General features: G+C 34.6%; 1 protein-coding gene across 2 annotated transcripts; it reads right to left on the reverse strand.

Moving 5' to 3' along the window:
* Positions 1-17,704: 17,704 nt before the first annotated feature.
* Positions 17,705-101,750, reverse strand: Gycalpha99B (Guanylyl cyclase alpha-subunit at 99B). 2 transcript variants are annotated; one of them, XM_053760103.1, is made up of 15 exons: positions 101,574-101,750; positions 83,601-83,846; positions 68,131-68,204; positions 67,194-67,276; positions 57,829-57,989; positions 56,957-57,168; positions 54,655-54,833; positions 51,695-51,873; positions 45,196-45,375; positions 43,570-43,708; positions 38,617-38,783; positions 24,813-24,956; positions 24,244-24,398; positions 22,615-22,756; positions 17,705-22,405 (listed from the first exon to the last, which is right to left on the reverse strand). In XM_053760103.1, the coding sequence occupies exons 2-15, from the start codon at positions 83,793-83,795 to the stop codon at positions 22,334-22,336; spliced, it is 2,082 nt and encodes a 693-aa protein (XP_053616078.1). In that variant the 5' UTR covers positions 83,796-83,846; positions 101,574-101,750; the 3' UTR covers positions 17,705-22,333. The 2 variants fall into 2 exon arrangements, with proteins under 2 accessions (XP_053616078.1, XP_053616079.1); XM_053760104.1 differs by lacking the exon at positions 101,574-101,750 and adding an exon at positions 84,318-84,496.
* Between the last annotated feature and the right edge of the window lie 42,429 nt (positions 101,751-144,179).

The raw sequence follows: 144,179 nt of genomic DNA on the forward strand, positions 1-144,179 counted from the left end.
TTTGTTTCTCTTTAGTGACAAAATCGGAAATAATACTTTTTGTTTGCGAAATATATTTAACAATTTTATAACCTTTTTAATATAATATTTTTAATAATGTAAGTGTTTGTTTGTGGGATTGATCAAAGGAGTTAGCTTTGATGTTTTTGGTTGTCATAATTTTTAGAAATTTTGATGAATGATTTGTAATTTTGAAAAATATAAACATCAATTAGACGAATTTATTATGGAGCGCATGCGCAGCTTAACTAAATTGGAGCTAAGACATGTTTTTCTAATTGACAAATAATATTCACAAATCATATTATCAACTCCGATATTACTAAAAACAATGTAGACAACTATTATAACGGTGCTAAAAAATGGATTAAGTTATCCTTGGTAACAAAAAATGTCATGCCTAAGTTACATACAAAGTTTGTCCATAGACCGTAAAATTTAATCCTGGAATCGAACTTAATACTTTATTATCATCATTCTCATTAATCACTTTTTCAATTACACATCTAATCCGCTCAGTATTTCCCCAGAGAAGTCTCCTAGCTAATTGCCACGTAAATAATTGAATATGTACGCGAGGTTGAAATGAAAATTTAAATACGTATGTAGCGGCTTTATGTGGTTAAAACAGGGCTTTGCACTGACCTAATAAGATAATGGTTATATGGACAGATTAGGGATACAAATTTTTGTTAAACCGACTAAAATGGGATGGCCTCAGCTGCTTAATATACACATTATGGCTATTACCACACACATCACACACAGCAGAAAGGAATTTCATTTGAAATAAGCAGCAGCGTTGTTTTTATTTTCCTATTTCTGTCTGTCTTGTACTTGTATCTTGTTGTTGTATGTATGTATAAGAAAATAGCTGTTGTCGATGTTGGACACATAATTATGTCCAACATCGACAGCCATTTTCTCGGGCCATGACTGAAATTATGCGGGCCCATTACATATTAGCGGGTTTTAACGACTGCAAATACAAAAAGAACTAACGGTTTATCGTGCCTTCCGAAGCACGGATGAGCTCAAGATAATAAATTTTTGGTCACCCATCCGATCACCAACTATTGAGAGAGTGACTTAACCGCCATTTTCGCATAGCGCGCTAACCACAATCTGTTCAATACTACTATTATTATAAATGTACTACGAAAGTTTGTGAGGATTTATGTGTGTATGTTTATCACTTTTACATGAAAAATCTATTTGTTATGAAATTTGGTGAGTGGTATTTATATACCACCCTACATTTATATACATTTCTACCCCAGGTTATGCTGGGGTAGAAATGTATACCTACATTTTATCCCGAATTTTCCGGAAGTGAAGCCCCGGGGTGCAGCTACTAATAAAATAAATGTAAGTAAATAGGTTGAATATAAATAAAATATTTGTCTTTGCCGTTAAAATATGTTATATTAATAAAAAATTGGTTACACTCCGGGAAAAGTGAAAACTTGAATATTAACGTTGTGCATTTTTCACGTCTTACGAATTTTCGATCAAACCACGTGTCCTGGTACGAGTATAACATTTTTTACCCATCACAAAAAGTGCACTTCAAAAAAAAGTTTTCACTTCAAAAACAATTAAGTGTGACAGAGGTGCACCTCTGCATCCGCTTTATTCATTTCGAAAGTCGAGTATACCACTAGTTTATTATAAACTAGTGCGGAAGGAAATATCGCACAGACACGCAGAAAGTTGGAATATGATCCAGTGAACTCCGCACAGTGGTGAGCATCAAAACGACTGGACTATGCGAGGCGATATGTGAGGTTTTAAAATTATTAAATTTAAAAAATATCTAAAGTACCAGTCGGTTCACTTTTCAAAATATTTCATTCGCTATTTAAATATACAGTAGCGATGTTGGTCCAATGGTTACAATACCTGTATATGAACCGGTCCCAGGTTCGATTTTTATTCGTGCCGTGGGATTTTGTATCTGACTCATCTATACTATTATTATAAAGAGGTAAGCGTTTGTGAGTTTGTATGTTTGAGGCGGGTAATCTCCAAAACTACCAAACCGATTTCAAAAATTCTTTCACCATTAGACATTATTCAAGATTGCTATAGGTTTTATATCAAAATATTATATTTTATATCAAAATTCCCACGGGAGCGAAGCCCCGGGCAACATTTAGTGTACTTATATAGTGGTTTTCAACGAACACTACTTCCTCCCGATGTTTTCCTTCACAAAAAGCATGCTTTTTGTGAAGCTTCGTAGTTTATGGAGTTTTAATCTAATGAGTGAAAAGGAAAGGAATTTGAAAATCACTTCATTAATATTACCAACAAAGTCATTGTATATTCCACGTAATACTTATAAGACTCACAAATATAAAGAGTAAATACCATGTATTCAATCAAGACAGCATCAAAAAAGTTAAGTGGCCAGTAATTTTTTGAAATCATATTTTATTTCGTAAACTTAATACGGTAGGTATGTATTTTTTCATTTGAAAAGGTTTAACAGGTTACGTGCAGAACTGGTTTAACTCGAAGACATTCAATTAAATATTTAATATTTTACCCTTTATACATTCGTGCTTTATAAGTTTATAATAATTGTATGTGGCGCAGCTGTTCTGACGGTCATGCACGGTGGGTCGTATCAGCTTTATATTTCTGCTGCATTTGTATGCAATTTAATTGCAATGTAGTGTTCACATGCTTCACTAGTTTTAGAATGGGATACAATGTAGGGTTTATTGTTGTTAATGTTTCAATAAAGCTTTGTTATTATTGTAATTATCCATCGAAGCGGTGGTGGTGTAGTGGCAAAATCGAAATGACCAAAATTCATATCCTAATTGTGACAAATTAGTTTTTATTCAAATCTGATACAAATATTGAGCTACGCAAAATTAAATCAAAGTGAAATCCCTAATTTCTACAAACTCTTATCGTAAGCTCAGCAAAATATTAGAAGATAACATCGAACACCATACAGTTTATTGAATTAATTTCAGCAAGTCAACGCCCAAACACATTTACAAAGACTCGTGTTACGAGAGTAGCTGTCCGAGAGTCCAAGTAACTTTAATTTTACGATCACAATATTCTTTCTATAACATCTTTATATAACATTTGGTTATATAGAAATATGGCATCCAAAATTTTAAAGTTCCATAGAAATACATTATAGATGTACATTCTATTCCATAGATATACAATTATAAGTTTACTATAATTTTTACACGAGGGTTAATAACATTTCAAAAATGTTTTATTCAAATTTAAATGTAAACAATAATTGAACTAAGCAACAGTCAAAATGAGAGACTTGGTTTAAACTTTGTCAGCAAAGTCAACTAAAGTGGAGGAAAAAATATATTGTATATTCCACGTAATACCTATAAGACTTACAAATATAATATATTGTACGTATATATATTGTACGTATAAGAAAACGATCTCTGAAATATAAGGCTTTATGGCTGAGAAATAAATCGGAACATCGCTCATTCGTCGTTATGCATAGTTGTTTAAACATAGTTGTTTGACGCTAAAATTAAAATTAATTAATTAAAACCACTACATTTAACTAAATAGTTAAAACCACTTTGATAGAACTTGGTTTCTGAGTGAATATTACAAAATCAGTTAATACTAGCTTGGGCTCTCTATATCATTCTCTGTGATCATGTGTTACAGTAATGAACGTTGCGTGTCGGGGTATCATTAGGGAAATTATATTTGATTGTCTCCGCTATATGTCAATCGTAATGTAGATAAATGATGTGGCATCGCTTAAATAATGATATTATTTGCGAAATTTTCGTATTTTGCCTCATTAGAAAGAAAGAAAGAAATCATTTATTCGACAAACACATAAAATCCAAACATTAACATTTAAAAGAGTAACGAATATAGATCGAATACAATATGAAAGCCGAAATGGCGACCAGCTCAGCATGGTGCCGTGGTATCGAGCCAAGGCGCTGATTTTCAGCTGGAACCAAGTACAAAAGTAGGTGAGGTGGCAAAATAAACAAGTTAATATGTACGGAAACAGAAACAAACAACAGCAAACATTAGGACTAGATAGGAGACTAATGCACAAGTGTAGTGAAATAATGTTAATATGATGGGAGGTACATAAATAGGATAATATTTGAGGAATTAAACATATACTGACTTAGGAAAAATGTAAAAAAAGGAATGAAGATAAATTACATGGAAGCTATGGAATATATATGTATATAAAGTATAAATATTAAACTAGAAATAATTCAATGTATTGCCCTCAATTTGCAGCAATAAAGTAAACTCTTTGATGCGTTTACGGAATATTGTAACAGATGATTAGACCTTCAGACAGTAAAATTAGTCTGTCACATTAGCCATTTTAATGTCCCCAATGCTGGGGCCACTAGTCATTCTTGTTGATGGGTATGGACATGATAGATAGATAGAATTCGGATGGAAAGAGACACAAGTAAACTAAGAGAGTGCAGTAAACGTAATAGTATTAAATAAATTAAATAGACAAAAAATATAATAATAAAATAGAAAGATATAAGGGAAATACATAAATCAGATATGAGTAAAAATCGTTAGTACCTAAGTGTCGACAAGAGTATGTTTCGTAGAACAATAAATAAATATAATAGATGAAAGAAAACTATACTTAAACTAAGTAATATTACTGGAAGTATTATATAATCTGTGGACAAGTGTAAGACACACAACGCGTGCCAAAATTTTTAATCGCAAATCTCGGGTACATTTTGCCTCACCAATCTTCTTCATAGTCGTTATTCCTCATGGCTGAGGGTCGTGGTTATTACGTGGAATGAAACACACACAACAACATTCTTGGTATTATTATTGGAGTGGTTTGCCATTTCACACACAAGTTAATAAGAATCAACCAGGGTACAGGTTTCCTCACGATATTTTCCTTCACCGCCTCACCAATACACACACAAATTAAAAAAATGGTTTTAAAATTTACATTATTTTTAATTACACTGTAAGGTAAGAAAATGTGGCAAATGCATGGTCTAATGTTTGTTGCCCATTGTTTCAGAAGGCTTTGTGTATATCTGGCTCCTTTGGCGAACTAAGGATAGGCGCCACCCGTTTCATTGTTATGAATATGCTGCTTTTTTTTAGCTCTGACTTGTAAAAGACGAGAAATGAAAGTACTTAATGGCGCTGTTTAGTTATGAAACGTTATAACTAGCTTTATTTGGTTGAAAAATGTGTTTATCACAGGTATTTATATTATAATCATTTAGAATTTTACAAAAGTTATTAAAAAATTTACACTTTTGGAGTTTAGTGGCCATTTTCTTTTGAAACGACGTACAGAATGTCAAGCATAGTCTCACTCATGATAATCCTTATTCCACAAAAAAAAAAAACGGTTTCTGTTCTGAATTTATGACCGGTCGCTCGACATCAACCTCCTTTGGGGTTAGTATGTTATTTGTTGCCTATCAGGTGTCAAGATCCAGTTTTCTCGTACGCATATATGCTTCATCCTCAGACAATGGAATATAGGTGGTCCAATGCACACATGACACAGAGACATGGTTCGCAGTGCGTTTTTACCGCTGCGGCCGCGCTGTCATTATGAACTGTCAATTTTCTTGAATCATTTCCAAAATTAACGATTAATAAAATTGACATTACCACAATACTTATTAATTATTTTATAGTCAGATAGTAAAACAAATTTTTGTCTGTGTTAAAATTTGATAAATTGCAATGACAGCGCGACAGCAGCGCAGCGGTCGAAACGCTCTGAGAACGACACAAATATGTTTTTTTTTTTTTGTTTCGTGACTACGTCGTAATTATTTAGCCATGATGGCAGACTGATTTAGTCATTTCCTTTCACTGCTGTGCTTGGCTCCTTGCCAGCTGTTCGTTGCATTAGCAGGGAAATTTCCATAATTTCAACTAACTACTTACTCTTATCTTCAATTATTCGAGTTATATTATACTTAGTGTCATGCCTGTGTATAAAATAAAATTTATAAATGCATTCACATAATGAAACACGATAATGAAATGACTGAACAATTTTATTTATAGTAACATTTGCTGAAATTTATCCCTTTTTTGACGTAAAAAGAGGGGTGTTACAAGTTTAACGTGTCTGTCTGTGTATATGTGTGTTGGCATCGAGTGTTCTTAGCCATGTTTCATGAAAATCGGTTCAGCCGTTCAAAAGTTTTAGCGAAATGAATATTGAAAGTCGAAAATTTAATTACTCAAACTCCTGACGACCTCTGTGGCGCAGTGGTAAAGTGCTTACCTCTGAACCGAAAGGTCCCGGGTTCGATCCCCGGTCGGGTCATGATGGAAAATGATATTTTTCTGATTGGCCTGGTTCTTGGATGTTTATCTATATATGTATTTGTTATAAAATATAGTATTGTTGAGTTAGTATCCCATAACACAATTCTCAAACTTACTTTGGGGCTAGCCCAATCTGTGTGATTTGTCCTAATATATTTATTTATTTATAAATAAAACTGTTGTACTTTTTTGGTGAATAAAGTTATTATTATAAAAAACTTGTGTTTGTTAATGAGTAAAAAAATACTTATATTGATAAATATTTAAATTAACTAAATCAGACGATTGATCAAATTTAATTTCAATTCAATATAAGTATTCAATGAAGACGTGAAATAAATCAATTCTCCATTAATTCTGGTTGGTCGATCCTTTTGATCCAATCCGAGGAAAGTTAATTTTCTTTTGCCTTTGCTTTTTTAAAGTGAATAAAATGCAGTAGATTGGCTGTTCACAGTTTGAACATGTAACGTTTGGTTTTTAAGACAATGTGACGGCCGAAAACAGCCAGTCATAAATATTTATGACATATTTAAGATACATACTGAAAAAAGACATGAATATGATCATGACAGGAATATAATAACTCGGTGGCGCAGTGGTAAAGTGCTTGCCTCTGAACCGAGAGGTCCCGGGTTCGATCCCCGGTCGGGTCATGAAGGAAAACGGTCTTTTTCTGAATGGCCCGGCTCTTGGATGTTTATCTATATATGTATTTGTTATAAAATATAGTATCGTTGAGTTAGTATCCTATAACACAAGGCGAGAACTTACTTTGGGGCTAGCTCAATCTGTGTGATTATATTTATTTAGTCTTTTTTTGTTCAATAAACTTTTAGCCATGTTCGCCTAAGTATTATTATTATAGTATTATAAGTAATTGGAATTGCAGATTCCTGGCTACATATCTATAGTAATCTTTATTATAACATGCTTTATAAACAAAAAAATATAAAACTTTCCATTTGGGTATTGGGCGCACAGACAAACTTGGCATTTTGAAGTAATACAGGTAACTTCGCCTGTTGTAATATGTTATTGCTAACACTGATATTAGTTTTTCAAGTCGCCTAAAGCCGTCTGGTAATAAAATAGGTAAAGTCAATAGCACTTAAGCCTACCCGAATTCATTGTAAATTCGCCTTTATTGCCGCGACATTAAGATCCATGTAGAGTAACTTGAAATGCAACCGAATGTACTAATATAATTTATTTAATTGAGTAACATTTGTATAATATAAGAAACACTTATAAACATACAGTTACATACTTACCCATTAAATATATCTTTACGACCGAAAATCGCCTCACGTGTTTTTTCCTAAAAGTCCCTTTTCGCGTCCCTTTGCCATTGAAAAGAGGCAATTGATAGAAACCGTAAAGAGAGTGGTACACAAAAGCGGGTGATCGTGTGTGAAATAGGCTTAGAACGCAGGTGAGAAGGATTTTTCTGATATTTTTAGGGTTCCTCAGCGAGATACAATAAATATTTTAAGTATATATTTAATAGCACAGAAAGATAGATATAATTTTGCAATTGTTTTATAGGAAACTAGCATTTGCCCGTGGCTTCGCCCGCGTGATTTCCATGGGAGCAGTTATTTTTCCGGGATAAATGTACCCTATGTCATTCTCCGTATTTCAAACTATGTATGCAAAATTTCAAGAAGATTGTTTGAGTACATAGAGCGTGAAAAGGTAACAAACAAACAAAACATACTTTCGCGTTTATAATATTAGTCCGTTTTTCAATCTTTGTATGTATCACGTATGTATGAATGTCCTATGATTGTTCCGATGGAATTTTGTAACTCAATTTTGTTCCAAAGTCACACACTTAGGAATAAGGTATCTTTGACGATAATAAAATCTTGTGACAAAAATGATATTGTAAAAAAATATTACGTATTAAGTGGATGAAACGATTCTCTTGGCAATATTAATGGAGTGGTTTGCCATTGGTGATAAGTTATCAATTAGGGTGCAGTTTTCCTCACGATATTTTCCTTCACCGGAAGCAAGTGGTGGTCTATGAATAGTAGTAATCATGAGTCATATTGGTATACAAACTCATGCGGCTCGAGTAGGATAAGAACCTGGCACCTTTCGATCACAGGCGGACAGGACGGTCTAATCACTGGACCACAACCGCAACGTCAGCTCTATAGTATTATATCAAAGATCACAACTTTATTAATTCCATCACTTAAGATAGCGACAAAATTACCCAATGGGACGTAACCGTCAACATTTTGCCTGTGCATACCAACCACGCACTACAACTGGGATTTCGTTTTGGCGACGAAACTGGTTTAATCTGGTTTTAACTGGGGCAAACTAGTGAGATCTAATTTGTAAGTGCTGTTTCCAGTTTTGTTTCTGTTGTGTGTATTTCATGGCTGAATTTAATAATTATTTTACTACAGTAAACGTCTAAGTAATTAGTTTTTAGACGGAGTTTGTTTTACAGAAACGTGTATTTACATTGGTTTTCACATTAATTTCTATTACCAACCAGTAATTTCATTTGCTTTAAAATAATATTAATTCAATTCTATTTAATTTCTATTCACCCGCGGCTTCGTCAGCATAGAATAAACAAGTAATTACTTCTGACAGCATAATTATATTTAATGATTAATGTAATCCATGCCAGATAACTAATTTCTCTGACAAATATTTTTGTGTGATAGCCAATTAAGTCTGTCTTTGATCGCCGTTTTAACATTATTTTGTTACAAACTTTCCCCAAATTAATATGGTCTTGTGGGGGTGGGTGATTTTTGAAAAACAAGTACCTAGCCTATGTTTGAAAAGATGTCGTACAAGGCCACTAAGAGACACAGCCTAGACTGCAAAATAACAGTAGCATTCCCAAGGGTTGTAAAAATTTTAAGGTAATTTTTAACGCTAACCCCGGTCTTCGTTGCGTCACAACCCAGATCGCAGACTTTTTTTACTCTAAAATTCTGTGGATGATATACCTCGGATATTTCCCGTAATTCCCGTGGAACCACTGAAGCGAAATCACGGGACACAATCTGGAACTTGGCAACGCAACACATTCCATTAGTTAGGAGTACAAATCTCAATTTCGCCTACAAATATTGGTTAAGCCGACTCACAGACAATTAACTGTATTTACTATGCAAATGCGTTTAGTTAATACGTTTGAACATGTTGCCGCGCTTACAGACATGTGGAACATTTGAGATGATTAATTACACTATTCTCAAAACTGAAACGAAGGTATCTGATAATAACATTAATTAAATCGATCTAACCATTGTCGGATAAATCGAAAATCATACGTAAATTAAAAATGGCGATGAATTGATAAATTCATCGTCTTTTTATGTTGGTTAAAAATTATGTGTGTGCGGCATGGCAGAGCAAAAACATAGCGCGATTTAAAAATACATTATTTTTCTAAACACTTATTTGTACACCAGACAATACTATGGGTGGGATGCACCGTCAACTTTGACGTGAACTTTAACGTGCGAGAAACAGATACGGAAAAAACAGAAAAAAGCAAAGTACGCCATTTTGTATAAACGTCAGCGGTGCGCCGGTCAAAGTCAATGTCAAATTTACGGTGCAACTCACCCTATAACAAGTTTTTCACAAAAATATCACAACGTTTAATAATCTTCAGAGAAATCTTATTGCATTCAACAGGTGCAGTTGAGGAGTTCTGGTTGATTCATCTATTTATATATATGATATCAAGGCATTGTCGTCCAAACTGAACGTGTATACAAAATTTTTGCACAATCTGTTTGAAGCAGTTATCTTCAAACTGCTTCAAAATTAGATTGCAAGATTCCACTCGAACATACATACATATATATTGCGACTTAGATTGAAGCTTGTAAAATAACATACACGTACAAAATCAAATAGCAGGAATATTGTGTGCGACCATCAGGCACTCAATCCAAAACGCCCTCGGCTAGTAGTTCTCTGTTTAAACCAGCTCCATCGTGTTCAACAAATTTGAGAATGGGTTGCACTAGTCAACTTTGATGTTAACTTTAACCTCCAGTAAAACGCGAAGTACGTCATTGTGTCTAAATTTCAGCGGCGTGCAGGTAAATGTCGTCGTCAAAGTGTCAAGGTGCAACTCACCCCAACGGTTTCTCCGTTTTAAATCGCTCGAGAACTTGAAACTCGTCAATTTTTCATCGCCTAGCATCGAGCTGAAATCGATACAAATATATTTCGGGACGTACCGTCTGTCTGCTCTATTTGAATCCCGTTTAAAAGGTTGTCCCCATATTTCAAGATACATTTGAAAGAGTTCGTATACGAGTTGGAGAAAATGGTACGATTTCCGACGCTGTTGGTTAGATTAAAACCAGACCAGAATACCAAATATTGGAAATATTATGTTTTTTCTAAAAATAATCTTGTAATCGAAAAGATAGTATATTTAAATATGAATTATAAGGATCTAACTTAATCTTATTTATTCATAAAATAACTTTTTTTTTGCAATCTGTAGGTGAAGTGAGAACCTTATTTCCCACTTATTGCGGTCCATAGCAAAATCTGGCCAATCTTTAATAAATAAATAAATATATTAGGACAAATCACACATGAGATTGAGCTAGCCCCAAAGTAATCTTTCGAAAATTTGTTTAAATCGTCCCGACATCTACTCCTTGGACTGTGGTCCTAAGGTACTCAGAAAGGGACAAATTTTTCAGATCGTTATGGCCGCATGTCACACAAGTGATTTACATATAGTTAACATTTGTTTTTATTAAAATATCCATAGCTGATTGAAATAAAACATTCAAAACAAATTTGGTTTTAAACTTTTACGAATAAGAAGTTTGGTGCACTAATATTAATTACATAAATAATTGCTAACGGAATACGAATAAATAAAATAAAAAAACTAAAGAATCTGGCGTAAACAATACCCCGCTTAGTAAAAACCAATTAAAATCGCTAGATCGCAGGTGATTCGATTAAGTGCATTCGGTGAATCGAGTTAACAGACGCCAGTTGGAATTCTGATACCATCGATTTATTTGCTGCTGTGACTGAATTTTTAACGATTAACATTTCACAATTTTTTGATTAACAGTATCGCATACATTTCTTTTCTCAATAAATCTATAACACTACTTACCTCTCCCTCTCTGATTCAAGCTTTTTCCTGGTAATATTCTCTGGCAGCACAATCGAATAATATGACAAAGCCTCTAATTAGTGAATTAGTTTGTCATATTATACGAATAATATGACAAACTAATTCACTAATTAGAGGCTTTGTCATATTATACTCACTAAATTCTTTATCTTCTTCGTGTAAAGGTGAATGTGCAACGGTCATGTCTAGATCATTTTGTGCCAGAATTTTGACACTACTATAGCGCGTGGTGTTGCCTTCATGACGTCGTTAGGGGAGCATGTATGGAATATCGTAGGGTGTGATTTAGTTTTATTATTTTTATAGGTAAAATGAAAATTCAAATAAATTTGTAAGTACAAAAATTTAAATCATGACAAATATTCATTCAATTTTAACAATAAAAATGCATAAATATTTCTTAACACACATGAAAAATAAATATTTTAATTCAACTAAAATAAATGTACCTACCTAAATAATGTCCAATTTAATTCAAACTCGCTGGATTTGAAAAAAATTTTTAATTTTTTTTAATTTTTTTCAAATTAGAGTAAAACCTAAGAACAACTTTTTTATTATAAATTTTGGATTCAGATTTTAACTGAATATTTAAATTTCAGTTGTGGGCACAAAACAAGTGCTTCTATGAATTGTACATGCACTTCTTTCATCTGATAAATTGTCCCACTTATTTCAGCAGCCAGCTGAAGCTTCGGGGCCAGGATCCTCTTTCCTCTAAGAAAGTGAAAATGATAATACATTTTTGGTCACCCATCTTAGAACCGACCATTGAAAAAGTTGCTTAACTGACTGACTAAACCGGCTGCTACAGAATTCCTCTAATTCACAATATTTTTGCTTAAAAACTTACACCTCAGAGACGCGAAGTACAACAAAACAACCCTTAATTCTGTGTTAATTATGACAGTATTTGAGAGTGGTCGTGTCGGCCCGGGGGTAGTATTAGCATGTGGGGAATTAATTAGAGTTATATACGGGTTAATCTTGTTCACTTTTGAGTTCTTTATTATAAACGATTTATTAGAGAAATAGAATTTAATACCTGTTTCGTCACACCAATGAAAAGTTTTTAAAAGTTTGATACCTTATACATTTGTTTACAGAACTTAATTCCTTCGAAAAAAAGAACATTTTGGCACTATCCAAATAAATAACAGTGCCATTGGTTAGTTTTAACTTACTATGTTGACGACCTCAGTGGCGCAGTGGTAAAGTTCTTGCCACTGAACCGAGAGGTCCCAGGTTCGATCCCGCAAATGAAACCTAGAACACTCGATATGATTGATATGAGAGAGATAATACATTTTACAAGTTACACATGAAATAAACAAGTTTATTTGTTAGACAAATTAAAAAACTAATTGATCAAACATATCTAAGAAGCACTGCATAAAAATTAGCTATCAAATAAAAAAAAACCGCATCGAGATCGGTTCACCCGTTGATGAGCTACGGTGAAACGTACACAGACAGACACACTTAGCGGTCAAACTTATAACACCCCTCTTTTTGCATCGGGGGTTAAAAATACAAAATGGTATAAATGGCTAGATGGGGATAGTAATAACTAAGACAATCCAATTATACCATCAAAATTGATGGATCTCAAAACAACAATTAAATATTATTTGAACCGTTCCATTAAACCGTGGCTAACCGTTTAAATACGATGTAGTTTACACAGATTCCCAAAGGGTTGCTTTTAGTGGTTACCAAGTTTTGTACAACTACACAACTTACTGATAGTTTCAGGTTATATAAATAGACATCTCAGGGTGGGTTGCACCAATCAACTGACAGAAAATCGCAATGTACACCATTCGCAATGTACATTTAAACGACCGCGGCGAGCTGGTTAAAGTTTATTTTGACATTCATTTTCACTGGCACAGCGGTAAACAAATATTATTATTATGTTTCTCCTTTTAAAAATTCACGGCGCTAAGTCCGGTCCTTTGAGAGGCTTGTGTGGGGATATTAATTATTATTCTTATTGGTGGAATTGAAATTCAATAGTATTAGGTTGCCAGCCTACTGCCTATAAGAAGACACTCTTGTTAATACTTATAATATAATTTATAATTGACTTTTACAATCTGCGCGGGAGAAGCACCTATCCCATTCTATATTTTTGTTGTTCCCTGAACATCAAGGAAGACATAAATCATGATATTACCTACAGTGTTGATATCAAAGACATCAAATCGATATCTCTTTGTCAATAACAAAATCAGTATTCAGTACACACGCACACTTTACTGTGAATACATTTCAAATGTTTTTCTTTCCAGTTCAATATCGGATTTTTCCAATGAAAATGTAAAATCTGTGTAGGTTTTTAACTCCATTAGTCGAACGCGTACACAGTTTTTCCGATACGTGTTTTTAACATCGAGAAAATAAAAAAGTTGAATTTCCGGTGCAAATATAAAGCTATCCGATGATTTCGTTTGAGCGCTTTTTCAATAATATTGATATGGCTACAGGTTGTTTTAGCAAAAAAATAATACTTATAATTTTATATTGGATTTTAACGTTTGATTTTGTCATTAGTTAATCACACTTAACATCATTTAAATGTTGGACATGTGTTTGATAGATAGATAGATAGATGTTTCATTTCACTGATGCAAAATATATGGATTACGAAAAAATTTGGTATACGGCTAGAATGTAACCTGAAATTGCATTTAGGGTACGTTTTATCCCAAAATTACGAAGAATTGTCGGGTGTAACTATTATATTATAAATGCGATAGAAAATTTGTTTGTTCATTTGTTAACTTTTCAGGCTTTATCTACCCAATCAATCTTCTTGAAATTAGCGCACCTGATAGATTGAAATACTTACCTACGGAGAAGGACATGCTATCTTTTGAACTTGTGCCGTGGGAAATTTACGCGGGTGGAGCTGCGGGTAAAAGCTAGTATTCTATAATATTGCTCATGCATCATATATCTATAAGTACAACAAGAAAAACAAATAGGTAAAACAAAATGAATATTTTTATTTTATTATCATGTAACAATAGCAGAAACTGAGGCACTATTAACTCGAGTAACTTAATACAGGATAAACTGCACAATTGAATTTTATATATATATATATATATATTTCTAATATTGTTTCTCCTATTGGGAAATAAATATAGGATATTGCATATTTGCACCTACTGTATATGCCATAAATTATTTGTATTGTATTATAACCAATCATAATATAGTTATTAGTTTTATTTTGCGGAACTCACCAGCCACAGGTTTTTGTAAACATCAATGGTGAGACCTTGCGTGTACCGAATTGTTTAAAAGGAATAAATGAATTTTGAATAACATATTCCGTTCGGATGAACTAGCGGGCAATAGCTAGTGTAATAATAATGCAAACAACAATTGCACAATGTCAATAACACTGGCCACCTAATTTTGTAACCAGAACAGTATTTTAATATTACTTCATAAACAAATGGTGAAATATTTACAATGGAACGTGATGAGAACCAATGTTTATGATAGTTGATTTATGTTCCAAATAAATCATAGTACCTATTCTGTTTCAAGTTTATACGCGATGAACAACGAAACATATAACAATTACGGAACACACATGGGTACATTGAACACCGAGAAAATAAAATAACTGTTGCAATGAGGGTGTATGCTAAGGCCTGAGACGAAGTCGAGGGTTTTAAACACGCGAGTTGAGCTGAAATTCGCCAACGTTGAATTGTAACGCGACGTAAAAATTACACCTGTCCGATATATAGCTAAGAATCAGTGTGTGTTCGACCGCTAAGAATAAGGCAAATCCTTATTAATATTCTTAACAATTGGAAAGTTTGTCTGTCACATTTTCACAGTTAAATTGCTGAACCGATTTTAATTAAATTTAGTATGCATTTAATTATGTAACCGAGTTTAGGTTCATAGTTTTTTCAAATTTTTATCCCCATAATCCATATATGGAGGGTAAAAGGGAATGTTAAACGCACCATATAGTTTTCGCCGCGGGCGCAGCTGCGGATAACAGCTAGTCAATGTATAAAAATAGTAAATGTACAGAAGATCTGACGCTGAAGAAGAGAGAGGTATTAAGATACCAATACAGTATATTCCTGTCTCTAGAGGACATTTTTATTCCTCTTTTCTATTAGGATTTCTCGTGACGTTTTAATGGAAAATGCTAATATTATGCGAGTATAGTTTCCTTGGGCGATTTATGATACTACTGCGCTAGAGATATTTTTCTATTATACAGATTACGTTCTAAGCGTCACAGACGCCATGACATGCCGGAGCGTTTAGTTTGAATCAAATGCTTTAAAACGAAAATGATCTAATGACTGATTTCTTCTGAAATATTAAAATTGGGTTGCTCCAGTCAACATTAGCTTTAAATACAAAATAGAGCGATTCCTTTGTTTTACGCAGATTAAAGTTAACGTCAAAATTTACTGGTGCAACCAACTTAAAACTTAAGTTTAGCACGGGGTAAAATAATGTAAAGGCTAGCTATTGCCCGCGGCTTCGCCCGCGTGAATTTCATAGTAAAATTTAGGATATTCTTTTATCGCGTATTCTAAGACTGGTAAACATTCTCATCTATAGTTCAATTAATAATATAATGGATTTGAAGAATTGACAACTAGCATAATATTAGTTGAATATATTTGCATTCACATGGCCATATATGCGGAAATGGGGGTAAGTGAGGTAACGCTCGATGGTTTTATAGTCCATAAATGAAGTCGATAGCTTGGATCCAGTGTTTTATTTTACGAGGTGTTGTGGAGAAGTGATTGAAATTTCCAGAAGTAGTGACTTGATGGTTATTTTTGACGACTTTCCTTGACTTGTTATCTATTAATTAACTTTAAAATACCCATTTCTTCTAATCTACGTGGGGAAATAAAATTAGTTTTGCACGAAAATTCCAAATCGCGCACAACTTTACAATCACAACATTATGTGATTTCTAACACGGTGTCCCAGACGAGCGACAAACGTGGTCAGGATGCACCGCAGCTCGATGTGTATATACAAAATGGCCTGTGATATCGTTACATAAAGAATTATATTTTTATGCATCACAAATACTGTCCAGGATTTATGTTTTACTGGCCACCGACAAAAAAGAAATACATTGTTTCATTCTTGATTTAAATATTTTTTCACACTATGACACATACAAAAATATTACCGCCGATTGCTTCTATGTGATTTTTGATAAATTCATTGTTAATTTGGAAAAGTCAATATAATTTCATTTAATTACTACATAGTTTTATCTATTGCTGACGAAAAATTTTTGGTCAAATACCTATCAAATTTTTTATTATTTTTTTTTATTAAATAATCCATTTTTTTATTTCTATGTTTTATATTCAAGAAACATAAATACACCTATATAAAGTATATAAATACCTCTCTTTTGAATTTTCCCAAATACTTCCTCAGCCGTTGAGCGTCGGAGCCCAGGGTCTACTGTCCGCATAAACATACACTTCATTCACACATTAATCCAGAATTAGGTAATAAGTAACTTTTCTATATTCGAATTAATTTATTATTGAACATACGGACAATTTCAATTCAACCCGCATTTCCCTGTAACGTGAGGGATAAATCGCTCCAATGTGTGATCACTTCCTATCCTGATCTAGTATTCAGCCAATGTAACTGTACTTTGAATACATTTGGCGATTTTGGCGACTTCACCAAGAAGTATGTTTTTAGGTATGTATTCTTATTAGGATATATTATGAGATTTACTCAATTTGCTTTGTTGGAATATATATTGAACAATAGATTTTCTCTAATACAAAAAAGATGGAATTTTTATTTAATTTAGAAATGTTAACTTTTAGGGTGAGTTGCACTGTCAAATTTGACGCTGACTTCAACCGAGGCGCTCACAGCTGACGTTTATATAAAACTGCGTACTTGGCGTTTTTAATACCGTCAAAGTCGACGGTGCAACGACTTTCAAATATTTTACAAACGTAGATTTTGCAGTTTCCTCACTTATTTATAAAAAAGTTAAGTTACTTTATGCTACATTATGTTTTGTCTCTGTCTGTCAAACTCAAGTACTTTAAAGCGCGAAAGCAAATTTTAATTAAAAGTATGCTTTGACGTTTTTGTGAACAAGAGGGTTGAAAGCTAGTCAGTTATATGTGATCAGTGGAATGAAACAGCGACATATAAAAGAAACATTTTTATTCCAGAGTATTCACTAACAGTGCTTTCACAGTGATTTTCTTAAAGAAATGCTATTAATTTAAAAAAAGGTTTAAAATAGCGTGATCCGCAAACAGCTTACATATTATATTTCTATTAGACTTAAGAGATCTGTCTTTATATGTTAAGAAGAAGGCCGTATACTTACGCGATTATATTTTAATCAAATGTAAATATTTACATATGTAGAGGAACCTACAAATTAAATTTTGTTCTCGAACAAATTAATTAAAAAAAAATATTTTAATGTTATTGTAAAATGGATATTTCAAGTTGTGCTACAAACATTATCGTATCACTTTACATATTTGCCTATTTTTTTAAATATCATTGTTATACATACATATAATGTAATTAGATTGTGAAAACATCGATAATTTAATGCGTGATAATATGTATGTACGTGTATGTATAACTAAGATTAAATTTCTGATCTTGAAATAAATTTGCATAGACCTTAACAAAAAAAAATTTATTAGTTTACTATGAATAATACATGAACATATTACATACATGAGTCTACATTTAAACAACGATTTTCCTATATTAATTAACGGATACACGCCTATATCTAACGAAGGACCTAAATTGTTGCAGATTATGTTTCAAAAGCCGTCGAAGCCTTGCGAGGTACGTGCGCCTATGGCTGGACTCGACTAGTGCTTTACTATGCTGTGCTAACTGATATTAAGTTTTGAATGATTAACTCCAGTTAGCACAGTATAGCAGAGCACTAGTCGAGTTCCAGCATATCGTTGCCTCGGACGAGGCGCGTGTTATCATAATACCTCGCTGCCTCGCGAGGCAACTAAAAGACGCATTGTAAAAGTACATGCCTCACAAGGCCGCTCAGTCAGTCCCAACCTATATCCTACTATAGAAGTACATAAAGTAGTCACAAAAGTTTAACAAAATATTTGTATGGGTATTTATGGTCAAGTGTAGGTATACAAATTTTCAATTTGTCAAAACTTTTGTATTATTTTTTAGTATTCTTCATAGTCGTATTCCTCATGGCTGAGGGTCGTGGTCATTACGTGGAATGAAACACACACAACAACTTTCTTGGCATTATTAATGGAGTGGTTTGCCCTTGCCTTCTCTATTTCACACACAAGTTAATAATAATCAACCAGTGTGCAGGTTTCCACACGATGTTTTCCTTCACCGGAAGTAAGTGGTGATCGATGAAAACTACTATACATGAGTGAGATTGGTATACAAACTCATGTGGCACGAATAGGATTCGAACCTTGGACCTTTCGATCTACAGGCGGGCGTCTTAACCATTACACCACCACCGCTTTTTAGTATACTACAATAAAAATTATTCTATTGTTGAGTATTAAAACAAAGTGAGTATCATATGATTGTAAAGGTACTATAGAAATTACCTTAAAAAATATATGTTAAATCTCTTATGGCAAAATGACTAGAAAATATTTTCCTAATATTAAAATGACTAGATGAAACCGCATTATACCTAAGCGATATGTGCTGTAACCGCTCGAAGCATAGCATTATGAACCTTATTAAATTACAATATAGCTTATATTACAATAATTGCTATTACTAGATCACAACACTGCAAAATTTTAATGGAATGTATTGATACTATACCAAAAGTCTCTATCCATTAGACTGGATCATGTCTGTGTCATGGTACTCACGGTAATCTGTAGTATTAGCCGATTTTAGGATATATAACACACTAGCTCGCTGTCAGTTTTCGTCTTGTCAATGTAAAATATGTCTACAGACGTCGGTTTAAAGCTCAATTTCATTCAACATCATCTTGCCAGGTTAAATTGGTACCGCATGTCACGACACGACCCGGCAATTGAAATATGAACTTTAATGTGTCCTTCGTAGACACAGTTTACATTGACAGCAAATTTGTGAATGGCTAGCCGGCAGCTTGGACAAGAAGATATAATAGCTATGACAACCAAAGCTCGTTGTCCGTTTAAAAAATAACCTTAAATTTTTTAAGCTCGGCCGCCTACCTGCCCTCAATCAACCCTCTTTTAGAACATTATTGTTACCCATCGGCTGTTAAGGCTTTATATCCTTTAGTTGCCATGAACAATATCCACAGGCTATAGAGTAATCAAATTCTAGGGCGCAAACCACACACCTCAAACCTCATTTCCTGCCACGGTAATAGTATGACACAATCTATTAGAAAGAGATCGTTTGATCACTAATATGGATGGATTTATTTAAAAAAGCAATGAAAAATAAATTGATAGAATGATAATTTATCGCGAATGAAAGAGTGGTACATTTAGGTAATTATTTTGTTAATGTATCACAGGTAAATTAAATAATTATGTAATTAATGGGTAGAGTACACATTTTTTCCTGATTCAAATTCTAAATCTTAATTTAATTAAAATTAAAAAAATAAGCGGATTACTACATCAAGTTACATCTATTATGTAAATGGAATTTAACAGAATCGACAAAAAAAAATTGTATTGCTCACAATAGTAAATACATGACGTATTGTGTAATAGCAGTTATAGATTACACGCAAAGAGATTTGTTTTTAAATATTTCATAAAATTGTATTCTTCTATCAGAGCCCCATTAAATTTCCCAATTAACACTAAGTACTCAAATTAAAAGTTTTACTAAGTAAAAGATGAACAAAATAAAGAATGTTATGTATTTTTAATGACCGGTGTTTGAAAACGAATACTTTCCTAGAGTGAGATGCTCGGGAATGGGGTTCTCAGGGAATAACCCGAATAAATAAAATCTAGCGTTCGTAGTTTGAAAATGGAACTTTTTATATAGAACACAATTTAGGTGTATTTTTTCTATACCGGTAACTTTGACGAAATACTAACTTCTAAATGATTATTCCTAAAATGTTTATGAATAAAAGCTTTCCTATCGGCAGCTGAAGATAGTAAGCACACTAACTACTTTAGAAATTACGCTTTTTTTGAAATCTTATCTTATTTACAAAGATGTCTTAAATTAACCTAATTTTATCATAACTAAAAAAACGCATTTTTACATTAATTATCGTATTTTCTAATATTTCACTGAATTCTTTTATTTTTACTCTATATTATAGGCAATTTAATGCAACAATGTCAACGAACTTTGTCTTTGTTTGTCATAAGCTATACACTAGATAGATTAAAGCATTAGAAGAATTCATAGGAATAATATTTAAGAAAATACTTTTAGAAAGATTCCGTAACGAAGTTATTAAAGTTTTAATAACTAATAGAATTATCTCCATAATATCATGGGTTTTATATTTTTTTATAATAAATTCGAAACGCGTATTTGCTTTCTAAAACTAATTTTCTTAACATCACTTCATTACAATTATCTACTGCGATTTTTAAATCTATGTAAGTCGTAATTATCCCAGGTTTCAACTTTATATACATCTTACAAAGACAGTAAAGCTTTACATAGATCACTATATTCTAGTTAAACTATGACTTGGTACATAGGACTGTAGGCTTGGCCATAGGTGACATCATCCAGATATCAGTATAGATACCTATAGTACATTTCTAAGCCTGACGGAATATCGGATTCTCGTTTGAATGTGAAGTCGATACTTGTGGAACAAAAGTTGTTTATGGTGTTGGCTGTCTAGACTAGCGAATTTAGTGGTGTTTTATTATGGAATCTTTTATAATTTGTCTCTCTCGAGCACTAGGTAGAAAACATTAATGGACAGCACTCAGTGGTCCACACTAAGCACTAAGCTTGTATCTCGGGTACGATCGTCAAGACGAGGTGATTACCGCCTAATACTAATATTATTTATTCTAGTGGAATAAAGAATTATTTCACATAATACTTACCTATTGTATTTTTTCATGATATGCCGTAGAATTTATACAGTTTCCACTATGATCAAGCCCGCAATGCCATAAAAATGTATTTATAAAGAACGCTCAGAAAGAAACACTAAAAGCAGAACTAAGATTTTTACAGTTTTAAATCTCCTTTCTCAATAAAATAGAGGAGTCTATGGCTCTTGTTTTTGTCTATAGTGCTGTATATGAATAAAGACAAATAACACTTTTACTCACTTTTAAAGCAATACATTTATAATTGTTACATTTACTAATATTTTTGAAGTGCGCCTCTAATAAAGTTCGTTTATGACATATGATAGGCGGAAAATGTACGATGACTTAATATAGGTATCTCTGTCGTTTATAAGCAAATAGATTACCATCCTGCTCGTACAAATCATGTAGGTATTATTTTATCGCAAAATTTAAATACGGAACATTTGTCGGACGCTATTTCGAACCACCGTTATTCCATATAATCCGTTTGTCTTAAAAACATACTTCAATAGATTTAACAATTGAAAGGGCCAAGAGCTCTTTGTGTTTTAATAATGTACAAAAGATTGAAAGTCCTATAAGAGGATTATAACTTTGGAAAACATTTTTACATCAAACATTTTGATGAACAAAGTTTTTAAATCAACTGTTTACAAAGCAATTAAGACAAGTATTTACAATGTTACATTTTCCCCTAAATTACGATCCGCAGCTGATTGTGACGAAAACGCTTCTACACTCTTTTTTCGTTAATAAGATTTTAACTATCTACTTCCCCCGGTTTTGCTTGCTCGATTCCGTAAAACTTCAGCGCGTCTTGTATGTGTTGGACCTGTTAAATATAAAATATCTTTAGGATCTATCTCTTATTCCGTAACCAAACATTTAGTTTTCCCATATTTATGTTTTTATTTGCAATGTCTGTGTTGTGTGCATATATTATGAATAAAACAAATCATGGTTTATCATATTGATAACAAGTACTATAACCTACAAAAAAAGATAATCCTTGTTTTCCAAATATTATAACGTTGCGCTCACCTGTGATGCCTGCGGGTCGGTGCCTGGGTGCATGTACTTGTGTAGAAAATAACATGTTCCCGGGACATCCTTGGGGAATGAGTTTGGGAGGCACGACCGATCCCTCGGCTCCATTTCAAATCCCGGGAATTTTAGTAGCCACCTGCGGGGAAAAGTTTTGTTATATCTGGGTGAAGTGATGCTCGCTTGTTCAGTTTTTGTGTTCATTGAATTTTAATGGATTTGTTTATGAATAATGATAACAGTTTATTTTAAATAGTCAGCTGAACCACTATAATAAGCTTTAGTGTTTTTTAAACTTTCGAGCTTTTAATAGTTAATACTTGTGATGTTTATTGATTATATTTCATAAACAGTTACCTTGACTAAGAAAAAGGTTGCTGATATTTTACAATAAGCGGCCCATTGCTACGTCGTGCCCCGTAGCTTTGACGTTCATCGATGGGTCAACGCACAACAACGCGGTAATTGTATGGAATTTCAAAGCAGTCGACGCAAGTCAATATCAAGACATATGTAAAATCATAGAGCACAATAGAACTGCACCGTATGGAAATAGCAAAGAGTAAACTGTAGTAATAATTTCCTGTGTTTGCATGTACACATTCATAAAGTTAATATTAACTCCAACATTCGTTATGTGTCATAGTATAACACAAATCTACGAGTGACTTGACGTAGAATGGCAGAGATATAACGGTCCCTCAATTTACGAACCATACTGTCACACTTGAGTTGATATCAATAAAAATAGATTGGTATTGGATAGAATAACATGTAACATAGGGACGCGACTATAGACAATATGAATTTCCAAGATGAAACTTCTTAGATATAAATATATATAAAGCAATCCATTAGGTAAGTCGGAGTAAAGGAGAAGGGATAATATTTTATTGGACATGATTGGCATTATAACGTGGGTCGACATTGCGATTAAAAGGTACATTTGTACGTACCAAAATACGATGAATATAAAAATATGACAGATTAATAGTCGTTAGGTATATGTATATCTAACCCTATTTCAAGTGAGGATACTTTAAAATTACCTTTACGCTCGGTTGCGTCTATTTTTCAAATTTATATTAGCTTGCTATAGTCAATTTGCCATTATTTAGTCACAAAAATATGATTCATCATTTCAAACACAACGTTAAAGTTGTTTGTGAATAAATATATAAATCACAAAAAATACGAAGGTATGTACACTCATAACGAATTTGCAGCTGTTTGCGAACTGTTAATGTACGAAACTTGTAAAAGTACGCATATAAAAGCATGAAAATCGACTGTAAAAGTGACATATACACATAGTTTTGACAATAATGGCAAATCCATTTTATTTCAATGTTTTAATCGGGAATGTATCTAACAGATACGCAATTCACCAACAAAAACCTAGATCTTCTTCTCAGAGCACTATTAAGTTCCCTTTTTGTCTATGAACTATGTTTATTTGTTTTATTATCGTTGATATAATGAACTATTGTTGGCCAACCGTAATACAATAACAATGTCGTTATTATCATGACGAACCTCATAATAGAACTTTGTGACACATTTTGATTCCTTTATTAAATTACTTAAAACAATAATAAGATGGTTATATGAATTAAGTGGACTTACTCATAAGTAGTGGGACTGACGTTGATCTTCAAGGGTTCCGAGCCGGACTCGAACTTGTTGGCGAGCGTCACGTTGTGCCCGAACAAACAATACTTCAGCATCGTTTTCCCAACTACCCCGGCTAGCACTGTCCCAGTGTGAAGGCCTATGCGCATCTGTGTTAAAAATGTACATATTTTTAATTACATTGAAATTTCTGATGTATCTCCATTACCGATGTCGTAACAACAGGACTCCACAGAAACTGTGCTATGCTGTGGTATGCTGTGTTCGAACTTAGCTTCATTTAGCAGAGCACAGCTTCTATCCTAAGTAGGGCATCAGGCCAAATCAACAAAGTAACAACAATTTACAACCTTATTATTGTTTTTAGTGTCTGTGGCAACACAAATAAATTCTATGTCTTGTCTATACTAACTTTGCGTAGTCTTATAATTAAATGGTTTATTACACCAAAGTAATATGAATAATTAAATTATTCATATTTCTTTGGTGAATTTGTGCGATAATATTTTTATACATATAATGACATAAACTTACACTTATCTATGTAAAAAAAAATATAATACCTTAATAGGATCACCCTCGTGCGTGCGATGCTGCGCACACGTCTCGACCATGCGCAAACCCATCCAAGCGATTTGAGGCGCGTGAGTGTCTATCTTCTTATGGAGGCCACTGGCCACGCAGTACGCGTCACCTATTGTTTCCACCTATGACAAAATATTCATTTCAAAGATATAATTAAGAGAATATTATCATTATCCTAACCTTTCAGTTTGGTTCACTCTAGCGTAGGGTCGGGAAGGACTTAATGTAGGTACAGTGTTGCAACCCTAGACGTGATGTGTTAGAGGAAAAAATAATCTATGTCAGCCCTATTTTCATGTAACGTTGTGTCAGCACATCACGTCCGAGAGACACGTGTAACTATAGGGTCGATGCCGTAATTAGTTAGAGTTAAGTAAAATAAACATGTCAGAGAGTCTCGACCGAGTAGCCGTCGCGAAAGGACGTCCCTTTAGCTCCGAACGCAGACAATAGACCGCGCAACCAGATGTTGAAAGTGTTTGCAGATGTTGAAAGTGTTTGTGACCGTACCTATACTCACTTCCAATTTAACCAAATATTTAACAAATCTATTATTAGTCCAAGCGCGTTCGGGTTCACTTAAATTAATAAATATTTAACAAAAAAGTGCATTTGGCGATTTTAGAGCGTAGTGAATTAGTTTGAGATTTTAGTGTTACCTAAACATATCATTTATAAGTATCTAAACAAAACAGCTCCAATGCTGTAGACTTCGTAAGTGAACCTGCAGCCTGCCAACACTACACAAGCTGAAAAACACGGGTGAGAGCGTTCCATGTTATAAAATATCCCCCTTCATAAATATATCTTTACCTAGAGCTATATACTTAACCCATAACGTAAACAAACCCTTAGCGTAACAAGTTCTCCAAGTAGCCAACAAAAAAGCAACTATACTTCAAAGAAATAATCTTGTCCCACCACTTGAATCCTGCAAGGTCAGTGCCAAAATCAAATCCAAAATACACATTCGTCTTTACTTATGTATAGATGTACTGCTTTATTTGTTTGCCAGATTAAGTAAAATAAAACATGAACCTGTTCTAGTGTTGTAATTTAATAGTTCAAATATTATATAAAAGAAATAAATAGACAACGCGCGTTCGGGTTCATTTAAATACATAAATATTGAATACAAAAAAGTGCTATTGGCGTATTTAGAGCGTGGTGAATTTGTCTGAGTTTTAGAGTTACATGTAATACCAACAAGCCAACAAAAAGCAACTATATTTCAAAGAAATAATCTTGTCCCACTGCTTGAATACTACAAGGCAGTGCCAAAATCAAATCAAAAATACACATTAGTCTTTATTTATGTATATATATATATATATTATGTATTGTACTGTTTTACATGTTTCCTAGACTAAGTAAAATAAAATATAACCTGTTTTTTCAAAGAAAACCTCAAAGCTATAAGATAAACAAAATGAAAGAATTCCGGTAGCAAATAAAGGCATCCCAGATAAAATTTAAGACAATTAAAAATATTTAAATCACAACACATAATATACTTCGATAACGAATATAAAACGAAGATAAAAGAGTCTCGTCACGCTTATAACTCATATGGCACCTCAGATATTCCGCCAACATTTGTCTTAAATAACCTAATATTACATACTTATTCTATAACCCAACATAGAACATACCGATAATTCCAAACAACATTCCTAGGCGCAACTCGCCCTTGCAACAATAAAAAAAAAAGGCCCAATATAAAAATAAAAGATAAGAAATTAGAAAGACGCCATTGAAACCAGGAAACACAACAAACACAATAGCTAACACGTAGAACAAAAACAAATCCACAGCTGCAAGCCATAAATGAATAACATCGTCTGACTTGACGCAAACCATAAATTAAAACAAAGCAATTGATCCCTACAACAAAAAAAGGCATGAAGGTTACAATTTATTACAAAATAGAAAGCTAGCAAAAAATATACCCTATTACGCAAACGACTCTATAGACAAAGGAACCCCGAGCATTATAAACCTTTATTACCTACCTAACAAACTCACCAAGTTGGCACAACCCAGAGATTTACATTCGACGTTATAATTTAATATTGGCATTAGGTACCACAAACCAAACTTCATAACATATTCAACTAAAACTAATACATTTTTCTCCACAGCTGTTTTAGAAATTAAGCTCTTTTTACAGCATAGAAATATGGAGATATACGCAGACACCATAACAAAAATCCCAGGTGATGGTAACTGTCTATATAGAGCAATCGCATACCAAATCAACGATCTGTTTGGTATTACATTCGACCATCTAGCAATCCGACGCGACTTAGCTAAGTACGTTGAGGATAATCAACACAACGATAACATACACCAAGCTATTAGGAGTAACCTAAATGACACACTAACAGATCTACAGACTCAAATCAACAAATACCTACAAGCTCAATATAAAGAAGGTACCTGGGGTGGGACTGATATATTGATAGCAGCAGCTGAATACTACAGCATCAACGTCAAAATCTTCCAAGGCTATCCGCTAAAAGAAACAATACAATTCAGCCCGAAAAATAATGACGCAGCAGGTTGCATAGGCCTGATATTTAATGGAAATCATTACGACTGCTTCAAGAATCATTTGGGCGCTTCTTCACTAAACCCCACACAAAAGACAGAAAGCTCAGACGAATGCACCCCGGAAGAAATAACTGACGAAACCGGCTACAGACTAATAAGACCGAAGCCTCATTACACAACTATAAAACAAATAGACAACATCAATATCGCTACATGGAACGTAAGAGGCGCAGCGACCTTAAACAAAAAAGCAGACATTGACTCGATACTAGAAGATAAATTGATTCACATTGCATGCCTACAGGAAACCCACTTAAAAACAGGTTCTTACAAATCTAAACACTACCTCTGGTCTCTATGTGAAAACCGAAAAAGGGGATTAGCCATCCTAATCAGAAAAAATTGCGGTCTCACAATAAAATGGACAAAATCAAACACAAACAACATGGCAGCGCTAATCTACCTAGATAACCAAACTACACTATTTATAGTTAATATACGTGTCTCAAACTCAACGTCAGCGGCAACAAATGATTTAGCTAAATTCATACATTATAATACTGGGCGACTTCAATGCACACGTCGGCTACCAAAACCCAAAGACACGGCATAATCCAAAACAAATAGGTAAAAACCTGCATCACAAAACTACAAACAACAACGGTGAAATCATGACAGATCTATTAAGAATGGGAAACCTCCGACTGGACACATCTTTCGGCCGCAATAGTTGTAAAACGACATACAGATCCGGCCGCAATATTTCACAAATCGACCACATTATGACCCAAGCTAAAACTCCACCATCATTTAACTATATAAAAGGCGAATACTTACTACGAATATTAATACGCCACTTTCGGACCTTAAAATCATCTGGGGCAATCTAAGACCTTTAAATAGAAATACCAACAAGACCCACCAATTTAATACTCAAACAACAACACCCAAAAACAAGGAGCTAAACACATTTAAATATAAATCGCTAGATTATGAACTACTTCAAAGTAAAGGCACAAAAGAAAGATACCAAACGGAAGTAATTGAACTTTTAAATAAAAGACAGCAGAACAAAATCAAAGCCAATCTTTCCTGGGAAGAAATAACAGGAACTATGAAAACAGCAGCCACGAACATCCTGAAATTTTATCGGAAATATTCCAGAGATATACAGGTTAGCTCTAACAAAACTACAAAAAGCAAAATGCTTGAAAAACTAGCGGCCCTCTGACCCAATCCACCAAAAAATCCTGAAAAAGTGCAGATATCACCTACAAGCAATAGAGGTCGCCGAGGAACAAGAAAAATATCGTGCATTCTTCAGTGACCTATTAACTAGACACCCCTCAGTAAGAATGAAATTCACATGCGAATTCTATAGAAATCATAAGCAAACAGAAAGACGCCGACTAAAGCAGACTTTTATTCCTATGTCTAAATGGGAACAAGTACTGGCAAAAACAGAAGGACAAATCATAGAAGAATTGACAGGCGAAAACGCAAAAAAAAGAACTAGGCGCGGAACCTACACTATAAGAAATCGAAGGAATAATAAAAAAAAATGCGCAATAAAACAGCCCCGGGAATAGACCAAGTCGTAACAGAATGATACAAAGCCAACCCAGAAGAGCTAAATTTAGAAATTCTAAACCACATTCGAACTGCATGAAAAAAAAATCATACTGCCATCCTCATGGACTCAGTCGATTCAAGTGCCACTCCCTAAAAAAACTAACCCGAAACAGGTAAATGACTACAGACGTATATCAATATGTAGTAAGGGATACAGAATTTATGCAAACCTTTTACTAAAACGACTGGACGAAACAATTGAAACAATAGACAACTACCAAGCCGCCTTTCTAAGTAATCGCTCCACGGATGACCACATGTTCACCTTACGTCGAATATTGGATGAAGAATGGAAAGCGGGTGAAAAAACTTTTGTTCTTTTGATCGACATAGAAGCAGCATTTGACACCGTGGATCACTCAGCTTCAGAGATATAATCGCGTCTAGAACAAATAAATCCATGACAAATCGAATCATAAAAGCCACTTTGAATGAATCTACATGCATTAAATGGTTCGGACAACAAACCAAATGGATAAAAAAAGGTAAGGGTGTCAAACAAGGCTGTCCCATATCACCAAGACTCTGAACAATAGTTATGGACGACGTCTTCAAAACACTAGCGGAAGAACTACCTTATATAAAAATTAATCAAGATGACAAAATTCAACTACCAATTATTCTAGCCTTCGCGGACGACGTAATCATAATATCAAATGATATTCAATAATTAAACGAAATTTTTGTAAAGGCCACAAGTCTATTAAAGTCAGTAGGTCTTACAGTAAACGATACAAAAACGAAATTACTAGTTCGCGACCCACTAAACATAAATAACAGGAACTTTTTTGTACTGGGAGAAACTACTTTATCTCCCGTTAAAGAAATTAGGTATCTAGGGACCTACATCTCACCTGTACTGAACAGGAATGGTACAGTAAATGCCCGCTGCAAACAAGCGATCAAAAATTCGAAGACTCTACAAAAATTTATTTAAGAGTTCCCGCATGCAAGGGAAAACAATAAAACTTCTTTACAAAATGGTGATAGAACCAACTATGACCTACGGCCTCAAATGCGCAGCACTAACAAAAGCGAATCGCTCAAAACTTAGAAGATACGAAAGAATGATTTTACGCGACATGCTAGACAATGCAGGCCCCGCACATATGTACAGCAAGATACACGACATTCTGGATGGAAAAACTATTACAAAAAGAATCAAATGCCTTCGAATGTGTTACTATGGACACATACTACGACGCAGAGACCCACATCTACTACACGCTGCATACAAACATGAAGCAAAAAATCGTAAAATAGGTCGACCTATTTATACCTGGAAAAATTCCCTACAACAGGACATGGAATACTATAAGAAAAGCCCTTCAGAGTGGATAGAGCTCGCAACAGACAAGAAAGAACTCATTTCAGCGGCTAGAGAAATATACAAAATGGACGAAACGGACAGCGAAATAGAAAACGACGAAACCGTCACCAACACACACAACGAAGTCAGCGAGGAAAACGAAACACACCAACGCTCTCCTCCATCGAATAACCCGTCCTCCTAAATTCCAATATTGGCTACAGGCTGCATAGTCGGTTGATTGTGGTCGACCGGTTGCGGCTAGTCGACCGTCCTCTCCCATCCCAGAGCGTGTCACTCCTTATAAAACCGTGCCCCCTGGTGTGGGGTCGTGGGTCTGGGCTTGTGCGACGCCACCGCTTCCACCCAGCAAGGTAGCGGTCGCTGGGAACGTCCTCTGATACCTCGTATTGACAGCAAAAGTAAGCGAGCTCGACGCTGTTTTGTTGGCAAGGTGAAGCATGTAGACGAAGGACGTATATTCCAGCAAACGTGACTTTGATGGATGGAAGCAGCGTCGCATAGGTACGGCCAACGGCCTGTATTCGGTTCGTCCGTTTCAGCTTCGAGCTGGCTGGGTGTGGTGCATATGTTCATGTTCATGTTCATGTTAAGTAAAATAAACATGTCAATATATTCACTGGTCTCACTGGTATCATTTACCAAGAACAACGGAGATTGTTGGCCCAACATACAGCATGTAAGTCTCCTCCACTTCTCCCTGTCTGATGTTAACCTATCTGTTAAATTCCTCTTAGCTATATTCTGCCGAACGCCCTCCATCCATCTCATCTACAGTTTCTTCTTTTCCAGTCAATGTATTATCCACGAAGGCGTAATAAGTCAACAGAACTAATAACTCTACTAGCCGTAGAAAATTATAATTTGGTAGGGGCCAGCAAGACAAGGTATACATTTAAATAATGCTACGAAAAAAGTGTGTGACATGCAATACCATAGCATAACAAAAATAACTGGGGATTTCCCAAAATTCGTTTCTCAAATGTCGTACATATTAAAGATAAAAGGTTAGATTTTTATTATTAGGTATAATTTCTTATAAGTAAAAAAATAAATGTATGATAAAATAGTATCAAATTTAGCGGCTTTCAAAAAGTATGATGCCATTTAAAACAACTTTGCCCAAAACCTCTTTTTCTTTGTGATTAAAATTATAATGTAAACTGGCAATAAAAACTCCGTTACTTTGTTTACCTGCTAATGTCTCCGTTATACTTCTTATCAACAACTCAATATTTATACCGGCTCTTATCAGGGTTTATGAGCCATTTCTTCGCATGAAACCCCTTTTTAACTCCTTGCTCTATTGTACGTAAAAGTTACGAGGTGGGAAAATGCATATTTCTGGCACAAAATTGTAGAAAGAGCCTACTTATTTGAGGCCAAAGTAACTTTGTTGTATTTTCATCTTTACCGTGCATTACTTCCAACATAGACGTAATGTAAAACATACTTTTGAAAAGTTAATTGTAATACATTTCACTTATTAAATTTGTTATTGCTTACATTAGTGGACGACCTCGTTGGCACAGTGGTAAAGTGCCTGCCTCTGAACCGAGAGGTCCCGGGTTCGATCCCCGGTTGGGTCATGATGGAAAATGATATTTTTCTGATTGGCCTGAGTCTTGGATGTTTATGTATATATGTATTTGTTATAAAATATAGTATCGTTGAGCTAGTACCCATAACACAAGTCTCGGACATACTTTGGGGCTAGCTCAATCTGTGTGATTTGTCCTAATATATTTTTATATATATTTATATAGATTTATATAGATTTTATTCAAGTTGCCGAACTTGAGAAAAAAAAAAACATAAACTGTCAATTACGATATGGTAAAAAAACGAATTAATGAGTTGTGTTACGGGCATAGGTTACGGGTATAATTTATTCGATTTACCTACCTACGTTGTCAAAATCGAATATACGTATTAGAAATTCTGGTATATTACATACGACGCAAAAAATCCTCGAGCCCCGCACAACTCACTCTGAACTATCCAACGAAAAATATTTTTGAAAAAAATATTCACGTCTCGACCAAAGCACGTTATTTCCCGATACAAACGCGTAAAAATCTAAAATAAATATACACAATAGGTAGTCGATTTAGCGGGGTTTGACATGACGGCGTCGTGTCGGCTCTCGTCAGGTTCCGTGAAACCGGAGAAAACCCATATTCTGCGGTTGAATCGCCAAAAAATAAATAATAAAGTTTTTGATGGTACGTCAGTTTGTTACAGCGCAGTCTGAAAATTCGACGAAACGTTTTACGAAGTTTAGACAGAAAAGATAGATAGACGTGGTCACGTGTGTATGAAATGTTTTTAAGTAAATTTCTTTCTGTATAGGTCGATGGCATTGACTATTATTGAGCTAAAAAACGAATACTAACAGGTGCCTGGTGTGCTTTAGTGAAGTTGATGTTTAAAAACATATTATTACAAAGTAAATCAGCCTTTTGTCATTGTCTACACATGGACTGGAACACACGAATAATCTTGGTACAAACGTCAGCTATATAATTATATCTCACTCTAATCAATATCAGCCATCAAAGTTACATGCATTGACGTGCATATTTTGAAAGGAGAGAGGCTATCTGTAATTACAGGGTACTATAGCATAGGCCTAGGCAACAAAGTCGACAACGCCCGTGGCGTTGCAGTCTTCTTTTTAGCTTGTCGACTTTATTACAACTTGGTGCTAACATCATCTACGTATATCTAAATCGTAAATCTAAATCGTCTATTTAAGCCGCCAAACACTAGTGCCTAGCTATGGCAACATAAGTGGACAACAACTTCAGGTGGATCGAATGCTTATTTTCCTGCTGTTTTTTTTTATATATCCTGAGGTGTCCCACTGCTGGGCAAAGGCCTCCCCTCTACTTCGCTATCCATGTCTGTCCATTGCGTAACTAGTTTATATCCGTCACATATATCCGTCCCTTCGCCCGTGAACTTGATTCTGAGCAGACGTGTCGCCACATTTTACTAAAAAAAAATTAAAACAGTGCAAGCTAATCACCCATTACATAGTGTTCTCTTAAGTGTGATAATCCCCTGCATTAACTTCAAGCGAAAATAAAATATTTTTGCAAACGCGATCCCCCACCCGGCGGCGACCAGTTGTAGCGAGTGCGGGGACAGACTTCACCTCCGCCACGATAAGAGACGGCTGCTATTTTTGTCTCTCTCTACGACGCGCCAAGAAACGACGACTCCTCGCTACGGGCCCGAGCGGTCAGTGCTACGAGCTGCTGCGATCGTGTGACGCAGGAGCTACGAAACTCCTACGAACGGACTTTTCGTAGCAGACTGTTGCTGACGGGATCTTGTGTTATCGATAACTGGCTTTTGCGGTAAATATTTTATAACCAATCTTTGTTTCCAAGACGAATTTGTGAACTTTGAAAACTTTGAAACTTTGTGTATTCGAGGATATATTTAACAGTAGTTCTAGTCAGCTCACGCTAAATAATTATGTCATTGCATCGCTCACCGCCTAGCACGGCGCCTAGTCCCAACATTAATAAACTGCCGGAATGCTACGGATCGGACTCCGCGCTTAATATCTCATACCTAGACAATGAGACTAATGAGACTTCTACAAACGTAACAAAGCGTTTTAAGCGTAAAATTGGTGAACTAGGTCACAAATCTGATAGCTCAATGACTGAAATCAAGGAGATGTTTATGACAATCCAGCAACAAAATCAAGTTCTCATATTAAAAAATGATGAGCTCCAAAGATCTGTTAATACTTTATCGGACAGACACGATGCAATAATAACCAAGGTCGAGGCCCTTGAAAAAAATAATACGATTCAAGCTAAACGTATTGAACTTTTAGAAAATAAAATTGAGGCTTTGGAAAAGAAGTCTATTTCAACTACAATTGAACTTCGAAATATTCCGAAACAAAACAAGGAGTGTGAAAATAGACAGGCTTATATTCAATATGTTTCTGAAGTGGCCAAAGCCGTTGGAGTAGATACGAGATTAGATAATGCTCAAATCAGAGATGCTTACCGGGCCAGATCGGATGCTATAATAGTGGACTTCGTTACCACCACGACCAAAGACTTACTCATATCGGGGGTCAAGAAATTCCACAAACTTAACAGCCAAAATAAAAAGCCACATCTAAATACTCTGCATGTTGGCCTTCCAGGGCCGGCGCGCCCGATTTAAGTTGCTGAAATGCTCTCTAATAAAAACAAAAAGCTGGCTTTCATTGCCCGATGTCTAGTCAAAGAGCATAAAATTCACTCTACTTGGTCGTCGTATGGCAGAATTTTTGTCAGGAGACATGAAGGTCAAGATCCAATCAAAATCACAGATGAAGAGGACTTCAAACAATTTGGACCATGACTAGTCATGCCATTATCACGTAATTATTTAGTAATTCTGCTTGTCTATCTCTTGTTTCATTATTACTATATTTTCTTTATTAGCGTATTATCTAGTTGTAAAACCGTAGAAACATTCACCCACACTTATTCACACACAAACAAATCAAATCAACATAAAGCACATAAAGTTTCGTCTGTCGCTTGTTTTCTATCAAAATTCATACATATTCCAGTTACTTTTTACTCCAAAATCACTTCACTGTTTCCCAAATATTCCATACATTGCTATAAAATCAAGATAACCACTGAGAATATACTGACGATGTACTTGTTTGTCACAGTCTATCTACAGAAAACATGGACTGGAACTTGAGTTCCAGTCTCGACTCTCTGTCTGTGGCAGAGAGTTTCACATGTGATATAGATAATTTAAATTCTAAATTAAATATAAACAAGTACAATCTCAAAGTTATATCTCAGAATATTAGAAGCATCTCGTTCAACTGGAGTAGTTTTATAACCCTTTTGACTCGTTCTCAAATAGACTGGGACCTAATTGTCCTAACTGAGTGCTTTTTACCGTCGACAAACATTATTCCTACCTTAGAAAACTACAATTTTATCACGTCTGATCCATTATCTCATCTAACCAAAAATGAAGGTGTAGTTATTTATTACAAAAAATCGCTCAAAATACAAACTGAACAAATAATGATCTTAGAAGCTAATAGTACATTAATACGAATAAATGAAGATACATGTCTAATTGGTATTTACCGTCCTCCCCATCACCTTAATGCTACTAAATTTATCAATTCCCTCGAACTCCAACTTAAAAAACTCTCACGTTACAAAAACATTATTATAATTGGCGACATTAATCTAAGTATTTGTCCGTCTAAATTCGATACCAGAGCAAATGACTACCTAAACATGCTAGCATCTAATTCTATCCTGCCAGGACATTCCCTACCCACGCGAAACAATAAAACTTGCTTAGATCATATAATGATTAAAACAAAATGTCTTCCCCAATGCTGTGTTATCGATTCATCAATTACTGACCATGATTCCATAGTCCTTAATATTAATCTTAAGACAGAAATCCCCCGTGCACCTGTCAGAACCTTTAAGTTTTGTGACTATGAAGGTTTGGACAGAACCATCAGTGATTTTGATTTTTCCCCTATTTATCAGATGACAGATGCAAATGATGCTGCTGATTTTCTCATTAAATCCCTTCAAACAGCTATTAACTCTAATGAAATGATTAAAAAAATACCGGTTAGGAAACGAATCTCCAAACCGTGGATCACCAAAGGATTACTCAAATGTATGAGAAACAGGGACAATTTACATAAAAAGCATAAGAGGGATCCCGAAAATGTAATATTAGAGTGTACCTATAAAAGATACAGAAACTTTTGCAATATAATCTTAAAGAAGGCCAAGAGAGCGTATGATAATAGTCTTATAACGGAAGCAGGCAAATCACATAAAAAATTATGGAATGTAATAACACAGCTAACTCAATCTAAAAACAAAACTGACCATTCACCCAATCTACTAAGCTACCATGCACCCAAAGATAGTATCAATCACATCAACTCTTATTTTGCCAGTGTGGGAAGTGACCTCGCTCGTAAGATTATACCCATAACAACACGTAATACTAAATTTAAGCACAGAGACCCCCCACCTAACTCATTTGTTATACTACCAACTAACGTAGAAGAGATTATATCAGCAATAATGGCTTTAAAAACCGATGCAGCTCCCGGTGTAGATAACATTCCTAGCCTTTTGCTGAAGAGATATGTGAACATTCTCACAACTCCGATCACATTCCTATGCAATCTAATTTTCCAGACGGGTGTCTTTCCCCGTGCTCTAAAGATTGCTCTAGTTAAACCGATTTATAAATGTGGTGACAAGAACAGTGTTGACAACTTCAGACCTATATCTTTATTACCGTCACTATCCAAAATTGTAGAACGTCTCATTAATAATCGCTTAGTTAATTTTCTTGAAAACAGCAAAATCCTCGCTCCATCCCAGTTTGGTTTTCGAAGAGGTAAATCAACAGAAGATGCTGTCTATAGCTTGACTGACACTATTGTACGCAATCTTGACTTAGGTATTAAAAATATCGGCATATTTTTAGATTTTAAAAAAGCTTTCGACTCAGTTTCGGTCCCCCTTCTCATTCAAAAATTACAAGCGGTAGGAGTAAGAGGATTGCCGCTGTCACTTCTGACTGACTATCTTCAGGATAGACTCCAACAAGTTAAAATTGGAAACCTGATTAGCGACCAACTTCCCGTAACACATGGTGTGCCACAGGGTAGCATATTGGGTCCCACGCTATTCCTTGTCTATATTAACGACCTCTGCCAGCTACAAGTTCCAAACTGTACAATCTTTGCTTTTGCCGATGACACCGCACTTGTCGTTAATGGTAAAACGTGGGACGAAGCGTACTGCAATGCCCAAACTGCCTTCAATATGGTCACTGGCTGGGTAAGCACAAACATGCTAACATTGAATTTGAGTAAAACGAAACATATGTTCTTCGCTTTAAATAAAACTCAATGGCCTAAAACCGGTTTTATTACTGCCCATACGTGCAATAATATTTCGCCTCAATGCTCATGCCTGAAGTTAGATCATGTTGATACTATTAAATACTTAGGTGTAGAAATTGACACTGCCCTAACCTTCAAAACTCATATACAATCATTAACGACAAGACTACGCAAGCTCATCTATATTTTCAGATACTTAAGAACTTTAGCTGATCGTAAAATTCTTAAAATGGTTTATCAGGCACTGTGTCAATCTCTAATCGGATATTGCATTACTTCATGGGGCGGGGCTGCAAAAACGCATCTCATTGAGGTGGAACGGGCTCAACGTGCGATACTTAAAGTAGGAGCTTCCCTTCCTTTTCGTCATCCAACATTCGAACTCTATCAACAGTGGGAAGTCCTTACGGTGAGACAGATCTTTGTCTTTTCGACTATTCGTAAAATGCACACTCAGTGTAGATATAATCCGAGTCTTTTTGCTAACAAACGAAGAAAGACTACCGTCTGTAACCTTGAACACTTCAATACTAGATTTGCGCTTAAGTTCTTTTGCTTCCTTGGCGCCTTCCTCTACAATAAAGCCAACAATATTCTTATTATATACCCAATGTCTAGATATCTTTGCAAGAAGGCTCTTTTTAAGTGGTTACTATCTCTTGACTACGATTCTACTGAACGTCTCATACAAATTACTTCATAACCTCCTACCTCATCATTACACACTACAGAACAACATCTTACACAAACAAGAACACTTACATATCACATACAATCACCCACTACGGTTTTACTCATAAGCTTAGATAAGTATTTTTATGTTTTGTCATTATGTATAAAGTTTTTCTCTTTTTCTTTAATTTTTCTACTATCGGCGTCAAATTGATGTACAAGATCATTTAAATCATAGGGAGGAGTGAGCCTGGTGACCTGTAATACAGGAGGTCTTACCTACCTATCTCAGGCACCAGTTCTCTCCACACTTATTGATATTACTACTCGCATTACTTGTACCCCATCGATTAAGTATGAAATGAAACTCTGTAAATTAGTATTAAGTGGAGAGAATAATAAACGATTTATTTATTTATTTATTTATTACCTTTTGTATGTATATATATTTGTAATATTAAGCAATAAAGTTTTTTTTTTTTTTTTTAAACATAAATCATCCGACCATCTTGTCCTGGGACGGCCTCTTTTTCGCCGTCAACCAGCACGGTTTCTGTGGCTATTTTAGCTCACCTTTCTTCCTGCATCCTGCAAATGTGGCCAGCCCAGTCCCACATAAGTTTTCCCTGCTGTATAAAAAATACATAAGTACCTTATAAACATCCAGCTGCTCGCAGAAGATATCGAACATGGAGTACAGGTTCTCCAACATGTCGATAACCATCATGGGCGTGGCGGTCGCACAGATCGAAGTGAAGCCGACTATGTCGCTGAACAGCATAGTGACGTCATCGTGGCTTTTGGCTTCAATCTTCTCGCCTGATAGAAAACTTCAAATTTAATTACAAGCATCACTTAGGGTGGGTTGCACCAGTCAACTTTGACGTCAACTTTAACTTGCTCAGAAAAACGCAAAGTACGTCATTTTATCTAGACGACAAAGTTGAAGACACAGTTGAAGGGTGTAAACCACTATTCAGAGCGTACAGTCAAAATGAAATGAAAATTGTATATCCTAAGCAAAGACGCTAAAGCTAGTTAATAATAAAATTTATAAACTCTCGACAATTATGCCTCGATGCCAGAGTTCACGTAAAATAGAAACCTTACTAATTTATACATTGGCTTGCTTTTACGAACTCAACATCAAGATAATTCATTATATTGTCAAAGTTTTCATAACTTAACATACTTGAGAACTCGATGTTGTATAATTGAAGATGTTTTGCCTTTAATAAGGTTATGTACCATACACCAAAGTAATAATTTACCGCGGAGGAACTTCGCGGAATTAGGAAACTTTACAAACCTGTTCGTTCCAAAGTTTGTGCCATAGTTGTTACACACTACGGTTTTGATACGGTATTAAGTTTTATTTTTGAGGTAATAATGACAATGTTTTGAAAGAATACAAGTTTTTATAAAGAATATTGAATCCGTTGTCATCCAAACTGTGTATACAGCATTTTAGCTCAATCAATTGGAAATATCTGGTTCAAAATATAGTTGCAAGATTCCTCCCGATCAAACACAGTAGGTTCACACGTAGGTATGTAGGTATGTATAAATGCTTGTAAAATATTCGGCGTATCCTAATCCTAACTAATATTATAAATTCGAAAGTAAGTTTATTTGAGTTTTTCATGCAGTTTGCAGTATAGAGAAGGACAGGGTTAGACAAAATAACTGTTCCCGTTGGAAAATTACGGAACAGCAAAGATTTGCTAATACTTTTTTTGTAGTAAAAACTAAACTAATAAAACTAACAGGCAATTTTGGTTTACCATTACTCTACTCGATTACTGTGTACTGGGTACTCGATTGGCCACGTATCTTCAAGTTCCATAAACTGAAAGTATTGTGTATATAAACATTGTTTTAATTTGTCATGCCATAAAACATATCCGTCGATTGATGATTTTATTTGGCGTTTAGACATGACGTTCTGACGTTTAAACAAAATGGCGATCTTTGCGTTTTTGTTCGCACGTTAAAGCTAACGTCAATGTTGACCGTGCAACCCATCGTAACTCTAACTTTTGTTTCCTGCTTTGTTTCGCTGTGCCCTCACAGAGTTCATGTCTGAGTTAATGTACCTTTGAAATCATAATATGTACAACCTAAACACATGATGCAATCAATGGTTGTTGGAAAAAATGAAGTTTGAATTTGTACATGCAAATTGTGTTTACTTCCAAATACTTAATTGAAAACAGTTTTGAAAATAATGTGAATGTGTTCTGTGTAAAATTGTGGTGTTGTTAATTAACTGTGAACCTGCAGACAGAAATAGTTCGGTCGGGATCAAGTGCTGTTTAACTTGTAACGGGGCTTAGCGGCTTTGCAAAGAGGAATAGTTCAAACGTGTCCAATTTAACCTACCGTAAGTATGTATAAATTGGATGGAAATGCAGCATAGTACCTATAGTTTTATCAGTTTTATTATTTCTTCTAGGATTAATATTTTTGATCCAATCCATTAAGTCGTCTTTGCAACATGATTTTTTACAAAATTTCAACCACATTAAAGTGCTTTTGGGGGTTGATTTTAGAAAACAACAGTATATATTTAAACGAGGGTATACCAAATTTCATAAAAATTGGTCCAATCTGCACGCGGGGTCAATTAAAACAACTAGTTCTCTGTATCGTTACGCTTTGCTCTAATAAATTTGACTCCTTACCAAAAATTGTTCGGCCACGCGTATGAGAGTCGCGGACATCAGCCAGTTACTTAATTACTCACAAAAGTTATGATATGCGGTGTCATCACAATCTAATTGCATATCAAAGCACGCCACAGTTGCTGTGTGCACTGAGCAATAACTCCGGATGCCAGCTGTTAACTGATGCTGCAGTGGAATTGATTAGCATCGCAACGGTTCACACTGCTAAGTAAACTTCGTATATTCTCAGATTATCTACAGCGTTGATGTCACATGGCATCTCAACACATTTATAGTAGGTACAAGATACGATTGGGTTTACATTCGAAAAAAAAAACTTGTGTCACGTGAATTTGTGTTCCATTCGTTTTATTCCACTTTGATCACCCAGGTGATATGACCTAGGTTACCAATTTCCACATTTTTATGTCCTGAAATCACCCGCTGGCTATTTACCTAAGTGACCAAAATCCACAAGAATCAAAATATTCTTGTGGATTTTGGTCACTTAGGTAACTTCTCTTCTAATCACCTAGATAATAAAAATCTATCACCTATTTCACTGTACATAGTATTTTTTTTGTTTAATCGACCACAATAATGATTTAGTAGCTTGAAATGGAGAAGGCGATGGCAAACCACTTCATTATCCCAGGAAACTGGAATTAGGAAACTGTATTACTAATTGCATATGTGTTAAGTGTTAGATACCCCATTATGGCCCAGAGGAATGCAATTATAGGAAGAAAAAATATATTTTCTTCTCTCTATAATATTAGTATGGAAGTAGGGATTTCAAATGCCAGTGTCTAATACTTACTGCGATACTTTTTTTAAAAGTAACAACTTTTATCACTAGAATATAAAATTCACATGTGTAAAGAAGCCTAAGTAAATAACTTATGCAAACTCCTTTTCAGATTAGTTTAGTCTTGTCTATCGAGAGTATATAAAACTAAAAAGTCATGAAACTAAGAGGTACTTGAATTATTAAAATATGGAAGTTTGGTATAAGAGGTGACATCTGGAATCGTCCATGGAAGATGCAGTCACAGATTACATAATACCCCAGTAATGCAATATACCAAAACATTTTGTGATCTAACCCGTGTTATTTAATAGTTTTTAATAATAGTTTATTATAAAAGACAAAGCATACTTTAAACTAAAGTGTGTTTGTCTTTCTGACAGTCAACCGTCTTTTTCATGCAAAAAAAATGTCCTTTTTAAATACACATATGTTATAAAATTTGTAATCATTATTTTACTTATACCCAAATAAAAATAGAAAGATATGCAATAAATTATAACATGAGCTTTGTTAACTAAGACGTGTTGCGTCAATAACTCTGACGTTGACTTTAACCTGCGCGCCGTTGACGTTTAGACAAAATGGCGCGGCGTAGGTACTTTGCTGTTTTTCTGCGCACGTGAAAGTTGACGTCAAAGTTGACGGTGCAACCAACCCTTACTATTCCTGTGAAAATCTACTTCACCCCTTTGTTTCAAGCCAAGAACAAAACTGAAATGGTGTTAGTGTGACTTGTCAAACTACAACGTTCTAGACTTTGGCAATGGAACTTGTGTTACTTTGGGCAAATGCTGAAGGAAGGTCTCCTAAATTCTTCCGTATAGTTTAACGTTAAACTGACGGACTACAATCCACAAGTTACTTCCGTAGTGGTAAAACAGGTAACCTAAATCCACTTTGACAAATATTTATAATAAAATTTGTGGATGGATAATTATTCCTTGTTGGTTGGTTTCGGTATGTATTCCTTATTATATCATATTTAGTGTACAATAAAAACACAAAATTATATTAATTTAAACTAAAAACTATCTAACTTAAATATAACCTATAAATTAAAAATATCTACAGAAGTCAAGTATTGTAATCAAGGGATACAAGCGTAATAATTTATATTGTATGGTATATGTATTATATGTACTAAATCCTACATAATTATAAATAGGTGGTTCTCAGAGCGTTTCGACAGCTCGGCCGCGTTGTCATTACGATCCGTCAATTTTCTTACGAGTAAGCTAGGAATCTAATAGGAATAATATTTATAAAATTGACACAATAGTACAGATTATTATAGTATTTTAAAATCAGATAGTAAATCTAATTCTTGTCTTTGTTAAATTTTGAAAAATTGTAAATGCGAAAATTTAAATGTGTGGGTCGTGAAGCGAATGGGGCCAAAATAAACTGGGACTGCGGTCCCAGTTACCCAAACCGGGAACACGCTGAGAAAAAGAGAGAGAACATGTTTTATCAGTTAACTATGAAATAAGCTTAATTTGAAGAGCTCAGTGATCAAAGAGAAACAATAAAAAAGGTATATATGTACGTATATTTCCAATGTGAATTTGTGGAACATCAAAAAGATTTTCGCTTTCAGTTTGATCTGGCATTACCCTTTTTGGATTGGATCGCTAATGCTAAAATGAAACATAATAAAACAATACAACCTCATCATTTGCGCTCTAGAATCGTTGTTCGTGACGATAAAGATAAAAAACCCTTGACTGCTAATAATAGTCAACAACGACATTCCTAAAAGAGGTAACGTCAGGCAAGCAGCTAGTCGTAAAATATTCATTAAACCCTCTGGACTTTAACACTATCGTATATAGACGTTATACTATCGTGTATTGACAATTAATCATTAAGGGTGAGTTGCACCAGTCAAGTTTAACGTTAACTTTAACCTGCACTTAGAAACGCAAAGTAATTATGCCATTTTGTCCTAAACGTCAGCAGCGAGCAAGTCAAAGTCAACATCAAAGTTGACAATTGCAACTCGCACTCTCGGTTGTTTCGTTGTGTTTCCAACAGGTTATAGTTCATTTTTATACGAGCTCAGGGCTTCGGGGCGTCTGAGCTGATAAATAAATTGTAATGAAAGAAAGAGACAACATAACAAACTTACCCAGCCATAGCCTTTTGGCGATGTGCGGTGGGAATATCAGCTGAAGTAGACTAACGTTCTTTTCCCGTTCATTGACCACTGCTTTACTGGCTTCCTCTATGGAACTCTTCAGCTTGTCCATCCTTCTTCGAAGACCGTCCTAGTTTCAAAGAAAATCAAATAAAAAAACCTTGACTATTTTACAAAAATTAAATTCTACACGACTGCCGTCTTCTATTCATTTTAGTTTCATTTGACGAATGTTCATACAAATGTACAGGTTATATACTTCTTGTTCTTGCTCCTTAATAAATATCATTTAAAAAATAAAATAAAAATAATTTATTTCAGACGTAGTATGTCCTAGAATACAATTGCGTATTATTGTGTGTCTTAGAATAAAATTGAAAATTAAATTTATAATTATTAAGGAGATACTAATTCTAGCCCCGATTTTAACATTACGTAGTTATATTATACTTTTGAAATCATCGATCAACCATCAAATTAAGGAAATACCACCAATCGAGATATAACGTGCTGTATTTTGGATTGAAGTGAGATTATCAGGATCCGAGTAAACTGTTTGATGAAATCACTTTGAAGATATCAAGTGGAAACACATCTTTACTTATCAATAAAACACAATCCACAACAAACATGAAAAGTTTCAACAAACACCTTTGTTCTTCTGCTGAAGGGGAAACAAGGAAGTCGCGAAAATACCTTTGAAAGTAGTTTTAGAGCATCCGCCAAATCCCGGCGACGGATTGGGTCTGATCCAATGTCCTAGGTGAACGACAAACGCGGCAAGGCGGCAGGCAGAGAGACGCTCTATGTGGCATGCCGCATATCGTCGCATCATGACGCGACGATATCAATTCAGTGGCCTTTACAGGCAGATGACATCAAAGTCGCAGATAAACGTGGATTAGATTAGCAGAGGATAGAGAAAGTTGGCATACAATAAGAGATGTTTATGCTCAGCAGTGGGTAGAAAAGGGATGAGATGGTGATGATGTTGTCGCCGTAATCAGTCATACAAGCGCGTCGCAGTGCATCATGCAGTGGTCTGTCGCGCACTTAGGACGGTGAGTGAGTGATTGTCGATGACTTTTGTATTCCGAAACTATGATATCGGATGTACACATTCACAAAGAAGATGGCACACGTATAGTTATATATTTTCAAAAGTAGACTCTGGAAATCGCACAGATATCTAGAATCTAATTTTTTTACAATTTTAACCCTTTCACTTCATATCAGTTGTCGTAATCCCAGCGCGAAGCACATTGAATCGAAAATAAATACCTACAACAAATAGGAATACCTAACGCCAACTCCACTCTGTCGGCGAACGCAGACACATGCCGACGCGAATGCGTGAACATGGCGTAATTTATATGAGAGATTTTATTTATCGCAATGAAAACCCAGCAACATATACCGAATCCGCCAAACTGTTCGAGGACATTGTGGAGCCTGCATAAAACGTAAATGCTTTACAAGCGGTAAATAATAATAATAATAGCGGTGATTTTTGCTCGGACATATCTGATGTTCGCGAAATGGCCACGACAAAATCGTAATAACCCGACGTTCGTCGTAAAAGGGTTAAAGTAAATAATGCATTTTAAATATACACACCTGCGCTCTGGCCTGTTCTCCAACCAATATGACGTCCCGTGTCGCATCGTGCAGGGGTATATCCGATATGAATAGACCACGTCCTGTGAGCCCTTCCAACCCATCCAGGAAAGGCGAACCCACGAACAGAAGCGAGTCGCTTTCAGGACAAAACACCATTTGGCCTTTGATCTCCAGCCCCTGGGAACAAAAAACAATATTGTTACTTGACTAAAATCGAAATATATCGATTAAAAGTAGAGTCTGAGGAAATATGTTACAAACATACTAAAGAATTTATTAACACTAATTTTCGTTAGGTTCAACACGAGTGTAGATCAATTCGCAGATCATTTTCGTATATGATTTTGATTAGTCGACATTTAATTTACACAACATCCACATCACATCGCTACATTAATCTGCCCCGAAAGTGTTAAAGAAGTGACACTTTATCGAAATTAACAATTTTGAATAGGGATCATATTCTGATGGGATTAATATTCTCTTTGAAACAAGTTTCTCAGTGAAAAGTTGAAGCAGAAGACGAAATCCGCAAAAGTCGGGTTTTCAGGTCATCCCACTTATTTACAGTGTAAACAACGCCTTACAATTCTAGGTCGAGACGCTGTGAGTGTGAATCGGGTCTAGTTTGTTTATTTTCTAGGGTTTAAGTGGTGTGTCGTATACGAGCAGCTTGCATGCGTTGCATTGCGTGTTTTAGGTTAGTTGTTAGGTCAATAGGAACTGTGGTTCCGCCCCAGGATAGGACCACTCTGTATCCTACACGTAGTTTGTTAGCTGACAGGCAACAATAGTATTCACGAGGAGGATTGACGACAGGCAGATAACCAGTTGAAAAAGCACAGCCGAAGAAGCGAAGATGGGAAAGAAAAATATGCATACAACTTTTTGATAACATTTTCGATATTTTTTTATTATTTTATTTTATTAACGAGTACAATATAACAAAAATTATGCACAGTCAACAGCACATCAAGTTACCCTGCATGAACCTCTATGGCGCGGTAAAGCTGCAGCAAGTATGCAATGAATTTGGGTAGGTTGATGTGCTGTTGACTGTACAACACCATATAGGATTCCCTACTTGTCAACAATAAGACTCAAAGCAAGATGATAGATTATTTACGGATTTTTTTCTGTAATAATGTCATAACATTACTCCATAAATACGGAATCAAAACACAATAATTTTCAAACAGAACAGTTTCCTTTAAGCCAATCAAGTATGAAATTATATGAAGGTAACACACAACAATGCTTCAAACTAACATTGCTTGAGTAACAGTTTGTTTTGTATGAGCTCCTTAAGGGGATCCGATGTCGACTTCCGACTTATGTAAATGCTCAGAGTAGGTACTTTACATTCCTGGAGTTAGAAATGGGAAACTTTCAAGACTTTGTGGGTTAGTTAGGTTTTACATTTTAACTAACAGAGTTTCGTTAAAGTTTTTTTTAAAGTGAAATCTTCTTTAGAGGCATTGTGCACTTTTTGCAAAAATGTTAAACTCGCGACATGTGACTTGATCGAAAATTCGTAAGATGTAAAAAATGCACAACGTTAATATTTACGTTAATAATAGGTTTCGCTCCTACCGGCACTCCCGGAGTGCAACCCGAATTTTTTAAAGCAAATTGATTACGTGTCTGTATGAAACATAGGCACTATTACGAGTAGTAGTCGAATCCAAACTATGACAAATAAAACTAAGTATTTGTTTCATTTAATACAACCAATGTTCTTTCAAATCTTATATCCATATAAGTTCCCGTAGGAAAATCACGAAGCCGCGTTCAAAAGGTAGTTAGTTGTGAATGAAACTGACAAGAATGTGTAAACCGATCATTTTAATTTAAATAGGCCTAGCAAAATATTTATCACCGGGGGCTATAATGAAATATTTCGACTGAGGCATGGCACGCAATTAATTTCGACAGAGAACCACTCTGTAATTACTGAAATTCTTCGGATTCACATTATTTCAAAATAAATGTTTTTTATGTGTAAATTAAATCTTTTAATTCTCAGTGGCTCGGGTAAAATCATAATTTATTATACATCTACATGCAATCTATTAGAAAAACTCGTATCAAAATCTGTTGCGTAGTGTTTTAGCATCTCATCAAATTGTTGAATCTACATTTGTACATTAATTCACCCGTATCACTTATTTTAGCTTTTTATTAACAAAATCAATATTTACTTACATCTCTTCGATAATAAATAAGAAATACTTCTCTTTTAATTAATTTTTCACAAAATCAACACTCTTTTTTTCTTACCAAAATCAGTTTGTTTTTTCGCGCGGGCCGACAAGACAGAAGTCCCAACTTTTTTTTACATTTTTCCTCGTGACTGCTATAAGCAAAGGAATCAATAATCTGACAGCCACTAGCCATCAATGTTTAAGAATAAAAATGTCAATGTATGAAAATAAACAAGCTAACAGTAGTTTTAAAGAAGGACAGACAGACAGCTGTAAGCGACTTTGTTTTATACTATGTTATGTAATTATAGTTTGAAGAAGTGGTTTCGTCATATATGGTACTAAAATTAAAATGTTAAATAATAATCAATTATATTGTCGGTCGCGTAAATTTTCTATGTTTGCTCTTTATAATTTCAGAATTAAGATTTATATAGACGTTTTCACCGAAATCATTTTGCATTATAAAATAAAAAAGACTGATTTGGTATCTATCGGTCAATTCTTTTTTAAATATTGACCTTTAAAGTCATGAAACAAAATTAGATATTCTTAATTCAATGTTAACCCATTAAGTGCCTTGAGCGAAGATTGAAAACTGATATGATTATCCAATATGGCCGACAGGGACTTTGACGACCTCGTAAACGTGAATGAAATTAGTGACTTTATAGGTTATGAAAATATATGAGGTGATTAGGATGAAGCAGTGGTGGTGTAATGGTTAAGACGCCCGCTTGTGAACCGAAAGGTCCCAGATTCAAATCCTACTCGTGCCACATGAGTTTGTACCAATCTGACTCATGTGTAGTAATTTTCATCGACCAACACTTGCTTCCGGTGAAGGAAAACATCGTGAGGAAACCTGCACACTGGTTGATTATTATTAATTTGTGTGTGAAATGGAAAAAATTAAGTCAAAAATTGAAGCTTTTATGAGTCAAATCTCTTCACAGTCGTTTACAAAAATTAATATGCATTTCTGTACCACTCAATTAAATTGAGTATTGTTTATTAGCAGAAAATTTGTAATCATTATTGTCACCAGCGTCCAAAAGTATTCGACCATTCTGAGTCACAAAATCCATTGGCAAACCTTTTCGGGCGACCAGCTCAATTCCTTGGACAAACATAGTTAAGAACAGACAAACAGACGGCCCCACTATTTGCATTCGCCTAACAAATCCAAGGTAACGAGCTCATTTCGATTCGAGTCAATTTTCTGGAAGTATTGGTTGATTTGATTGACCAACATTTGGACGAGTCACTTAGATATTATTACAAGGAAAAATATATTTGACATGTATGAAACAATATGGACGATTCCTAACACTGTAAAAGGTTATGGAGAAGGAAGTGATTAATTATGATTGATTCATGTTCTAGAGGCTGATACCCCCCTCTTGATTCATGTTCTAGAGGCTGATACCCCCCTCTTAATTCATGTTCTAGAGGCTGATACCCCCTCTTGATTCATGTTCTAGAGGCTGATACCCCCCTCTTGATTCATGTTCTAGAGGCTGATACCCCCTCTTTAAACTCGGTTAATATCGCTATTTTTTCCAAGCCTCCTGCGCACATAATATTCAATTTTTGTACTTACAAATAATAACATAAATAAAAGAGATGCATTCTTTTAATTGTAAATATTTTGTAGATTCACAACGACACGATTTTTGAAGCATGCTTGAGAAAAGTCTATTCTCATCACATTTCGAAATTCTCTGTCGAAAATTCAGACTATCACTTTCACCTATAGTATCTCTTCCATAGGCTTGTCATAATAATATTGTATTATCATATAAACCTTTCCTCTTACCGATATAGAAAATAGGAAAAATAACACCCATATTATGATATATGTATATTATCTACAGCTCCAAAGGTGTTACGTGTTCCCAAAGATGGGTTCTTTACTTAGTAACTTCCAACTTAGTTAACTTCCTAAGCACCCTCAGGTTATTTGTATAACTCGTATCTTATATAAGTTTGACCTTTAAGTTACACCGCAAGTGTTACATATTTTTCGAGAAGATATTATATTCAGTCTTCCTTTAGTGGAAGTTATTCATATTAGAGTTCTGTTCATTTTTTCCATCAGTTCTGTTCATGGATCCAGTGTTGGTATTATATATATATACTGTTATTTAACTTTCGATGATAATGTACCTTCGTGTTTATAGTCAACTTTAGTCTTGACTCAAATGTTTGTAATATAAATCCTACTAATATTATACGCATTATAATATTATACTATAAATGCGAAAGTTTGTGAAGATGTATGTGTGAGTGTATGTTTGTTACTCTTTCACGCAAAATCTACTGGACGAATTGTTATGAAATTTGATACACGGGTAGAATATAACCCGGAATAACTCATAAGGTTACTTTTTATCTCGAAATTCCCACGGGAGCGAAGCTCCGGGACGCAGATAGTGTTTTATAAACATGCCATTTTTGACACGCGCTTTTATTGAAGTACTTAATCAAATTATGTTTTATATCCAATGGTAAAAAATTAATAATGCATCTTCTGATTCCGTTTCATTTTTATATCCGTTTCTTTGTTCAGCTTAAATCTTGCAAACTTGTATATAGTACAAACTAATAAGTGCGTAAAATAAATACGATTTCAATTGTATTGAATTGAGTAATTAGGACATACTGCACACTGTTCATTAAAATTCATCAATGAATACTTGGGTTACAGGTGAGTACACATATATTCATCATTTCTATTTTATATATTTTAAGTATTCTTTATGGTTCATTGCATTATTTGCTAAAATACATGATTTAAGAACACGTCATAAAATATGCTTACTCCTGGTAAATCAAAGGCAAATTATGCATTCTTAACATCAAGGTAGGGAATTTCAAATGCAATAAATTTGTATAACCATACCGTACTCAAATAGGTATACCCTTTTCTTTTGAAGAGGCATCCGAGAGGCGGACACGGCTTTGTGTTGTACCCCAACATTATTATGACGTTTCTATTGAAGATATCATTGTTGCTATTTGGTTAATATTTTACAAAAATGTATTATACTTGATATTGTCCGGGGCTTCGCTCCCGTGGAAATTTTGACATAAAATATAGCCTATAGCAATCTTGGATAATGTATCTTTCTAATGGTGAAAGAATTTTTAAAATCGGTTTAGTAGTTTCGGAGATTACCCGCTTCAAACATACAAACTCACAAACGCTTACATCTTCATAACAATACTAGATGTCCCGGGGCTTCGCTCCCGTAAGAATTTTGAGATAAAATATAGCCTATAGCATATAATCTTGGATAATGTATCTTTCTAATGGTGTAAGAATTTTTGAAATCGGTTCAGTAGATTCGGAGATTACCCGCCTCAAACATACAAACTCACAAACGCCTACCTCTTTATAATAATATTACAGAATAATACTATAGAAGTATAGATATGTGAACGTCATTTATCATCTACAAATATATCACGATATTTACGCAGTTGATTTCGCCCGTCCGGCACTTGGCGGTCGTGGGTTCGAACCCAAGCAAATATTAGTTCTTGTTTTCACAGGTATTTGTTTGCGGTACCAGGTATGTTATGGTACATTTATTCTCTGATTTGTATTTGTGTCTCACTCACTATACAAGTGTTAGGGGATATTGATATTGAGTGTTTTAAATTGAAATGTATGACAAATCTGCCAAAGTTTGACGAACTGTTTGCTGATCGTGTATGCCGACATACTAAATTAATTTTCACATTCGAACAAATTAAATAGGTATAGATTAGAGATTACATTAAAATGAATTTATCTTAGCAAACTAGTATTTTTATTCGCTGTTCTATATTCCATTCGAAAATCAATAAAATTCGGAAATCCAATGCTAACGAATAACAAATTCAGCAAACTCCTTCAGATAAGTTTAGATTTTAAATTCCGTTTCGAATCGATTCGATAAATAAGAATCTATCCGATTATTTCGTTCTCAACTTTCAAGTTTTACAAACATTGCGATTCAACGAAGTTAGCAATTGGAGTCGACGTAGAAAAACACTTTTTAGAAGTTTATTATCAACAACTTGCTTGTCTTCAGTGGGAACTTAATTAAATTCAGCGTTTTTTTCTACTTTTATGCAACTACTTTCATTAAAATCTCCTTCAGTGGAAAATGTACTCTCGGAAGAGCCTAGAGATACTCTAAACTATTTACTTCGAAAGTATATTTTCCGAGTACATTTTCTTGATCTCCGGAACTACTGTTTGGTGACACAGATACCTAAACGAATAAGTTGGTGATACTCACCTCAGCAGGCGACGCACTGCCAGGTATCTTCAGGCAGAACATGAAAGGTGTGTTCACTCTCTTCAGAATCTCACGAAAGTCCAACAGAACGCCACGAGGTCGCTTCAGCCTGAAGTAGGTGTTTAGCGAAGACCCGTGCGTCGCTAGGTAGTTGCCGAATAGACGCATGAACCCACCACCTGGTGATAAAAAGTCATAGTCAAGAATTTATTTAGAAACTAGCAGCAAACAATAATAATAAATTCTTTATTTACTTAAAGGATTTGTACAACAATTTTAACTAATACAATAGTGTTTCCTTGTTATAAGTAGATAGTACAAATTACTTTATAAACCCTGAATTCCAAACTAGGCAAGCCTGTATTTTGGAATCCAGTATTCGACCGTATATAATTGAGAATCATCCAGGAAACACAGGAATTACTCTTATCTATTGATGAAAACCGCATGAAAATCCGTGCATTAGTTTTTGAGTTTATCGCAAACACACGCGGTAGAAGACTTTGTTTATATAATATGTATGTAAGACTTGTAAAAGCTTTCCACCTTAAATCTGAAAAACTAAATCTTTTCTCGTCAAATTTCATTAATACTAGCCGTCCGTCCCGGTTTTGATGTAGCTATTTTAGGGATAATGACTTATTGAACATTTTTACTAGTTGTTCAAAATTGTACCGAGTATTATGTTTTTCTGGCAACAAAGTGTTTACTTCGCTCAAGTAAAACCATAAAAAATTATACAACTAAACCTTCCTCAGAAATCACACTATCTATTGGTGATAACCGTATAAAAATCCGTCCGGTAGTTTTTCAGTTTGTCGCGTTCATACAGACAGAGACAGACGCGATAGGGACATTCTTTTTTTATAATATATAAGATTAATACTTATTATATTTCTCTTAAAATTGCACAGATAGAGTCCTAAAAGTATAAGAACACCTGGTTTATATCATACCCACCACATTTTTCATAATCAGTCTGCGAATTTTTCTCAGCAGAATTTGAATTCGAAATGAGCCAAAATCCTCCTTTAAAAGCGATTGAAATTCCACATTCATTTTCGTACAAATATAAAGGCGTATTGGCCTAATACATTTTTGACAAACAATTTCGCGACGAAATTCGCTGATTAATTGACGTATATTTTTTTTCAGTTATTACAATTTTAATGATTTTTTAGAACAACAAAAAATTATTAATTCTACAATTGTCACCGACAATAAATCTTAATTTGCAGAGGAAAAAAACTCCAATTTCACGAGTCGAGATTTTTCCAAATAATTTAAAGAATGTCTAATTAACTTAAGTATTATAAACAACAGACTCGGCACAAGTAGGTTTTTTTGACGTCCTAGAAATTAGTTCACTTTGAATTTCGTGTTAAAATTATGTTGATATATTTATTTTTACAGGAAAAGAGGAATGCCTAGGACGAGAATGGTCGGACGACATCAAAAAGTTCGACAAAGAATGGCAAGAGAACACAAAGTATAGGAATGCGTGGAAGAAGTTAGGGGAACCTTTTGCCCAGCAGTGGGACTCAAACTATATATACAAAAAAATATAAAAAAAATTTTTTTTTTCTTAATATACTACTTAACATATCTAAATATGGAAAATAACCTTTATGAATTGGATTTCCTGTTCCTAAGCAAGATCCACTTACACTCTCTTACTCACATTTTCCACAAAAATTTTTCTCCATAGTGTCATTAAAAAAAGAAAATTCGACTACATTTGAGAGGGCCTACATAACGAGTTACATTATCGTAAATTTTTCCCCCTATTCTAGCGTCATTACGGGTTCCCTTCTTGGAAAAATGAGAGAATTTGAAAGGCGAATCGTAAGTATAACTTTTAAACTTTCGCGTTGCATAATTATATATTAAACGACAGGTATTAAACGCGCACATGTCTTTTTTATTTTAATACACTTATAAATGGAGCACCATGTCGATTATTAAATAAATTTTTAGTAAATAAATTGTACTTAGTCTGTTAATTAGTCTACATAATATGTGTGTTGTGTATTTTACATTATTTGATTAGGTATTTAGGCATTCCAGGCAGAAAGAATATATAAAATTGAACGTTAAGTTTGCTCTTTGTGTGTCTGTCTATATCTCTTTAGATATCTATCTATATCTTTCTAGGCCATGGAGAACAGACGACTGAATACAAAATCTATTTGGAGTCTCGATTTCTTGACTGCGATGCTCCGCATATTCTATTGAATGACGTCAGAATAGAATTTACTTTATAGCTGTGAGTACAGACGCTAGATTTTTTTTTAATTTGTGCAAAAGTGTACGAGACAAAAACATTTATATAATATATTTTTAAATGCTTTCATGTAAATTCATGTAAATATTTTCACCCATCAGTCACCCATCAATCAACTAGAATATAGCGGCCGTGTTGCCACTTTTTGAATAGAGGACCGGACAAGATATGTTAATTGTAAAAAAATATACAATAATTTGCTACTCTTCAATCTGAGTTTATATCCCTGAGTTAAGTGAGAGATAGATGACATCTTTGGAACGTACAATTGGACGTATTCATATAGGAAAATCGCCCAAAACGTTTAAATACTAAGGTGGTTTTTTAACTGATACGTGGAGTATCAAATAGGTATATAATTAAACTTTCCCGTGGCCTTTTGGTGAGTATATTTTATTCTGTTTATGGTTTTATATTTTTGTATCGATGCTTAGTACAGAACAAATTTTGGTAAACCTAAGAAATGCTGGCTTGATGTCGTCAAGGATGATACGCGTGCCAATAAAACAAGGTCGACCTCGACGCCTGTCTGTTTCTAAGCCTTCTTCTTTTTAACCACGCAATGGATTTTGATGCAGTTTTCACTGTCATTTAGATAATTTATTCTCGAAGGTTGATACATAAATAAATGGCCGCAGTTGTTAGTTACATAAATAAATGAATACTAAAAACTTACCCAATTGTACCAGCTCTAATCTCTTATCAGTCACGAAATGCCACGGGAAAGCCTTGCAAAAGCTAGCAACACCGATCTTCAGGTCTGAAACGTTGCTGGATGAAGCGATAGTTCCAGCCTCAACTGATTGGCTGACGTCATCTCCGGACTTCTGACGTGGGACTGCGTTTATTTCATATCTGGAAGTGAATTCTTGTTAATATGCTTCTCAGTCTAGTAGTCAGAAGCGGAAGTGGTTGAATGGTTAAGACTTAATGAAAGGTCCCAACTTTTAATTTTATTTTGAGACCTCACGGCCGAGACTATGACCGGAATTACGGATAGATAAGATTCTTGTTAGATAATATGAATGTGGCATGATAAAGTTTTTACAATAATCAATGTCGATCCTAATAAAATGTAAACAAAAAATACAAAAAAGTAATCTCATGTTTTTGGAAATAAATATTTTTTGTCTTTGTCTAAAAAATCTCTTTCTCTCATATGAACGTTTTCCTGATTGCTACCTTAGCCGTTGAACGACAGAAGGTCCACTTTCCTACTTTGTCATCGGTCGTCGAGTCATTCATAGCTCTCAGACCATGGGCACGCATATCGTCTTTGATGGCATTCGTCCTAAAAAATAATGGCCTAACATATTTCGCCACCAGCAATCTTCGCTTAGTGAATTGCTAAGGGCATTTAGGAGTCAAAATTGCCCAAAAATTTATAGTTACATAATTTGTTGGTGTATAAAAACAGATAGATATAATATAAATCTCGGAAGAAAAATAACTTACACACGTAAACAAGAAAAATTGGTACCTGGTGCCATTTCGTCATAATATCTTTACGACGCGCCATAAAAATTGATGACTTTGACTGAAACTGTCTGGTTTGTTTCATATTAAATCTTGTAAACCTCTTAGATTTTGCTATCGATAGGCCACGAGACTGATTTTATTGTACACAAAAAAATATAAGGGTAATAGTAATATTTCGATAAGAAAATACTCACATACATGCATAACTATATAAAATACATGTAAACCCAAAAAGATAATTAAAAAAATGCATAACTCTTTTAATAATTATTCGTGGCAATGGTTGTTTTTATAGTTTTCTATAGGACATAATCCGAAAGCGGCAACCACCAAATCCGTATAGCAAATTGTGACTACATTGTATAAGGAAAACCTACCTTTATTACTTTCTACTATAATCCATTATCTAGTGTAGTATACTCGTAAGTAAACGAAATTTATGAAAATGTCATGGCGTGCGATTAAACTGTAAATTGGCTAGAAATTTTTGTAGTTGCATTTCGTACTTTAATATGCAAGTCATGAACGTATATGCAAGTAATGTTGAATTTTCAGTATTATAAACACTAACAATGAACGCAAACTGACAACCTACCCTCTTCATTTTACAGACGAAATACGATCTGACTGATCTCCGGATTGGGGATGTACTTACAGAAAATGATACAATTTATACAAAATGTGCTTAATGGCATCGTCTTCTAAGTGACGTCAATTTTTCAAAGGCTTTCAGAATTAGATGTCTCGTCGTTTGCGAGTTGTGACTGTACGTCTGCGTAATTTAATATTTTGTGTTCAGGCTCTGTTTTGATAAGGACAAATTAGGTAGCATTAAAATTCGAATTACCTATATTAATTAGTTATGTTTTACGTTTTTCATTTGTTAGTCTTGAAAAACAATTACTATTGCCATCATAATTACAATGACAGATGGTATAAAGAAAGGGAATACGATTCTCGTTTTAACTCAGTTTTTATTCAGGTAGTCAGTGTTAATGCACATTTAATTCTAGATCTACATGTTTTACTTAAATGACTCTCTTGACGAGAATGACTAGATTTTAAAATAACCAATTAAAAATGTATTTATTTAGTCTCCGTAACTATGGTGATAAAAATAACTATTATCCATTTTCCCGCGGCTTAAATTTCCCACGATAATATTTATTTCATCAGTATCCCTCAGCTTCAAACTCAAATCATCATTGCACAAGAATTATTTTGCTTTCCAAATTTTTAAATAGTTAAACAGTGCTGTGTAGAAATATAAAATTTAAATAATGTTGTGACCTTTAAAATTGTATAAAGGTTCTTTATTTTGAAGGATGTGGTGTTGACGTCGGTCGAAAATTGAACGTGAATATTCGTTCGTTTCGTTACGTGACGCTTCTTCTTCTTCGTTTTCTTCATTACGAATGTATTAATTGCTTCTTGTTATATAGTAACTAGGTAGTTACTATCATTAGCAATTAGGTAATTGCTGTCTAATTATAACTCACCTAAATCTCCTTGGATCGTTCGTGTAGCTCGTCAGTCTTATATCAGTCTGCGTATCGTACAGCATCCGCGCGATCTTCTTCAGGCTGCCTACGAGGAGATAGGCTACTGGTTCGCTCTCTGTCGTCAGGTGCAACTCTATCTTGCCTTCTTGGGAGGTCGTGCATACGAAGGCTGCTTCGTACTCCAGGGTCTCGTCTCTAAGGGCGTCGTCCTGGAGGTAAACTTTGTGTTATAATCTTACCAAGTAACATTGTTTTGTCTTTTGTGTTACGTAATGACAAAGCATAAGTCGTCACCCCCCATAGCTATTCTTTCATAAATATCTTCATTTTGTTATCGAATCACGCAACATTAACAATGAATTTAAAAAAATAAGTAGTACCTTATGTTGTAAAACTCTGTAATTATACTATAAAATTATATTTTGGTGTAATATTTAATTCCTTTAAGTCAGTATGTTATATGCATTTACCACTAAGCTACCTTTCTTATAAAGTCCACTTTATTGTGATTAAAAATGTATTAACAACTTTCTTTTGCTTGTCGTTTTGTCAGCACGAATATACATACGTTTCCGAAAATATTATATATGCATTTTTTTTGTACACTGCACAAACTTTGTAGGCATATACTCGTACGGCTGATAAAATTGAGTCGGTATCCGAAGGAAACGATGTCAAGTAATGGCAAAAATTTATTCGTTTCTCATACAAGATGGTTGATCAGCCGACCGGACTTAATATGGAAAGTCGAAATTTTTCGTCGCTATTTATTTAATTTAAAAGTTGTTGAAGTTGTTATATTTCATGTTCTGAGTTTTTTTGTGAAAATTTGTGCAATTATTAAAAAACCCTTGTATATGTCTACATACCTGATCGTGTAACACATCGTGAACACTGTCGAGGGTAGTCAGGAATTCAGTTAAATTAGTGCCTAAACATTTAAACGCCCTCTCCAGTCGACAGTTGTGCGAGAAAGCAGTTAGTATTAAATATTCCCCTAGCTTCGCCATGAAGTCCGTAGTGTTGACACCTGCAACAAATAATATAATTATAGCTTCAAAACTATATGAAAGTGTTCAGTGACAGAGACATTTTCATTCTTACAACAACAGAAATAAAAATATAGAAGATTTAAGGCCTGTTTCACTGCTTGTTGATGAAGTATATTATGTTAGTATATATATACGTAAGATATCGAAAAGATAGCGTTAAAAGTTGTGTTTCGCAAGTTTTGGATAAGGCAAACTGGTCAATCGCATCAGGCAGTATAATGTAGCAGTTAGTTCAATCTGTCAGATTACAATCAAATTATTTTTATCAAAGTGGATTTTAACGAAAATTATGTAACAAAATCCTTAAAAAATTGAATCATTAATTAAAGTCAAACAAACAGTGCTTTTCGTCAAGTCAAATCAGACACTTTTTACCGAATGTCAAAAACAAAGCTTGTATAAGGTTTAATGTCTAGGGGTCTAAAACTACAACTAACCTAGTTATTTGAGTTTTTTTGTTGTATAAAGAATTTCTTTACAAAAATAGAAAGTTTGAAACAAAATTTTTTATCAATACCCTATCTGTTTCTTATCGGATCTCGATGAAAATGAATTAAATTTTTCAAAGCTTTTTAAAGTGTTAAACAATTTTCGCTCCCGAAAGACCAAGTTTGGGATTGGAAACAAACAAATAATTAAATTCGATCCGAAATTACATCGAGTTATACGAATCGAATCGCTTTTATTTCGAATTTGTAGTCTGATTTCGAAGTTGTGATTTTGTTTGCAAATTGTGGATAACCTATATCTTTACATGGGTATATAAACAGCAGAGCTATGCTATATCTTTACATAGGAAATATTAAAAAAAAATTAAAAAGACCCTTCGTTCAAGAAAGATACATGTACAACCGTTTCTTGACCGGAGGGTCCACCGTTGTACTACGACGGTGTATTTATCCCATATAGGAATCACAGTCAACTGGCGATAGGTAGAGAGGACATGTATAGGTATCAGTAACGTACAATATAAATAGAGAAGATTATATATAAAAAGAAAATGAACACATACATATTAATACTTAGATTTTTATAAATACGTCAGATCTTTTTTTTCTCTTCGCATATCTCGGTTTTGTGTAGTTCAAATCTAAAATTGTCTTCCTTTATTAGTTGTACTATAATCACAGTAGTATAACAAAGAGTGCCTACTAGCGTACTATAGCATGTACAAAGCTTTGCAAGTTAATTTCAATGCAGTGAAAATAAACTACAGGAGCCACTTAATTCCGGACTCGTAATTTTCCACGCTCCGCCGCCATGTTGTTCTAACGGTCTGCCTTAATCGGCTAATTTACGTCTTGTCCCACGAAATCTTGGCTAGAATATTAAGTTGCGTGAAATATTGTGACAAAAAAGTGTCTTTTCTACGTGCCTGTTTTGTAATCATTTGAGTTAGCACTTTATGTCACTACCGCTTGGAATTGTGAACGCACTTTGAACGTTTTGCGTTACTGCTTCTCGAAATGTTTACTTTGGAGTAAATATATTTGAAAACCGAATTGATGATAAAATTATATAATTATTATTATAAATAATATTTATTGTAATATAACCTACTTGTATCCTATGTATACTCCCTCTAATAATACATCATTTAAATGTTGTTGTAACGGATATTGGTATTTTTTTTTGCTATAAGTATAAAATTATATAAGCAATATCTTCTTATAACCTAGTCAACTAGATTTAGTTTGATTCAAGACAGGGTGGATTATTCACTAGTTACTAATGTTGATTTTTTTTTCTATTCATAGTCGTATATCTTTATGGTCGTGGTCATTGATCGTGGAATGAAACACATACAACAACTTTCTTGCCACTATCAATGGACGCTACAAATATAGATAGATAGATAAACTCTTTATTGCACCATTTACAAAGGAGTACAGTTATAACAAGATATTCAAACATAATGAGTGCAAAGGCGGACTTATCGCTAATGCAATTTCTTCCAGCCAACCTTTGGATGGAAAGAGGCACAAGTAAACTAAGAGGGTGCAGTAAACTATATACGAAATCTATAAATCTAAACCATGATAAAAATAATCTAAGTACTAAAATGAATCGCATGTTAACAGCAAGTTACCGTTCCCACAGTAAACTGTTCACCTCCACTATGCTACTAGCTGATATCTTACTAAACGATCAGTAAGAAGCCAGGATTGAAGTGGATCCGTAAAGACTAAATTAGCATAACGTTGTAGCAATTTCTTGGGTTGGTGTTAATCGATATACTTTTTAGGAATCAGGGTTTAAAGTGAGGCGGTCAGGACAATATGAAATAGATCATTTTCTAATTGTACTGGCTCTTGGATGTTTACTAATATTATGAAGAGAAAAGATTTGTATTTTTGTTTGTAATGAATAACTCAAAAACTACTGAGCCTATTTTGATGAAATTTGGCACAGCGGCGGGCCGCTAGTATTTATATAAAAGAGTTAGTATCCGAGAACACAAGGCTCCAGCTTACTTTGTGGTTAACTCAATCTGAGTGATATGTCCGACCATATATAATTATTATTATTAATTGCACAGACTAAATACACAGACTTAATTACCGACTTTGGGATTTATTTTATAAGTTTTAGTGATAGAATAGACTATGAATAGAATTTGTGCGATTTTTTTTACCAATAATGAGTGACACATTGACATAAAAACAGAATTCCTTTCTAGGCCACACTTCTTCTAGACATGTTATCATCAAACAATTATTTTTCGGATCATTGTGTGAATGAAAATTCACACTTGTTCCATGGAACTATTTGCCAGTGGAACTAGTGAGAATGATCCTATTTTTCGTTAGCCATTTGTTTCTTGAACATAACAATTCTATTAAGATGACCCAATTTATTTTTCACCGGCACAAATTAAATGTCTATAAAAATTATATTAAAATGAAATCGACCGAACACCAATAAAATTTCATCCATCTTGCTAATAACAAACGGTTGTCTATAAACAGACTGACAGACAATCGATCAAGTCGCGGGACTCCGCTTAAGAAATGGCTCTGGAATACCGCACAAATACATCCAAAATAAATGTCACCCATCTTAACCACCGATATTGAGTGGGCTAATTTAAAATTGACGAATTTGTGGCTATATTTTTACAAGCTTTTATTTTAGTTTCACTTGTTCCAGTGTTTGTTTCTCGGGAATCAAATTTTGCACGTTAAATTTCGTCTACTTTCGTTGATCCTACCGAAAATTGACTTGAATTTATCCACGTCGTTTTAGATTCCATATTGCTTTATTATGGTAACCGTGACCTGATGGTGCACCTAGTAGCAGCTCTTAACGGGTATATTGCACGGATATTATTATTGTTACACCTTGAATACAACATTTTAACGAATAACGCTTGTGGCAGAAATTACATAAAAATATATATTTAATATTTAGGATGGGTTGCACTAGTCAACTTTGACGTTAACTTAAACCTACACATAACAACGCAAAGTGTGCCGCAGAGTGTATCGAAGCAGGCGGCACGCAAGTCAAAGTTGACAACAACATTGATTGGTGCAACTGAGGCAGTTGTTAATATTTATATTTTTAGTGCTAAGTATATCTCTCAAAAAAGACGTTAAGTGTTTTTATGCCGATCACAATTTAATGCACAAAACATTTAAACTTTAATATATTTTATAATAATAGTTACAACAACATTTAGAATTGTACACAGATAAGTAATAAATATATCACATCCAAACGTCCAAAACCCGTTTCAAAGTTACCCATTACACTCAGCGTCCCTCTTCGACTGGGTATCCTTTGATTTGGGTACCGGTTCAGTACCCTCCCGATACCCGTGACCCCATCTAGCGACCCATTTTGGTAATGAAGCTTTTTGCGTCTCTCAAACATCTACAAAAAGAAGTTATCAATTCTACTTCTATTCTTGTATTTTATCGATGCGGTGGTGGTGTAATGGTTAAGACCTGTGGATCTGAAGGTGAAAATGATTCCTTGCTCAAAAATGCTGCTGCTAGCTAAATAAACTAAAAGCAGCTAACGTCCAGCGTCTTTGACGATATCGTCAGCTCACCGCTTATATATATATATATTAAATATGTGAACGAAATAATAAATAGATCAGTAAATAGATGGATAAATGAACTTTCCAATGCGCCATTTACAGAAGCATAAATGAGCGCAAAGGTGGACTTATCACAAATGCAATTTCTTCCCGACAACCTTTGTGTGGAAAGAGAAAGAAGTGAACCAAGGGGATGCGGTAAACATGATAGCATTAAATAAATTAAATAAAAAATAGTAGACATTGATAACAATTTTCACTTAACTATAAGGTATAATATCGCTTGAAGCGGTGGTGGTGTAATGGTTAAGACCCCCGCCTGTGGATCGCCTGTGGTGCCATGTTCGAATCCTACTCGTGCCACATGAGTTTGTATACCGATCTGACTCATGTATAGAAGCTTTCATCGACCACCACTTGCTTGTGGTGAAGGAAAACATCGTGAGGAAACCTGCGCACTGGTTGATTATTAAGTTGTGTGTGAAATGTAGAATGCAATGGCAAACCACTCCATTAATAGTGCCCAGTTGTTTCATTCAACGAATGACCACTACCCTAAGCCATTAGGAAATACGACAATGAGATTTATTGTGAAATGAGATGCAGAATATTATCAAAGGATTTAAATTTGATGGTCTGAAATGAAATTAAGAGTGGGTTGCACCAGTTAACTATCTCGTTAACTTTAACCTGCGCAAAAACGACGTAAAGTATGCCATTTTATGTAATCGGCGGCCTCGCACAGATTACAGTTAACGTCTGTAATGAATGGTGGAACCTACCCTAAAAGTAACTCATATTTTAAATCCAGATTTGAATATTCCAAATTTCATAAAAATCAGCCGGAACAAATTGTGTGAAAAAAAATACATAAATGTTTTTGAAGAAAAAAAAGTTAATATAATGAAACATATTCATTCCTGTAACCCATTCATGATTGAATGAAGATTCTTCTCGTTAGTTGATTATGACGTCACAGATTTCTGTCTCGCTATTTTTAGCGCGTCTCCATTTCCATTCAAACCGCTCGCGTGTCTGCTGAAAGTCGGGGAATTTTTGAATTTTGTTCTAAATAAAATTAATTATTTTTGCTCATATATAGGTACAGTACACAATTTGGTCTTTAATGTTTCAGATAGCTAAGTCGGTTATTTAAAATTTTTAATAGATATTATTTTAAAATAAGTCTTAAATATGTACTTGAAAATTAGAAGTTGCGACCGTTAATTTAATCATTCTAGTTATTGATATTTTTTTTCGCAAAAAAATAGTTTCATTTTCAATCTAGTAAACTGAAGTTGTAACAAAACTGAACATGTTCTTGTTTTTTATGCCATGAAATCAGACCAGTAGTTGGGTTAAATTAAAATTTTTCAAATTCAAAATTCTTTAATAATTTTAGGATGATATACATGACTTATTGACGTTAAATCGGAGTACATTAATCTTTACTAATATTTTAAATACGAAAGTCTGTCTATCTGTCTGTTTCGCTTTCACGACTAAGCCACTGGACCGATTTCGATGAAATTTGGTCTGCATAATTAAACACCCCCATTCAAATAAATTATTATAATGAGAGGTTAAAGTTTGTATAAAAATCACGTCGTTATCGCTTTCGCAGATATATACACGCGATATACATAAAAGCTAGTTAGTAATATTTTAAAAAGTTAATTTTTTTTTTCTATTTTCCACTGTTCATATAGTAACAAAAATTCACCATGTTTATCGACGCGCTTGGCGCAGTTGTTCGAATCCAGATCTCTATAGGCAACCCGAGTGAAAAAGAAGGCTGTCTTAATCATTTATACAGTTGCCATATAAATCATAAGATAGTAGAAATATGTAGTAAAGATAAGCATCGTTGCGTACCCATCATTCATTTTGCCCTGTGTATGTTTCTTGGTGAATATTTAATGTTTGATTCCCAGTACGAGATGATTGATGCGTCAAAACGTGGAGCTGAAGAGAAATATTCTTATTTTGGGCCTATAACCTCTCGATATAAATATACAAATCATTTAGACTTATTATTCTACCTCTCGCGTTTTACTGGTTGCATTCCCCGCTGTGACACTTTAATCCCATAGACCGCGTAAAGAAATAATCTTAAAATTTTATATTTCAATAATATTAATATATTTACTACAAACATTCAATTTACACTACTAACTTACATTTCACAAAGTAAATTACTTAATTGTAAGTATAATTTTTTTAAATGTTTAACTATATCACTACGTAGTATCATGATATTTAGGATATTTTTGCAAATTTTTCAATAAGTATTTGGTTATAAGGGGAAAATAATGAAGGATCTTCAACTTAAGGTATGATACCCACTTGAGCAGCTCTCGAGACGAGTTTTATTTTCGATTTTTCCCTGATATACATCAATCAATCAATCAATCTTTATTTATTTATATACACAACATAACAGTGTAAATGTAAAACGTACCAATAGGAATCTAAGTACAATAAAGGTACTCAAGAAGCAATCATAAATAAGTTTATAGGAAATTTAAAATTCAAATTGATAATACATCATCATTACACGACAGCATCCCGATCCCAAATAATATAAATGCGAAAATAAGCTTGTTTGTTTGTTAACTCTTCACGCGTTATATACTCAACCAATCTTCTTTAAATATCGCATATATACAGAATGATTTCTTATACATTGGCATTATTTTATCTACATGCTTAGTCGATGGTACTGAACAACTTTTACAAAACTTGTATTTAATTTTGTATAGAACAGCTGATTTCTTTTTCGCGATTTCCTCCCATACATACTAAAAGTTGTTCCGAATCATGGACTGTTCATGTAAACAAAATATTGCCAATGTATAAAAATTCACCCTGTCATATAATTAAGAGTATGGAGAAGGACATAGGGACCTTTCACCCCGGAAAACACTATTGTTCCCGTAGGATTAGCGATAAACCTGTATTTTATATTTTAGGTGGCGCTAAATGCTTATAAAAATGCCAAGGATATTTTATTTCAACTTTCCCAATCCCATTTTAATTCGAAGAAAAACTGTTCCTGAAGGCATGTAAGCGGACTAAGCCACGGGTAAAAAGCTAGTATAGAAATAATTTTATTATAAATCTGCGCCGAGAGCGTCGGCCATTATTCTTCGGATATTTCCTCTTAGAAGTAAACAAAGGTCAAGACAAATGATAGTGATCAATTAAAATCGTCGACTTGATCGTAAAATGTGTCTCGTTCGAGCCTATCTTTGTAAATATTACGACCGTTTTCTTAATTGTCTTGTTTTCTTATTTATCTGTAGAGGTATTCGCGAAAAAGTAGCTTAATAGTATCGGCGAAGCGGTTATGGTTCAGTGGTTAAATCCGTTTGAATCGTGCCATATGAATTTGTATACAAATCTAAACCTTAGTTTGACTAAAGCAAATAAATTTCCGAAAACTAAACAAAAATGTGTATTAGCAGCAATGACATTGAACTCCATAGTCCAATACCTTTCATCTGAAATAGATCAGTCATAATAGATCAAAATAGAAAAGATTTTCAACAATGCTTTTCAGTATTTGACTTACCGTAACCGAATTAATGTTCTGATAAAATTTATATTATACCTACTTGCAGTTTCGGAAGCAAATTCAATTATATAATTGGATTCAGGTAGATAATTTCCATAAAACTTCTCGGCTCCTCTCATACAAAGTGGCAAGACAGACATTGTAAAACCAAACGCAAGACGTGATGTGGGAAAAACGTGTTAGCGGTTAATCATGTTTCTTCTCGTGTATTTCTAGTACAGTCAATAGCACATTAACCTATCCAAATATACTACAAATTCGTCGTTATTACTATGCCATAGAGATAGATTCATGCATGGTTACTTGATGTGCTGTTGACTGTACGCACTTTCTTTGTATGGGCGAAACGGATGATATGTCGAAGTCTATAGATTTTTGTTTTGTCTACGAATGTAGACTTGACAGAGAGTTTACACGCCTTTATTTTCTTTTCTGGTAGGAATACCACCTGCGTTGCTTGACACTCCTAATATCCATAAAAGAGGCAAGCCTTAATCATACTTAAGGTAAGTGGCACCAGTCAACTTTGACGTTAACTCTACGTGCCGCTGACGTTTAAATAAAATAGTGTACTTTGTGCTCTTCTGGGTTAAAATTAACGTCAAAGTTGACTGGTGCAACTGACCCGTACCGAATTATTTTTAGTGTATGTACATGTCGTCGCGTGCACAAATGTAATCTGTCAGTGTGGATGCCCATCAACATGTCACAGAACAAAGGCGAGGAATTTATGAGTTTTTTGTGAAAGTGGGCTTGAAAATCCGTTTGATAGATGTCAGCCACTACAGCAGAAACACGCACGACTGAATAGATTATTGACCAAGTACTTATAAACAATTACAAATAAAAGTAATCTAAAATTAATTAAAGCTTATTTAGCTTTATATAACATTTTAATTTTATATACATAGACAAGCTTTTAAAGTTGTCTTTTTGCAGTCTACACGTGACAAAAAAATTATCTGTGCAGTAAACTGTTGACAAATACCCTCGTCGAGAGCCGATCGTGGATGCACCATTAGGTCGACGTTTAACTTACGAGATTTGGCTACAGACATATGAAACTAAATAAAAGCTTGTAAAAAATAAATATAATGATATTTAATTTTTGCAAGTTAATAAAATTCCCCGCAGAGATAAGATAATAAATTTTGTAGAACAACTGATACAGGAGAGGAATATGAGGTATCAGGAAGAATGAAAATAGCACTGCTTAAAAGTTCAGTCAGCTGGGCATGGACGGACGTGTAGACATGATTTGGTTGTTTACGTATTTGTTTTTCGTTTAAATCAATAATTAAAATTTATGTTTTTTTTTTTATTTATCATAGAATCAACAGCACTTGAACAAAATTTCATTTTATCTTACAGTGTTAATCTTAATGCCAATTACAGATTCTTGTTTTGTAAATTAAAGTTATGTGTTACTAAGTAACGTGTTTTTGGGACAGAAAAATATACATATGAAGGAATATTGTAGTCAAGTATTATTGTCATGTCAAGCAGGCGTCCGTTAATTAAGCATATCCATCCATGAACTAAATATTTCAAACTTACTATCAGTTGCTCGTACAGCGTCGTATATTTCTTGTAAATATACATAATTCTTAAATGATTTCACGTCATCCGGAAGTCTTCGCCTGTGAACAAAATTATATCGTTACTGCCTGTAGTGTAATGTCTAAAATACTAACATTACGTAATCCCCCCGCCCCCCACTATGCTATATAAAAGCCGTACCGCTGAGTTGGGGCTCAGTTGGTTCCGACACGTCGCGATGAACAGACTGGTGTCTAAGCGGATGAACTTTTTCTATTATATTTTAAATGTGAGTTAATACGGTGGAACATCATTGATATGGTTTTGACATACAATCACACGTAGAGGGGCAAGAGCCTTTGCCGTATATTACGCTGTCTCATCTCAGCTTCAATTTGTAATGCATTAACGACCGACTTCGATTAATAGCCATAGATAAAGTATACTATCTAGACCATAATAACCTTTGCTCATGGTACTCTAGTCTATATCCCACTAGATAACAAAATTCGACCCAAAAGCCAAATGTGTCTATTCGACCTGTATTCTAGCACTGGACCTTTAAAAATTATTTTACCTACACGTTTTTGGGCATTTCTGTCTATCCTAATCTCACATAATCTACCAGACAGATTTTGATAACATTTTGTACATAATCTAATCTGAAACAGCACTTCAGGTACATTGATCCCAAAATTACCATGAAGTAATGCCCCGAAGCGCAACTATTTTACCCATTAATTCAGCTAAATCCACTATATTACTGCAAATTAAATATTTACATGCTACATATAACCGAAATGCCTAATAACATTTTAGTACACATAATATAAAAACTTCAGTATCTTACACGACCAAATTAAAACGCTTCGCTAATTAAGTATAATCCAGCCGACTATAAAAGTTGATTGGAGGTAGAATTTATGGGTGCTTGTAAGATTTTATTGCTACTTACAGACAGTTGTATTTGTCGTAATGTTCAGCCTCATTTTTCGTGAGTGACGTCACGGCTGCGTGTAGGCACTCATTCTGAAAAGATAAAAAATAGTTTAGAAACACGGACTCTTTGGAATATGGATAGTAAGACTATCCATATTCCATAATGCGTGCTTATATTATGTCGTTTACGCTCTCTCTTTCTATGTCATCTAAGCGTTTTCATCCTCAGCCGTAAAGCAACGGAGCCCAAGGCCCGCTTTCCTACTTTTTCTTTTCTAGTTCGCACGATATTTAGTGACGACATGACGTTAAACAGCCGAATTTATTTTGATGAAATTTTGCACAGAGATAGTTGAGGACACAAGTCCGTTTTTTCATAAATAATAATTCATTAATCTGTCATGATTTAAATAAATAAAATTTTATCAAAAAGTTTAGAGATCACAAGTCGAAGTTGTACCAGATCAAGTAATTAAATTGATTCTAAATGTATTAGCTTTTTTTTTTGTTTAGGGCACTCTTTCTGTGTGTCAAACTTCTATAATTTAAAGTTAAAGTAGCTAAACAACGGGCACAACTCCCAACACTTTTGACTTTGTAAATGACAAGGAAAATTACGGAACTGAGAAATCCAATATTATTTTTCTTTTGAGTTTAGAAGTTGGACGTCTCCAAGTTTTTCAAGTTAAAATCAATAATTTAACAAAAGGAACGTTTTGTCACTCATTCGCGAAATATCGCTTTTATTTTTAGTAATTTCTCGTTCGTTTCTTATTTGTTGTTCCACTTGAGAGTAGCTAAATTGGATTTTACTTTAACATTTTTTTTTCGAGAAGTTTCTTTGTTTTGATTCGATATGATGGTTTTTTTATTTGACTTGAAATGTCAATTAAATTACAAATGAAATATTCTAAGAAAACCTTAATTTCTAATAAGTGTCAGTCGATATAAGACTGTGAAGCTAATTCCAGATAATTATAGACTCCCTGGGCGACCTGGATAGAGATTTCCAAGAAGAAATGAATAAAGAAAATGAGTGAAGACTGGCATCTGAAAAATCTAGGGAAATCAAAATTCTTCTTTTTTTCTTTGTAATCGGGTAAAGAAAAGAAAAATAATAAGACGATGGGTTTGGACATTAATTTATCTATATATATTATCTTAAACGGATTTTGGTCTAAAAACAAAAACTTTATTCTTATTACTACCACAGGTAATGTTGTATTAGTTACGTCAAAATAAGACCTATATTTGTTACTTGACGTCCTTTGTTGTGCCGCTTCTTCTTCACCTGCGCTTTGGAAGCCGGCAGTAGACTTAGTCTAAGTAATTTTTTGACGTCAATGAGTGATGTATATCATCCTAAATTGAATAAAGAATTTTGAATTCGTGTTATTAGGTGTTCACTAATTAATATGATTCGCCGAGCCCACACGCTACGAGTCCTGCGAGTATCACATCTCAAGGCTCTATCACATAGATGTAATATTGCTTGTATGTTTTATTAGGTTCTCATCCTTGTACAGTCTACAGCCCATCAAGTTATCTTGCATGTACCACTATGGCGCGGTAATAGCGGCGAATTCGCAATGAATTTGGGTAGGTTGATGTCTCATTCACAACTGTATCTGTCACACACCGTTTAAAAACAAAATTAAATACTTCGGTGTGTGTGAGTCTCAGGCGTGAGCGAACAAAATTGACAGCGAAATGACACCCCAGACAAACATACTTGCCAAGGTCCCCTATTTTTATGCATACAAAATAATTTAACATGGCATATTTTTCCTTATCATAATAATAGTTAGGCACAATATTAATTTGGCATAATGTTTTAGCCACATTTTTTTTACGCATACCTATTATACATAAGCATAACAATTTTTAAGCATAATATTCTATAGCATATTGGCTTCCGCACCCTAACCTACTGCTACGCTATAGCTTTATACAAATCAAAATTATGCTAAAATGCATTATATATAATTATGCTTATTGAAAAGTTATGCCAAAAAAAATATGTAAAAATATTATTTTAATATAATAATGTAAAAATATATGCCTAACTCGTTATGCTAAATTAAATTAGGATAAAAAAATTATGCGAAAAAAGGAATCCCATTTGTCAATATATAGTTATTTACATACCAATAAGCGCAGATCATACGCTTGTAAGGCTTCGTCCTCGATGCGATTCCGCGGCTCGAAATAAATCCTCTTAACACCTAGCCTTGCGCTAATGCTCAGTAAATATGAACAAAATATGGACTTTATTTTATAGCAGTAACATTCTGACCACTATGGCAGTCCACAGTGGTCAGAATGGTTCCTCTAATCTGAAAAAAATATGACAAGAGCGGGCATTTATAGCTCGACGGACATTCGAATATTTAGAAATAAGTGAGTAAAAAGTGTTGGCTTTAATAATTGAAATTTAAAAAAGGAATTCTAAAAAGAAATAAATATATATAACAAGCGTACATATGTCTGGTCCGGAATGCATTTAATCGGATATTCTACAAGATTTTTCACAAATTGTTTCGTTTCTTTTATTAACAGCCAGTTCCCGTAAATGCATATATAATATGCATCAAAAGGAGCTCAAGGTAGCACGAGCTAAAATGAGCAGTATTTTTCACACTTCTATTTATTTTTTAAAAAACATCTTGTTTTTAACTCATTAAGCGAGCTTTTTGTAAATATTACATTAAGATTTTCACTTCGCCGAATATTTTAAATAAACAAAGTCGTTGTTAAAATTTTATATAGTATTATTGTTTGAGTAAGCAAAAATCAAGCGTTCTAGTTGAATGTCAAATATTACAGATATATTCTGATTGATGATGTTGGATATAACAAATATGATACAAACCTACCTGCTGAAAATAGAACAAGATATTACCACCAAGGGCAAAATAAATAAAAATCTTAGCGTTATCATCATGTTCCTACGAACATGAGATAGAAATATTCACACGCCCAGCTGGTCACTGATCTGCAGGCCTACCATAAACTTTTACAGAAGGATTCCAAAGCAACTCAGTTCAATTTAGGCACCTAAAATGAATCGCATTCATACTAAAAATTAAGTCAATGGTACGAATTTGCGATGCAATTCAGTTTCGTCGGTCGTAAAGTGGATCGCGATAAGAGATGATGGTAAGCCCCCAGAGATTTGCTCTTGTTTACAAGAGCAACTTACCGCGATCTGCTCGGCTTTTAAGCCGGTACACAATGAAGGAGAAAATATGTTAATGCTGTCTCGTTTCACCTTGTGTAAGTATTTCTAATACACGTGTCTCTTGCTAGTATGAGATAAATTAAATATGTGAAAATCTTATAATTTTCAACGTGTACACCACGCTTGAAAACAAAAAGAAGATAAACGTGCTCCTTTCACATACCAGTAATTAAATACCGTCATATAAGTAATTCAAGAAATTCTTCCTATAACTCAGTATTCCTTAGCGGCACTGGCATTTAGGGCATGCGAAGACGTATCGAGCGTTCCTAACGCTGGCTTCCTTGGCTTAGTTCACGGTCACCCTACTTTCATTGCAGTCACGTATTTCTAAGCAGCGAATGAATTTAATATTATTTTTTATCTGCAATTTCCCTTGTTTTTTGTCGTGGATGTTTTTTAGAACTTTATATGTAGGTATTTTTTTCTTTGTCTTTTTCAAAGAAGGAATATGAAAAAAACTTAATGACATCATTTATTTAGATATCTATATAGAACATAATAGATACGTAATTATTTTTTTGTTATAAAATACGCATAAAAATTGACCAATTTTCATGGTCATGCTTTCGCATAAAGAAAATATTTTGAAAGTTAGAATGAAAAAATAAAATTGAAGTCTGATATCCTGACCAAATTTTTTTTTGTCATTCAAAAGAGATATTATTTCAAAGTACAAAAATAAATAAAACAGTCGCACTCCTTTGGAAACAAAACACCTAAAGTGACTAAAAACGGTGTGGACGAGAAATGCCGCGAAAAGTTTCCTGAGAACGCCCTGTATCGGGTTCCTAATGGATTTTGATTTAACGTTTCTAAGTGACAGGCTAAAGGATAGTTTACACTGAAAGAAAATGTTGGATTCGCACAAATATACTTATTATACTGGGGGATATTAAATAACCACTAAACAATTTGTCTTCGTCTGATGACAAAGTAAAAAATAAACCTTCAAATATTGCCCGCCTGATGTCAGCCCTCCTTAGGAATACTATTGTTTCATATGAGCTTTTAAAGTTATGTGTCCCTTAGTCACCTTGTACTATCAGATAACTACTATCTCTGTATCTCTGGGTTCAAGAGAGTTCATTCCCGGCTGTGGCAAACTGAAGCCCGCCGGTATCCACGTGAAAATAAATCTTTAAATATCGGCTGTAATTTTACGACCGGCCGAGTCAACGGCAAACCTTTTTGGGAATACTGTTATAACTTAACTTCCTTGCTTCCACGGGAGTTATACGGAGTGATCATAGTCTAAAAGACACTCCCCAATGCATGCGAAAAATGCCATAGCTTATACAAACAAAGAATCACTATGGAGAAAGATATAACAAGGCATATGCTCATCATTGTACTACATAATGCAAGGGTCCTTTGTGGACCCCTGTGGGAGTTACGACCAGCCATTTATCTCCATCCCAGCACCTCTTTCTGCCGCCCATTAATCGTGCTATACTTCCTATGCCATTCATAAGTGTAGCCCGGTGAAAACAATGAATGAGTGCTTTGCTTGCCAAAATAGAATAATAATTTTATGTCCACAAACATTGTTTCGTTTATATATTTTTTCACATTGTTGAATAGCTGCCCGTGAAACCGTAATAAATTATACGCATTACTTTTAAATCACCTATTAAAAAAAACTCGCATCAAAATCCGTTGCGTAATATCATTTGAGGAGCAGACAGCGGGAAGCGACTTATTGTTTTATACTGTGTAGTGATGTTGTTAACTCACTTAATTACTTTAATTCACTAATTCACTTAATTCTCTGGCCACTTCATTTATTCGCAAATGATACCGAATCAAAATTTCTGTGCTATTTTTGTTTAAATATCATTGTTTTTGCACAGGTAATACGTGCCTCGGTTAAGTACTATTTCAATTGAAACATTCTTGTCCAAGTAATCAAGTACAAAGTTTTACAAACAAAAGGCTTACTTTTGAGATTGTTTACGAGAAGTTCCACATTTGATTTGTTTGTTGTTTTACTTTTGTTTCAAAATTAATTGTGCAGTAAACATCTAGGAATTCTATTTTGAACAGTTTTGTATGTTGATGTCACACCTCGCGTTAAGCTTTGAGATTATTTCGATGACATGTTGTAATACAAATCAATAAACTCAGGATGAGTTGCACCAACCAACTTTGACGTTAACTTTAACCAAGATTATTGTTTTATTTAGTTTAGGTGCAACATAGTATTTTGTATTGTATTTTAGGAAGACTTATTGTATTATATCGTATGATGGCACAGACAAACAACACATCGATATGTTAAAAGTATAACACACCTTTGTTTACATCGGGAGTTAGTTAAAAATAGATGCCAAGACAAAAAAATAATACCACTTAAATTTATTCTTGGCGTGGAGGTACCATGGAAGGATCAATGGACCGAGCTGTTCCTAATTTCCGCGCAGCGACACTCTCAGTAATGAAAGTTCCGTGAAAAGAAACCCACAAAGAGGTGTGAAAAAATCTAATTTTAAACCATGATTACATTTGACGCATTTTTTGATTCTGAAGCTCTTTGTACCCGCACACTAGCGCCACCACCACATTATTATCGATTTCTCAGCGAAAAATAAAAATAAATAGATATTATATTTAATAGTTTATGCCACATTAGACAGTGGCGCCTAGTGTGCGTGTATGTACAGTACAAAGCGCCAATCTGGAAAATCATGTTTTGTTAGAAGTGGGTTCTAATCCATACTTACTTACCTATTAGGAATGCGCTTTTTAGTGAAATTGACATTTGGAGTTGTAATGTCATATCTTTTTAATTGGTGTACTATTTGAATTGTTTTTAGTGCACTTAATTGATGCAGATACTAGGTACAACTTTAAAACTCAGACAGGCTATCGATACTCAGAATGAACGTGATCAAAGCAATACTATCGATATGTTAGACGATTTTTACTTCGAAAATCATCTAAAACATCAATAGGATTGCTACTCGTAAAATAGTAGTAGAAATAGTTGTTATACGAGTAGTAGAAGTAGTAGTTGTTGTTGTTAGTAGTGTAGTTATAGAACTATGTAATGTAACTATCGTTTTTCATCAATACTAATAGACAAATATTTCCTCGTACTAAAACCAGCATAAAAGCCAATCGATGGAAAGGGAAGAGGCTAATTAGCCTGATTGCCAATTTGCCACGACTTCGCTTACAATCGTTTTAAAATCTATTCACGATGTCGCCCGTGGTCTGAAATAATCTATAATAGCTATCCGACTAGCGACCTTCATGCAATTTGTATTTCATTAACTAAAGCCTCATTTACGAGAGTTAAGAAAGCGGACATTTTGTATTGCAAGGCTTACGTGGATAAAAACCCCTCATGCTGACTAGCCCTAATTATTAAATACTTTTAAACCTATTCAAAACTAAATTGTTTCGAAATTTATCAAAGCTCAATGAGCGACCTTTCGCTTTACCGTGTTTATGACATATAATATGGAGTGAGCGAGTGTTTGCCAATCAATTCGGTTGGCAAGTAATTTAAATTTAAAATAGACATACAGAGAGAATCAAGGGTCACGAAAATCGAAGCTTGTAATGCATAAATGAGATTCTAATAATATAGGGACCAGCCAGTGATTTTACACCACTGGCTGGTAAACAAACCAACGATAAAATAAATAATAAAATCAAATAGGACTTGAGCTGTCAGTAATACATATAGTTTTTAGGTTAGGATTTACATTAATTTTAACCGCTTAGCCAATTGAGATCAAGAAAGTGATGCATCGTGAATTGACCCGCACAAATTACTATTACCTAAATAAATTAAAATGAAACGTTGGTTTATTAGTCAATATTTTAGCTGAACTGGCTATTCTCAAGTTATAACAGCAATCGATTCAAAGGGAACCATCAATCAATGAATCAATACGAACTTACGGATCATTCGTCATCATTGACAGTTCGTACGACCATTTGTTATCGTGACTCGGGGTTTGGGGCTCGAAGCACATTGAGTGATTTGCCTTTCAGTCACGTCGCGCGAAGCAAAATATAGTTATAAAATCTCTTTTTTTTCTGTAGCTTGTTTATGTGTCCCGTTGCTGGGCACAGATCACCTCTTCAAAATATTATAATTTGATTTACGTCAAATATAAGATGTAGATTTTTTATAACATAGGTGGGTGACATAATGATACGCTGATTAAGCCAATGTAGTAATTCCATACTAATATTATAAATGCGAAAGTCTGTCTGTCTGTATTTAAACGGGTAAATCTGTGGACCAATTCTGATAAAATTCGGACTAGATGTAGTTAACTACAACGCATCTAGTTACTAATTATAAAACTTTAATAAACTTTAGGTTTTAAATTTTAATTTTAAAAGATTTCCAGCCCAGTGACTGATCGCTGCTGTCAAATAAATGTGACTAAAAACTATATTGTATAATCACTTTTGTAAGTTACTAGTTTTCAGATATCCTATTTGTGAACGTTTAACGGTATTGTGAACGTTTTAAACAGAAAAAAAGTATAATCAGTAAACGTTACAAAAATTATCTCTAAATGTTGTTTGATGAACAAAATATGCGATACAGGACGCTGTATCTATTAATGATATTATAGTTACTCTAATAGCCATTGTCCCTGACTTCCAGAGCGAATTATATTGGAGTTTGATTCGCTGAATCATGATTAGAATATAATTATGTGAATGAGGAAAGTTTGAAACGCATTCATGAGCAGAACTAATAAGTACATTTACATTAATTACATATTGACGCATAAATGTATATGAAATACAAATGCGAATCTATGATATTTGTAACTTAATTCATAACTTTATATCTTTTCAATTTTGAAGCTGAAGTGGAATGTCTCGCGAAATATACTCGCTCCGCCACAGATTATAAACAAACATCAAATGAAAATCATAGATCAACAAAAAGAAAAAAATACAGATTCGGAATTGTAATTTTTTTCTATTGAAATCTTTTGCGAAATTCATGCGGCGTTAAGGGTTACAAGCATGAACACTATTGTAACTACGACATCACACATGTATGTACAAAAGAATAATTTCATTAACAAATCTTGCACTCCCTGTCATAGACATAACTTTTTTGATATTCGACCTCGGTAGTCTACGTAAAACACCCTTTTGACTGTTAGATTACTATGGCTCCTCCATTCCAGCAAATGAACTAGTAAACGATGGCTAAATATAAGCTAATAACATGATTTTCGTCTGGAAATCCGCAACGTTTTGGTGAAAGATATCAGGTAGCTGTGGGAAAGGATATGTCCCAAACACAGCTCCGCGGAACAAGATAAGGTTAACGCACAGCAAATGTGTCAACGGGTTACCGGTTCTAAACCATGTTTTGGTTGGTTTAATGTCCTGGTTTGTCGTTGAGATAACCAAGAAATATTCTTCTATAAAATGGAATGCGTTGCGTGTTGCGTGACACATTATTTAGACTCAATCAAAGTGCTCAAAAATGATTTGTTGTGGTTATATGTATGCCTAGATTATATGCCGCCTAGTTATACTCTGCATGGCTCTCTGAGAAAATTCGCCCTTATCGTGGCTTATGCATACTTTTAGGCAAGTTAAATAAAATTTGACACCAGTGTTATGAATTAACACACTCGAAAAGAATATCTTTCTATTTTTTATCTTTATTTTCGAGATTAATTTTTTTCCTCTGCTGTCGTTGTTTCGCTATTTTTCTCTGCTGTCTCGTGAAAATGATAGAAATTTATTATAAAAATATAAATTTATTCAAAGACACATCAGGGGAAAATGTTTACATTCCATGAAATAAATGTCAAACAACATAACACTACACAAATTCTCATACACGAAGGATGAAATTGCACAAATCAGTGGTGCTCGCTGGGCATGTAATGCAGTTCAGTCAAGCGACCATAATAAAGGGTTGCTTGGAAAAAACATCCCTTTATACTCCGACGGCTTATTTAGTGGAATCGCCTCTGGCAACAAGTCCGAGTTTGTAAGCATTTCTATTTCAGGTTGAAAGGGCTTTTGTGCTGCGAAGTGGTCAAGACCTTTTGAATTTATATTGTGATTTCAAATTGATATATTTATATCCGTATTACATAACTGCTCACTGATTACTCTCTCTTATGTCCCGGTTGCGTTCGGGGCTGTGACGCCGCGAACCCGGGGTCAGCGTAAAAAAAATAACTTAAAAATGTTGAAGATTCGGCTAAAATTTTACAAACTGACTGAAGTCAGCGTTCCTTAGGAAAGATATTGCCTAACAACTGCCTAGGATATACGACCCTGTCCCTCGTATGACATCAACGAGATGATATGGACGGAGTGGTCGTATTTTAGGATGGAACCACACGCCACACTGCTCGCTAATTACTAAATACATACTTACTTGTAACCTCTGCTAAAATCCAAAAAGAATGGCAACCAGCGTTATTATTAAAATTTTAGTATACCTAAATCGCAAAATAGTATTTAGGAACCATCGCTGACAACTAAGTAAATGAATTACTATAGAATTTAATAACAGACAAAAAACAAATGAAGATCTGTATTGAATCGTTGAATCTATAACAAATAAATTTAAATTCAACATTGAAAAATGTTCACATGAAGTTTAGAATGCGTTATCCATGTCACGCATGGTGATGTAATCTTGTATTTGTTAATTAATTGAATACTATTTTTTCTACCAAATATAATGAGACTTTGTTACGGTGTGTTAAATTTCATTACCGTGTTGCTAGTTTAAAGATAATAGTTGAATAAGGGCACAAGTTTTCTCGAAAAGTGTATTTCCCAAAGGGGTGTTCAATGTGAATTCATAATAAAAAAACAAATCTTACCAAAACTAAAACACTTCACGTTGAATGAAGAACGAATAAACAAAAACGAAGTCATATGGGAACAAAGACGAAGTCATATACAATTCTTTGAATAGAACAAATAATTTATACCCAATAGGAAAAGTTTTATAGTATGTGACTTCTTCAATGTCTGCCAGTTTCTTCTTATCCTGAAACTATACGAAGTGAAAAAGTATGTAGGTATGTTTATTCGCGCAAATGGATAACGTTAGATGGAATTAGACGAAATTTGAAGCTATGACTGATAGTTTTACTTATAATCTGGTTTTATGTGATAAGTTGATTAGAATCCGAGTTATTAACATTAATAAGTTATGAGCAGACGTATGAACTAAATGCGGGAATAATAGTATAGATAATTAAGGAACGTAAACAAACGGTCAATCTTTTCGACAGTTGATATACATTTTATTTTTAGTTTTCTGTTTGTTATGATTATCCAATGTATAAAATAGAATATTGGGAAATGAGTAGAGGAATACATAATAATGCGAAAGTCTGTCTGTTCCGCTTTCACGGCTAAACCGATGGCTCGATTTTGATGAAAAATATTATGCACGTAGTTAAAAGGCCGTTAAAACCTAGTTTTATATAAACATTCGTTCAATCCATTTGGCATATGTGTTTTAGATCTATAAAGATATTGTTAGCTTCATAATTATTATTCTTAGGTCTTTTATTGACAACCTGTATTTATTATGTTGTTAGTACATTTAAATATTGATTTTTTGTCGTGATGTTTTATAACAATGTCGCGCATAATTATCTACTGAACCAATCATCCTGAATTTTTTATTTACTGATAAAATTTACCTACAAAAAGAAATGGTTACACAAATACGATCAGTAAGATATTTAAATTGATTGCCCATTGTAATGTAAAATCATCGTCCAATCTTGATATTTATACGGACTATCCCTATTGTAATTAACTTAGAATCTGTACATTAATCAGATATACAATTAACTTTCTTTGATTTCATGGAAACTTCGAGATGAACCTCTGATACAACTTATAACAAAGTCACCTTCTTGTAACCTTTGCCCAAAACAATCAGTATAACTAATTACTCTACGAATATTGCTTACCTACATCAAGAACATCAGATGTGGCCCATAGTTTGTGGTAAGTATTAGTTTTTAAATCCTAACGAAAGTAAGAATATTTAAAAATATATACCTAATTTAAAACTTTGTATTTTGAACACTGTATAAACATAATAAAATGTTACGATTAGTTGTATTAACACTTTTCTTTTTCTGTCTAGGAAAAAATGTTTTATCTTTGCATGCCCGTCTGAGGCAAACCTACAAACTTTGTCATCATCATCATCAGCCATTTAAACGTGACCACAGTTGGGGCAACGGTTTTCATTACTGATGAATAAGGAGTAATTGGATTCTAAATATTTTCTTGCAAGCTTTGACGACCTCGGTGGCGCAGTGGTAAAGCGCTTGCCCCTGAACCTAAAGGTCCTGGGTTCAATCCCCGGTCGGGTCATGATGGAAAATGATCTTTTTCTGATTGGCCAGGGTCTTGGATGTTTATCTATATATCTGTTTGTTATAAAATATGGTATCGTTAAGTTGATATCCCATAACACAAGTCTCGAACTTACTTTGGGGCTAGCTCAATCTGTGTGATTTGTCCTAATATTTATTTATTTATTATTACTATTAGCAAGCCGATTATTACTATTAGCCGATATTATTACTATTAGCCGAGCCACCTAAGTAGTTGCTGAAGTCAGCCCGAGTACAGCTATTTGGGCACTCGGAAAAGACTAACAGATTAGCCATCGATTGCAGGGAGAAACCACAGTCGCACGTATTATAGGAATCACCTAGCACACCCCAACTAATGAGATTATCTTTGTAAAATGATGTTTTCATCACATGTTTTCAACATGCGCGATCCAAACTTGCGATTGGTTCTTAACACGTAACTCTCGTCGGAGTTACTGTTAACTTCGGAAGACATTTTGCAACTTCTTGGTAAACTTCTGCTTGGAGCGACCTCATGCTATTGTTAAACTCTTGAAACGAAAGTGGGGTTATCGGATGGGACAACTGTGATAAGTTATCGGGTTTATGAATAGCAATAGTTTTTATTTTATCACAGGTTTTGCATGCAACTTTGTCCGCATATATTTTGTGTGTCCTCTAACTTATTATTTAACTTATTATTATCGATATCTCGGGATCTAAGCAACATATAGCGACAAAACTTATATCAGATTTTAAGTAAGACCTTCCGCTATACAACTGTAAACAGTTGTGTACATTTGTTTCTTTATTACCATTACAAACTTTATCAAGTCAACCAATCTTCTTGAAATTTTGCATACATCATTAGCAGCACGGAAAAGGACATAGGCTACAAAACAGTACTGTTCCCATGTTAAATTCATGCTAATGAAGCCGCAGTTTTTAACAAATATTTTGGCTAAGAAAACCTGTAATCGCATACCTATTTTTATGGCAAGACAATGAATTTATGGATGGAGTGAGCTAAGAGCTATATAACAGATCGGTTAACATCGGACATGAGTGAAGGAGGCGAACATGCTGTACCAACCCCACATAAAGTGCCATAAGCGTAGGCGGATGAGGATATATCTCGACAATTTTCTGTCGCTTGAAGTGTGTAACAAGCCATCATCATTACACACTAGATCACTAGTTTAGGTGTGCGACAAATAGTCGCATACACACTACATCTAGTAAACTAAATAGCAGTGTACAGGTTTCCTCCCGATATTTTCCCTAACCGGACATAATTGATGACCTATAATATTATGTCCATATAGTTCTATCGTTCAGTTCTATTAGTAGAACCACAGATAAGTCTGTGAGTAGAACTGTATAACTAAACGGAGAAAAATAATGCCAATAAAATTTCTGTCAAAAATTATTTATTTACATTTCATTAGCATTAATAATGTTTAATTCTCAAATAAAAAGCTCACAAGATTAGAAAAGCCTCAAGGAAGGGTATCGCGTTCATCGCGCAACTTCAAAATCTACGAAGTTCTTTGCAACAAACAGTTGGAATATAAAAAATTCAAACTTTTAACTGGATCCAGTGGCCTTGTCCTGAACTGTTTTCTGTTCGGTTATCTTCGTGCCAAGAATTACATTGTTGTGCTTACATTTACAAATGATGTAAATTTAGTTTTTCAATTTCTGTCTTGTTTATGACGGAACTATCCAACTGTTACGACGAATAAGGGCGAGTTGCACCGTAAAATTTGACGTTCACTTTAACAGGCGCGTTTCGACTAAATGACGTGTTTTGCGTTCTTCTGCGCACGTTGAAGTTGACATATTAGTTGACGGTGCAACCAACAGTAAGACGGACCATATTTGAAGGATCGCTTTACTTAGGTATTAGTGTTAAATAGTAGCTCCTCTCGCAGTCTGCGCTTTGAGACTCAAATTACCTTTTTTCAATTCTAAATTTGTCTCTCAATCCTTCTCTGTTCAAGCAGTACACAGTCTTATTAATAAAAAATGTGTTGGATCCAATGAAGAAGGCTCAGAAAAAGAATTATAAACATCGCTCATTTCGTCTCAATTGACCTTGTCCACTCTATAAATACAGTCGAAAAATCGCCCGAATATCCGAAGCTAATACAATCTGTAGCCCCGTTTATCTATATGAACCATTGTTACGATATAACTAATAATAATAAACTCATTAACGGGCCAGACACGTATTAAGAGTAGAGGAAGTTGCGATACGAATCGATTATGTTGTTGGTTTTTGTATGGGATTTTATTATGTTGACGAAGTAAATAGTTATTGTATCATAAGGCGTAGCAGTGAACGTTTGATGTGTAAAATTGTAACGATACGCAGAAAATACACAACTCAGTCAGTACGCAATGCATCTATAAGAAACTCAGGCTGTACGCATCTTAGCCAGAAGCATCTCCGCCTGTACACAACACAGCCAATACGCAACGCAGCCAATACGCAACGCAGCCAATACGCAACGCAGCCAATACGCAACGCAGCCAATACGCAACGCAGCCAATACGCAACGCAGCCAATATGCAACGTAGCCAGTACGTAACTCCGCCAATACGCATCTCAGTCAGAAGCAACACCGCCAGTTTCGGTTTTGGAATATTCTATATCAAAATTTAACTGAGTATAGTATAATTCCGAAACTTGGTAGCTATAAGCAATATTTGATATGTATATTTTCTAAGAATAAAAGAAGCTTGATTTATTTTACAATATCAAGAAATAAATAATAATAAAACATAGTTCTATTTTATATTTATTCCAATTGTGCTTTCAAAACAGGGTCTCTCCTGATTGACAGACAAGCGAACTACGAATGAATGGAATTATAACTACTTTAAAAAGCTACTGAACAATAAATTTTACAAAAACGTAATTAAATTCGAAATTCAAATTGAAATTAAAGTGGTTTTTACCTTAAAACAAGAAAATAATATTTAGACTAATTTGAAATATCAAATCAACAAACTTCGCTCCTGAAACATAGTTAGCAATTTTTACTAACAGACTGAAACTAACGTTAATTTCGAAAGAGAATATAAATTTTTAAAAGTTCATAATTTCTTCGTCATAAAATTTAAACTGAAAGTGAATCAAGAAAGTTCGGAGACTGTGATATTGTAAAATGAATTCTAAAATGTTTGAAATAAAGATAAATGTTGTGCGAAGTGCATTTCGTAATTTTAGTTTCTTTGGTGAGCGGAAAATTGCTGAGACAGAAGGCGAGATGTGGCGGCACGGGATTGGCCGGGGTAAATAGATAATGTCAATCATGTACGCGGGGTAAGGAGAACGCTGAAGCACATCTAACTACCTATACGTCAGCTATTTGATTAGATTGACATTATCTATCCCCTTGATTCCCAAAATAAAAGAATACATGAAAATATATATACACTTTCAGTCAAAAGATAACAATAAATAATCAAACTACTTAATTCATATGAATTAATAATTATTGTTTTTCAATTCAAAATTGTTTGTCAATATAACTTATATTAAACTAGCTTTTGCCCGCGGCTTCGCCCGCGCGAATTTGAATTATTTTTCTCTATTCTTTTTCTCTTTTTTTAAGACATGATTTTCATACAAACTTTCATTATTATAAGTAGCCAATGTTTGAACGGGAGTCTTTAACTACATGCATACCAAATTTCATCAAAATCGGTCCAGCGGTTTAGCCGCGGAAGCGGAACAGACAGACAGACGAATTTATAATATTAGTATGGATAGGTAAAGTGTCGTAATTAGAAAAAGTGTCTATCAAACTATTTACTTATAAGTTTGCGAAGAAATTGTATGAACAAATTCTTTGAGTTAGACTTTACACACATTTCTTTAGAACTCACCGATGGCGCAGTTAGCAGCTGTAGCGCTTCGCTCAAATGCTTCAGCGTCAGCGTGTTCCTCTCTCCATTATCCTCGTCGGGGCCTGATAGATGCACCGAGGACTGTCGCGACCTGAACTCCTTCTTCTTCCCACTAGAACTGCCGCCATTCGCGAACTGGTGCTGGGAGGAAGCGCGGCGGAACGGACACGTCATTGTGAGGTTTCAAGTCATAATCACTTTTCACATCAAATGTACACTACACATCTGTGGACAAAAGAAATGTGCGTTTACTGTTTTTTTATTCGATTTTAGTTGTATGTTATGTTATGTTATGTTATGTTTGAACTAATAATCTAATAGAGTTGAAACAAGTTTTGTAATTCGAACAATTGTGTTAAATACCTCATATTATTGCTAACACTAGTGTCAGACTAAATTCAAGTTACCTAAAGTCATCTAACATAACTTTTCTCTGTAATTGGAATGTATCTGTATTTTTCTATATACAGGTACTGTTGTGATTTTTCAGTTTTTGTCATGTTAATCATATGGTAAATAAAAAATCGTTTTTAAATCCAAATACAGACGAAAATAATAAAAAATACATGGTTTTAATTCTAACGAATTTGCTTCTGTTTCGGTACATTTTAAATAAGTTTAGAATGTTGAAAGCTTCTTGAAAATCTATGAATATTATGCGAAAGATGTGACGAACATTCCAAAAGATTTACATACCTATTCATTATAAAACTTCTCACACACAAACATCTTCCTAAAAAATATAATTTAATTTTACAGACATTGTTTTATTCTAATATTTTTCACGTAATTTACGATCACTAATAAATCACATACAATTTTATTTATATCCAATCGGTTTCTGTTCACGATACAGCGAGTATGCTTTCGCAACGGAATCGATTCTCATACTGACTTCATTCGTGGCATGATTCAAAGACTAGAAATAATAATCGCCATTTTTTTAAATTATGAGCTAATAAATTGATTAATATGGCATCGAATGTCGGAGAATACTGGTGACCTCCGCTTCGGCTCGTTTCTGACAGTAGCGATCCAATGTGGCAATGCTGCCAGTGTTTTGGGTACCTTTGCACCGCAGACGATATAAGACGGACTATAATCGTTCTTTCCCCCCTTATTTTCGTGTTTGTGTTGACTGTGTATTCGTATTGACGTGTAATTTTGCTTTTATGAAATTTATGTATGACAATTTTAGACATTGTATGGTGACTGAATACATCGATTGAGGAAAATATGTGCCTAAATTAGTCAACGTCTATAAAATTATTATTTATGAAATAAGATCACAGGAAAGTTACTGGATACCAATTATACCTACATTCTTACTAATTGGTCTCTAACAAATTGTAATTTCAAAGTAAGTTTTCTTGTACATCACACAACAATTTAGATGTGTACGTAGGTAATTATATCTTATAGGTGAAAAAACTCAGAAACAAATATTAGTAGGACGCGTTGATAGTACCTACCATAAAATTAGATTTTTTTGTTCCCAACGTATTATAATATACCCTTAATTTAATATTATGATATAACCATTACACAAATGCTATGACTGAGCTGTGAAATTTTAAGATTCTCTACGGGACGTACTCTATGAGGTTTTGGGTTTTCTATGAAACCTCTGCAAAATATGTGTCCTTAATCATACTTATGTGTCTTAAACTTTTTATCGGATTGAAATTTTAAAGATTAAAAATTTAATTATCATATAAAACTACAAATAGAAATGATATCGGAACTGGCACTTTTATTAATAGTTAGGAATTCGAGTTGCCACGGTTATAGCACATAAAATATATAGGAAACCCATTATGACGGGTTGGGAAGCGTTGGAATTTATATAGTGGTTCCTGAGACGCCCGGCGCGCTTTGAGGGTCAGCGGGGAGGGGGGATCCCTGAGCACCAGTTTCAAAATACTGCATCACATCTACATCCCTTACTGGCTAGATAGAACCAAGAGTTGTGATACTCGAACGCCACGTAGCCACGTTTAGCTGTATGGTGGGCTTGAGATCGATGAATTGAGATTGAATAGTGACAAATTGCTAACCCATCGCCTTTGATATTACTTAAATTTAATTACGATCTGCGCGAAGTGAGATGTAGCTAATTCTGTCACTCGTATACCAGAAAGACGTTTTAAGAGCTCCGAAAATATTTAACTATTAAACATAATATGAGAACTTCTACTATATACGTATATATACATACATAGTTGACACTTAACGTTTACGACACCTTGCAATATTTTGTAAGCTGAAATTAAATAAATATATTTTTATTTTCATTGGTACATGGATGATAGGAATGCCAATGGTCTGAAAACCAGGGATGCCGAACACCGTGCGAAGTGTAGACGCAAAAGTCGGAAAGCGGACGCTCAACGGCTGAGGAAGAAACCGGAAAAACGCTCAGGTGAGAGGTACATTTATATATGTACGTACAGCTAGTAATTGACCAATTATCTTAAAACGGGGACAATTAAAAGACATGCCCCATTGCTCATATAAAATGTAGTGGCTCCGTTGTTTTCTATAAGTTTTGACACTTCCATACGTTGACATACATCGAATCTTTATACACATTCTGCGTTGACGTGACGGTGGATAAGGAGCAATGGAGCATGGCTCTAATGCTGCAAAATTGCTTGATTAATATATATTCTCTTGACGTGCCTAGAATACGACATTATGAGTAACAATACACACACGTATTCGTCATTGACCTCCGCCTATTTTGTGTGGCTTCACCTTATTACGACTAAGCTCTGCTAGTCATTGGACACAGGAAATGAAGCCGGCCTTGAATGTGTCAAAAGAAATGTAACATTCAACAATCTAACATTTATTTTTCTAACTAGCGGCCCAAATTTTACACCTACACCTTTCTCTGGAATCACACTACCTATTGGTGAAAACCGCATGAAAATCCATGCATCAGTTCTTGCGTTTATCGCGAACAGACAGACAGATGCGGCAGTGGACTTTGTTTTGTAATATTTAAGGATAATGAAGCCTTAGAGCGGAGCATTGATGTTTAAAAAATATATATATACAACGAAAACGCGTTACAGTCAACAACACATGAGCTATCGAAGTCATTGCAAATTCACCGATATTGCAGTTGCATGTAGTTCTACGCGGGGTAACTTGGAGTTGTGGTCACTGTACGTAGTTGTGAACTTAAGATACTCAAGTACTGTACTGTGTATCTACACAATATTAAACTATCGCGCGACATCCTGAAGATATTTAAGCAATAAGTATATCGCGATCGCAAAATAAATTCATAATTGACTAAGGGCTTTTTCTGAAATATAATGGATGAGCAACTGTCACTATTTCAGTATTTGAACTCCACCAAACTCACTATACATCTAATTGTTCTTCTTCGAAGTTTCTCGACTCTTGGCTCTATATATTTCGTAATAGATACCTAATATTTATTACTTTCAATCATCATCAATAGCCATTTAAACGTCCCCCCTGCTGGGGCACTGACCTTCCTTACGGATGGATAAGGAGTATGGACCAAAACCCACCACGCAAGTCCATTGTGGATTAACGGGTTTTAACGACTGCAAATAAAGCCGGAACCAACGGCTTCAGGTGCCTTCCGAAGCAGGAGCCCAAGATAATATTGATCACCCATCCAATGACCGACCGTTGTGAGAACGTCTTTACCACTCAAAAACATGGTATGGTGCTCCCACAAAACATGTTAGCAAATGTGATGATAACACTTGGTGTCTTCGACACTCTTGTGAAGAATGCATTTAAGAGACAACAAATGTACACCTGTAGGACTAAATAAATAAAGAATAATCTTAATATGTCTTTAGATATACATTAGGTCGATGACTTAAGGCCCATTTCACATAGAATTTCTACTGATGATTTAGTGGCTCTTAAAAAGCATTTTTAAAGTCATTGGCACCAGACGTCGTTAGCAATAGGAGAAATAGTTTAAACAAGATATCTTAAAATTATTTTAAATAAAATATTAACTCTTAACTCTCTTAAAATATTATTTTAAATTAAATATTAGCTTTCTCAATATTAGATATAAGAGACGGCCGCCTGTTATAGGAAAGTCTTTGCCTTAAAATTTTGCCACATGATTTTGTATATCAATACAATTCAACCAATCGAACGCTCAACACATAGATTACATAATCCACAGATAACTCAGGTATAAGGAAAACCTATGAAGGTCAAATTATACGCAATATTGGTATAAATGGTTTCAGTCATTGTCATTATGTTCTATTGTCTCATTTTAATGACAGCGTATTAATATGCAAATAGATTGTAGAATGAATATCAATGTATCAAGTTTAGAGCAACAATAAGGGTGGGTTGCACCGTCAACTTTGGCGTTAACTTCAACGTGTGCAGAAAAACACAGAGAACGCCATATTGTCTAAACGTCAGCGGCGCGCAGGTTAAAAACAACGTCAAATTTGACGGTGCAAATCACCCTAAGCAATTACATTAAATTATTTTCATTCGTTCGACTTGATGTGGTTCTGCGCTAAAATAGAACTACTCTATACACCCCCGTAGAGGTCGTACGGGGTGACTAAGGGACACAAAGTTGAAAGAGGGTTGAAATAAGGCGGGCGGCCGTTTTTAAAATCTTAGCTAAATCTTCGATATGTAATGGCATTTTTACGCTAACCGGGCTTTTGGGCGTCACAGCTCCAAATGAAACCGGGAACATGCGAAGATGAGAGAGAGAGAGAGATTGAATATAGTCGATCGAATGATTTTTAGACTTTTATTTGTGGAAGTGTAATCCATAAAAATAAGAAAACATATAATTATAGTAATTATAGTATTAAACAAAAATAATTTATTTTTACAAATAAACTTTTTTCAAAACATTTCAAATTTTATCGGAAATGTATATTTTCTCAAATCGAAATCGTAACCTATCTGGCAACTTTAAAAGGGTAACAAATTAAATTTTCTCAGCTACAACAAATAAAACTTAAGGCTGATTAATCTCTGGAGCTTGTTTTATTAACGACGTGGGGAATACGGCATTTATCTTGGGGTTCCCTCGGGAAAACACGCTTACCTCACGATGTCAAGGTAAATTGGCTAACCTTAGTAAATTATAATTATTCTTGAGTTGTTGGAGGACAAATGGGACAATGTATTTTGCATTTAACTAGGTATGTCTGTTTGGGGTAATTATATTATACCTATAGTTAATTTTGTTTCGCAATTGTCCATTGGTCTATTACTTTTGTATTATAGTTCGTGTAACTTTTTTTGCATTTTCTGTTTCTTTATTTATATCACTCCTTCAAAAAAGCTCCAGTTTTTAAATCCTACATTTGCTACTAAGTAACAAAGTTGAATACATTATTGTAAAGTATGTAATTAATGTCTATCCATTATAATGAAGCGGTGGTGGTGTAATGGTTAAGACGCCCGCCTGTGGATTGAGAGGTCTCAGGTTCGTATCCTACTCGTGCCATATGAGTTTGTATAATATCAATCTGACTCATATATAATAGTTTTCATAGACCACCTCTTGCTTCCGGTGAAGGAAAAACATCGTGACGAAACCTGCACATTGGTGGACAGTTTAGTTCACTGTGTATCTGCGACTACCTGCCACTAGATGGGGGTAACTATTCGTAAAAAGTCATGTCAGATGCCTTCAGGCGAGTTGAATAAAATCTGTTACAGTATTACAGCAGTGTAACACACATTCTCACTCGTTAACACTCGAAAAGATAAGAGAAGCAGATGAAAATATAAAAAAAAATCTTACAATATCATTAAACGTTATAAACGCATGAGCATGTTGAGGTCAATAAGTGATGTATATCATCCTAAATTGAATAAAGAATTTTGAATTTGAATTTGAAGCAACTTCTTCGAAGAAACTTCTCGTTCGCCGTAAAAAATCGCGTCTTCTCCCTTAAGAATATTATTTTTACCATCAATTATGATTTAAAATCGTTAACAGTTTCGTGTCAGCAGCATGCGATATTGACAGCCTGATTGATGGCTCCAATATCGTAAGCGACGATGTTGATTAAAAAAGATATTCAATCAACATTTAATATACGAAAATGGATCCTCTTATAATTCACCTCATGTTGTTATCATAAATCTTTAATTTTTTACACGATTACTGCTCAAAAAAGTATTATGTCTTTAAGCTCACACTTGCGCGGTAATCATAGAAATTAAAGTTATATAATGGTAAGACTATCTGAGGATCTAGACCCGCCTATTGACCATCATCTACTTCTTCAGATTTTATTCAAATCATCTAAAGGCACCTGACATGACTATACGACCGCTAGTGGCGAGTAATCGCTTACTCACTAGTGAACTTAAACTGTCAACTTGAATTTAAATTATATTCTATACTTTAAATTATAGTCTATTCTTTTCGATCCTACGCGTGCTACATTTTCGATTCGATTATATTCGATTTTGAAAGACTCAAAAATATTTATGGTTTACTTAAAGTCGATTACTTTTTATACATTTCAAAAGCAAATTTAGTCTGAAATCAACATTCGAAATTTTATTAAAATATACTCTTTTCAATTCTTAAAAACTATAACGTACATATGTGTGGATGATACACAGATTACGATAATACATAAATCTTTGCCTCTATATATATTTTATTGAAATCAAGATTCAATTCGAGGATTATATGTTGAAAAGTCTTAAAAATATATTTACATGATAAAATGGTTCCTAAGAAAACATAAAAAGATATACATAAAAAATATTATGAAGTACAGCAAACCTTTGACTAAACATCGGAATTTAGTATAATAAAGGTGACAAATAACTGTCAATTTCCTAGCCACTAAACTGGGTAACTCCTAAAGATTTATTTTCAAAAATACTATATTAAAGACAAAATCGCGGTTATAGAAATTCTGCGACGCATCTACCAAATTTAATATCACTTTTACATGTTGATTTGACATAATTTGAAGCTTACAGTTACTATTTAAAGTTGATATTTGCTTGGCATGGCCGTACATTTTGTGGTAAACAGAATTTTAAGGGGAGATTCGAGTAAATTGCTGTTGACAATGTAATTTTCGTTTCATTTGCCTGGTTTAAACAGAGTTAGCATGTATCTTGAATATTTAATTCGGTATATCAATAGACAAATAGGTACATTTGAAAACTAATCACAACAAAAATGTTATATTTTTTACTTGTTTTTTTATTTTTGTTTTTGTCTTTTCTTGCTAGTTTAGGAAGAAAAGAAAAACATAAAAAATATCTGCTGTTTCTCTTTTCGCGAAAAATACAATGCAAAATTTCAAGAGGATTAGTTGAGCAGGTAACCGTGACGAGGTAACAAAGTTATTTCAAATCTATAATATTAGTTAGGATACATGAAAAAACTCATTTTAACCTCAGATCAAGAGATGCGGCAAATAAATAAAATGTCCACTTTATTGGGCCATATTTCAGAGTAATGAATGTTAATACATAAAACTTTCACGTAAGCACTACATCGTTGACTCCAAATGATCCTATTTCGTGAATCGATATCCCTTTATCGCCTTTGGATAGATAATGGGCTTAGATAATGCCTTCCACTGACCTTTTATTTTAAATAATGTCTATTACAATGGCTTCCGTGGGTACAACTATATTAAGAGTAACAATAAGGATTTATTTTTACAGGATGTTTTTAAAGGCCATTTCATTTTTAACCGTGGGTTGTACTCGGTTGGTTGTTACTCTAGCTACATAATATTCACAATATAATATTGAAGCTCAGAATATCTAAGCGTGGTTCTTGTGTCATTCTGGGCTGTGACGCGCTATGGCCTGGGGTCCGTTGCGAATTTAAAACCAACTGCCTTGTCTAATGGCAAACCATGTTTTTTTCTGGATTTGGCTTTGATGCCGCAAAGATCTTAGACAGTGTAAAACATGCCAACCTGATGTCAATCCTTCTAGGGAATGCTATTGTTAACAGCTACCTAGTCTATGTGTCCGTTAGTCGTTCTGTACTATGTCCACGGGTAGATATTGAGTGATTTATTCTAGGCCACACACTGTAAATATTGAGAAATATGTCAATACGACTTTATTTGAATTATACTCGTATCAAAATTCATCATTTTTCCTATTGTTTTCATTTCATATCTCTATTATTTGCTATTCCTTCCCACCAAGTCCCTCTTCACAAATAACGCCCAAGAATGAATAAATTCCGCTCCATTCATGTCGTATTCATTCGACTATTACCTTTTGTCATAGCGATATCACTTGCTCTGCCAAATGCGGCGTTAAACCATTGAGACCACAGAATAAACAGGGCAGAGATATGTCAGCTCACATAAAATGTATTCTTGGTATATACACAATACGGGATTCGGAAAAATATTATGCATATAATATTTGGCTCTTGTCGACTTATTGCTTCTTTTAGTCCTCTGGTTTTTTCCCTGCCCTATCCCTGGGATAAGTCCGTCGTTGCTAGTGTTTTATTTTTCTTTCTAATTCTTGTGTATCTTTATTATTTTATTGAATAAAGATGTTTCAAAGAAACAAACATAATTTAAAACTTCTTATTTTGGGACAGGGACAGCAATAAAAAAACATGACCACAATAAAATTATCATCAAACACAATCACCGTTCAAATGGTTATCGTAATAGTTGGGTCGGACATAATGTCTCAGGAAAATGTGTGGATTTGGTGCCCTGGGATCTAAAAACTGATGAGGATACTAGTACATGAATTGACACTAAAGGCCGGAGCATACCAAATGCCTTAAGCTAGCGCATAATAGTGACGCAGATTGCATGAAATGCGCATGTGCACGCGCCGCAGCCAGTGTGTCACGTCTTATATAATTTCATACAATACAGCGTCACTCGTACCTGCGCATGCGCCACGGTCACACTTTCGGTCTGCGCGTAAAGGAAAAGAATCGCGCTCATTTATTTTCAACTGTGTGTGACACATGTGTTTTATTTCCATTAAAACAAGCCTAATACAGGTTAATGAAGCTGTTAAAGGAAATCACAATGTAAGACCAAGACTGAAAATAAAACCTAAGTAAGTAACAAGGCTACGCAGGTCGTCAAAAAGCTATTACGGGAAGGTGTCAAGAAAAAAGTCGACAAAATGACATCACTGAGATCGTTTGTAGATAATTAAGTTAGGTTGCGTTGCACCAGTCAACTTTGACGTTAACTTTAACCTGCGCCGAAAAACTGAAACAACGCCATTGTATATAAACGACGACGGCGCCCAGGTCAAAGTTAAAGGCACTGGCAGACAAAGTTGACTGGTGTAACTGAACCTTGGAAGCTAATCTGTTTTTTTCATTTTGTGGGTGTTCAGTGCTGGTAATTAATCTAATAAACTGACTAATCTCTAATAACTAATCAGGTTATTAGATTGATAGTTCACTAATTTTAAGACGTTTATTCATGAACTATCGGCCTGTCCCGGCTTCGCTCGGGTGAATTCATAATTTTATGGTATAATCTCCAACCTTAATCAAAAACACCTTTTTCCACACTATCTATTTAAAAAACCCGCGTAAAAACCCATTACAGGTTTTAAAGGTCTAGCAAACAGGCACAGACAGACAGCGGGAAGCGACTTCGATTCGTTATGTTTTTCCCATGGAATTAGTAGGTACTACGACGGAGTACTTACTAATTCCATGGTTTTTCCTTGCGCTCTTGCGGTTTTATTCACGGCTGCGATTTGAAGATTCGTCTAACATTTTACGACAGCCGACAGCGTGCTTGACGTAAATTTCAAGGGTCCATTGCGGCTCCACAACCCCGAATGCAACTGGGAACACGCAGAAATGAGAGAGAATGTAAAATATTTTATTTGCTATTGCTTTAAATATAAATTATATGTAAATTGCAATAAAAATATATTTTTTTGGTATCTTATATAGCTCTGAGTGATATCATAATGATACATGGTAGCAATTGCCAACTGACCCTGCAAACTGTGTCACATATTTATTCCCCGGAAGCATAGTAAGCCCGAAAATTGGAAATTGGCCTATAGCCAAAAGGAGTAAATAATTTCCCTGGATTAATATTTAAAAATTTCAATTTCTACCCGTTACGTATTCGTTTCCAAGCTTTTTACGTCTTCAGTAATGGCTACGGGCGTTATTTAGTTTTTAATGAAATTTCCTTGTTTTTTAATGTCTTCTCATTAAATGTGAATAGCAATGTATTTGCCTAATTCACAAAATGTATTATTATAACAATGTTTTATTAAATGGAATGAAACACACACGACGGCCCATTAATTAAGTCGTTTGTCATTACCTTCTCGAGATATACTTAGAGACAGAGAAACAAAATCTCTTACATAATGTATATACTTGTATATACATTATTTAAGAGCAACTCACCTTAACTCGAGAAGGTAATGGCAAATGAATTAATTAATGGACCGTCGTGTGTGTTTAATTCAATTTAATCAAATTATTACTACCTTGCTTTTTATTGTTAAATTAAAGCCCTAATTCCCAAATAAATAAAAAATATATTATTTATTTATTTACAATAAATATAATATTTATAGGTCCCCGCAAGTATAATATATTTATAGGAGGATAATATTTATTATTATTACGTTACAAAAGGTACTAGGTATACAAAAGACCGAACCGAAAATTCAATATATGTCCATGCATACCCAATGCGTATGCAGTATGTATGAAGCAAGGTTGTATGCAATTAAAAACTATGAACGCGCATATATATGCGTTGCAATTTTATACAATGCTGCAAATGCATGCAACTTGTTAAGCGACAGATACAAGTACTCAGGCTTATTTCGAATGCTGCAAGCGTTAACAAACTCTTCTAGTTAAAGCTGTTTACTCGGGGAAATTCCAGTAATAAACGAACCAACGAGATTACCCACACAGCATCCAATTGGAAGTTCTTAAACTAGATCACACCTACCCAAATTGGTATCACGTATCTGACCCAGATCGTTTTATCGATAAAACAGACGTTTACTTTATAACGGTAATCGTCTTTAAGAGCCTCCATACGTTCAGTTAGCGTCATCGTCACATTTTTATCGATTTTTAAAGTGAAAACTTCTTTTACGGCGTTGTGCACTTTTTGTGATGGGTAAAAAATGTTAAACTCGCGTCAGGACACGTGACCAGAGGGATTTGCATTTCACTTCTCACCATCGAATCTATTCGAAGTGAGATGTGGCGAACCAATAACATTGCAGTGTGGTTATCGTTACGTCACAATGGAGCAACGTGATTGGTTCGCTGTGTCTCGTTTGGAATCGAATCGATGGAGAGAAGTAAAATCCTAACCCGCACTTCGCCCACTGATCGAAAATTTGTAAGACGTCAAATGTGCACAACGTTAATATTCAAGTTTTCACTTCTGCCGTAAATGCTGCACTCCCGGAGTGTTTTATTATGACCGACAGTCGTCACCAGAAGCTAGTTTTTACACGTGGCTTTGCCCGTATCAATCTCTCAGGGAAAGCGGAACAGACATGATTTTCATACAAACTTTCACCCCCCAATATAGTCATTTGGGGGTTGATTTTTTATGGATTAGAATATAACCTATGTCATCCGGGGTATTTTAAGGAATCTAAATACATATATTTGTCTATTTGTCTCTCACCAATTTGAACTGTTATCAATCTTTCCAAATTCATATTTGATCATCTTGAAATATTATGCAAAAAGAGGGGCATTATAAGTTTGACCGATATGTGTGTCTGTCTGTCTGTGTATGTGACACCGTAGCTCAACAATGGGTGAATCGATTTGGATGCGGTTTTTTTTTTATTGGATAGCTAAGTTTTATGCGGAGTTATAGACATGTTTGATCAAATTCGGTTCAGCCGTTCAAAAGTTGTAACGAAATGATAGGAATATTAGTCGGGGTTTTTTTAATTCGTGTAACAAATAACTTGTTGTTTCTATAAAGCCTTCTTTGTTTAAGGCTTCAGATTAGATTAAATGCATTTTATGCGCTTATGCATTGTTTGTTCTTTAGAAAGTTCATTTCAAGATCGTGGGGAATTAATTCCTTTGTGCCGTGGCGGTTTCAGTAAGAATTAAATGAGTTGAAAACAAAGAAATTATTTTGAGTTCCCTGAGTGAATACACAATCTTTGAATATCCTATGTTATAAACAAGTAATGTGTAAATAGCCTAATCTGCGCATTATAATATGTTTTTGTAATAGTTTTTTTCTGTAATGTTAGGTTAACTTTGATCAAATAAATATTTCCATCATATATATCATACTAGCGGCCCGGCTTCGCTCGGGTAAAAATATAATAAATTATACACCGAAACCTTCCTCAGGAACAACAGCATTTTTGAGTTTATCGCGAACAGACAGGCAAGCAGACGCGGCAGTTTGTTTCATAGCGGACTTTGTTTCATAACTAGCGGCCCGATTCGGCTTCGCTCGGGTAAAAACGATTACCTATACACCTAAACTTTTCTCAGGAACCACACTATCTATTGGTGAAAACCGCATGAAAATCCGTGCTTTTTTGTTTTTTATTTTATCACGAACCGACAGACAGACGTCGTAGAGGACTTCGTTTTATAATATGTAAGGTTAGGTAAGGATTTCCTTGGAAAATGTTACAAAATAACATTTCACGTTAGAAACCAGCGGCTATTTTCACCCACTACATAATTCAGCATTCACGGTTGCATCACAGCCATAATTTTAAAAACTCACAACTGGAAATTTTACCTCTAACTCCCAGCGGTTAGAAATAAAATATTTATTCGCTCTAGCAGATTGCATCGTACGTGTTGTATATTTATTTATTTAACTTTATTAAAAAAACATGTGAAGGTCTACACGGTGAAGGTCTAGGTATAGGTGATGCAGATGTATATATATATATATATATATATATATATATATATATATATATATACACATTAAATAAAATAACACAGAAGAAGAATTTTACAGAAATGTCATTTTTGACACAAGCTTTTATTGTTGTCAGAGAGATCTTAATGCATTCCATGTGTGACAAGAAAATCATGTTCATGCAGTAAACCGTTCTGGAGTTCTTTACAAAAACTTTAGAAAAACATTACAAAAACTTTACAAAAACATTACAAAAACTTTACAAAAACACTCACACACAAACACTCTTTTAATGAAATTTGGCACAGAGATAAACGAAACGTTCAGGTATACAAATAGTCAATAATACGAAAAGAAGACGCGTTTATGTACGATTTTGTGATTATGCAGTTGATCCGCAATAACTACAACATTGAACTAGGTCGACGGTTAGCAAACAATTATGAACCATGCCCACTGTGCAGTTTACCGATGAAAAAGGCGACTGTAGCAATAGTAATTATTTCCCCCGTATCTTATCTGTCTAGTACGATAATTTTGTCAGCACGTCATAACATTTTTTATCATCATTACGGGTTATTATCGAGTTTATTATGGAAGCGGTGGTGGTGTAATGGTTAATACGCCCGCCTGTGGATCGAAAGGTCTCAGGTTCGTATCCTACTCGTGCCATATGAGTTTGTATACTAATCTGACTCATATATAGGTAGTTTTTATTGACCACCACTTGCTTTCGGTGAAGGAAAATATCGTGAGGAAACCTGCACACTGGTGGACAGTTTAGTTACCTAGTGTTTATGCGACTACCTGCCACTAGATGGCGTTAAGTAGTCGTTAAAGTCATGTCGGATGCCTTTAGGCGACTTGAATAAAATCTGACACCAATGTTAGCAATAACACACTCGATCTGATGATGATTATCGAGACGTGACATCCGCGATTGTAAGTTAGAGTAAGTTGCACCAGTCAACTTTGACTTCAACTTCAACCTGCGCAAAGTACGCCATTTTGTCTAAATGTCTAAATTTGACGGTACAACTCACCCTTAAAGAGTTTCAGTTACAATGAAAATAATAGTAAAAATCCTGAAGTGTCATAAAAAATTTCGCTCTTATAATCTGTAATAAATATAATGATAACTTTCATATTATAACTAGCGTCCCGTCCTCACGTCGCACGTGTAAAAACATAATTAATTATATACCTAAACCTTCCTTTGGAGTCACACTATCTATTGGTGAAAACCGCATAAAAATCCATGCATCCGTTTTTAGGTTTACAGGCAGACGCGGCAGTGAGTCCACTGCCGCGTCAGCCTGTAAACTCAAAAACGGATGCATTTTTTGTATTGTTTTATAATATTTACGGATATAGGCAGTTAATTATTTTTTTCTTTACTCACTGAACTCATCTTTGTGAAATTTCAAACTAAGTACGTCTATTCAAATTTGACAATAATAAAAAAAAAACTATAAAAATTTTCTAACAAATTATAAAGAAACATACATCCATTTAGCAACATTCAGTTTACCGGTGAAAAACGTTAATACGCGAGGTTATAATGATGTAACCAATTATTTTGAACTTTACAGCGAAACTTATAATAATGAGGTTTCTTTTTGTTACGAAACTACATCAACGAATAGGTAACTACTTTAGTAACTACACAAATATTTGTTTATTATAATTAAATTGACGATGAGGTATCTTGTGACCAGAGGGTTGGAAGCTTTTTCGGCCAGAGGCTCCGCATTGCTGTACAAAAATCGGCAAAGCTGCCAGTCTTGTGGGCACTTTGCCGCAGACAACGCGCTTGATGGGCTAATCATTTGTAATATACAATATATATAATGAATTCAGTTTATGTTTAAGATTTTTTTAAAGATTCGTTATATAAATATATTTTTTAAATTATTACTAATTATAATTGTACTTAAACTTAAGTATACAAATAAATGGCAGTTCGTTGATTTTTGCGTACTTATAGTTGAATAGGCTTGGCTTTTTCTTTACCACCACCAATTTGTATGTCACTTTTTTCAAAGATTTTCCTTTCTTTCTTTTTTTTTATAGAATAAGGTCACTTTCAAAATCTATGGTGGAATTGGAGCGAAATGGTGCATTAATGACCTCGCATTATGTATTTAAAACTATAAACGGAACTTCGATGCCGAAATGTTTTATTAAATAACATTTTATACAGCCGCACCACACGCAAATATGTCACGAAAAGTATAATAACATTAAAATTAGCTAAAAGTTAGACACGAAAATCTCATAAAAATATTTATTTTTAACCGCCAACTGGTTTAAATGGTGCTGTGTATATGTATGTCTGTCGGTGGCATAGTAGCAGCTAATTCGTTGAAACGATTTTGATTTAGTTTTTAGTGTTACATGGTCCTCCAGACAAGGAACCCTTATAGTTTCACCATATCCGTCTGTCCGCGGTCTAACTCAAATTCTTTGAATGATGTAATTTGGCGTTGGTATTATACATTCAAAAGTCACATAGTATAGTGAAATAAATCTCGATTCAGCATACAACCAAAGAAAATCTATTGATCTATTTACAACCAGTTATGCCCTGACTAAGAATACAACGGTTGTGCACTAAAAAAATACATAAATTGAGCACATTTGAATCGAGACGCGGACCCTGGGCTCCGACGCTCAATGACTGCGGAAAAAACCGTGAACACCCTCAAATGAATGAGAGGTGTAATTAATGTAAGAAAGATATTTTGAAACGGATTTGAAATTAGTATCACTTTAATCAACGCAAAAAATCCACAAAGAAATACAGAATTATTTAAAATCGTTTCATAAATATTCAGAGCCTCCAATAAAGTTAATAGCACAGATACTGTTCACAACGACTTTCAAAAGAAATGTGGATTCTTTATCCAATACTTTTTATTTGGAAGTTCAAAAAGGACCAATTTATGGGATAGGTACTTCGCAATCATGCGTATAAAAGTAAAACTTTTATTATTTACCTTGAGACATATATATATGGACTATTATATTTATAAAATATTTGTTCGTTTATTTGTTTTTATTTCTTTTGAAGTGCCTCGAATGTCTCGGTTTAAACATTTAATACTAGCTTTGTTTTGTGTTCGCTCTGGGTATTTAGGGATTTTTCAATGCTTAACATCTAATTATCAATGTGCCTAATTGTGAAACGAAACTAATTTATTTTAGACGAAGAATCCATAATGGATTAGTATACAAAACTGTATTTCTAAAATATATTTATTTTTAGTTGAAATAACGATTCAGACAGCAGTCTTAATAACTTGGATTTGAATGTTTATTTACTTTAGTGTCGAATAATCAACGAGGAGTATTTGATAGCGAAATTCGAATACTTTTCAAACTTCGAAACTCCCACGCTCACAAAACAACCATTTCCTCCCACGGGCGGAATTACCACTCTATTTTTGGGTCCCATGAACGGCGGTTACTTTCAATTTTTCACACTGATAAAAAGACACACATTTCGTCCCTCATATGCTGTCTTTATTGGCCACTCCTCGCTTTAATATTACCAACCAACTGTGAGCGCGTGACATGTATTTTTATTGCCCAAGTATTCAGGCTTTTTTACCCTTGACCGATATAAATATGTTTCATTATTTTTGTTCGACTATTCAGTCATTATTTTTACAGTAAAGCTTGTTTTTTTTTTTTTTGTATGTGTATTTTTTATGACGCAGCGATTTAAGACGAATACTGGCTGACATAAGCCATATAAATAAAAATATAAATTTATGATAAATTATGCAAGATCTGTAAAGTGAATATGGACGTTTATATCTGAAATGAAGAAAAAAGAAAGTTTATATTTTTTTTGCTTAAAACTTCTCAAAAATCCGAGCAAAAAAGAATAAGAATTCTTCCATCTCAATAACTACGATAGAGCTCAAAACCACTACAAATAAATCTAAATAGTTCAAATTTTTCCTCGAAGCACTAAATCTTCATGTGAAGTTCACGGACTTGTCCTCGCAAAATGGTACAAATATCTCCCAATGCCAGACTTGTCCAAATAAATCTTGGGTAATGTTCAGGCCTGTTGTTCGGAGACGAAATCTTGCAGAGACCATCGTAAATAAGATTATATCGCCATTGGTCTACTCAGGATATAAAAATATGTCTAACTTGCTGTTAGAAAACTATACCAAAATAATAAAAGATAATCAATCTCTTAAGCTTACTTCTAAAATTCAGATCGATTTTAATTATTTTTCTGAAAAATTACGATGATTTAATTTACATCAGTTTTTTTCATTATTATGAGATTGTAATGTCCTAATTATTTATAATTACATATTTTTAGAATTTTTTTTTTTCACAAATTTCTAAAGATAATATACAGACCGACAAACATATCGTGGAATTGCTGCTGTGAGAATTTAAAAAAATTTGCACAAATATAGCCCATAATATTTTTTACCCAAAACGCTGTAATTGTTGTAAAAGTACGTAAAAAGAACTTAAAATACGAATATAAAGCAAGCATGTACATTTCGTAGACATGATAAGGGATGATTTTGATTTCCAATTGATTAAGATATTGATAATAATGGTACTAATTCAATAAATATTAATTATTTTCAGTGATATACATCTAAGTAGTTATTTTTTGTCGTTTAAGAAAGAAATATATCGATGTAAAAAAAAATTCGTCCTAATAAATATACATGCACATATTTATAGAACTTTGCATTGTAGATAGCGTCGATTTCAAATAATTCGCAGCATTCTATTTTGATAATTAATAATAATATAAATACTTAATACTAAGTACACACAGAAATAGTTATAAACAACAAAGAACCTATAATATTATATCCGGTATAATAATTTTAAAAAATCATATTTTCATACGATAAAAAATTACAGAAGAAATCTTCAAGAAGTTTATATAAACTTAATTACGAAAAATGATATATATAAAAATGAAAAAAAAACTCAGTCGTAAAATAACATAAATCGGTATTTAATTTCTTAATTCAAAAATAAATAATTCATAAATATAATTAAAACAAACCTCACTGGCAGCCAAGACTTCGTAGACAACCACAACAAAAAAATCAAAAATGGAACAGTCAACACAGCACAAAGAATCGAAATTTAAATTTAGGATCGACGCACAAGCACAGGAATTTATCTATACTAGCACAGTTCGGTACGCAAGTTTCGTAGCGGCAAAGACGTAACCTCCGTAGCACGCTCTACGAATTACTGCTACGGTAGGGCAAAATTTGTACGAGCGATGTGCGCACGCCTAAAAGTAGTGTGCGGCGGCCCTAACTGCTGTATAAGGGAGTCTAGCTACTTTTACTTGGATTTTTATGACTTGAGTTTAATAAGTTGTTCTTTTGTTTTAAAGTGTTGTTTTAAGAAAAAGTTTTGTATTGTTTTTGGCTAAACATATAATTCACTATACGTTCTATCTAGCCCTACCAAAGTTGTTTTAGTAAACCTCATTAACTGCATTAATTTCAAGGAAGGAATAATAAAATAAATTATTTCTTTAAATACTAAAATGACAATTTTTTTTAAAAGTCGGTAAAAGTTGTATTAGTTGTTGAAAATAATCACAGAGCCGTTGATTGAAAATTTTTGTCCTGCATTGATAATTCAGATAAAATAAAACTAGTATAAAATCGAGTTGTAAATTGTGTGCGATATTAAAAGGGTCATAATAATATAGAAGTATCAAATTGTAGCGTGTGGTTCCACCCTAGAATACAACGGTTGATTCCATATATATCATACGATATATGTCATACGAGGCGGCTAAGGGACACACACCCTAGGCAGCTAATAGGCAAGAATAGCATTCCCAAGGAGGGTTCACGTCAGGTAGGCGGCCGGTCGTAAAATCACAGTCGAATCTTCATAAGGATTTTTTACGCTGACCAGGCTTCATGGCTTCACAACCCCGAACGTAACCGGGATACCATTCTTGCAGAGATGGATAGAATCAAATTTTATCTCTAAAGTAAAACCACTCTATATCCTCTCGTAATGAGCTGTCTCTGTTGTCTTCTCTCATTATATTCGGAGCTGTGGTGCCATCGAGTCCGGGGGATAGGGAAAAAAATAATCAAAAAATGTTTAGTATTCGGCTGTGATTTTACTGCCGCCTGACTCCCGTCAACCCTCCTTGGGAATTCTATTTTCACCTATCAGCTACCTAGAGTGCTATAATCGCCTCCGATAACATCCTCGGAGGTGTCCACTAGGGGGAACCACAAATCGAACCATGAGCGTAGTCTGCCGTACACCATCGGGTTTTTCGCCTCCTGGAGGAGCTTATCTGGCGCCGATAAGCAGCTCGGCAGACACCTCACTCAATAGTTTATTTACATAAATACATCGTTGTATTGAATATATTGTTCATCACACAAGCCTATTCCGGCCATGCAAAAACATATTAACACAAAATAGGAGTAATTGTTTATATGCAATAATTAATTACGTTATTATTTAGCATAAAAAAATTCAAATTTCGTCAAATGTCAATTATGTTTGGGTCGATCAAAAAACTCATTAACTGAGTAAAAACATTGGTTACATAGCCGTTTTCAGTTCGTTTTCAGTTCTTTTAAGAACTGGTCTTTGGGCAACGAATTAAAAAGATCTTCCCGCACATAGCATAGCTGCCATTGTGATGCAAACTAGTATATGAAATTCAAGGTAGAACAATTTGATCTTGATTACGAGTTCCTCTACTCTAACATAAATGTCCCTGGCTCTTGTAAATAGCTGAGGATCTATTTTACAAAATGGCCGTTTTTTATTAAGAGTAAAATTCAGTTTTTTTAAATCTATTCAAGTCAAGAGATACATAGCTTCATCAACTCTTATGCACCATTTAAACAAATTTATTTGTTAGACAAATTAAAAAACCCCCACTTTCAATATTAATTTCGCTACAACTTTTGAATGGCTGAACCGATTTTGATCAAACATATCTAAGAACCATCGCATAAAAATTAGCTATCAAATAAAAAAACCGTATCCAAATCCGTTCACCCGTTGATGAGCTACGGTGCCACGTACACAGACAGACACACTTAGCGGTCAAACTTATATCACCCCTCTTTTTGCGTCGGGGGCTGAAAAGAGTCATAATCGCACTATATCTACTTTTATACTTTTAGCGATCTTCCTACGCTCCGTGGATTGATAAATATCATTATGATTATGTAACATGCCATACCTAATTACGTTTAATATGTACACAATGAGAATTAATCACATTATTGCTTTGTTATTTTTCATAATATTTGCTTTTGCTTGTATACCGCCTACAAAATTTACCGTTAAGCGATTTTGATCCTTAAAATAAACGGGCACAGCTCGTATTCTTGTGTTTAATGCCTTTTTTATGTTGTGTACCCCCGTAATTACGTAGAAATATAAACAAATGTTGTTAATTTCAGTGTTTTTTTTTTTCTTATTAGGACATTTATTATTAACTTATTTTTAAATCTAGCTACTGCCTACACTTTATTAAATGTTGAGAAATATATAAATGTTCATTATAAATAGCTAGCTCTTGACCGCGGCTTCGCCCGCGTCTATTTATCAGCGAAAGCGAAACAGACAATTTTCATACAAACTTTCATTTGGAAGTTGATTTTTTGAAAAAAAATGTCGCCTATTTTTGAACATACCAAACCAAAAATTCATCAAAATTGGTCCAGCGTTAAGCTTTCATAGCGGCTTTCATAGTTTTTCAAGCGGGCTAAATGCAAATTGGTTTAGCTCTGAAAGCGAACAGACAGAGACATAGACAGACAGACAGACTTACGCATTTATAATATAAATATAGATCTACATGCCATTTTTAACTGTAGTGTGGGATGTTTTGGCGGCCGAAAAGGATTTTCACTAGAAACAACCGTGTATTTAAACATTCTCTAGGAGCGTTGATATCATGCAGTAATCATCGAATTTTAAGGTTATTTTTCACGCTGATCCCGAACTTTGTGGCGTTACGTCCCCTAATGAAACCGGGAACATGATAGAGAGAGAGAGAGAGAGAGAGAGAAAGTCATACGTTTAATCGTTATACATTATGTCCATGATATCTCATTATGTCTTATTATCTCATTTTTTTTTTCTCCCCATGGCGTGTGATATCGCCTTAGAATAGGACAACTCATTTTTCCCCCCCCGGGTGTCGTACCATGCGACTAAAGGAAATTAAGCCTTAGCAGCTGATAGGAAACAATAGCATTCCCAAGGGGGCAGGTGACGGTCGTAAAATCACAGCTGAATCTTCAATTGTATAGGCTTACCCCAAAAATAACCGGGAACACGCGAAAATTAATTAGAAAGACACAAGTACATAATATATCTTATGAGACGAATAGACAAATCTTCTTATTTTCAGCTTACATAACAAATTGGTTTATTTTCATGACTATAAGAGTCATGTTGAGTTTACAATGAAAGCAGGAAAAAAGTTAATAAATAGGTATATATTTCAAAATATTTTTATGGAAAAAATCTACATTATTTTCCCGTTGTATAAATATCCAAAGATCTTCCTTATTAACTGTAAATCCTTGGGGCCTGTCAATATTAATCGAGGGAGATGTAAACAAAAACTTAATATTGGAATCAAAACGATGAAACCTGATTAAACTGGTTCCGGCCGGTTATTATGCTTCAAACGCTGGCTGTAATTGATGTTTCGCAAATTCTTTCAATGTAGATGTGCCCATTTGGCTAGTGAGGGCCAAGGTCTTGATTAAGGCGGGTAGCGATATTTATTTATACTATTAAGCAGGTAATAAAGCACCGCAGCGTATGGCGCATCATCAAGTTCGACTAGAACTTGTGATAGGTGTGGATTTTCCGTTTCACACATTTTTTTCTCTTCGAAGAACATAAGAAGCATCTTAATGAAATAAAAACAATAGAAATAATTTGTTTCGAATTAAATGTGTTTTCAAATTTTAAAACACTCGCTGCGTCCCGGGACCTCGCTCGTGCAATAATCCATATCCATACTAATATTATACAGAGGAAATATTTGTTGTTGTTTTTTTGTTTGTAATTAATTTTACTCAAAAAGTACTGGGCCAATTTTAATCAAATTTGGTACAGAGATAGGCGACACCTTCAGAAGTGATATAGGCTTTATTATGGTTTTATCTGAGCGAAGCCGGGGCGAGACGCTAGTTTTAGGATAAAAAGTACTTTCTGTGCCATTAGTGGTTATAGGGCAACCCTTATGCCAAATTACATCGCAATTAGACCTATGAAATTTATTGTTTTTGAAATGTGGTCTGAAATTGTGTGAATTTTGTTTGTATCAAAGCAATTCTTGCTTGAAATCTTCTGAACACGGTTGAAAAGTATTCCTTTGTAACAAAATAACAATAATTCCTAACGTAATGGAATAAGGTTTATTTTCTTTTGGAAATGTCGACCACCTGTGACAATACAAATACTAGCGAAATGTTGGCTTTCTTCAAAATAACTACAGCAAACACGATATAAAATTAAACTTTAATGCTTAGGGGTTACAGTTTATTTTTCACTAAATTTTGTAGTTTCGAATCGCATCGACTGAAAACTGCAACTTCGCATGAACGCGGGATTACAAAGGAAGTTACTAAATTGGCAAGCAATTGCAACATTCTTCCTGCGTTCTAAATTTAAAATTTTGGATGTATCTTTATTATTTTATGCCAGCTCCACATTGTCGCCGAACACGGTCACCAGCCGACGCGAATGCGTGAACAATGCTTAGTTAGTATGAGTGGTTTTATTTATCGCAATGAAAACCTTGCAACGTATGCTGATATGTATGCAATGTATGCTGAATCCGCCGAAAGTTTGGCAAGTGTACGACGATAGTGTGGAGCCGGCATTAACAATTTGGAGTGATTTAATTTCAAATGCTTTCATCTTGTAAGCAAACTTGAAGGCTACGATACTTTTTGAATTTATACATTTAGTTGGTTTTTGTTCTGACTACTAAGAAAACCGAAAACCGTCAAAGAAGAAAACGCAAGAAAGCAAACTTAGGGCTCCGGAAACGGAAAAACGCTCAGATGAGAGATGCTTGGTTGGTATTTCCTATTCCTCAAAGTCAAAAACAAAATATGTTTTAGAAACTGGACCTTCACTAGAATCATCCAAAGTTGTTGAACTGTTTGCGATAGTGAATAGCCGGCATAACGATAAAAACAGACATCAAACATTTAAAACATAGCATAGATCATACATACTTCAAAATACAATATTATCAAAATTGTTCACTTGAGTTGTTCGAGCCCGTTCTATCACCCGAAGTAGATAAGTTATAATAAGTCTTAGATCGTTCTGTAGTTCTGTCGATAGCACAAGTTGGATTATTACAGAACTTGTGTATCTCATAGTTGTGGAGATTGAAAGTTCCGTGTAAATTGCAATTCGCAGATTGATTTCATTAAAGTTTCATAGTTTTGGATCGGAAGGACTTATGAAGATAGATATTCCTAGAACACCTATTGGAAAATTTCAATATCTTACTGATCATGATGATACACCGTAAGAATCAAAAATGTATGATACCTCAAAATACATGTTTTTTGGGAGATCGTTAAAACTGTTCGGAGAGTCGCTATACACATAGAGTAATAGCTATATATATAGAGTACAGTATAAAAAATCGCTCCAGCGAAAATATTTTAAAGTTTTGAAACTTTTAGTATTTTTTCCAGACTTATAACAACTATTTAAAATTACCAAAAATTTAGCATATTTTAGTTTTCTACTCTAACCTTGTGTGATTCTTGGTGATCTGTATTACAAGTTTCTTTGAAACTTATCTCGGACACCATTCTCTCACAATTTCTAGCATTAAGGAAACTGTTCTTTAGTTTTAAGGATAATACCTCTAGTAACAATTGTGTGAGATGAATAAAGATATATTATTATAGATATATTATTATTATTATTATTTAGCTTAAAAATTATATAATAAAGTTGTTTCATAGCTCATCAAATAATCGTCAAAAACTAATTGCAAAATGTTCTTGGCGAATATTGAACATATTGCGCAGCTAATATTTCTTACAGACACCTTGAATGACATTAATATTAGTAGTTCCATCTCATTCGACAAGATTAGTAGATATATGATTCACCAAATATTTAGTGCCCTATTTGCACAAACTGTGCCCTTGCCGATGGCCTGTCAGACTTGTCACCGATTGTTTGTGTAATTTGACGATCCCAATCCCAAATTACAAAGCCGTGTATTATTGGGCCCAAGAAGGTCGTCCAGTGTCCCCGGATAGTTCCTTAGGGATAGCCTTGTTAAATTTATCTGACACGTCAATTAGTTGACTTTAATCTTATTGTTTTAATAGACTAGTTGCCCCAGGCTTCGCCTTCGAGGGAATTTTAAGATGAAGTACCCTAAGCAGTACTTCAGGTTGAATATCAGCAAATATACAAGTGAAATAGAGGTGGTCCAGGGACTACAGTGAAAACATTGTGCATAGATCTTATTTGTTATATGTTCCTTGATCTTATATGTTCCAAAAAGTTCACAACGGACCCGGCTAATAGCTAGATGCACATATAAGGAGAGTAAGTGGTTGTAAACGAGATAGAATGACTTTAAGTTCTAAAAAAAAATAACTGAATTTAAGTAATCTATGTGGTCTACGAAAACTACTATACATGCATCAGATTGACGACAAACTCATGTGGCACGAGTAGGATTCGAAACTGGGATCTTTCGATCCACAGGACACAGAACAGAACCATTACACTAAATTAAATTTTTAAGTTTGGAATAGTTATTTTAATTATGATATATGGCAGTATGGCAAGCAAATTAAACAATCCTACAAATATCAAATTTATATATACCTACATATACAAATTAAGCTTTATACAGATATCGATGCAATGTTTTTAAGAAATTTGGCACGGAGAAGTTTTAGTTTCGATTTTATTCCGACATTCCAGAGTTAAGTTGGCATGAAACATGCTAAATTTTTAATGTTCAGTTTGTAACATGACATTATACTTAGCCGTTTTACGTAGTCATGTAGTTTAAGTATTTGTGTTTCTTGCCAAGATTCAAGAAAAGAGAGCTAAAGTAATTTTATGTTAATTTTGAAAATGGTCAGGGTTTTGACTTTATGAGATGTCCAGAATAAAAAAGTATGTTCAGTTTTTAAGACATCTCAACATTTTTGAAATTTTATCATACCTATTATATTTCTATGTTTACTTGATAGATCATCTGTTCAAATGATTATCATCTTGTAAGATACTAAATCCTATATTATAAGTATTATTTTAACCGACTTCAAAAAAAGGAGGAGGTTCTCAATTTGTCGCTATATTTTATATATATTTTTAAATATGTTACTCGATTGCCTAAACTTGGCACCGACGTCAACTCAAGCCGATACAAACAAGTAGATACATGCCAATACATTTTAATCTCTAGGATTAAACCTGCTTATTTTGACTTTATTTCACGGTTTTAGTGTTGTAAATTGTGAAGTCAGTTTAAATTTTACTGCAAAAGTACATATTAAGGTGATTACTCCATCCGTATCACGTCGTTTTCCACAGTACACGCCAACGCCTTCTTTTTCCTATTTCCATTTTCCATTTCACCTTTGTACTTAGGTTCCTATTTATAAACTTGATATTTACACTAATTATGTTGTACATATTCCACATAAGTAGGTACCTACCGACATATTTTCAGAAACAGAGTTCTAGGAAAAGGATACGACAATAAAAATAGCAAACTTAATTGGATGCACACAATCTCAAAGAAAATACCCGCAGCAAGGCTCAATAGCGTCATAACATCAGCTCACTTATTGCACCGCTTTTATTGCTCAGTTTACGGCAACCCTAATCAGGTGACGTCATAAAAACTAGCGCAAGTAATTTTCTTGTTGTAATTTATGCATGCGATTCTTTGTGGTACACTAGGTGCGTCTCCGCGCCTCGCGCCTGTAGGAAAATCGAAATAAAACGTCTCCTATGTCACTGAGAATAATGTAGCTTGCTACTGGTGAAATCTTTTGGTAATTGATTGAGTAGTTTCAAAGATTCCTATATACAATAACTGACAAACACTTCCCCTCTTATAATATCCAATTTTCAATATAATGCAATGCTCCATTTAGACGTGAAATATAAACAAACACCTTTATAATACTAGCTTGTATTTCGTTCAGAAAAAGTCCATAAAAATAAATTGATATTAAAAAAAAATGTTTAACGTTCTCGACATTTCCTTGAGAATTTCGTGTTTTAACAATTGAATAAAAAAAAATATATATATACGTCTTCATTATTTGCAATTCACATACTATTCTTGTCTGTCGTTATACCTACTATGTTAACAACAAAAGCTGTAAAAGAGCGATGCATGTGTCGATATAAAATAGATAAATTCACGCATTTAAATGTGGCAGTAATCGCCGTAATTCGCAGCGTTTCGTCGCTCACTTAGGACCACAAATAAAATAGTTTCATTTGCTCCTACAGAAAGTGGAATAATAGCGTTTGCTTTGGTATCTTCTTAACAACACTTGTGGCTAACATCAGTAACATTTTATTGCTGTGTTTACGGCGACCCTAATTACAACAGGTAAAATTAAGTGCACACAAACTTGGGTGTTTAGTGGAGTTAGAGTAGTTTTAATTATTAGATGAACAAAGTACGACTGACAATTTTATTCTGAACTAACTGATGCCCGCGACTTCGTTCGCGTGGCCGAACAATTTTTAGTAAGAATTCGAAATTATTAGAGCGATTAAAAAATCTTTATATGCTACATTGGAGGTTTTTCCTTAGGGCGCCAAGTTATTATTATAAATTATGTATAAAAGGAAGCCTTTATATGAGATATAAAAAATTGAAGTCGAACGGGAATCGAACCCATGCCTCTATCTGCTTGGTAAGACGGGGGCGTGGTTTATTGTAAATAGACTAATTCTATCTAATCACTGTAGTTTTTAAGTATATATACCCTGCTCAAATAATCTTATTTAAACGACTTTTGCACAGAAATAAGACATACAATCCATACGTACTGACGTTTATTTAAAGTGTATACTATACAAGAATATAAAACTATAAAAAGTATACTATACTATTTATATACCTATCTACATATTCGGAATCACATAACAAAGATAATTAGACATATGACATATCATATTAGATATAGAAATTGAGTAATCTACTCAATTTCGATAAAATATATCAAATTTCTTTATGACGGTATGTATGTTTAATAAGAAATACAATTTACAAACTTGCATTCCAATAAAGAGTAAAGAGTAAAAATTATTTATTTCTTCACAAAATATACATACAAGTAAATTAAAACATAACGCAAACCTTAAGCTATTTATATTTTATTATATTATATTAGATATTTTTTGAAGACTGGTGCTTGAAATAGGCTGAAACAGCCTGTCACAAAAGACACCAGGCCTCACCTCCTAGATATACAAGCAGACATATTATGAGTAACAAAAACAGGTAATAAATATACATACACATATACAAATACATATTCATACACATACATATTCATACACATATAAACGTACATAATGAAATACATAAACCTAGATATACGTACTTGATATAATTTTCATATTATGTCATTGGAGTCAAGAGGTGACCAATATCGTGTTCATCTAGCTGCAATAGATAGTTGAACATCTGTTGCTTAAACTGTACTTTTGTCAAATTAATAATATTAATTCTCGTTTGTATTAATGAGTGAATTCTTGGGGCTAAAAAGTTGTAAGTTCTTTGTGCAAATAGGAGTGTCAAGATCCAAATATTTCGCTGCATTCTCCAAAACACCACATCCTTCGTTATTCCGAACAAAATACATAAATATCTAGTGCTTCGGCTGCCTTTACCTCCATCTATATAGGGTTGACAGTTTTTGGCAGTGCGCCAGCAGGCAATAGGGTTGTCAAATAGGCAAATATGAAAAGTCAAGTCAGATTTAAGTCGCTACGGATCATTGTTCCGCACACAATTTGGACGTTAGAATGAAATTGTTCATAGGTCTAGAAAAATCTATAAGCCATCCGATACAAGTGTTTATTCTTCTTTTTCATTTTTTTATAATTCTTATAATCTCCTGTGACATTTTTTTTAGTTTTCGTTATTATTTAAAATACGTTACTCAGCAGAGAGCTCCCTCTCAAAAGACATATAGAAACTAAAATTATTACTAAATAATAAATTCGTTATTAACAGGTTCAATGCAGAAGAATGAGATGAAAAGCCGCTTTAAAACCACTGAGTAAGAAACCAGAGAATTGTAAAATTTTAAATAAATAAAAAACCCACCATTTTAATTTAAGTGCGGTACCCTAAACGTGCTAAAGTATTACACAGTCGCATATGGCAATCGGGAGTTGATGAGAAAATAAGAAAATATCATTCCATTCTTCGCGCATGTTTCTTATTTACTTTTTTGATGAGACACGCTTTCTGCCGGTAAGGAATACGTATCTATGAATCATATGAAAACATATTTTCTGTAAGGAAATTACTACACGGTATAAAACAAAGTGGCTTCCCTCTGTCTGTCTATGTATGCTTAGATCTTTTAAGCTTATGATACGGGTTTTTTTTTTAGTATATAATGTCATTCCTGAGGATTTATTATGTTTATAAATTACCCGAGCAAAATCGGGGAAATTAAAATAAAAATATCAATGCTTGCATGAATTAATCATTAAATACGCAAATATTGACAATGTAACTAAATTATTTCCGTACATTTATCAAAAATAATTTTAATTATCTTTTATGCATCATCTCACAAAATATAACTGTATGTGTGACAACCCTGCTCATTTCAGTTTTAGGGTAGGCCCTGTACTAGTCAGTCATCTAGAAATACTACAATTCGTCCAAAATACTCGGTGACATACATTTCAATATTCCAATATTATTAAGATTTTATCTTTTGATTTATAATTGAGTAGATAAGTAGGTTTGGATTTAGGATTTAGATGCTTTTATTGTCAGTTTTTTCAAGGCTTTGCGACATGTGTATATGTCCTACTGTTATGCAGCAGTCCTCCACTTTATTGATAACTAGATGTTGCCCGGAGCTTCGCTCTCGTGGGAATTTTGAGATAAAATATAGCCTATAGCAATTTTGGATAATGTATCTTTCTAATGGTGAAAGAATTTTTGAAATCGGTTTGGTAGTTTCGGAGATTATCCGGCTCAAACTCACAAAGGCTCTTTATAATAATAGTATAGATATACTCTTAGATAGAAAAAATTAAAATCAATCTATCCGAACTGATAGAAACTGGATACAAATAAAATAAATAAAATAAAAATCATTTATTATCAGACACAAGATCCATAGATAGGTTAGTAGCACTTACACTATGTTAGTCATTTTTTAAAAGCGGATTTATATTTTTTACTAGTTCTAGCGAGTTAAGCAATCATGATAATGTGTGAGTTTCCATGATCACCCTCCTCACCAGAGACCTCCACAGCGGGGACGTGTATCTGTCCGCCAAGGTGTTCAGGATGCTATTGCAACCGCCACGCACTCTGAAGATCAGCGATATTGTTTTTTTACGGATACAGTAATTATTCTTCTTAATATTTACATTGAACTATAATGCGTAATACAAAATTACTTAAACACACGTTAAAGAACTAGTTAGTGACCTGACCTGGTTTCACACGGTCTGAAACGTTATTTGGTTAATATAAAACATTCGTCAGTAAATTGCCTTATTACCAGTTAAAACTGGATCAAAATCCGATGTTTGGTTTAAAAGAAGAACATCCGGACGCGACGATGGACTTTGCTTTATTAATAAACTAGCGACCCGCTCCCGACTTTGCACGGGTGAAATATTATGCATGTTATATACTTAATTTTTATTTTATTTATTAAAGAAACCAACAGCGTTTACAAAAGGATACAATACAAATTCTTATTCAATAATAAGGTCAATAAAAGGTTTCTCTCACTATTAGAATAATTTAGAATATTACAATAATATAGTGTATTGATACAGAAGAAATGAGTGTGACTATGTAATGACATGAGTAATAAATATGTAACGAGCAGAATCCTGTGGAATGAGTTACTTAAAAATGATACAATAGAAATCCTTTGAATTACTAGTCTATTTATCTAAAACACCTGCATCCGTCCAGATACGTGGTGTAGTCTAAATTTTTCAAAGATCCAAGCGTACATAAGGATAGACAGACAGCGGGAAGTGACTTTGTCTTATACTGACAATGATAATGCTTATGTAAAAGAAATTTTCCTTCAAATTCGAATTTAATCTGCAGCCTACATCGGAGGGGAAAAATGGGAAAATGGCCTAATTTACCGGCCGCCCTTACTGTCTTAAATAACCAATGTACCATAACAAATGCGCGCAGAAACCATTTTATTGCAAACGAACCTACGTCTGCTTCATTGCATGCCGCTTTAGTATTTTACCCATTCTAAGCAGAAGCATTATATATTTTATTTTGTATTATATGCACCACGCGGTGTTACCCGCGTTTTATCATTCCGTCTATGCCATAGATATATATTCTTTTATATTATCTTCTTAGTCTACGCCAACTATAGACGACCTCGGTGGCGCAGTGGTTAGGTTCTTGCCACTGAACCGAGAGGTCCCAAGTTCGATCCCCGGTCGGGTAATGATGGAAAATGATCTTTTTCTGATTGGCCCGGGTCTTGGATGTTTATCTATATATGTATTTGTTATAAAATATAGTATCGTTGAGTTAGCATCCTATAACACAAGTCTCGAACTTACTTAGATAGCTCAATCTATGTGATATGTCCTAATATATTTATTTATATTTATTTTATTTAACTATATATGTCCTGAGCTATGCTTATCCAGTTGTCGGCCCAGCAATTTCCTAGACAATTAATATTATATTGATTTGTATCATTCAATGTTCTATTAAAATGACCGTACACCTTTAGGTGACATGCTGGGTGAAGGTTTCTTAAAATGTCTATACTATTATTATAAAGAGGAAGCGTTTGTAAGTTTGTATGTTTGAGGCGGGTAATCTCCGGAACTACCCAACCGATTTCAAAAATTCTTTCACCATTAGATAGGTACATTATCCAAGATTGCTATAGGCTTATTTAGGCAATATTTTATCTCAAAATTCCCACGGGAGCGAAGCCCCGGGCAACATTTAGTATCAGATAAATTAATAACGTAATTAACGACGTGTAAATTGTAAGAACGTGATCTTATTTCAATACGAAGGATCAATAACGTAAACAACTGTACTGATGCATAACGACATACAACTTAACGTTTCAAAAACGGCACTTGATGAGAAATGTTGGATATTCGTCAATGACACCGACCCCGGAATCTTACAACATCTTTAGGAAAAATATTGCACGATAGTGAACCTTGTGCAATTGTAATAAAAATTTATGGGGACGCAATTCATAAAATGGTGAGTACATAATGACGTCTTCCCGAGCTATGCCTGTGACGTCATTCGTATCACGGTCAAATTAGGGGAAGGAGAAATTTTGATAATACTATGTAGGTCATTTTGTATCGATGTAAGACATTAAAATATGGAGAAGATTGGAATTAAATTTAAATCTTCCTATGGTTTTTGTTGGAAATAAATTAAATAAAACTGTTAAGAACTACTTTTAGACATATAAAATATAAATAAATAAACACAGATTGAGCAAGCCCCATAGTTCTAGTCTTGTGTTATGGGATACTAACTCAACGATACTACATTTTATAACATATATAAATATAGACCCGGGCCAATCAGAAAAAGATCATTTTCCATCACGACCCGACCGAGGATCGAAGCGGAGACTTTTCGGTTCAGAGGCAAGCAATTTACCACTGCGCCACCATGGTCGTCTAATACTACCAACTTCCTCACTGGACCAGATCAAAATACAACTTGTCGAAATCTCAGGTCGAAATACATACAGTAGCTGACTGTTTCTTTTAGCCAATATGGCGACATAATATCAAGTAATAATTTTATAGATTGTTTGATTAATTTGTAAGAGCAATTAATGGAAACATGATTGGTTTTTGTAATAATTAAGTTACACTTTTATTGTTTTACTATATAACTTTCTAATGAAAAATTAAAATAAAATGTAACCAAACGTCCATAGAGACTACAAGATGGAGCTCTTGAAAAGGACGCGAAAAAAAATATACAAGGCCTCCACAGCGCGCGTGTCACCGCTGGTATTGAAGGCATCCGAAGGCTGCGGTGACCACTTCCCATCAGGTCGGCCACATGCCTGTTTCCTTGCTCAGTACCTAGTATAAAAAAAACCTAACACACTAAACAAGAACGAATAATATAATAAGGGATATAATAGGAATCATTATTATCGTAACTAATTTAATACAATCATTCACATACGAATATGCAAATGTCCATTCGGTAATGGCATCGCCAGCTGTCAGATCCATGTCGTAATTTCACTGCTCATATCCCCAGTTAATTGAATACAATTTCCATATGCCACGATAAAACTGACGCGATGTTATCAAGGCGAAAAAAATATGCTAGTAACCTGGAAGCTATCATGTCAGCTACAGGCATTTGTTGGGCGGAACCACACGCAAGTGAGTTGCGTGTGGTTCCGCCCTAGGATAGCACCACTCCACATCCTGCCGTGGATGTCATGTGAGGCGACTAAGGGACACACACCCTAGACTGCTGATAGGCAACAATAGCATTCCCAAGGTGGGTTGATTATCAAACAGGCGGCCGGTCAGCCGCTTCCTTAAAAATTTTAAGGTTAATTTTTAGGCCGACGCTGGGCTTCGCGGCGACACAGCCCCGAACGAAACCGGGAGCATGCGGAGATGAGAGAGTTTAGTCCAACATGGATAAGAATTTACTCAAGCTGGCATGCAAGTAGATGTCAGGCAGTTTGAATTACTGGCAACCAATATGAAGAAAGGCAAAACCGTACGATCGGGAGACGCAGGCCACAGAACCGCTAATAAGGACGGGAATTGATAGATAGATAGATAGATAGATAAACTCTTTTTTGCACCATTTACAAAGGAGTACAGTTATAACAAGATATTCAAACAATTGCTTGCAAATTTAGCTTCCAAATGAATACAACCGTGACAGCAACTTGCAGATGTATTTCCGCCTTTATAGTTAGAGCTTGCTGGCTTGTGTTTTATAATAGGACCATGGAGTCTACGTAATTTGCCGGTCTACACATGACGTGGTAAATCCTAAGGCTTATTCTATTAGTCAACTGTTGGAGAGATGTAGAAAAAAGTATTAAGTTGCAAAAATTAGAAGAAGAAAAACACAATATGATGTTTTGCAATGAAACTAGTCCAGAGAATTTAGTTGACGATATTCTGATTGGCGTACCGCACCAAAGGGATTGAGATTAGCCGAGCAGATATTGCTTTTGAGATAAGGCACAGAGACTACGGGTGCTTGCTTTGAGGTGGCACCGAGGTTCTATTACATAACATTGTGTTATCGAGTACCAGATGACGTAGTTTCCGGTTATCGGAATGCACAGAATAGCTTTGGGTTATATTTCCTCTATGATTTTGTCTTCAATGGCCCTGTAAGTCACGCGTCAAGTTATTGATTTATTCCCAAGTGGTCTTTGGTATAAGTTGGGAGCTGGTAGGCAGCTACTAATAAATAAAGTGATTCCATTTCAATCAGCTATTTATTTGTGCACACACAACAATAGTTGGCGGAGAAGAGAGCGTTGACGCCGGCAACTTTAACTAGCAAAGACAATATTGTTTTATTCAACTTTTTAATTATTGTGCGTGCTTGGTAGACGACTAATTTTATGTTGTTGTTGTTAATTTTATGTTACAGACCAGAATATCGAAATCATACTTGAAAGTAATGAAACCGAGTGTGGTCCTTGAGTACCTGCCACACCATTCCATGTCGGGGATGTTGTACAACGCGATTATAGGATAAAAGCCTTGACAGCTGATAGGCGGCCACAGCATTCTTAAAGAGGGTTGACGTCATGTTGTAAGATCACAACTGAATCATCAAAGTATACAAGTGTAGGCTTGGTTGTGCCAAGAGGTTGTGCCAAGAGGTTGTGCCAAGTGAGTAAGATCAGATGACACAGAGAATTTTTGGATCGTTGATGTTTGAGTGGTCAAATTGTTCACTTATTGTCAAAAGGTTATCAACTTGCTTCTTTAATAGCATGATTATAAAGAAACATCGTAAGGAAATTAGGACACTGCAATTTTTAATTACAAGAAACTATGACAGGTACACTAATGTTACAAAGTGTAATGCGAATAAAGTTGTCTATTGGTTCATAGTCAACTCATTAAAAGTATAAACACATTAACTTTCACAGCTGTCTTTGAAGCCATAACTAAAAATAGTAATGACTTTGTTTTTAATTGCAACAAATGTTTGTATAACGTTCACAGATAACTTAAGTAAAATTAATCACCAAAATAGTGCCTCATAATTATATTTCACTACCAAATAGCTTATTTAAGTATCATTGCAATAAACAAGAACAGTGCTCTTATCCATTATTATGAATAACTTCTTAACCAATGTTATTTACATAAAGAGACTGATATTTTGGATAAAATATATTTACACAATAATACTACGTATTCCCATTCCCATTCCCATTCCCATTCCCATTCCCATTTCCATTCGCATTCGCATTCCCATTCCCATTCCCATTCCCATTCCCATTCCCATTCCCATTCCCACTCCAATTCCCATTCCCATTCCCATTCCCATTCCCATTCCCATTCCGATTCCGATTCCCATTCCCATTCCCATTCCCATTCCCATTCCCGTTCCCATTCCCATTCCCGTTCACATTCCCATTCCCGTTCTCATTCCCATTCCCATTCCCATTCTCATTCCCATTCCCATTCCCATTCCCATTCCCATTCCCATTCCTATTCCCGTTCCCATTCCCAATCCCATTCGTATACCCATTCCCATTCCCATTCCCATTCCCATTCCCATTCCCATTCCCATTGCCACTCCCATTCCCATTCCCATTCCCATTCCCATTCCCATTCCCATTCCCATTCCCATTCCCATTCCCATTCCCATTCCCATTCCCATTCCCATTCCCATTCCCAATCCCATTCGTATACCCATTCCCATACCCCATCCCATTCCCAATCCCATTCGTATACCCATTCCCATTCCCATTCCCATTCCCATTCCCATTCCCATTCCCAATCCCATTCCCATTCCCATTCCCATTCCCATTCCCATTCCCATTCCCATTCCCATTCCCATTCCCATTCCCATTCCCATTCCCATTCCCATTCCCATTCCCATTCCCATTCCCATTCCCATTCCCATTCCCATTCCCATTCCCATTCCCATCCCCATCCCCATCCCCATCCCCATCCCCATCCCCATTCCCATTCCCATTCCCATTCCCATTCCCATTCCCGTTCCCATTCCAATTCCCATACCCATGTATGGGTATGGGAATAGAAATGTATGGGGTATGGGTACATACCCATCCCATACCATCCCATTTCCATTCACGTTCCCATTCCCATTCTATTCCCATTCATAATCCCATTCTTATTCCCATCTTTCAACTTTAATGCTTTAAATGAAACCTCTATTTTATTAAGTGATCTCTCACCATCCGTGTCCACGCTAAAGTACGTATATCAAGACGATGTCGTTTTTTGTCGGCCCACCCCCCTTCTGCCCATTAATGGGGTAAGTTTGCCCGTAAAGTGATTTAATAGCCATTTTCTGGATCGGCATCTTTATGGCGCACTTAACTTTTTAATTTATAGTCATGTTACTTTGTGAGGTAATATTTTCCTTGAGGGTTAAATTACTTTTAATAAAATGGCCGACTTGTTTACATAGCTTTGTGGAATAAGCGCTGTAACTTCCTCCGGACATGTAGGTTGGTTTATTTTTCACTCCACTCGTCAGAAAAAGGTAGTAGTGTTTTCAACCTGAATTATTTTATTACTAAAATATTTTTGATAGTTATGTCACTATAGATAGAGTTTTTGGATTCCAAACAAATATATATTTTTTAATACAGATGATTTCATCAATAGATAGTTTGATTTCTGAGAAAAGTTTACATCCGAGCGAAGCCAGTACGGTCCGGTAGTCCTTATCCTTACATATTATAAAATAAAGTCCTCTGCCGTGTCTGACTGTGTGTCTGTTCGCGATAAACTCATTAAGTACTGCGTGAATTTTTATGCGATTTTCACCAATAGATATTGTGGTTCCTGAGGAAGGTTTAGGTGTATAATTTATTATGTTTTACCCGAGCGAAGCCGGGACGGGCCGCTAGTTAATAATAATAGATATTCTAGCTGTAAATAGTGAGTTTTGACATTGAATAAAAGCAATTCTTCCATAGCAAGAAAAAAGACATTGATCTGTGCACCATGACAAAGTATGGCTTCCCACCATCTGCATTAAGCCTTTCTTTATATTCCCTATTTCCAATTATTTATGGCCTGATTAGCAATAATGAACTAAAACCAGTTTCCACTTGGATATTCAATGGCTGTTTGTATTCATAGGGTCATTACATTCCATATTATATTATGCATAATTTGTCACAATCAGTGCCAAGATTCGCGTTCTGCTGGTCTCAAATGTGTCGTGGTGGTAACAAATTGTTTGGAACACAAACAAATACATAAAAATAAATAGTGGGTAAAATTTTACTATTGCACGCTTTATGTAACAGTTTTAACAAAGTTTAGCGAAAGAATTATATCTCTAAAGAATTTTTGCATTTAATGGTGTTATTTGATTTCATTATTTCAGTATTCTTTCATTACATTTTATAATTTTATTTTTTTACTAGCTTTTGCCCACACCTTCGCCCGCGTTTGTTTCATGCGTCCCCTAATAACTAATTATTATCGATATCTCGGGTTCTAAGTAACGTACTCGTATCGCGATGAAACGTATACCAATTTTTTTTCCGCTACACAACTGTAATAACCACATCAAATTTTCGGTAACGCATAGCGCCACGTCGCGCTGCGTTGCGATGTCCTAGGTAAGCGACAAAGGCGGTTTGCCGTTTTTGTCCCCCAAGGGCATCGCATTTTCAGAGAATCATTATCAAATTCGCGACTGTGTCTAACCCACACAGTGAGTTCTAAGGATTTATTTCTTGACATTTGAAAAGAAAATGGATATAAACCCGCTTTAAAGAAACCTTGGATCACTTACAAAGACAACCGACCAATTCAAAGAGAATTTTATAAAAGCTCTGTCTGATAAATCAATATTTGCTTTAGAATATGAATAGGTATTTTTTTTGTGAAATTTCTGGGAAGTGGGTTTCTAATATGTAAACACACCTCCTCCTTTTCTGTTTATTACACGAGTTTCATTAAAATTCCACATTATCATCTTTTACAATATGGTATAAGGTATGAGGCATAATTTGTAATGATAATATGATTTTATCAAATAAACTACTATTATTTCTTATATCGTACACACAAGACAACACAAAATATTCACGTGTGCTTTATCATCTATACCGCGGTAAATAAATACCCATTTATTCCGGATCCGGTAATAATACCCATTATTACCGGATCCGGACCCACGTCCGAACCCGATAAAGAGCAGGACACACGATTAAATCCCGGAAAATTAGCCGTAAGGTCGTCCCGTAATCAAATTGGTCTCGGAGTGTTGAGTTTGGCAATTGGCGCGAACAGATAATGGCCCTTTTTGTCCCCTAGGGCCCTTTGTCCGCTTGCCACGTTAGCAGGTGTAAGAACTATTGGGAAATGCTAAAAAAAGTGGGGCCTCAATGGTTTATTTTCACCTTCTTTGTGATTATTTCTGTGTCGAGGCCGTTGTAACAAAAACGACTAGAAGATTTATTGAGCAGGCGGATAAACATTATATAAGCTTAATTCTGATTCTTAGTGTAAGAAAAAACTAATTTATTTTGTTCGATAGTAAATGATCACCACTGCATAGTAATAACTGGAACAACAACTGTCAGTATATATTCGCCTAGAGGAAGAGTTCTCTTATTTCAGATATAATGCTCTTGACGATCGAGTATTCGCAATATTATGAAACAATTTCATTTCTAACAACGCCGTGGTTCTCAAAGAATTGATTATTTTCAAGTTTTCAAAATTTCAAATTTTTTGGATGACATAAACGAACCGTTCCTTCTGTTTTATCTTCATTAATTTAAGCTTGGCTGAAAAATTTTTCAAATGCGAATTATGGTAATTACCATAGCACATCAAACAGAAAAAAAAATTTGCGATGTCCTAGCAAACCGCCTTTGTCGCTTAGCTAGGACATCGCAAATCCGACCAATCATTATCACATTTGCGACAGTCTCCAGCCCACACGGAGAGTGCTAAGATTTATTTCTTAGCATTTGTAAAGAAAACAGACAGATAAATAAAAATATTGAATATATAAACCACAGAATATAAATATAAAGCATGTATGTCTCTGTGACTTTTTGATACTTGATATTATTATATTACAAGGGCATTTTGCACATTCGTATATCGACGCAACGCGGAGCGTGCCAAAACGCGCTCCTCTGTTAAGCAATAAACCGGACTTTTAATTAAAAACTGAATGCGCACAGTCGCTTCAACACTTTCTTTTTATTTGAACAATACCAAATAACAATTTTTCACAAGTTTTCTTATACCAACCTGTGAAATATCTTTTGAAACAAGACAATAATTTAAGTTATGTAGCAGAATGCATTTTTTTTTATTTGATATAAAATTTCGTTTTAAAAAAATAAGTCAATGTCTTAATTCAGAAAATTATAACAAACATTTTTTATTCGAATTTAAAAGATTATTTAAACGATGAACTCAGAGAAAAAAACATTGATGTTAGTAGTAACGATATTATAGTGTAAATTATACGTTACGGCTAAACCCCGAAATGGCATTTAAACGTGAATCATTTTGCGAATGGGACATTTCGCAATAGACGGATGTTTTTCGAAATGATTCTGCTACGTAACGTCAATGTAGATTTATAGGTTGTTGTTGGTTGTTGAAGGTTGTACCTTCTTATTCATTGAAGTCACATAAAACAAAGAGAGCTACTTGAAGGCAATCGTATTTCACCTCACAGACAGAATTTGTGAATTACACAAAGCCACATATTTTGTCCTCCAAATATCTTTCCTAGAGGTTTACGCTCGTAGACGTATGGAATCCTAATATTATTTCCTAGTATAAGACTCGGTACACATACTTGGGATTCACTATACGAACTGCACTCTATTCTGATCTTAAAATGTGCATTTGACATACAAATTTTCAGCTCATTTCTGGTCTCTAGGGGCAGGCAATTAAAAAAACCTTTGTATTTTGTTTTTTAATTAAATGCATACCAATTCTATTTTCATTCTAATTGTCTAGTAGTTAGGCCGTGAAACCGTGATAGACAGAAAGAGAGACTTTCGCATTAATAATAATCGTATGGATTAATGGACAACTTTGCTGTAGTAAAACACACAAATAATCGGTCTCTTTGAAAAATTGACCTTTTCGAAGAGACCGATTATTTGTGTATTTCCCACCGCTGCCACCGCGTAATGAAGATATGTTGATCATAGACTGCTTAAATGTTTAAACACCATAAAGTTTATCACACTGTAAACTATAAAAATTTGCCTATAAGAGAACAAAAACAGATAAACACTGACATATTGTTTAAAATATAATCATTTTTACCTATAACGATACGAACTATATTAATATACTTAAGTCTAGTCACTCTAGTCCATTTAGAAGTTAAGTTTTCACGACTCTCAATAGTGTGAGCTCAGCCTAATGTAGTATTTTTACAGTACCATAAAACGCGTAGTTACTCTGTGAAATAATGTATTGTCTGACATAATATGGCATTGAAAATGTTATAACAATATATTTTATAAGAGCATCACAGATTTTATTTTTAATTTAAAACAGTTTATATTTTTTACATAATTGCAAACCGAAGTATATAAGATTTGTCAGATAATAAATTTTCAGTTTATTGTCCACGTGCCTTTAAATCTGTTAATTTATCTAACAAGGTGAGTCAAATTTTGAGATAGTATAATTACAGAATAAAAATCTCAAACTTGAACTAAGTTGTACAAAAACGAAGCTCTGCATACCCCGCAAAGGAGGTGTTAACCTTCATCTGTACCTGAAATGTCGAACGATCCTCAATGAAATAATAATTTTCAGTTAAAATTCATTGCAGTAATAATTCGTTCGGATTAAAATGCGAATGCCTCAATTCGATTTCGAGTGTCTTTTCTAACATTACATTACACTTCATTTTACATTAACATTCTATTCTCCATTAATTTTTTTTTTGTAAGGTTTTATAATATGTATCAATCGTATTAATAATATGATAATGAATTTTAGTTTGATGAAATTTTATATATTTTTACAACCTTCGTTCAAACTTTGGCTAACTTTTTAAAACATCAAACCCCCAAATTACTGTAATGGGGGGTGAAAGTTTGTATAAAAATGGTGAAAGTATGTATAAAAACCTGTTGCGCTTTCGTAGAGATATTCACGCGGGCGAAGCAAGTCAAAATTAATAGCTACATTTATTTCAAACAAAATTTTATAACATTAATATGTTCTTTCAATCTAACAGAAGTTGAACTATGGTTACAAAACTGGTTATAAAACTCGTGCAAATTCAATTAGGGTGGGTTGCACCGTTAACTTTAACGTGCGCAGAAAAACGCATAGTACGCCATTTTGTCTAAAAGTCCGCAGCGCACCGGTTAAAGTCAACGTCTAAATGTGACGGTGCAACTCACTGTTAGACCCCTAAGATGACATCACTGTAACGTCCGCTAGGTAGCGACCGCACTGCGGTACTTAGTCGTTTTCTTCTGAGTAAGTATCTCAGGCGATTGAAATTTATAGCTCGCAACAATTTCATTTACGAGAGTCTTGTTTTCAGTTCAAGAAAACACGTGTTTTCATTAGATTTGTGGTGATACACATGTTTAAATATAGGGTTATTATTTTTTTCACTGTATTTGAATAACATAAAATATCGACTTTCACTACAAATCCGATCAATCAGTTAAAATGGAAGTACAAAAAAGTTTTGACATTACATTTCAATTCAGTTTCATTATTAAAATCTGCTTAATTTGTATTAATAAATAGCTTTTGCCCGCGACTTCACTCGCGTTTTATTTCGTGCGTCCGCTCACAACTTATTATTGTCAATATCTCGGAGTCTAAGCAACGTATCGCGATAAAACCTATACCAGATTTTAAGTTAGACCATCCATTATAAAAATGTGAAAACTACATCCAATGCCATCCAGTTTTTGGGTGATACGCAACAACATACAGACAGACTTAAATTTAGAAAAAAATGTTTTGGTTTCTAGTAGTCCTATAAAGACCCCCCATAAATATTTTTCTTAAATATTTCCTATATATAGACAGACATAGCCCACTTATTTGTTTTATTATATGTACCTATAGAAAAACTACCCTGAATTTTTGGTGAAATTATTTTCTTAACACCAGTTCGCCTATGTGAATTACCTACTGGAATCAATTCGGTACTTATATCTGCGTATACGAAAATCACATATCCTTCCAAGACTAATTATTTTTTAACATGCTAAAAAGCTAGAATTACTATATGCCGTAGATTTTTCATAACAAAAAGACAATACGTTCTCATAACACCTAGCTTCCTGACTAAGCTTCGCTTCGCACAGTCCACTTTGGTCGGGACGTGAGAAAAAGTCATAAAAAGCAAGCTGAGTTGCATACCAAATGAACGAGAATTGTTGCAAGAAGTTTTAGCTAAGAAAAATCTGTTAATTTCAACTCAAGAGGCATTTTAAGTGTCTAACTCCCGATCCAGACTGAGGCGTATTATATTGGCCTGCATATATATTGGGATGTTTATTAAATTGTAGCTTTCAAACGGATCAATGAACAAAGTGCAGCATATGGTTCCGCCCTAGACAGGGACAACTCCGGCGACAAACCGTGGATGTTGTACAAGGCGACTAAGGGTCACATAGGGCAGCTGATACAATAGGATTCCCAGGTTGTAAAATCATTGCTGAAGCTGCCAAATTTTAAGGTGATTTTTTACACCGGGCTTCGCGGTGTCACAACCCCGAACACAACCGAGATCATGCGGTGTTTAGAGAAAAAAGGTCATAATAGATAAATAGTTGGAAAAATGGTGGCGTCGGAGCCGCGATTTACATCTAGAAGGTAATAACTTTGGGTAAATTGCATGTAGTGGATCCAATTTGTGGCAATTACAAGATGGCGTCGGACACATGAGTGACATGGATTTACAGCGAGCACTTCTTGAGGGATTTGGACGTCACACGGGGACTCCCAGGCTTAATAAGGTTTTCCGCTGATTTACTGCAACATACAGATTAATTCGATTTAATGTCGATTTTGTATGAATAATGAATTTTATAAACATGACAGGGTTATAAGGGATATGCAGGGTTTAGCAATATTTTTTTTATGTGCTTTGTTATTTAATTAGCAGACATATAGGCATAATTGAAAGTTTTAACTTAATTCTAAATTGGTTCCCAGGACTGCAATGGACCAAAATTGGTTACGAAGTGCGGTTGTGTGCGACCACAAAAATAGAAAAAATACAAATTCGGTGTTACAGGCAGACACATATCTGATTTAACAAACATTATTATTTATCCGTATATATATGTATCCTAATAACAATAAAGAAAAAGTTGTATTTTACAGAAATCGAACCAACGCCGTGTACAGTCCACCACATATCAAATTAGCTTCGACGCCTATGCCGCCGTGGTAATACGGACGATTTTGCAATGAAATTGGACAGGTTGATGTGCTATCGACTGTACCGGAAAACGGGCTCACCGTTGTGCCCCCGGGAGCGTTCCTGAAACACGTCAGTCACACGACCCGCCCCCTTGGTAATTACCTTCAATTACCTCGCTTGAAATATCGCTGGTTCCCTCAAGACGGTTATTCTGGATAACATGTAATGTGGATAACGTTCATGTGCCGGCTCCACACTATCGCCGACCAAATTTGGCAGTTTCGGCATACATTACTGGTTTACGGCGTACATTGCGGTAAATAAAAGCACTAATACAAACTTTGCAATGTTCATGCATTCGAGTAAACATCTGTGCGAGTTCGGCAATAGTGTGTAGTCACAATGTTGCGAACAAAAATAGACGTATTTATGTAAGCAATTTTACTAACAAATAAAATTCGCTTTTTGATTTGAGTGTTAAAATTATTTTTAGAAAAGTTGAGTTTTCTCCGAATTTAAAATAAAGAAAAATTTAATGAGTTGAAAAGAAATAATTGCAAAGACATGACGAAATCTATAGCTATCTCTGTCTACCGGTAAATAGGTACCTACAACACAAGGTAAACACTTGATCTTCTATTGAAATCGAATCCTCACTAAACTATATATAAGTAAATCTATACAAATTACGTATATAAAGCACTTAATAACGGGTACTGTCAATAAGTCTATTGAATGATTTAATTCCCATTCCCAGTTCATATATTGGGGTTCAAAGCGATTCGTGCAACGAATAAATTTGTGACGAATTCGAAAACCTCGATATTCCCGGCGAGAAATATTCCCTTGTGGGACGAATCTTTCCTTATTTACTTATTGGCTACAGATGTGTATACAATTTTACCTCTCATGCATTCACTCGTCTCACTTTTCCGGTTTCTAATCATAATGGGTCGAAACCCAGATTCTGCTTTTCAATTTTTTCTTCTCCGCTTAATTATCGTTATAATCTTTTTCAACATAAAGGGTTATTTAAAAGCTAAAAATTGATACGGTGTAGAAAGGAATTTTAATTTTTAAGAATCTTTTTTTAAGAAAACAGTTCCCGCGTATCTTTGGGACACTCTTCTAATTCCTTTTTTTATAAATCATAATCTAAATATATGTGTATATGTATCACCTATAAATATATTTTATATGTAAATGTAAATTTATTATACTGTGATAGTTTTTTGCGCCGCACAATTTTTTATGTTTATCCTAATGGTTTGCTAGTAGAGAATGCTTTTAGCATTAAGCCGTTTGTTTTTAACTATGTTTTTGCATAGAACAAAAAAGTTTAATAAAAAAATAAAAAATCTTCGACCCATACATTCCGAAGCGCCCAGTACCCGTATTGGCTCCCCATTTAATTTCAAGGACGGTATATCGCACGACACGTTCGTTCCAAAATTTAATTTTAAGCCGATTAAGTATTCCAAAATGACAGCCATTTTCCGCAGCTTTGTCTGCATAAATTTTGCATTTAACACTATACCAGCTGTGTCCGCAACTTCGTTTGCGTGCGGTTTGACTGAAATAAGATTTTCTATTACTGAAAAGCTACTGCGTTCTATAATATCTGCAACTACATAGGTACAATATTAACTGGACTTACCATGGAGCTTTTTCATTTAATATTGTTGACGAGTTTTGGCTGCATACTCGTGGTAAACCTGAAAGTTTAGAAAACACTATCTCTATAAATTTAATAAAGAATATTTGAGTTAATTTGATTCACTCATTTTCATCAGTCGCTAGCTATCATAACCCTTATCCTAGCGAGTGTCTGATGTCATTCTTGGAAGTGACACCTCAAAGACTGCGGGTTTTTAAAAATATTGACTGATAACCTGAACAGAATAAGACGAACAATAATAATAATGAAATTTATTGCTCATAATCATAGTGATAACTACTACATCAGCAATCCTACTAATGTTACAAATGCAAAAGTTTGTGAGGATGTCACGAAAAATCTACTCAACCGATTGTTATAAAATTTGGTACACGGGTAGAATATAACCTGGAATAACACATAGGGTACTTTTAATCTCGAAATACCCACGGGAGCGAAGCCCCGGGGCGCAGCTAGTACAACATATATGTATGTAGCAAAGGCGGACTTATTGCTCAGAAATCTCTCCAAAAACCGATAGGCGCTTTTCAAATTGATGCGCAAAATAGAATACCCTCTACGTACAATTTTTAAAATAATATTCTTTATTGCCTCAGCTTATCTATACTTACCACGTAAGTATAGATAAGCTGAGGCAATTTTAAAAAGGCTTTTAGTAAACTCAAGTTCTTAAAACGAAACTAAAACCACTGTAAGCTTAATCTTTTAAAATGTGACTGGAGTTAGCAAGTTTTATATAATGTACAACAGAGACGACAGAAAACTTGAACTGCTTTTTGTAAATGCTTGGCTAGTTGGTTTAATGCCAGCTCCACGCTGTCGCCGAACTCAGATACATGCCGACGCGAATGCGCAAATATTGCGTAGTTAGTATGAGTGCTTTTATATACCGAAATGAAAAACCAGCAATGTCAGTTGTTTATCTATTGTGTCTCGATTCGATTGAAGTGTGTCTTGTTGAACAGTGTCTGTCCGGTTGTAATTTTGAGGAGTTGACATTTAGAGTTGACGTGCAAGAAGTTTTTCAAAAATGTATTTTTGTCGTCAATGAGATCTTGTTGCATTCAACGCCATACAAAAAAATCACATCCGTGCAGTAAACCGTTGAGAAGTTCCCTCGTTAGGAGCCGATTCTAGATGCACAATGTGGTCATGCTTGGCATAATAATGGAATTTCATGGAAAATTAATCGTCGTGGAAAATGTGTAATATGATAGCCGGAAGTAGGAGAAATTACTTGCAAGATTTCATTATGGACAAAAACTTGTAAATACAATCTTACTCGTTGCAGTATTAGATCAGCATCTGGCAGAGCCACAGTATTCTGGTTCATTCAGTCGTCTGATTAAATTATTCTGAATCAGACATCCGATCGGCAGACAATATCCGCCACTACGGACTGTGAGACAACATGGAATTGAAATCGATAGCCATACAAATGAATTTTAATAACTATTCAGTTGACATTACGATTATATTCATTTTGTAATTCAGTAGATGGTTAAACTTTTTCTCCTTTTGTTTTTATGCAAGTCACCTTAAGGCATCTGAAATGACTTTTATTTTTATTATTAAACTAAGTAATATTGATAGTTCTAGTTTTTGGTATGGTGTATTATTATTTACATTTATTTCTGGTTTGTTTCACACTAGCGGTTCGATCGACTAAAACATAACATACACGTAAAGCTTCCTGTTGAATGACTCTATGAGTGCTTTTATTAACCGCAATGAGAAACCAGCAATGTATACCATATCCGCCAGCGTTTGGCAAACTATTCAACGACAGACGCATTCTTATGAAATTTGGTACACTGTGGTAGAATACCTGCAATAACACATAGGCTACATTTTATACCGTAATTCCTACGTAATTCCCACGGGAGCAAAGCCTCGGGGCGCAGCATTATCATATAGGTCTTATTAATAGTGAAGTCACAACGAACTCATATTGAGTAAGGTATACTTATGACACAGGTTCTAACTGGACACGGTGGTATCGCGCGAGTACTTGATTGTATGCGATCCCGACATCGACGGAACGGTTCCACATTTACTAGCGGAGTGCCCAGTGTTCGGCCTCCAGAGACTTGAACTAGAACAACAAATAGGACATACAATAACAACCGACAATTTTGAAACTGTAATTACCAGTAAACACAGAAATATACCGTAAGTAAATTATGATAGCATAGTATTGAATTATAATATTATTGTTTACCATAAAAAAAAATTGCATGTAACCAAATGTAAGAGATAGCAAAAGAAAGCATATTAAGAATGATTTAGATTGTAATTGTAATGTAAAACTAGATACAAAGTAAGATTGGTATACTTATGTATTTTCACACAAAAATGCTGACAATAGTCACATCATAAATATAAAAGTTTATTTTGTCGATAACTTTTACGTGTTCGCGTATTTATTGCCTTTATCGGGATATCAAGAATTTTGCCTGGCCTTCGACGTTGTGAGACAAATTGTCTATGGCCACAATAAATGTAAAGACGTATCTTGTACTTATTTTTTTATCTATAAGAGCGTGGTCCCATTGCTCCGTTGCGACGAAGCAATCGTTGTAGCTCCGCGCGGTTTCCGCTATAGGAATTGCCACTGACTGTATTGTCGTACATCAAAACTTTATATATTTTCGACGTTCTTCTTTACTGATCGATGGAATGCACAGGGCATTCCATGCGCGACAAAATACTCATGTCCGTACAGTAAACCGAGGAGTAGTAGTCCCTGGGTGCAACTGGTCTTATCATAATAATGCATGTGATAAGTATCTGCTTCAAAATCGAGTTACAACATTCCACCCTAACATACACACATAAATTGCAAATTAAATAAAAGCTTGTAAAATATAGGTGGAAATTAAAAACATGTGTCTGTACTGTGTCGTAATATAATAGAGGAAAGTCCAAAAAATATTTAACACAACATACAAATGGTAATGTTATTGTCATTTCGGAGAGTTGTTGCAGAAATACATTAGTCACGTGACAAACGTACAGACATAAATACACATATCCCATAGGAGCAAATGAAAATATGAATAGAAGCGACACCTCAAAGTTTTTATTGATACGAGACCTATTGTAGAATAATTAAATAAAGCGAATATTGTAGAATAATTAAACGAAGCGGTCGTTACCTATTAAGCAATGACAAACCACTCCATTAATAGTGCCAAGAAAGTTATTGTGCGTGTTTCATTCCACGTAATGACCACGGCCCTCATCTATGAAGATTATATGACGACAATGAAGATGAGAGAAATACCATTTTTTTTTAAATTCATCATGAGCGTAAAAGAAACCTTAAAAATTTTGAGGGTTCGGCTGTAATTTTACGAGCGGTCGCCTGCATGACGTCAACCCTCTTCGGGAATGACATGGTTGCCTATCAGCTGCCTCGCCTCATACGATATCCACGGGAGGATATGTAGTGGCCCTATTCTAGGGCGGAAACACACGCAACCAACGATAGAAGATAAATAGAGATAATTTCTGTATAATTTGTTATTTTGTGCCGCTGTCTAACTGTCTAACGAGCAGCATTCCCGTTAATCTATCAAAGTCTTACACAGACGAAGATTCAACTGACTGACTTAACACACTCATTATGTGGATGCAATATATTGTACACATATAGTATTACGTCTTTATACGGGGTAGACAGGGCCATGGCTATAAAACATGACATTACTATAAGATATTAAGTTTCCTTTTTTTAAATTTTATAATCTTGTAATTATACATGTATATAATGTCTTATGTAGTTATGGCTCTGTTTAAAGTTTCATTCAAACTCAAAACTACTGGAGAGATTTTCATAAAATTTGGCACAGAGACAAACGAAACCATCAGGTGTAATATAGCTTTTTACAGTTATTGTAGTTTTAACCGAGCGAAGCCGGGACGGGCCAGTAATCATAAAAACAAATTTATTAGTGATAATAAAATTAACGTTGTTTCGTATTGAACACTCAATTTCCCACAACGATAACAAAGAGCCCCTTTAGCTTTAAGTGGCTCCGATTTATCTTCGGATAAATCCGAAGACAGATCTCGAGACTCTCATTAAAATGTCTGTGTTTTAAGCTAATGGTGATGTCAACGATTGTAAATCACACTTTTTTTACAGGTTCATTGTTGTGAGTTTTTGTAATGAAGTCCAATCGGTATATGAAAATAGCTATTAAAGCTATTCTTCAATATTTATATCATCGTTAAAATGTCTATTTATGATATGCTGATGATAAGATAAGGCTACAATTTATACAGAATTTCTCACGTAAGCAAAACTCAAGATCGCAGCTAATTTTCGACCATTTATCAAGAAGCCTAACAATAAATGGAATTAATACAATTTTTTCTGGAAGCCGCTTTGTTCCACATTTTTCGGAAAGCGATAAGCGGGGATTCCTTTGGGGATGACACACTTTGTAGATAAAATTGCCTGCAAGACAACCGTGTTTTGCTGCTGTTGTTGTTATATATAAATACGTGTTCACTTTTGTTCACACGGGATCTCTTTTTTACGTTTAAAAAAAGTTGATAGCTACTTACTTACTGGTTCTCGGACAAGTGCCTTAACTAAAGATAAGCCCTGGATTTGTATGTAATCACTTAGTACTTCAAAAATCACTAATGAAATTGTAGCGACATCTACCACGCCACATGCACAACGGCGCAGATGTAAAAAGCCGGCCAAACGCAACGAATAACAAGCCACACAATTGATCCAGGACACTACGGACAGATGGCACGACGGTCGACTCACTATGGACAGCTAACAAGCCTAGACCGCGCAGACAGTGCGTTTTCGATTGGAAGCATTTAAATACAACCTCCGACATGACACCGTCGGAGCCGTGCGGTTCCCCGGCGCAACACCTAGCCTGGCGGGAAGATCTTCCCTTTGTGGCGGTCGAGCATAATCACCTAGCTCCCGCTACAAAATATTGTCACAAAAGCTATATGATATAACAGTTTTTTTTCAAGAATTTTTGCTTAATGAAGTTGTATTTACACCTAAGACACTCAATTGTGGTCCCTACTAATATGTACCTACTATAATATGTCCTGCTCACGTACTAAATTTCATTGTTATTTGTCCACCCAGATTATGCATATTGAACAACAAATACTTCAATATTCACAAACACATCAAAACTTCACATTTAATTAGTTGAAAATTTGAATTTCATTTCATGATCACCACTAATTTCGAGAGCTGGTAACAAGAGCATTAAAGAGAGTCCATCTCCATCAGGTGACCGGTCGTAAAATCATTTACAAAATTCGACGGATTATTTTTAAGTTGATCCTTCGGGACGTACATCCAAGAATGCAGCCGTAAATATGGCAGACTCAAAACAAACAGCAACTTTAAATTAAACTCATAGTTAGCCTCAAGCAGTAAGAAGATGCAATCGGGACTCCGACGCTCTATAGCTAAGGAAGTAACCGGGAAAACACATATAGAAAGAACTAAGTAAAGCAACAAAACAAATAAAGCATTATTAGGTCCGCACCGTCCTTTACTCAATTAAGGCGACAATTTCATCCGAGCGACATGGACTCAGGACTGGTCTATTGTTTGCCAGCATAATATCCAGCTGACCCGTCGAGCAGTGATAGCTTACAAATCTAATTCCCTCTATCTCAGAGGGCGCTGTTGCAGGCTTAGTACCCGACCGTAGGGACGTGACAGTGTTTCCATATCCATATCGATAAAGTAACTTTATATTCATAAACTTTGTTGGAATTATACTTGTCATTGTATGGTGTAACACAGTGTCTTATAATGGACGTTCCATTGTAATGAATACGACAAGCAATAATATCACCTTGAAACATTAAATAAATGATGACATAAGGTACCATGTTACCACTTCGTATGTATAAAGGTATATTGCATTTCCACACACACACCTGGTCCAGTGTGGGAGTCGCTAATGTTGAAAATTACTTTCCTAATTGACATTTGAAAGTTTCCTAAATTATGAACACCGTGTCAAGTATTGTAACATTTGTAAGCAGTAAAAATAACCACCAAAAACATTTTCATGTAAAAATGTTGCCAAGACGAGTCTAGTTTGCTTCACAAACTCTACACTAGTCAAAATGTATGAAAACGTGGTCAGATCTCATGTCGAGTCAAGATTCTTGATATATGCGCCCTAACTTTACCAGACCTAACTTCACATACTCTACATTCTAGTTAAAATGTGTAGCTTGGCCGTTTTGCTACTGTCCCGTAGATTTCTAGAAATAAGATAATGAATGAGTTATCTTATTTCTAGAGTAACGAAAAGGACAAGCTACACGCTTGGCTCGTCTTGGCGGGGGCACTCCCGTGCCCCCAGATAAATACAAATAACCGCGCCAAACTGTATTCATATTTTTGACATTGATAAACCTATGGTTTTATTAATCTCGTAAATATGCAAGTGGGTCAGTTATCTAATGTTAAGTTAAGATAAATAAACCTTACTATATGAAAATAAAAAGGCAAAAAAATGCTAATCAATGTATTACATTATTTAAAAAAGCATAGATTTTATTAATTTCACTTGGATAGTTATTATTTATCAATTTTTTGTATTTGTATCAATCTATAATATCGATATTTCCTAACGGTACCCTAAAATAAATAGTCGACCATAACCTAGCAGTACCTAAGTAACATCGAAAGATTAAAAGTTTTGAAAAATTGCAAATACTGAATCGATATCATATATACAATACATCGATATAAACTCGTTGACATCCCTAGACAGAGTACCATCTCGTGATATTGCAGTGAAAATGCGCCTCGCTAAAGCCCATCCAACGGGATTTTAAGTTTTTCTTTTTTGATGATATTGCTTGACAGTTTTTTTAAACAAATACCTTTAACCTTTTACCGTTTTAAGTTAAACGAAAAAAAAACATCCAGAGCGTGTACGGAAGGACGTTATTATTTTTCGGATGAAATTTGTCTCGTTGGCCAATTTCATTTCTATCCACATACATGTAAAGCTCTAAATTGTTAAGCATTGCTTTTCCGTTATTACTTAATAAATAATGAAATCATTTAGAGTATTTTCTAAATTGAAAAAATGAAATAAACTTCTTGCACATTAAATATTAATTAACTCAAATGAAACTCAGATAGTCAGTACATATAGTTTAAACGATTTTCACGTATTGTAAAATTAGGTTAATCAAAACTTGCTTGACGAATGTGTTTCCGAATTAACAGAATTGGAATATAATGGGATTATTCACCATCTTAAACGATTTGCATAATTTGTCTGACATAACTGCGCAAAATACGTGAGTTTCCTTCAAAAATATAATTTTAATTTAATAGTGATCGGAATGTACACTGTTTTAATAGTTAACGCTTATTTCAAATGTATTGATTAAATTTTATTGTTCCGTGTGTCATCACATTTGTAAACAAATGGCGAACAGCATTCTCTCCCAGTTAACTATTAGGAGAACCGGAAAAAAGTTGCGGCGCAAAAAAGTAACACAATATAATGAACTAAAATTATAGTTAAATAAATTACAAAGAAATATCCACACGCCTGGTCGATGTCTCTGGGGACCCAAGCGCTGGTGACTATTTTGGCCAACTTTTGAGTTTGGCCATACAAAGGGGAAATGTCGCCAGCCTTTTGGGAACTTTACCGCACGACGACAGCGATTTAGTGTCAATATTCATTATTTTAGTTTTAATTTTTAATTTTAACAAATAGCTTAAGTATGTATGTGTAGTTAATTTTATATTCGATATTGGCATAATATATTTCTGAATAAATACTTCAATAAATTAATAATTAATGAACTGTATACAAAAATACAAACTAGGTACATAAATATGAATATTATACTTAATAACATAAACATACATCAAATACATACATAGAAAAAATACAGATGAGAGAAGATGACTAATGAGAGAAGAGTTTCCAACACTCACTGAGAGGAAACTAGTAAGTTAAAAGAAAGTCTAGATTTAAACCATTTATATAATAATAAGCATTCGAGATGAGAAGATTGGAATATTGGATCATATTTATTTTATTTATCTTTTAATCCCTCGATCGTGAAGAATCGAGACAAAATGCACAATTGTTATCCGACACTGGATATTAGTCAGCAAACGACCGCTTGTGATAACTAAATAAACACTATACATTCAATGGGACAAATGAGGTTTATTGCTCCACACTATCACGGATGACTTTAGCATACCTACATACCTGGTTTATTGCTGTAAATAAAAGCATTCATACAAACTACGCAATCTTCATACATTCTCCAGGCATCTGTCCGAGATCGGCGATAGTTTAGAGCATAAAACGTCTATATTTCACCTCGAGTTATCGTCATAACCCATTGCTAACTAAACTTTCATAACCAATTACATAATTCATTTCATCAAACTCAGTAAAGCGCTACACCGTTTAAAAGTAAAAGGCAGTTTTACGGCACGTCAGTCTCAAAGTGGTCTATCTATTTAACTATAAGTTATCTAACAATAAAAGATTTCATCAAAATCAGTCCAGCGGATGTGAGAACGTAAAGGGAGATTTACGGCATGCAAGTTATCAGTAAACAATCATCGCTGAAGCGGTGGTGGTGTAATAGTTAAGACGCCCGCCTGTAGATCGAAAGGTCCTAGATTCGAACCCTGCTAGTGCCACATGAGTTTGTATACCAATGTGACTCATGTATAGTAGTTTTCATCGACCACCACTTGCTTCCGGTGAAGGAAAACATCGTGTGGAAACCTGCACACTGGTAGATTCTTATTAACTTATGTGTATGAAATGAAGAAGGCAATGGCAAACCACTCCATTAATAATGCCAAGAAAGTTGTTGTGTGTTTCATTCCACGTAATAACCACGACCCTCATCCATGAGGAATACGACTATGAAGAAGAATCATCGCTAGACATTTTACTGGTAGCCAGATAGCTGTCGGAGTTAGTACTATGTTCTCTGTAATTTCGGGATTCGTTAAGATAATAAATAGAGGAAAAATCGTTACAAAAAAATATTATTCCCTGAAGAGCCGATTCTGTGTCCACTATCAGTCAATTCAGCATAATAATACATTGTCATGGAAACTGAAATTTATACTCTATAAGACATGAAGCGGAATTAAATAAAGTTTAATCTACGAGATTTGATTACAGTCAAAACGATAAACGGACGAGACAGGTCGAAACTAAATAAAACGCCATCCACTTTGTGAAGTTTCACGAAACCTTTAATGTCGCCTCTAGGAATATTACCTCATTGTTGAGTATAGGCTCAAAAGGATCAACCACTCTTATTGCGTTCGTGACAGGGGTTAATCTATGCGCTCGAAATTTCCACAAATTTCCAGAATTCCAATTTTGTCCATTGAACTTCCCGATGTGAGGGATTCGCTTTGATGTTTTTCTAATCCACACAAAAAGCATTTAACATTCATTTATTATTCAACACTTGAAGTGTAAGGGATCTAATGGTGATTTAACCAACACCGAAATGAAGGCGTGCGTACATTTATGTTTTCATAGGTGATGTTAACTTCAGCCGACTGCTTTGATACCCAATGAGTAAAAACAAACAGTAGACGCCTTATTGCTATTTCTCTAACAAAATATGTGTGACGGACGATACGCGAGGCTGTGGCAAACGGTATCTAATAGCTCTATTTACTATGGAGTATCAATATTGGCCATAGACATCTTCCCTTCCATTGTATATATGCAAAAGTTGATACTCCGGGTCCTTCTGTATCTTTCTTTTTGGAATAATATCACAAATTACAGTTTTACACAAATTACAAATAGTCCAATCCTGTAAATTCATTCAAAGAGCAATAGAATAGATCTAGATAATTATCCATGAGGTTGAGCGTGTGCAATGCCCGCGTCAATGATAATATTTGTTTCAATTAATTAATATTAATTAAAACAAACACTTCAAAGTCTCCAATATAAATATACTTATTTTTTCAGCTGTTTCAGCCAACATAGAAAAACCAACAAACCGTTCCATTAAATTTGACGCGAGATTTACAAGGATTATTTAAATAATTCTGCCGGATTGACACCCCGCCATTTTACCACAGTTGCGGGCACTTGAACAAAATGCCAAATCACTGAGGCCTAGTCACGATATTAAAAAAGTTTTGAGAACAAGGCTTCTGTATCGTAAGTGAAAATGGCGGGTATTATTCGAAAAAAGAATAAATTAAAATTTAATTTCCATTCGCGTTTTTTTTATTTGTGTGTAAATTGAAATTTTGTTGAAGTTAGTACCTATATTCGATTTTTGAAACAAAACGATTAGGTACCATATGTGAATTATTGTATTTTTTATCAGTTAATAAAGATAATTAAACGTATAACACGGCTTGCATTTAGAATAATACTGCCTTATAATAGTCATATTTACTGTTAAATTAGTAGGTACATGAATCGTCACTTGACTTTTTTTTTTATAGTAATAGGGCTAATGAGCATGCGGATTGCCTGATGGTAAGCAAACACTGCTGCCCATTGACCTCAGCAATCCAATACAGGTCAAATACGTAGGCTCAACACTGTCGCCGAACTCGGAAAGATGCTAACGCGAATGAATGAACATCGCTTTGTTTGTTTTAGTGTTTTTATTTACCGCAATGAAAAATCAGCAATGTATCCGCTAAAGTTTATCGAAATGTTCGCGGATAATGTGGAACCGGTATTAAGGAACATCGCTGTTGTACAGTTTTTATTTCGGGAAACTATTGTTCCATTGTTTCATTTATATTAAGACCTACTTAAGTAATACGTAAATATGAGCGGCGTATATCGTAACACACTTAAAAATCACGACCCATCGCTCGGTTCCTTCGATCAGATTAATTACCAAGGCAACCTGTCAGTGCAGCCGGTACCGTGAATACCTTGATGTTGTATGCAAAATGGTTGCCGCGAGTCACCCGTGTAGTGTGCACCTATTGTGAGAAACATTAGGAAAAGGTTATGAAAATATGAGTTGTAGGATTCTATACGGTGCTAGTTTCTGAAAGGATGTTTTCAAATATTAAGAACAAAGATTTATATGAGGTTTATTTTATGACAGTGAGAGCTGAAGTCTCATTTATTGGAGACAAAATGGCGTTTCAAGAATATTTAAATCTTTTCTTTTACATCCTCGCGTGTTTCCATTTACATTCAGAGATGTGAGACAAATGCCGGTGTTAGCGTAAAAAATACTAACCTCGCGCCAATGCTCTTTGAGAATGTTGTTTTGACCTATCAACTCCAAGGCTATGTGTGCCTTAGTCGCCTCGTAGGACAGGAGGAAGGAGGGAGGAATATTGTCTTAATCTAGGACGGGTCCACATGAATAATAAACACATGAATAAAAGCAATATAAATAATAAATAATTAAATCAATCTCTAGTAAAATGAAGTTTATAATAACTATCAGGTGGTTCACATATCGCCATTATTGGCAAAAATGGGATTGCTAGGCGATTGGGACCGCAAGTAAATTGTGGTCCCAGTTTCTTGCAGTCCCTCACTCAAGCTCTTATTCTAAATGTTTTATTTAGACTGTGGACCCAAGCATTTAAATTCTATTTGAGATTCGCTATTCTGGGGACCCATTTAAGGACTGTTTCATACATTCGAGAATTGTATCATACAGATAGCGTTAAAATTAAGTTTTACAAGTGTTGGATCGGGTTAACTACTAGGGCTAATCACATCAGGCAAATTTATCTAGAAGTTATATTATCTATCAAATTACAATAATGATATTTTAAAAGGTAGTCTAAAACATCTTAAGCCAGTTGCATCGCTCGCCATGTAACAGGGCATCTAAAACAATGTGGTATTATCCGCTCACACCTGCGGAACTAAAATTAAAAAGATTGGCTGTTGATTAAAAAAAAAGAACATCATTTTCATCCCCGCATTACCACCAATTTAAAAATATATTGGTCTATTCGGAACGCTTTGACCACCGCAGTCCCATTAAATTTTTCAGATACAGTGCTTAGGCAACTGGGACCGCGGACCATACCTATCTAGCAGACCCAATCGCCTGACAACCCTATGAGTCTTCCGTCTGGGCTTTTAATGATTAATGTAGGATGCAGGAAGCTTCAATGCTGTGATGCTATTTATCAGGGACCCTATGATAAAGCGTAATTTATAGTGGCTCCTACGAGTATATTGCTAATATTAATTTATTATGACCTAGTTATTAATAATTATTAAGCCATTAGTTCGCTATAGGTAAAAATGGAGTCGAGAATCGACTCTTGTGTTTTTGTTTTCTTATAGTACGATATTAATGTCCAGTCGTAGAAGTCTAAATAAATTTGATGGTAAGACTTAGTAACAGAGGTAAAAAATGAAATTGAATTTAAATAATTCATCACAAAACATTGTATTGTTTATTTATGTGGCACTATATGTGTAGAGAATCACAAATTAAAAAGTGTAATAATAAAAAAAAATAAAAAAATAGACGATTTGAAATTTTAAATTTCGGGATTTCTTTCTTTCAGAAAATTTTAGAATTGATTTCAAATTTATCAACGTGACATTAGCTCATTAATTTTAAATCATGCTCACAACATGAAAGCTGGACAGAAAATGTAAACAGTAGTAAAGTAATATCATCAAAGGAAGTGTTTGTGGTGGGCCTTTGTTTCTGAGCTTTGACCCACTTTACAAATAAAATGTCAACGGTCGCGCCACCGCCGAGGGAGAAGTTTAACTTTAAGAGTGATTTTAAAACAACCAACTTTGGGATATCTGATTGATATTAAGCTTAATATTGCTTTTGTGTTCGCTTCAAAATTGAGTTGCAAGATTCCACCCGAACAGATAAATAACATTGCAAATTAATTAAAAGCCTGTTAAAGCAATATGTTTTACTAACAGTGGGTTGCATCAGTCAAATTAGACGCCTTACTTCAACCTGCGCATTAAAACGCAAAGTGCGCCATTTTGTCTAAACGTCAGCGGCGCGCATGTCAACGTCAAAGTGGACTGGTGCAACTCACCCAAAGTGTAGACCGCGCTCATGCCTACATCCTTATTAATTTCAGTACGGACGGACCGACAAACCTCGTTAACAAGCAACGTTCTGTTATTAATTGAAGTGGCCTTTACGACATTTCCTTGCTAGTCGCTCAACGCGGCTTCACTCCCGTGGGATTTTCGACATAAAGAAAAATTGTGCCATGTTATACGAGTATTAACCTGTGTATCGTATCAAATGTTAACAGAAAATAATTTTGCTGTGATACTGGCGGTTGAGTCGTTGTTACAATGGTCGATCATTGGATGGGTGACCGAAAATGTATTATATTGAGCTCCTTGCATCGGTAGATATTATACGGTTGCATCGGTAGATTATGATACCTAAGCCGTTTGGTCCTTGTTGTATTTACAGTTAAAACCCGCCAATCCGCAATGGGCCCGCGTGGTGGATCATGGCACGTACCCCTTATCCTACCTACTTACATAAAAACATACTTTAAGTAGGTATATGCTTTGTCTTGTTAAGTCAATGCCAAATTTAGTGAAGTGCGACAAAACATACTTTAGATATATTTTTTTAGCTTCAGGAGTTACAAATGTTACCTTTTATCACGAAAAATTCACAAGCCACTCATATAACACACATAGGTCTTGTCAAAAAACAAAAATGGCTGACTCGTAACAAACTGAAATACAATATTATGAGTAGCAATTCCCGTGTTACTCGGAAACAAAAAGCCTATTCCCAATGCTATCATTCAAATGTTCCCTTTGATTTATTGCCAAGACACCCGTCCACTTTCCTAGGGTTTTTTGCTATTTTGGGTATTACGTCTTAAGGAACCTGCACATTTATATGATGTATCTATCTATTGTCTTACATAAATCAATGTGTAACTGTTTCTTGATTTTCCATACATCGGGCTATATCTGTACTTATGAGATGTTAAATAAAAATTATGATTTTTGTCTGCATGTTTGTTTGCGCACACGCAAAAACTGCTTTAGAGTTTGATGCGGTCTTCATAGTTTTATAGCTGAAGGTCTAACTTAAAATCTGGTATAGGGGTCCTCGCGATACGTTGCTCTAAACCCAAGATATTGACGATAATAACGCCGCACGAAATAAAACAGGACGAAACCTAGGGCAAAAGTTAGTATAATAATAGATTAAATCAATCAACATATAGCAGATATTACTCTTTTAAATTTATACCCTAAACTAAGGTTGCAATAAGTTTGACGATATGTACCTATGTGGACATAACAAACCTTATAAATTCCAATATACCTGCGCAGTAATTAAAAAATGCAATTTCGTTCTAACCAATCATATATTTTGGCCAATCGCAACGCGCCAAACCTTGTCCACTATTGGTAGTTGGCTACAGTATTTGTATTATTATGAGATAATTCAGTAAATATTTTAAAATTAATTATTTTTGGTACTTAAATGGTTTTATTAAAACGGTTCGTTTTTTTTGGGTAACTTTACAGAACTGAAGAAAGTTCAATTTTTTAACACCATAACTATGTCAAATATTTTTCATAATAGTCTACGCTCTATGTGTAAGCTCCTTATAGAAAATGTCCACATGTACAAAAACTATCCTCATATGAAAGCATTCCTCTGTACAACGTTAATGAAATCAAGGGCGTAGGAAATTAATTGGATTTATCGTAGACACGCTCAGACATGTCCTCGCTCGGTAATAGGTACAGCTTTCAATTAACGGAAGTAAAATACGATTTATTGATTTTTTTTCGTAAACAGAGAACTCATGAGAACATTGTTTGTATTCATTATCTAGATTTAAAACTTGGACTGGATTCTCAAATTAACTATGGTGCAATAAGCAATTTCTTTCATAAATGTAATAAAGGCGCTGTTCATTTTCAGATTATGTATGAATTTTATGAATGGCGATAAGATTCGCGTTCTCGCAAAATGATATGCTAGTCCCTCAGTTATTTTGACGTGAATATAATTGACAATACTATTTTTTGTTGCTCGCCCAAACTCCGCGCTTGTTCCACGCTTGCTTGTGTAAAACTGTTAAAAAATTCTTAGTGTTGTGTCATAAAACTGTTTTAGTGAACGCCTAAACATAACTTTTTTTATATATATAAATATACTTCATACTTTAAAAAATCTGTTTTTGTTATTACAGTTTTACGGATTTATAAAAGGAGTGTAAATATTTATAATAGGTAATTTATTTGAATATTCTGACATAATCGCATGGATCAACGAAAAAAAATTTCGGCGACAAAATCGACGAAAGCTCGTTTGTGTAATTTGTCGCATAGGATATTTTCCAATTAAAAAACTAATCTTCTTCAAGCCGTTAAAAAAAATACTAACCCCTATTATTCTTTCCAGCCTGTTAATAGATGTTGCAAAAGGAAAAATAAATCAAGAAAAAAAATAACGCTGTCCGTTTTTGAAGTCCAATTACTCACTCGCCGAATCACGATTTTTTTTGTGTTCTTTCATTCATTATTTTGAGGGCTTTCCTTTATCATGTCATAAACAGCCGGATATTTTCGTCAAAGAGCAAGTCACGCGCCGTAATGTGGTTACTGAAAATGCAGTGTAATGATAAAAACACAAGAGAACCTCATTACCTGCACCGTAACGAGGAAACTGATTTCGAAAATAAAGCCTGGCTGAAGATCAGACAATTATTGAATGCGAAACGACAGTTTTTTATCTTTGAATACATTGAAATAAAATTTAAAAATTTTTTTTGCTATATTCCTATGACGTCATGGGCTTTTATTGTCATTTTAAGTTATACGGAACCATGTCCTCCTTGAATTTGTGTTAGTTTCTGTAATTGTTATATGTACGTATGTTTACGGTGGCATGTGGTCCCCGCCTTAGAATAAGACCATTCCTTCCTATGCAAGTCGTATGTGGTGGCTAAAGAGGGATAAAAACTTGACAGCAGAGAGACAACAACAGCATGCCCAAAGGGAGTTTTAGATATATTTTTTTATAATCGATCTATATATTTTTTTAAATAA

Source organism: Plodia interpunctella, chromosome 20, assembly GCF_027563975.2.
Source record: "Plodia interpunctella isolate USDA-ARS_2022_Savannah chromosome 20, ilPloInte3.2, whole genome shotgun sequence".
NCBI lineage: Eukaryota > Metazoa > Arthropoda > Insecta > Lepidoptera > Pyralidae > Plodia > Plodia interpunctella.

What these genes read in the sequence shown, in the direction of transcription:
- Gycalpha99B (XM_053760103.1), bottom strand. Translation starts at nt 83,795, where the DNA reads ATGACGTGTCCGTTCCGCCGCGCTTCCTCCCAGCACCAGTTCGCGAAT. An exon ending in GCAGTGCGTCGCCTGCTGAG is followed by an intron (nt 45,376 to 51,694) that starts GTGAGTATCACC and finishes TTTTGTTCCCAG; the next exon opens with GGGCTGGAGATCAAAGGCCA. An exon ending in AGCAGCTGGATGTTTATAAG is followed by an intron (nt 24,957 to 38,616) that starts GTACTTATGTAT and finishes ATTTTGTCATAG; the next exon opens with GTGGAAACAATAGGTGACGC.